This window comes from Myotis yumanensis, unplaced genomic scaffold (assembly GCF_028538775.1).
Source record: "Myotis yumanensis isolate MYYU_CA2020_CCGP unplaced genomic scaffold, mMyoYum1.0.hap1 SCAF_3, whole genome shotgun sequence".
NCBI classification, from domain to species: domain Eukaryota; kingdom Metazoa; phylum Chordata; class Mammalia; order Chiroptera; family Vespertilionidae; genus Myotis; species Myotis yumanensis.
Genome location: NW_027223754.1, coordinates 170,865,577 through 170,989,954, shown reverse-complemented (window position 1 = coordinate 170,989,954; position 124,378 = coordinate 170,865,577). Strand labels below are relative to the sequence as shown.

The window sequence follows — 124,378 nt, the reverse complement described above, 5'->3', positions numbered from 1 at the left end:
ATGTTTTAGAGATTCAAATTTATTGAGACTTCACAAAAGAAGTGAAATTTAACACCTGGGTCTTATTCCAGCAGAAAAAGGGAAGTATTAGAAGTCTAGAAGGAAGGGACAATATAGGGATTGAAGCTGGTTGGGGAAGATGTAGGAGACGAATGTAGAAAAGGGTAGGGTGAGAGCAGAATGTGAAGAATTTTGAATGCTTATAACTTTGTCCTTTCTCTCCTACTTAACAATGAGGTTTGAAAATACTACTTTTGTATTTATTTATTCTTGCCAAAAATGTTGATTTCTCATACACCCTCAGCCACTTCCTAGCCCTGAGCCAGTTCATAGACGCAGAACCTCTTGAAGGAAGGGGAGGCCAGATCCCCTTAAGAAAGGACTCTGCTACCTTGCTGAAATATTATGTAGTGGTTTCAGCTTCCTTTCAGAGCTTCCTGCCAATGGTCCTAAACTCTAAGACTGACAGTTCTTTGGCAAACATTTTGGAGATGGTGGTCTGACCATCCCTGAAGTATTCTTGGTGGACAGTATTCAGTGTTGCAGGATGCTGGCCACCCAGGTGGCTGCACGGCTGTAATGCTGCTGAGGCTGACACCCGGAGCTCCCGTAACGACCACATTCTCCTGGCCACACCAAGGTTTGTGGGTTAGCACAGTACATTTATCATCTCCTTCCTACCAGTTCTCTTGAGAGCACTGATGTTACTCAATTCAGTGATACAAAAAAAGGGAGGCTAGTAACTAAGGTAGTTAGAATATATTATCTCCTTATTCCATGGTAATGGAGTCAAAATTGAGTAATTTAACTGCCTCATTAGGACTGTATTTACTTTTCTTGTAGTTAGGTGTGACCAAGTTAGACTATATTCTCTCATATGGAATTTGAGTGAAAGTACTGTTACTTATGGTCTGGGACCCTTAGGACAATAGATATGCCTCCTGCATGCTCTCTTTTATCCCTTCCCAAAATTGAAGCAATAACAACCCAGCCTTGGTTTATTGCAGAGGACAAGATGGAAGGAACCTGGATCCCTTCGTGACCAAATGGAGTATTGAACTGTTGCATGAAAGAGGAATCAATGTTTTTATTGTTTAAGCCACATGATTGGTTTCTTGTTAGCAGCTCACTTTTGCTCAAATAAATGATAATGGAGGGTTGACTTCACTGAAGTTGCCCTTGGCTGGTGGCACCAGTCCCACATTTCCATTGTAATAATTGATCTTGGAGTAATGGGGACTGGTTGTATAAAAGGCTTTGCCAGTCCACTGAATTTGTTTCAAGTCATATTTGAAATGTCACTTGATGAGAAATATTAAAGCCTCATGCATATTTGTCTAGTAGTAGAGACAGCTTGAATCTATAGCATGCTGTTTTTTTGAGCTCTGTTCCCACAGATTAATGGTGTTCTAATGATAGACCATTATCATTAAAATTGTATAAGGTTTTAAGCTGTCAATCGTGTGTGTATGTATGAAATGGTAGCGGTTTTCTGAAATATATACATTCAAGAACGTGTAAAATAACCACAACATATATAGACGCTTGCTGCAAGAGGACATCTGGGGTATGCCCCCACTGCCCAGGTTACCCATGTGCTATCTGTGTTTCCTGGTTAGAATACATACAAGATGGGGTGGAGGGAAAAGTGTCAGAGCTGCCCTGGCCAATGGTCATGTGGCCTTCAGGACTGCATCTTAAGGGAAAGCTCCCTTGGCCCAAGGCCCATTTCTGGGGTCACCTGTTGGCACCCTCACTTATGAACTTTCTGGCTGAGACCCTGCCACTGTGAGAGCACTGAAGGTTCACTGAGAGCATGAGGCCGGGCAAGCTGCCTGAGAAGGGGAGAGGATCCAATGACTGTCCCTACATCCTCCAAGTGGGAAGAGTACATCCTTCGTGACCAAACTCCTGAGAAGGACACTGGCCCAATGTCTGCGACACCTTCAAGTCGTCCAGCTCCAGCCACCTGGGCTCCTCCCTGGCACCAGATCCCAGATGCCCTCTGCCCACAGCCTGTGCTTGTCTGGTGGGTAAGGTGGGGAAGGCTTCTGAAGCCAGGTGGGGGTCAGCCCCCAGTGGATGGGGCTGTGGGAGGCAGGGCCGAGGCTGGGCGTGGAATGGAAGAAGATGCAGTCCGTCAGCGAGCAGCTCACCAGGCTGAGGCATCTGTTTTGTGCTCAAGTTTTTTATTTCCCTTTCCTCTCTTAGACCGGACTGAATGTTAGCTGTGCCACGGGCTGTGCGACGTGGCACCCCACCACTGCAGTCCACGGATGTCACAGGTGGTGTTCCATTGCTGCAGGGCTACTCAGTCAAGAGGTGGTCTTGTGTGAACATCGGAGCAACCTGATCCATCCCAGGGCCCTGGAGAGATGGAGCGCTCTCAGCATCTCCTCCTCCCAGCATCTCCTCATCCCCGGGGCAGCTTGATGGCCATGGCCTTCCTGCCCCGCCTCTGTGCTGAGGTGGGAATGTTGGCAAAGGGATAATGTCCTTGACTGCTAAGCTAGGGTAGGTGTGTGGGACTAGCCCCACTTTGGTAGGAATTTCCCATTTTTAAAACTTTGTATCTTGCTACTTTTTTTTACAGTAGAATCTAGCGTACCATATTGGATGTGGCTTAAACTGTGTATCAGGTTTAATATACTAAATACTTTATAGGATTATGAAAAGCACCATTTTTTCAGTTACTTCACTATCTAAACAAGGTTAGAGTCACATTCTAGTGTTTTTTTGACTCACGAACATTTTCCCATGTAATAAACCCGTGGGAATTGTATTCTCATTTTACATTCAAGGGCAAGAGAAGTTATAACTTGCCTTAAGGTCAGATTGCTGGAAGTGGGAATGCTAGAGATTTACTCAAATCTTTATTTTTTTTTAAATCCTCATCAGAGGATACCTTTTCCATTGATTTTCACAGAGTGAAAGAGGGAGGAGTAAGGGAGCGAAGAAAATTGATGTGAAAGAGACACACCTGACTGGCTGCTTCCCTAAAGCGCCCTGACCAGGGGAGGGGAGCGAACCCGAAACCCAGGTATGTGCTTTTGATTGGGGAATAAACCCAAGAACCTCTGGTGCGACAGCCAACGCTCTAACCATTGTGCAAAACTGGCCAGGGCTCAAATCTTTAAATTCTGAATTCATTGTTCCTGGAAATGGTGGAAAAGCTTGGTGGTCACTATATCCTGTTACTGCTACCTTCTGTATTGGTTACCATGACTTCTGCTTTGGAGCTGTTGTAGAAAACACCTTTGAGGTTCATGAGGGGTAGTTGTTAAGGGGCAAGTAGCATGTGGGGTTACAGCCCCCATGGCCAGTGCAGCCCAAGACTCGGCTCTATGGGTGCTATCCCTGGACCCCTGTTGGAGTTGGAGAAGAGCCATTTAAGTGGCATGAACCTGGTAATTCAACTCTCCTAGGAACCAACATTAATTAAATATAGTTAATACCTTTTCCGCTTTGCTTACATGATGTTTGGAGATTCCAGGCTAAGATTGCTGCCAATAGCAGCCCTCTGAGATGTAGAAAAAAATCTTCCTTTTCATCCTGGTAACTGGGGAGAAATAACATGAGGGAGGATGATACCTTTCACACAACTCGCTGCAGTCTTCAGACTGTCTAATTAACGAGGCTAACGCTGACTTGAAGCATATGCATTTTGGGGGGAGATAATCTTCAAACTTGCTCACGACTTAGAGTAACCTCTTGCTCACTCAGAATCCCAAGCATTAATATTAAAAAGCACCAGCTTTCTTTAAAACTTCCAGATCCCGTGAGCCATGGTCTTTGGAGGGATCCTTTCTGGAATCCTGGCCGGACAGATATGTTGGTAAAAGAAAGTCACAAAAAAAGGGAAATGACACTGCTGAGAGGGAAGACTTTTCTGACCTGAAAAATTCAGTCCAGTTTCCACCAAGTCCTGGAGCTGGAAGGAAGCCTTGGTGATGGTGTGGCTCTCACTTTACAGAGTGGAAACTGGGTCAGAGCACGCAACCTGCTCGAATGAATGAGGGAGGTGCGTCTCCTCACCCGGATCTCCTGACTCCTGGCGTCCAGCGTGCTTTGCACCACTCCCAAGAGCACCCTGGTGGTGGGTTTCTGTTAGCCTAGTGATCTTTTTCAAGGCCAGTCTCTTGGTTCACTTCCATAAAAATGCTGAAACAAGTTATCAGCATTTATGCTGGTTCCATGTTCTTCATGGTACTAACTTGTCTGGAATCAAATGCTTCCAGGGAAGGGGCTGCAAGTCTCAAGTTGGCATAACAGCACCCATGCACACAGAGCAGGGGAGATGTGAACTTTCCTTTGCAAAAAGCAAAGTTGAGGCTAAAATTGATCCCTGTAATGGAACTTCTAACAGGTCTGTTTAAAAAGAATAACTTGGCTCTAATCCTGTGACCAGTTCCATTATCTTTCCCTCCATACTTATTTGTGAAAGCCACCCTTACACTGTATTCCCCTGAAAAGTTCAGGATTTTATGACCTTGGCAATATGTGAGCCCAGAGGTGCAAAATTCAGTTTGCTCCTGCTTATTTCTCCTTGGCCCTGTTTACCTGGAAGCCTTCCCAATGTGTGAGAGATTGCAGAACCCCAAGTGGACTGGGCAGGAGCATGCCTTCTGCTTTTAAACAGGTCCAAAGAATGGCTAGAGAACCTACCTAGGCTATTAGCAATTTCCTCATTCGGCTAATTAAAATAGTTCATCATAATTGTGTTACTAACATTGAATTGATGAGACTCTTAGTGTAATTTTTTTATCCCATTAAATTTTCTTCTTTGTGTATCCAAAAAGGTCACATGTATTTCTATAAACAATAATTTGTTGTGCCTCCCCTAGGCAGCTCCGAGGTTTAGGGGGATCAGCTTCAGGCTCTTGAATTTATGACTCATGCATTGGAGACTTGCTGATGGCAGGCTTATTTTATTCACGATGTTTTAGAAATGTTTGAATTAGTTGCTAGTATTTCAAAACTGGGATATTTCACAAATGTTCAAATTCCCAATTTCTCTTGAGGGGCTACTAACCTGGTTCTCCTTTTCGTGGCAGGAGTCAAGTGTCCATTAGAAATGAAGCTCAATACACGAGTGTGCCCACACTATGTTAATAATGCTTGTAGTGAGATTTCCTGGGCATTCCTGAAATAAGTCCACACCAATTGGGCAGGGATGTGTGCCATGTGTGGAAATCCAGCAGTCGTGGGTGCCCAATGTTATTACCCTTTTAAAAAGGCCCATGATTTGTATGTAAAGTGAAAGGGTTAGACAACACATGGTATCTCCTTTCACTTCTGGAACTTTTTATTTAACTCGGGAACTAGAAAGCAGAGAGTCAAGAATAGCAAATGCACACAGAGAACGGATCATTGCCTTTTAATGAGGGCTAAAAGGAGTGTTCCAAAGAGTTTTAGGTCGGTCTGTGTTTCCTGGACCACAGTAAAGCCTTTGACTGCGTTGACTGTGCAAAGCTACAGATTGCACTGAAAGTGGGCGTGCCTCAGCCCTTAACTGTCCTGATGCCTCCACTATCAGGACAGAATATGGAGGAATAGTTTCCTATAGGCAAAGGTGTCAGACAAGGGTGCACCTGATCTTCCTATGTGTTTAATCTGTAGGCAGAACATGTCACATGAAAAACTGAGCTAGACTCAGGAAGTGATAATTAGTGGAAGAAATATCAATAACTAAATATATGCAGATGACAGCATCTTATGGGAAGAAAGTAGCAATAATTCGAAACTTTTGATGAAAATGAAAGTGCCAAAATAGGACTGCATTTGAACAGCAAAAAGATAAAATCATGACTACAGAAGAAATACACAAGTTTAACAAAGACAATGAGGACATTGAAATTGTGAAAGATTTTGCTTATCTTGGCCCAGTCATGAATTCCCATGGAGACTGCCACGAGAAGGCAGTGGAGGAATTAGGAGATCACTAGGAACAAGGATTTGCTATCAGAGGCCAAGCCTAAGGTCACCCACATCCTCTCAGTCTCAATTACCATGTATGGATGTGAAAGGTGGACGAAGGAGGCAGGCGAGAAAAAAATGGATTCATGTGAAATACAGTGTTAAATGTCTACAGACACCCTAAACCACCAGAAAGACAAACAAGTGGGTCCTACAGCAAATAAAGCGTGAAATGTCCCTGGAGGCAAAAATGAGAAAACTGAAGCTGTCCTACTTCGGGCACATCCTGAGAAGGCAGGTTCTTTGGAAAAGACAATACTGAGAAAAAGAGAAGATCAAATACCAGATGGATTGACTCCATAAAGGAAGCCACGGGCAGGCGTTGGCAGAGCTGAACAGGGCTGCTAAGGACAGGCCATAGTGGGCATCACCCACTCATAGGGTCCCCGGCATGTAGCACACACCGGAGTTCCTGCGGTCATTCTGTCAGCGTCCCTCCATGGATCATAAACTAAATGTTCTCCAATTTGGCCTGAAGTGAGGGAAATGCAACCATTAGGATTCTGCTTCACCCATTGAGAGATTAGAGGCAGTGTTTTAACATCTGAGGTTTACCTTGGGACCAAATTTTAGCATTTAGTGACTGACCACACATTTTGCACTCTTGTTAAGTGAATCTATGCACACCTTTTAGCAACTATGCTTCATTTTCTTATCTTTATAGAACTGCAAGGCAGTCGCTTTCCTTTCTCCCTTTGTCAGTAAGCTTTAAGGGTTACATTATCATTGTGAGTAAATATTTCTGCATGTTCTTAAGCCTTTGCCAATCTAACCCTTATAAAAGGAAATGCAAAAAATGAAGTGTGAGAAGAAGCAAAAGCAACTAATCTTTTGAGAATCACTTGAAAACCACTGAGGACAGTGACTTCATTTATAACCACATTTTCTCAGGCTAAGCACGACCTGTTTATTATTTGTTATCCATCCTCTATGACAGTGGTTCTCAACCTTCTGGCCCTTTAAATACAGTTCCTCATGTTGTGACCCAACCATAAAATTATTTTCATTGCTACTTCATAACTGTAATCTTGCTACTGTTATGAATAGTAATGTAAATATCTGATATGCAGGATGGTCTTAGGCGACCCCTGTGAAAGGGTTGTTCGACCGCCAAAGGGTTCACGACCCACAGGTTGAGAACCGCTGCTATATGAGCACCATATAGCAACAGTCTTTTCTAAGGGATGCCCATTTTTTTTTTTAATAGGAGGACACCAGCTCCATGCAGGATGACCATTCTTGGCAACATTAGCTTCCAAAAAGGTTTAAAAAAAACCACGTGTTTCTATGTTATGTGAGATTGCAATGGAATAAGGATTCTCATACATCATTAGTGTAAATGTAAATCAGGGTACTTTTTTTGGAGGAAAATTGTTGATACCCATCAACATTTTACATGCATAGCCTTTGTCCCAGTGAGTGTGCTGCTCAGCATTGCTGTGCACACCTGCCAGTGCAGGATAAGGTGTCGATGAGGAAATTCGGGTCCAGCACCAAGGTTCCGTGGATGACAGTATATCTAAAAGTGGAATATTATGCAGTCACTGAAAGCATGAGGTAGGCCTATATGCACCAATTTGAAATGTCCACATGTAAAGTGGAAAAAGCAAGTCTCAGCGTGCATAGTTTGCTGCTGTTTTTAAGAGGCGTGTTTATGTAACTAGGCTTTACCATCTGAAGGCTCCACTAGGAATGAATAACAGTGGTTACTTTTGGGGAGGGGGTCTGAGGGACTGGGGGGGTGAAGAGTAGAAAGGAGACACTCGTGCTTGTTTGAATTTTTTTGCCATGGGCATGCATTTCCTTTTCATTGTTGATGTTTTGAAATGAACCAGACCAGGGAACTGATGATAGAGTTACTGAGTAAAGAGCTCTCAGCAGTGGTGTGTTTCTGAAGGGCTCTGTGTAGCCCAGATACAAAGCCTTGCTGTGTCCAGGGATGTGTGCAAAGGATGCCGCCGACCTCTGGTTACCTACTGGATTCGTGTGGCTCCTTCCCAAGGCCTAGCGGCTTTTCTCATTCCAGTAAACATGGACAGCCGTGCCTCTGTGCCACAAGCCCTCTTTCCCACCTACTAGCAGGGACAGTAGACGTGCAGGTATCAAATGGTGGTCTGTTCACGGCAGAAGAACGGGAAAAGAAATCATGCCTAAACGCAGGAGCAAAGTGGAAGCTGTCTGGATATGTTTGCAAAAATTTGTGTTCAGAAAAGTAGGTCATTTATTATTTATTGTTTATTAAATACCTTCCAAAAGGTCCAAAATACCACTGGGACCTTAGCTAGGACTGCAGCGTATGTGCAAGAATGGCACATACCAAAATATCAGCTCATTAGTTCAAGTCCAAGATAATTTTCCCTTGAAATAGAACCTCCTATTAAGTTGAAATAGTCAGTGGTACAGCATCCTCTAATTTAAAGATTTTAAAAGAAAAACATAATCAGAAGGCCCGGTTTTCAAAATTGCTGCTAAAAGCTAACAAATTAGCTGGAAGGGAGGGATGAAAAGGAATAACCTCTCTTCAAATAATAAATCTACAAAGTCCTCTGCCACAAAAAAGCAGATCCTTGTAGTTTTGGTCTCTTCCCATGAGATAATCACCACCTTGCTAAAAATGGGACCTCCCCCGCCCCACACACACACCATCCCCAAGTGGGGAAAAAAAACATCCACCCAAACAGTTTCTACTTGTTTTTACCATATATTCCAGGGGTCTATATGGGGTTTTTGTTTGTTTTTACATTTATACAGTTTACATTGCTTGACCCATAAATAACACTCGGAAGATTAATAGGGCCATAGTTTTAAAGACTATTTACATAGCCCCACCATGCATACAGAGCCTTTTTAATATTGGGGGGAAAAAATCAAAAAAATTGAACTCTCCATCACTAGGCAATATAAATTTGACCATCTAGACTTATAAACCCTGACTAAAATACAAGCAATCATTTCATCCATAAATGCTGTTTCTGGTTCCCTAACAAATCTAGCACTGCAGTGTAACAAACATCTTGCAATTCAGGGATATAAAAATATCAGCTTTAAAATCTGAACTGTACATTATGTACATTAATATTTGCACCGTTAAATTAGGAATACACTTAAGTCTATGAAATACTACATTATAAATAGCAAAGTTTTTTTGTTTTGTTTTTCAATCTGTAGCTGGAGCTAATACAATAATACAAAGTTTACCTGGCTAAAGAGGACTGCAAGGGGACGAGGTGGCCTCGTGGGATGGGGCGCACAGTGTTGGCTGGGTCAGTGTGACTACGTGCATGCCGCACAAGACAGACCGATCAGGCCTGGGCCAACCTGGCGTGGACAACGACAAACACTATTGCTTTACAAAGGCGGCTGAAGTTCTCCGTCGTCTAAAATCAGAAACCTCGTCCAATCACCTTATGACAGTTTCTAGAAGATTCTCTTGCAGACTGGAAACCGAAGCAGCTATGCAACACCCTAATGTACCTGACTGGCACCGTCCGAGGAGGGTAAATGGGAGAAATCACACCTTCTGAGTGTTAATCTGACACTGTAAACAGCAGTCGGGGGGCTCATGTACATGGGCAAAGCACTTTAAACTATTTTAGCAATTTTCCTACGAAAGAAAAAGGATATGAGTCAAGAGGGTTAATGGCTAAGTTGAGACAGGACCTCCACAGCTACTGGGTTAAGAAATAATACAGTTTTTGCCCTTGTGTCCCTTTTTCTTCTTGGGTTTAGTCATGCCCGGACCAAACTGAGGCGTGGGGAGTGCAGACGTGGGGCTGGAAAGGTCGTCTGTGTAGTAGGCGTACCTCTGCGGCCGGGGCTGAGGGATCGGTTGTCCAAGAAAATAGCCTTCTTCTTCCGAGTCGGAGGAGGAGGAGGAGGAGGAGCACCAGGAGTCGTCGTCCTCCCCGTAGAGCCCCAGGAAGCGGGGCACCTGCGGGCTCTGCAGCGCGTAGTCGGAGGTGGCGTGGGCATAGCGCCCGTAGAGGTCGGCGTTCTGGATGTACGCCTGGATCTCCCGGGCGCTCTTATTCTGGATGAACTTCTCGTAGTTGTCGGGCGTGTACAGCCGCAGCCTGTCCTTGGGCGGGTACTTCCTCTCCGTGACCAGGTTCAGGGCGTTGTCGGAGCGGGACTTCCTGCTCCTCCGGCGGCGGTGGTGGTGAGGCCGGGACCCTCTCTCCTCGAAGTGGTACACTCGCCTCCGCGTCCTCTCGCTCATCGGGGGCTGCCGGATCTCCAGGTTGTCATAGCTCCCGTTGTCGATGACGTCATCGGAGAACTTGACCTGCTGGGGCCTGGACTGGGACTTGGATCTTCGGAGCACTGGCAGGTGGACTGGTTTCTCCTCGGGCATGATTTTCTCTGGGCACAGCTCTGAACTGAGGCTCTTTAAGGACTCGGCGCTCCGGTGCAGCATGGAAGAGTTCAGAGTCCCCATGTTGCTCATCTTCTCACAATCTTCTGCCTCTATCTCCTCAAAGTTCTGCAGAGAATATAAGGATGGCCTTGGCTTACTTTCTCCATCCACCGAAGCCCCTACGAGAAAAACCAAGACAAGGTGTGAGTCTCAGTGACCCTAATAGTCTGACAGTTATTACAAACAAGCTACTGAAAGGAAGCATTTCAAAGAAAATTCTCCTCAATTTCAATATTTGATTACCACCCACCAAGTAAACGCAACATTGCATATAAAGAGAGGAGGTACGAATTTTATTACTGACCCAAGGGCACAGCCTTTCTTAGGAGTCCAGTTGTTTTGGAGCCAAACACTAGTTACAGAACATGGCATGAACAGCAACAATGTAAAAGCTCTTCATTAAAATCTCATGATTAGCCCTAGCTGGTTTGGCTCAGTGGATAGAGTGTCAGCCTGCGGACTGAAGGGTCCCAGGTTCGATTCTGGTCAAGGGCACAGGCCAGGATTGTGGGCTCGATCCCCACTGTGGGGCGTGCAGTAGCTGATCAATGATTCTCTCTCATCACTGATGTTTATCTCTTTCTCTCTCTCCCTCTCCGAAATCAATAAAAATTTATTTTAAAAAAATCTCATGATTACAGTGGGGCCTTGACTTACGAGTTTAATTCGTTCAGTGACAGAGCTCGTAACTCAAATTACTCATATGCCAAATCAAAAAGTGAACGAGTGAGACACGTGATGCTGGGCCAGGGGTGGGCAAACTTTTTGACTCGAGGGCCACAATGGGTTCTTAAACTGGACCGGAGGGCCGGAACAAAAGCATGGATGGAGTGTTTGTGTGAACTAATATAAATTCAAAGTAAACATCATTACATAAAAGGGTACGGTCTTTTTTTTTTAGTTTTATTCATTTCAAACGGGCTGGATCTGGCCCACGGGCCGTAGTTTGCCCACAGCTGTGCTGGGCTGATATTGTGGCGTTCACTGTGACGTTCGCTGCGCCAACTAGCGGTGGGGTATCTGAAGCTGGCTCGTAACCCGAATTTTAGCTCGCAACTCAAAGCAAAAAATCGGCTGAGAGACAGCTCGTATCTTGAAAAACTCGTTAGTCGGGGCACGCGTAAGTCAAGGCCCCACTGTACTTTATTCACATGACATGGAGGAATTCTGCCTCTCAATCCATTAAAGCCAGATTGCTTCACCTGAGCATCTCCATCAGTACCTTCCTTTGCATCCACATGGCCACTGTTATTGTCCTCCTCTTACCCCTACACTCATTTTCCTCATTGCATACCGAGACTGTGGTCAGCAAGCCACAGCCCAAGGGCCACATCCGGCCCACAGCCTATTTGTGGATAGAGTTTCATTGGAACACAGCCACACCTACTCATTTACGTATTATCTACGGTTGCTTTCCACAATGGCAGTGCTGAGTATGTGCAACAGAGGCTGTGTGGCCCAGAAGGTCTATCTAGCCCTTCACAGAAGAAGTTTGCCAGCCCCTCTCCTAGACTGCCATCCAGTCTTCTTCCCCTTCAACCCAGGAAATAACATGTCATCTCCAGATTAGTCTTACTTTGAAACTTTTCCCAAAACTGATACTGTTCCCCCTTTTTAAGAGGGCCCAGGCAAGTAAAGATAATGAATACCCAGCAGACAGGAAGTGACAGTAAGCACAGGTGTGGACTGGTGTCTAGTAGGTACTACATAACTTCCTACTTTCTAAAGGGAGTCTAATTTAGTCTGTATTGTTATGGAATGTCTAGCCCTAACACTTTATGTGTACCAAATGATGTCTATTTTTTGATAAACGTTAAACTCCTAATATAGGACCTAAAACACAGGAGATGCTAATCCTGGCCAGTGTGGTTCAGTTGATTGGAATGTCGTCCGTGCACCAAAAGGGCACATGCCCCAGTTGCAGGTTTGATCCCCGGTAGGGGGCATGCGGCTGGCAGCCAGTCAGTGTGAGAACACATGTTTTTCTCTCTCTCCTGCTCCCTAAAGATTAATTTAAAAATCTTAAAAAATTTTAAAAACAAAACAGGAGGTGCTTCATAACTTAGTCTCATCCACTGCTGCTCAACTCCCCTTTGACAAGTCCAACAGAAACCCGGGGGGTCGCTGGCTCACCCCTCCTTGCCGCTGCAGCACCTGGCACAGGGGCATTCCTGGCGGCGGGCAGCCGCTCAATCAAGCCTTTCCTGTCTACATTACGGAAATGTCACCTTTATGAAAGGACTGGATGTCATTTGTCTGACTATAATTAGCCAGGTAACATTTTTGCATCCAAAGACAATTATTGCAAATATGAGATACAGGCGGGAATCTGGGTTCCAGGCTTGATCTTGCCTTTAAAAACCTCTGTGCAGTTAAGCATTTAGCCTCTGGTAATTCAAGTTCTTCATTTAGAAAATGCAATAATATCCACTCTCTACAGCTCAAGGTCATTTTAAGGATACAATATGGATAACTGATAGGAATGTGCTTTGAAAACATTACAGTGAAATTATTTTATATTCTGGGTTAAAAACTATTCAGCTATTTTTGAGCTATCTGTTGCCACAGGGCAATGCAGGGAAATACAAAAAATGTTATGAGCTTATAAAGTGGCAGACTGATTTTAATAACTTGAATTTTATACAGTACAATCCAAAGAGTACAGTTATCTTTAAGACACAGATACAGACTCCATTATCGAAGTCAGTCAGTTTCTTCCTCTTTAAAATAAGTGTAATGAACCTGGCCAGTGTGGGTCAGTGGTTGAACGTTAACCTATGAATCAGGTTACCATTCAATTCCCGGTCAGAGCCCATGCCTGGGTTGCAGGCTCAATCCCCAGTGGGGACGTGCAGGAAGTAGCTAATCAATGATTCTCTCTCATCACTGATGTTTCTATTTCTCTCTCCCTCTCCCTTCCTCTCTGAAATCAATAAAATATATATATTAAAGAAAAAGAGTATATATCTATTAAGAATATGTATGAATATACATATGTGTGTGTGTGTGTACATATATGCACACACATTTGCATGTTTGTTTTGCTATACGGTGTTTGGCATTGGATAAGACTCCTTCCTTCCCTTGGTCTCCAGTTTTAATTAATGTAGCCCCTCCTAGCGCTGAACGGTAAATTTTCACAACAGACTTTTTAGTGGCTCTTTTTCCAAACACCACATAATCCCTAGATTACGTACCTGTGATGTTAGACAAAGCCAAAGAATCCATAGAATCCCGGACGCTCTGCTCCGGTTTCAAGTCTGACAAGCACTCCAGGGAATCTTCATACCATTGTGCTTGATCATGATTGTATCCCGAGGCCCCATGGTCCAGATCCAGCTCCTGGAGCCTTCTGCTGCTTGCCGGGCCTGGGTGGCTGCCGTACGCAGAATCTCCCAGGCCATCTTGGGACTGTGCCCAATACATATCAGATTGGTATTTTTTACTCGCGAGGCTCTGGTTATTTTGCTTTAACTCGGCCTTATTTTTAACCATGTTATCAGATATCCAATGCTCACTGGCTCGAATATCGATCTCGTTGGGCTGCTGCTGAAAGAGGCTTTTATCACCAAACTTGAGGAGGAGCTGCGTCATATAATCTTCATGCTCGGCCCATTCTTCGGGGTCTTCTGGGGTTTCGTGCTCGACTCTGCCTTTCCAAAAGTCTTCATTGACAAAACCTGCGCCCTGCCTGGACAGACTCAGGTCATCCAGCTTCCGGGAAAGGGTGTCGTCGGCATTGCCTGAGAGGCCAGGGAACTTGTAGTTGAGAGCAGGGGACAAGAGGAGAGACTGTCTGCACTGGTCCGCTGACCGGCTGCTTTTGCCCATCCGGACACTTCTTCTGGAGTCTCTCGACCGGGCGGACTGAAACGCAGAGTCGGAGGAATCGGAGGCGTGGACGTCTTCGCCGAGGCTGCACGTTTTTGAGCAATAGATCTGACCTTGTTTGGGGAGGAAGGGACACCCCAGCAGAGAGGCTTTGCACTGGGCACAGGAGAAGCAGGCTTCTGTCGCGTGCCAGTGCTGCCCGTCGTAGGTCATCTGGGCGTGGTCCACACCTGTTTTGAAAAAGGATAGAACAACAGGTGATAGTTCAACCTTGAGACAAAGGGAGAAGGAAGAGATGGAAAGAGGGGTGATGGGAATGTTCTGCTTCTTGATAGGGTTGTGGGTCACACAAAGTCCGTATCTGCGAATTGCCTACCTGCTAAAATTTATTTGTAACCCCCAAATCAATACTTGCAGTTTTCAAGGTCATTTGCGGACATGTGCAGAGGGGTCAAAAGTTTGAGTTGACCAACATATATGCTCCCAGGTGAGGTCAAACAAGGTGACTCTCTGCCTTTGTCTCTGCTCTTGTGCTTTCAACAAGTGGCATATTCGTGGTCTACTTATACCATGTTTTCTTTAGATTTTTGTACTTTTTGGGTGCTTTTGCTATTTAAAAGACCCTCAAGCATTGTGCTAAAATGCTGTCTAGTGATCCTAAGTACAAGAAGGCTGTGATCTGCCCTACAGAAAAAAACACATGTGTTAGATAAGCTTCAGTCAGTCACACGGTACAGTGCTGCTGGCTGCAAGTTCAATGTTAATGAGCCAACAATATATGTGACTAGGGACGGGCAGGAACCTATCCCTGTATTTCCCCTAGGAGCAATGCTCGGTATTCTGTAAGTCAGGCAACTTTGTAGAAGGCAAATCCCTCAAACGAGAACGGATTCTATATTCATTTGTCAAAACTCATAAAACTGAAACATTTAAGATCTGTACATTTCACTGTATGTAAATTATACCTCAATTTAAAAAAAACAAAACAGACTGTGGAGAATCCTAAAGGCTGATGGGAAGGAGCCTGAGCAGACAGGCCGGGCTGTGACTCACCGATGTGCTCGCCGCAGGTCTCGCAGTACTCCGCATACAGAGACTCGAAGCAGCCACAGCAGAATGGGCGGCCGTCCTTCATGATGTACCTCTGCCCTCCCAGGACCGTCTCACACTCAAGGCAGCAGAAGTGCTTCATGTGCCAGTGGCGACCCTCCGCTTCCGTGCACTCATCCGCAAAAATTATCTGTAAGAGGAATGTGAAAGCAGAGGAAGACAGAAAACACTGTGAGCTATTTCCAAGGCCACGCCGCTTCGATGGCTAACCTTGTTTCTTACAGCCCCAAGCTTTCCTCTACCTCGCTTTAGCTATAAAACAAGAGCAGTCATTGAAAATGTGAACAAAGAGAACCTAAGTGCTTGTTCAAACTTTATAAATGTCCAACCCCTATGCTGTCCACCTGAAACCAATATAATAGTGAATGTCAACCATAATTGAAAAATAAAACAGATTTCTTCATTGGAGATAATTAATTTGGTCATTATTTTGCTCCCCAATCGCATTTTATTGGCATAATCTGGCAAAGAAGACATTAACATTGAAATGATTCAGTGGTCTGTGTTTTAATAGAAAACTCATAAAAATGTCGTGGAGTCAACATTTACAGCAATCCAGACGCTGGGCTGTGTGAGCTACACTGTATAGCTGCTGCTTCGCTTGACCTGGTGGCCATCGGCAGACTAAAGACTCGATTCTTTTCATTTTTGGTTTCAAAAAAATTTTCAAATATCACATTATTGAAAAAAAAAGCAACTTAAAAAAAAAACCCAAACAAGTGTATAAAGAAAAAACTGAACATTCACTGTCGCTGAGTGAAGGAGACTCAGGAAAAACACACACATACACACACACAAATTATATATATATATATATATATATATATATATGCAATGAAGTACCCTGGATTGGATCTTAGAATAGAAAAGACACATTAGTAGCAAAACTAGAGATCTAAATAAAGTGTACAGTTTGGTTGATGGTAGAACAGCAATATTAGCTTCTCAGTTTCAATGCACATAATGCTGAGGAAGTTACTAACAGGGAAAGCTGGGAGAGGGTGTAAGGACCTCTAACACCTCCAACTCTTCTGTCAATCTAAAATGACTTTAAAATAAAAAGCTTAAGAAAAAAATTCCTTTCACACCACCATCCCTTCCCACATGCCCCACAGGTAACCACTGTTAACTGGATGTATACAAACAAGTGTACAGTCTTGGTTTGTCCCCCCTTCCCCTCCCAGGAATGAGATCATCTGCTCCACTCCTCTTGCCACTTGTTTTTCCCTCCCATCCGTCAAGAGCCTCCCACTTATCGATGCACAGACACCTGGGCCCGCTCTTTATTTTGCTTAGATGTGCACAGTGGAATATTGGCCGACTGGGAGCTTATTTTTCCCAGTGTTAAGGGGTGAACTTTTTTACCTCATCACATGCCGAGCACCGTGGTTTGAGCAGTTCAGCATGGTGCCTGCCACAGTGAATTTTTCCGTCCTGATAAAAATAGATGAGGTCCACCAGCAGCTCGTTACACGTGAAGCAGACAAAACAGGACGGGTGCCAGCACACTCCGGGGCCCGCCCGCGAGGCGAACACGGCAATCTCGCCTCCGTTGATCTTCAACCCGCACTGAAAACAGAAAGAACGATCCTCCTGCGATGACGGGATTCTCAGCCTCTCCACTTGCCACTAAATCCCAAATTTGTCAGGAAAGCTTTTTATTTTTCTCCCCCTCTGCGAGTGATTAAGTAGCTCCTTAATGCTGGATTACATGCGATTCTCAGCTGAAATGAGCAGGCCACCCTCAGACTTCCCCACTAGGCTGTTCCTAAGAAGGGTTTCGGCCGACGCACATTAAGGTTGGTTGGTTTTCCATTAAGGTTGGTTGGTTTTCCTGAGCCAGCCTCCTGCTGGATGCGTTTCTGATGCTGAGAGTGGCCGGTAAGGATCTGAAGGTCTTCATTATGTCTGCCTTTTGTGAACACTAGGTGTACCCTAGCACCTCCCAACCTGCCGGGACCCTAGGGGGAGCAGGAGGTCACCCGATGTTTGCCTAAGGGCAGCCGACTCCCTGTCATACACGGCAGTGTAGCCAGTTATAAACATGAATCCCCATTCGATAAAGAGCTAGGCTGCCTGTCTTTGGCTTAGTTTTTGGAGGCCTCTGGGGCCCACACGTGTGCTGGCCCTGTCACCCTCCCACCCCCAACTCACTCCATCTACATCACCACCACAGGCCGCTCGTTCTAGAAAGGGCTACCTGCTCACACACGGCGTGCATCACGGCTCTGGACAGAAGTTTGATGGTGCCTCTTCCCAGTGCTTCCTTCTTCCGCTGAGCACTGAACACTTGCAGTTCTTTCTTCTCCTCTTCGCTCAGAGACTGGCAGTACCGCACCTTCGCGGAAGGAACACAGAAGCACCACCGTGGAGCGCATTCCCCTCACCCGTTCTCCATTTCCAGAAACGAAGGGCTCACTTAATGGCCTGCCCCCGTGCATCCCCAGTTTAGAAATAACACCTGACCTTTCATTGACTCAAAACCTTACAGCCTCTAGCAAAAGGGAAAATCAATGTAAAAGAACACTCTTTTCTTAAAATATGAAATGTTTAATTTCAACTCTTGTCAGCAGAGACTCTAAAACAATGTAACATATTAACCTTTCTACAAAAGGTTTAAACTTAATTGCCACGTTTGCTCTCCCTTCTGCAGGCACTCAAGTCAACTCCCAGGCCTGAACTACCGTGAGGCATTGAGCCTGGATGAAGGGGCGGGGCGATCTCAGGCACCTGCAGGCCCCTGGGCGTCGGTGGGTGGCTGCAAACACTATAAAAACCAACTTGTGTTGACTGCACTGACACCCTTTTCTGCTGAAAGAATGGAAAGCTGTATTCTCCGGCCACATTTTAACTGAAGAAAGGCAAGTGATGGGAGGAGCTGGGGTTTATGAGGGACATCTCAATGCTTCGTGTTTATTTTCTTAGCCTTCTTCCTGTTATTTTACCTCATTATCATGTGGTGGCAACTGGTACAAAAGCTGTTTAATTCGATGTTTCTCTCCAGGGCTGTTAACATACGGAACCTTTTCCTCTGGTAAGCAAGCAAAATAGAGCTGGATCTGAGGAAGAGAGGGAAAGAAAGACATAGAGAAGGTGAGCGTCTTAGCTCACTCCATCTTAAAAAGTTACTTGTCCCTGCAGGGGCAAGGTTTGGCCTCTGGTGCTAATGAGAAGACCAGCTGAGCCAACTCGCACCCAGCTGCTAACTCCTCTTCAGGAATGTAATTTGCAGTGACAATTAGGGCCATCATAAATTACACGCCATAAAATATGCACATTTAATGCCACAATTCCCCAGGGTCAACAGAGAGTCCTGGGTGAATGCTACAAATGGCCACACAGGCTGCGTGACACTGTCCCAAACCCCACCAGCACACAAGCACACTGAATTTGATCTCTGAATTTTACATGTTACAAGGACAAAAAGCTGTTTTGTTACCCTCTGTAAACTCTCCTTATCGGGTTCTCTCTAAGCATCGGCTTTCTTTGCTTCCATGGGTGTTATTTTCTAAATACCGGAGTCAATTTCCCCAAAGACACTTGAGGGGAGCCATACTGAGCTAGACCTGGTTCATTTGGAATGGAGAACTCCATTTTTTTCTGTTTTATTTAAAGAGGCATCCCTTCATGAGTACCACAGTGCTGAGAAAGAAGGGATTCAAGAAAGAAAGACAGGAGATTGGGGAATTGGGGGCCTGCCCTGCTTCAATACCTTAGTATCTCACAAAACCTACTCACCCTAAGCTTCTAGAAGGGGTTCTTTTTTTGTTTTGTTTTTAAATATATTTTATTGATTTCAGAGAGGAAGGGAGAGAGAAACATCAATGGTGAGAGAGAATCATTGATCGGCTGCCTCCTGCACATCCCCTACTGGGGATCGAGCCCACAACCCAGGCATATGCCTTTGGTCGGAACCTGGGACCCTTCAGGGTCTACCCACTGAGCCAAACCGGCCAGGGCAGGGGTTCTTTATTAATAAGCAGTTTGTCAAAATATCACTTTCCTATCTAGTGCACTGGCACTCCACCCTCTCCCCACTATATCAGCGACAGCAGCGTTTGCAGCTATAAAAACACTGATAACACCTGGGTGCCAGGTATGACGCTAGGCCCTCGAAGAATGAGGAGCCCCTGTTCTCAGGAGAGTTTCCACCAAACAGGAAACAGCCATAATTCAAGCAACTGCACACCCATTCGGCACCTTTTATTTCAAACTATGCCTCAGCCCACATGATAATATTTATCACCTGCAATTCTTAACAAGTTCATCATTATAAGGACATTGGGAAAATAAAAATAGACATACAGAATGTTCTCGTCTTCCTTAAAATAACAATCCAGACAAAGCCCCAAATTAGCTCTTCGATATTAGTGTTCCATCTACACTGAGTGGTGACAGATTCTTTTATGTGCAAGGTTATCAAAGGTCAACTCAGATGGTTTCTCCCAGCTCTGCATTTCCTCTCTTCCAAAGCAAAAGCTCTGCTGAGAGCTGGCGTGGAAACTTGCCTCTTTTATTACCTTTTTGTTGCTACTCAAGTTTTTCAAAAGGTTAAATTCCTCTCATTCTCTGCAAAGGTACTCATCAGAAACCCACAGAACAAACGCATGTGCAGTGCTCTGGATTCCGATCATCAGAGCATCCTCCTAGGGCTTCTGGACCCAAGAGCCCAAGAGGAATAGAAAACTTTCATTGAGAAACCAAGTATGACCTTGAAAAGCAAAACTGTAAAACCATCCAAAGGAGAGAGAGGACTGAGGAGGGTATAGCGTGTCAGTGTGGCAGTGATGTTCTATAAATTGCTAGAAATTCTTTAAAAATCTTAACTCATTAAAAAACACAACACGGGGTGACCAGGTTCCCACCTGCTCTGGTCGAAGTCCGGGCGGCACCCAGGCATACTCCTCCAGCGCACAGCCAGAGTCATCATCTGACGTGGAACTTCGCTGGCACCCAAAGGCGAGTTTGCTCATTTTGGGCTCCATCTCCAAAGGCATAGCAACGTTCAGAGGCTGGTTTTCTCAGTCACAGGACATCAAACAATGGCTGCTGTGGACAATATAAGAAAAAGCAAATTGAAAACCTGCAGGCATGGCTCTTATTGATGCTTGTTTACATATAGCTGGGCCCTCAGAAAACACCCAATTTACTAGTTCACCACCCCGAGCCCCCAGCCCTCAGGCCCACTGACACTTAAAATCAGGGCTCCATAATGCAGAAATAGCCCCCTCCCAGCTCCGCATTTCAGAAGATGCCACCAAAATTAGTTTAATCCCAGTGGTCCTTCGAAGGTGCTTCTCCACACAATTATTCATTGGAAAGGTTTAGGAAAATTGCCTTGCCTGACACATCAGATTAAACTTCCCACAAATAACATCCCTGTGAAGTCCCATGAGTTGAAAAAAAAAGTGCGGGGACTGTGCCTCTTCCCACCTTGCCCACTACGTGCCATGAAAAATGGCTCCAGACCCCACTCCACTCCCCACATTTCCTCATCGATTTTCCCCACCTAGGCACTGCTGCCTGCGGCGTGGACCCACGGGCCAAATTGCTTAGGTTTCAGGTTTCTAATAAAGTTTTGAGAGACACTAAGTTTACTCATTGGGTGGAAATAGCACAGTTAAATCCTTATATAGCATGTTAAATCTGCAAGCCCTTACTATCTACGGGCTGAAGTCAGCCAGACATTCATTAATGAGTTCCTTCAACAAAAAATAATTGAATCCAAGCGCGAGGTTAAAATAAAACCCAGTGTGCTGACTATTAGTGTTGAGCTGCATTATTAGCAGGCATCCACTGAAACCTTATGCAGCACCTACTATGTGTGACATGCTATCAGCCTGCTATTGGGCAAAGTAGGATGGAGGTCCAGGTCTGAAGGAAGTCCCCTCAGATAAAGGGCTATAAAGGTGTCTCCGTGACAGTCCCTGCCTACATCCCAGGGAACTCTGTCATCACCATGTATGTTCCTTATAAGTTTTTTTTCCTGATTTAAAAAAATCATCCCTCATCCCAAGGCCCCAAGAAGAAACAAAGATATAAGATTTTCAGAATCAGATGAAGGTTTTTATAACTGCCCCTTTCCCTCTATAAAAAAAATTAGATAATTAGCCCAACCCAAGTTTAGAGAAAACAAGGCTCAAGGAAGTTAAGTGACGTGCCCAAGGTCACACAGCTAAAATAAAAGCCAGAGTCTAGACCAGTGGTTCTCAACCTTGGCTGCACATCAGAATCACCTGGGAATCTTTTTAAAATCCTGATTCTGGGCCCCATCCTCCGGAAATTCTGTTTCTTTGTTATGGGGTGGGGCCACAACATTAGTAACAAAGAAACAATTTCTGGAGAATGAGGCCCAGAAATCAGGATTTTAAAAAGATTCCCAGGTGATTCTAATGTGCAGCCAACGTTGAGAACCACTACTATGTACCTGCTATATCAGACTTCCAAAAATTATTCTGCCTTAAAAAATTCCCTTGTTTGCTTAAACAGGTAGGAAAAACCCCAACACTTCCAGACTGAAACTGAGTCATTTATCAGTGATTATCTCAACGCAACTCTAAATACTTATCGTTAGAAAAGGTTACCTACTAAAACCTATGATTATGAAAACGTACGGTTTTTCAAAGGATACAAATGGAAGGCCAAACACCCAGTGGCTGTGATCTTTCCCAGCAGCAGGAGCAAAGCCACACAGTAGATATTATTCCAACTAATAAATTTAACTTTCATTCACCCTGAACAAAAAGTAAAGATGACCTCATTTCCTACACCACCCCTGGGAGGTTATGACCTCTTAGACAGCCATCATTTCACACAGGTGCAGCTCATTCATGTCTTAGGAAAGGCTTTCTAAACACAGGGGCGTTGCACTTACTCCTCAATAAAAAAGAATGTGTTAATGACAGAACATTTCTTGGATTTGGTCTTTTGCTTTCGTTTAAAAACACACACACACACACACACACACACACCACTAACAAACAAAAGCTTCCATATGTCCCAAACTAGAGGTGAAGAATTTAATTAGTAACTCAAACACCTCCCCAGGAGAAGGGGTATCTGCAATGCAATTTCACCTGAATCATGAAATATACCTATTTGTCCCTTGACACACCTGGCCTAGGAGGAAGACACTAAGGGATCTACTCTGCACAAACTTACAAAGAACATAAATATTAAATAAGACCTAAAAATTAAGTGTCATGATCTTATAAGACAAGAGAAAACACCACAAATGAAGATAAACCATAGATTTTCTAAGGTAACACAAAGGTGCAGATTGCCAAGGATCTGAGTTCCTTTGAGGGCTGTGTTCCTTGATTAGCGTTTTGTGGAGAAGGTACATAAATGTCTATCCTAATCAAGGTAAATCAACTTCTGCACTGAAGGCCACAGTCCCCCGCCTCCCAATCATCTGGATGTGCTGCCACATCTCAGGCCTGCAATTCGCACACACCCTCCCAGCCTTTCCACAACGCACACCGAGCACTGGAGAGACCAACCGAAGGGACCTGAGTGACAGTCATTGTATCACAGGCACGGCTTTTGGTTTCATTTGTTGGCGCTCTGACAGCTAACACAGTTCTCTCGGCCTCACCTGTTAGTGTTATGGCCTTTAATCGCCACATCAAGCAACCCAATCAGGGTGTATCTTGTTAACAGAGGAGGAGCCGGCCTCAGAGTGATTTGCCACAGGTCAGCTGTCCAAGGTCAGTAAGGTCATTGGCAGCACCCTTAGAACCCGGCCTGTGATCTCAAAGCCCTCAGCCCCACTCTGCCTCCCGAAGGTGGAGCTGTCACCCCAGCTCCCTTTCCTTTGGTGAACCAGCTAGGCGACTGCACTGCAGGCACCCAAAAGGACAGCACTGGATGGGAGACCGTCCACGCTGCCCAGAGAGGGACTTCGCGGAGAAGATAGTTAAAAGGATTATAAAAATTCAATGGCCTCATGAATTGTTGCTTCAGAGTTGATTATTTGGAGAAAGCCTCTTTCTTTTTCCTTTGTGTCAGCAGATAATTACACAAAATAACAAATCACTACATTTATTAGAAAGTTCTCAGAGCTGACCAAAAAATAAACATTAGAAAAATAAAAGGCCCAGCTGGCGTGACTCAGTGGTTGACCGTCGACCTATGAGCCAGGAAGTCACAGTTCAATTCCTAGTCAGGGCACATGCCCGGGCTGCGGGAGCGTGCAGGAGGCAGCCGATCAATGATTCTCTCTCATCATTGATGTTCCTATCTCTCTCTCCCTCTTATTTATTCTGAAATCAATAAAAATATTTTTAAAAAATTAAAAAAATAAAAGTTACATAGCATGACCTCCACCTACCAGGTTGAGGTAAGAGATGCTTTACCACTGGCTACTGTTTTTCTTTACTAACAAAAAAACCTTGATTTTGGATTCTGACTTTTTTTCTTTTTTAAAATGACCTGTACTGGTCAGCAGACCCAGAATATATTCTTAAGCCTACCACTGTCTCATAGCACATCATACAACTGCAGTTGACTGCTGAGCATGTTCTTGCCCTTGTGAAAGGTTAAAATAATAAAAATATCTCACAAATATCCCTTACGTAGGCATGTATATGACTATATGGTATTTGCTCTTCCTAATGACACGTAAATGTGACTGTTTGGTCTGCCAAAATACCTCCTTTTAGGCTACACATGAAACCATGCGTGAATTAAATCTGATAGAAAAATTCCATTAATTTCATTTCCAGGTGTTGGCTCTTAAGGTTAATCATGTGAAAGAGGGACACAAATCAGGTTTACAAATGGTGTTATGATAGAACAATGGTTCTCAACCTTGGCTGCACATTAGAATCAACTGGGAATCTTTTTAAAATCCTGATTTCTGGGCCTCATCCTCCGGAAATTTTGTTTCTTTGTTACTAATGTTGTGGCCCCACCCCATAACAAAAAAACAGAATTTCTGGAGGATGAGGCCCAGAAATCAGGATTTTAAAAAGATTCCCAGGTGATTCTAATGTGCAGCCAAGGTTGAGAACCACTGTGATAGAGGGTGAAATTTTTTTCAAGTTGTTTGGTGTGAGTTTTTTTTGTTTTGTTTTGATTTTTCAGAACCACTTAGATGTTCCTTTATTTATTTTGTATTTTACTTTTGTAAATAATTTTTATTTTGATGTAATTTCAAACTTCAGAAGAGTTGCAAGAAGAGTAAGCAACTCCTTTACAGCATTTGCCCAGACTCATCAACTGCTTACATTTTGCTTCATTTGCTTTATCATCCTCTTCCTGCCCCTCTTTCTCACATACACCACACACCATTTGAAAGTCTGTATTTTTCATATTCTCTTACCAAATCATAGTTCAAACAAACATAGCTGTTTAGAAAATGTTCATTTAAAAAACAATGTGCAAGAATTCATGTTAGATGCTAGAGATAAATAGAACAAAAAGCCCAAATAGTTCAAACCATTGGTATTCTGTGATTATGAGGAGGCAGGTTTATTATCCTGGTCTTGAAATGCTGTAATAAGCTGAATGAACTTAATCACACGTGAATGACAACTATGCAGTAAGCCATTCTGTCCTAGGTCTGACCCTGTTAAGGAAATGAATCAGTAGGGGCCCCACCTCTCCACCATCTCTTTATAACTCTGGCTGTAAATAAGCCTCATAATGCAGAGAGAAGTAAACGTTTTCAGGGTTGGGTTTGTTCATGTCCCAGAGTCTGCCCATTAAGGAAATGTGAACGGAAGCAACACCTTTAAGAACGAACACCACCATCAAAGATGGCACTGAAGTCGAGCACAACGAGCAGGTAATTGAATTAAATTCGAGCAGGTTATGATACTTGCAGATTTTATTTTCAAGAGGAGGCTAAAAGCCAACTACAGGAGTCAAGGAGAGAAATGATGACAAACAGAAGAGCAAGACGTGGACACAAGGGTGGGGAGAAAGAAGCCCAACGTTGGGTAGAGAGAGATAAGAAAGACAAGGGTTATCATGGGAGTAACTTCATGCCAGTCAGACAACACAAAATGGAACCATATCCCTCCTTTGTCCTTTTTCTCCCTTCCCCCTTCAGAATCATTAAATAGCTACTTCTTTCCATTTAAAAAGACCCAAAGATAAACAGCTCTCAGATGTATGACTTCTCCATCATCATAATTGTCGAGAGCACATGTGATCCAAGTAAGGAGCAATCCTTAGGGAATGGAATCTGGAGTTCTCAGCATTCAGTGGACGCAGCCCTGAAGTCTTCATGCCTTTGACAAGCCACCAAACATCTTGGGGCTTGGTTCTTAAAAATGGCATCTATTTTCTAAGGATATGAAAGTTTTAAAGAAGAAAAAGTTATATGAATATGAAGAATTAAAGTTACTATTGATGTGCACCAACTGGCATTGTTACTTTCCCTGTGACTACATAGATTTCCTTGAAGCTAACCAGCGACATCTGGAATAAGAACATGTTAATAAGAAAAAAAAGGACTGAATGTTGACATGTGAACATGTGAGTTTCATCATTTTTTTTAGTTTGGGAAGGCTCTAGCTTCCTGTGGAGCAAACAATTTTGCCAAACTATTGACCACCTTTCCCAGCTGCCTTGAACTCAGATCCTAACCCATCCCTACATAAAATTTCTAACACGATACACACAGTGCATGTGCAAGCACATGCACGCATACACATGTGCACACACACGTGCGTGCGCACACACACAGCATGTATAATGATCTACAGAGCATGGCAGGGTCTTTCCAGTTGTGTTACGGAGAGCAACAATTGTAAGGACCCAGTATATGCCTGGCTGTGAGGTAGTGCTTGTTACCCAAATTAGAGTACAGCTTCATTCATCCAACATGGTGATGTAAGGAGAGGTTTCTCATGAAATTTACTGCTAGATGCATTCACTCCATTTACTCATTCATCCTTAACTTTAAAGACCGTTATTGAATGGTTCTGGGAAAAATCAGAAAGAAGGCAACTGACATTTATTCCAAAAAAAGCCAGAACTGAAAAAAAGCGCTGAGAATGCTTCCAAATTCCATTATACATTCTCTTGCTTTCTTTAATGATGGTTATATGTGTAAATTCTACATGATTTAGTCTTTGGCTGATCATCTTTCCACTTTGAGTAAAAAATGAACAGCAGAAAAACACTGGCTTCAGGATTCAAGACACAGGAATTCTAATCCAGCCATCCCAGCTGGGTGTGACCTGAGAACCTGGTCCTCAACTAGAATATAGGGCCGGTTCCAGGGCTACCTCACAACGTAGAGCTGATGGCCAGGAGTGCATGGCACCGTGGCTAAGATGGTAGACAAGTTTTTTCTCTCCCTGTTCTCATGACGTCTGGATTCCTGCTACTTGAGTTTCTTCTTAAGTAAGTAACCTTTTCCCTTTGCCCACAACCAACAACCTCCAAATCTTTTAAAATTTGTTGCTTTCAATATGCTGTAAATTAGGCAACTATGCCTTTGAAAAAAATTGTCTAAAGGTATATAGAATAATTATGTTGTGGACAAGGGCTTAGGCATTCCTCCCATAAGCACAGTAACCACTGGTTAAATAAGATAACATACAGGACATGAAGGTGTTATTCGAATTAAAAATTAGCTTTATTATTTTGCAATGCTAGTTTGGTATTTGGAGTCCATTTATTTTCTAATGAGCTGTATGCTGCATCCAGAGTAGCTAAGGATTGTTCTTTTGATTGACCTTGACATATATATTTAAACCTTTATTATTTTCCCCTGAAGCTTAATAAGTCAGCACAGTATATGAAGGTCCAGAGGCAGTAAACAGTGGGCAGTTTCACTGGAAGACAGATTCTTCCAAAGAAGCAACAATGGATGGCAGTGGTAGCACTGAGTGAACTTTCAAGTAGTACATATCAGGCAGAAGACTTTGCACTTAACCCTCTAGGCCAGTGGTTCTCAACCTTCTGGCCCTTTAAATACAGTTCCTCATGTTGTGACCCAACCATAAAATTATTTTCGTTGCTACTTCATAACTGTAATGTTGCTACTGTTATGAATCGTAATGTAAATATCTGATATGCAGGATGGTCTTAGGCAACCCCTGTGAAAGGGTTGTTTGACCGCCAAAGGGGTCGCGACCCACAGGTTGAGAACCGCTGCTCTAGGCAATGGGAGAGGACAAAAAGGTTCTGAGTAGGAGGGTGCCACTCCTGGTCTTAAGGAAAATTAATAGGATAGAGATGGTCAGGAAAGAGAAAGGGAACCTGGGAGGGACCTATTAGCCCATTAACACCAAGAGAGCCTAAGCATGTTGGCTTGGGGAAAGAGGGAAACTGGGTCAAACAGTTCTGAGTCTTACCTGATTGAAATATCTGTCATGCACCAACATGGAAACTACATAGGCAAGTCAGACGGAGAGTGAGGGTCTGAGGGAGTTGAGGAGAATGAATTGAATCAGACACATACTGAGGTGGTAACTGTACATCAGTTCTAGTATGGTCCCTATAATATCATTCATCATTTTCTTGGACCAAGCCACCAAATCAAATCAGAAGCACGTGAACAGAAAACAAAATAATTTTCAGTGGCTGCCAATGTAAATGAAGTCTACAGTCACACCCCTAATGACAAATACTTTCCCCAGTGTAATCCCACTCTAGTTCCTATGTGAAGACTACCCTGCTATGGTAAGATCCTTATGAATAAATATTTCTCATGTGAACATGACCACGGGAGTTAGAAATCCTTTGATCACCAAAAACCAGAACAGATACTGATTTGTGGAGTCAGTGGGCTAACCTTCCCCAGGTGTCCCCTGCTGCTAAGTGCCATCCAGTGGACCACAAACTACTTAACAACTTCTTTGTTAAACTGCTTGTTAACAAGAAGGTGCAGGTCACACATACCCAAGTCAAGTTACTCTACTTCTAGGCTAAACATGCAGACAAATTAAATTTAACTACAGGCTCATTTGGTAGCAGGGAAACTTGTAACACTTCCATTCTTCTCAGTACACAAAATATAACCCTTATGGATGCACATGTCTTCTTGTTTATGATGTCCTTAACTTATAAAAATAAAAAAGCCTGAGACCTATACAAGGCATAGGCTAGCAAAATGACTACAATGATCTCTTTAAAATTTTCACATACCCAAAGAGCATTCAATACCTATGGCCTGCTAAAGGCCAAAGTCACTACTAACAGATCATAACCCAATTTTACTTACGCTGAAATGAACTGTGAAGATAACTTGAATAAAGGGTAAATATATTTTGTATAAAAAATAAAAGTAAAAACATAACGAAGGTATCTGAAGATCCCGCGTATGAACCATCCCTTTACTAACACTGCTTCGTACTAGCAATCAGTGGCACGAGGCCATGTGTCCTTTGGCATTTTCTGTATTTTCCAGGTAAACGTCCATCCAACTGGTACATTTTCCCAACAACTGAGTGGCCTGTCATGCAGCATCCAATTGCCAAGAAGCTATCCATTTTTCCAAGAGGAAATGTGGGCCCTGCAGGGTGTCCAAGCACCCTAATTCCATGCACAAACACATTCCACGACAGTAAGACAGATTGCTGAACAAAAGGAGGAAACACGATGACAAAGCGTGGTCCCCTGCCAGAGCGACGCTTTTGGGGTCAGGTTATTTGGCTGTAAACCGGCCTATCAAGACCAAACCCCCAACGCATGCCGCGGTGTGAGGCGCACCACGCCAGGCACGGTTCCAATGGGCTCATTATGTTTTCCGTAACGGGGAGGGGGACGCAGGTCTTTTCTTAAAACCGTGTTCCAGTCAGTCTCCTATTGATTTTCTGAATTTCTATTTTCAACCGCGGCCCAAGGAAACGGCAGCCAGACTCGACTCCAATGTACACAGAGACTCGGGTTTCACCCTGTCACCTGTTGGCTTCTGAACAACACTCCTCTTTGTGAAACGCACAGCACTCATTTGAAACAAGTTTCCAGAGAAAACACTTCAAGAAAGTGTTTGAGAAGTCACAAGACTCGAGTTGTAAAAACAAATTCCACACATAGCCTGGTGTATACTGACAGAGATGAATGTGGAAACCCGAGCTTTTGAAAAAAAGGGGGTCAGGAGGGGAGCCGGGGGAGAAAGGATGCCACCCTTCTTCGGGGAAAATTCAGCGGCGGCTGTCGAGGATCCGCCGGGTGAACCCCACGCCCGCGTCGGAAGAGACACTTTGGAGCAGGCGTCGGCGCCCCCTGCGCCCCGCGATCCCGACCCTCCGTGCGGCGGTGGCGGCTCGAGCCGCCAGGGGGCGCCCCGGGCCGTGGGTCGCGTCGGTCCCCCGGCTCCCTCTCGGTTTCCGCGGCCTCCCGCACCCGGAGGCCGAGCTCAAGACCCAGCGGATGCGAGTGAACCCCTTCCCAGGCGCCGACGCGAGACCCACCGAGAAGAGTGGCCCGGTCTTCCGGGCTGGAGTCGCCTTCGAACCCCCTTACCCGTCTCCAGAGGAAAGCCTCGCGCCGCCTCCCGGCGTTGGTCCCCTCCGAGGAAGAGACGCGCCCCGCGGCTGGACGGCGGTTCCGAGTGGCCCGGGGCCCCCAACTTCGGAGGAGAAGCCTCCTCCCAGTGGGCGCGCACCCCTGCAGCCCGCGGCGATCAGCCCTCGCCGCCCGATGCCATCCTGCCCCGGACCCAGACAGCGGCCCCCACCTGCGGCCGCGGGGCCAAGCGCGGCCTGCAGCCCCTCGGGGCTCCCGCCCCGGCCCGCGGGCTCCCGAGCCCCTCGGCGAGCGCTCGCCGCCCACCCGCCCTGCGACCGGCCGAGGTTGGCGGCCGGCGCGCGGTGCCCCGCAGAGGAGAACAGGGCAGGGTGCCCTCCGGGTCACCCTCGCCCACCCATTTCCGGAGGAGACCCTAGCAGGGAGGGAGCCTCGAGCGCTGGGCCCCCATTAAACCAGGGCGGGCCGCGCCCCCCGTCAGGGCGCCGCGCCTGGCCCCGCCCGGGGGGCGAGGGGGTCGCCCCCGCCCCCGCCCCCGCCCCGCCGTGACGCACTCTCCCCGGCCTGTCCTCATCGAGCCCACTTTCGGTGCAACGCAGCGATGCTCACCCCCGCAGTCCGCAACCGATCGTGGGGGGTCGGCAAAAGGTCCTCCTGGTCCCCGGAGACCCTGTCCCCGCCGGCGTCGCTGACTCTGCTCCCCGGGTTAGAGTCGCCTCGTCCAGGCCACCGCATCCCCCAAGTCCCAGCGCTGCGCCTCCCCAGGATCCTCCACCGCGGAGAGAAAAACCCCGACTCCGCTCCGCTCCGGGGGCCCGCTTGGGACCGATCTTCAAAAGTAACCAGAGCCCGCATGAAAAAAAGTAACCATTTCGCTTCCTGCCGGTCCCACCCTCGGCGGAGCGCAGCGGGCCGGCCGCCCGGCTCGCGATGCCAGGCTGGCTCGGTTCCCCGCTCCGGTCCGCAGGAGGCGCCTGCCCAACCTGATCTCGCCGCCGCCCTCTTTCCAGGAACTGTCACTGCTGACCGTGCCCCTGGCAGGTCTCCACGAGGTCCTGCGAGCACGATATTCCTCGAAAAGCTACCCACCCACTTGGCCAGCCTCGCGGCTCCAGCACCTACCTCGGTCCATCCGCTCCATGGCCGCGAGCCCTAGTGAGCGGAGCCGCGGAGAGGCAAGTCCCCCAAGACGCTTATGTAAACTCCCCCTCCCGCAGGTGCACGCGCGGACCACAGCGCGCCGGGAGAATATGCAAAACCACCCCTTAAAGAAATCATCTCCACTCGGCCCATAACAATGATGTCAGCAAATGGCACGCTGAACCAAGTTCTCCCTAGGAAGGGCTCATTAACATATGAATTCTCCCCGTAGGACTTCTCTTGCATTTCGAGGCGATGCCTACTGCTTAGCGCAGGAGATTTATTTTTATCAGTAAATAACAACAAGAGAAAAGGAGCCAGGTCACGGGATGCACTTAATCAAGTACCTGACTGAGAGTTGTTATAAGTAGGTTAAGTGAATATCATTATTCGAACACCAGAACCTGCCTGCCCCACACTTAAGGCTAATCTTGGTTCTGAGCTATTTCTAGGTACACCAAGAGAAAGTGCAGCTTGGCATTAGGTGTTCACAGAAAGGGCCAAGAAAAGCAAAAACAGAACCTCAAAGCAAGCCCAGAAAGAAGTGATAAATATTTGCAGCAGAGGTCTGAATCTCTTCTCAACCACAGATTTTAATTTTTGCAATAGCCTCCTTATCACATGGCGATCAAAGGAAATGGGGAGAAGAGGAGGCAATATTTAATAGCTTTGCCATTTCATAAAAGGCTAACAAATAAAAGCAACTTAAAACGGTCAAATTCCTTCGGTATCCTACTTTTTATTTTTAACTTTTTTGGTTAGGTAAGAGAAAAGAACCTTGTACCATCAGGTTTCCTTGGGAGTAGTTTGCAACATACACGTTTCTACAGTACACCACTGAACAATAGCTCATTGTAACTGTGATTTAAAAATACACAAACAAGTGGCCATAAATAGAGCAGTCAAGTAAATAACTCTGGCCAATTTCTGTTATCTCTGCTGGAGAAGGTGCTTTTTGTTTTGTTACCTTTTTAAAGTGGCAGAGATAAGAAAGAGAGAGAGAGAGAGAGAGAGAGAGAGAGAGAGAGAGAGAAAGAAAAAGGAAGAAAGGAAGAAAGAAAGAAAGAGAAAGAAAGAAAAGAAAGAAGAAAGAAAGAAAGAAAGAAAGAGAGAGAAAGAGAGAGAGAGAGAGAGAGAGAGAGAGAGAGAAAGGAAGGAAGGAAGGAAGGAAGGAAGGAAGGAAGGAAGGAAGGAAGGAAGGAAGAAAGAGGGAGGGAGGGAGAAAGTTAGTTGTGGCTCTGCTGGTAGGTTAGCTTGGAAACACTGTTTGAGACAACGGGATTTGAAATTCAAATTGACTCTCTGTTGGGCAGTATACATTCTAGTTTTTGAAGACAGTTCCCAAACAGCTCTAAGATAGAGCTCCTCCAGCCTTCAGATAGTGTGGGGATTTGTGGGAGGGCGGGGAGAGGACTTCAAAGGGCCTCTGTGGAGCTGTGAAATTAACATGAATACCTAGGTTAGATCTCCTTTTTTCCTGCTTCATTCTGTTTGGGCTTCCTCCCGGAAGTCATCAATTGACAGTATCTATTGGACAAATGTGCAATCAGTTATTGATATAAACCAAACTCTAAACTATCTTGTCATTATGGTAAAGGGAGGGTCAGCACGCCAATGGTTTAAGTCAGGTGGATCCTTTTTGAAACAGCTTTTACAGGAGGGTGACACACAGTAGCCAAGGCTACAGAGCCTTCCCAACTACAAACCACAGCAACACGTCTCAGTATTAAATGCCAGCCATTGTAAGCGTGCTTCCTCTAACACAATTACTTATAAATACTGTTTGCTGCATTTTCAACAGGTACTGTCAGCTTCATTGCTTTTGTAACTTTTTGGATGATGAAGCAGTTTGGAGACAGTTAAAAGCTTCCAGCTAATGTTCAATCTGAATACAACAGCCCATGTAGTCTGGTCTGAAAGGCACTGTTTTTGTCAAGGGTGAATTTACAGGATGGAGAGCAAGGACCCCCACCAGCACCTTTTTGTTTCAGCCAAGTGGGAATATTCATTGCTTGCAAATCACACTTGAAGGGAGGCTGGGAAAGGAAGCCCAGAAATTCACAGGACTTGGTTCCCTCACCCCATCCTGGTCTCTACTCTACTCTCACCTCCTCAGAGAGGCCTTCTCCAACCCCCTCAACCCCAAGTATCATCCCTCCTTCTTGTTGCTATTTATCTTCATAGAACTAGGCTTTGCATCAGGTCTGTGTGTTCATGTTTGCTGTCTCTCTCCTCTGCTAAAAGGTGGGGATTTTGGAGATTCACTCCTGTATTCTCAGCACCTAAAATCATGCCAGGCACAGAGCAGGACAAGTTCAATTAACAGGCGTTAAGTGAATGAATGGTTTTGGACATTCTACTCAGGCCCTCACAACTATACCATACCCGTACAAATAACTCCATTTCTAATCTAAACCCAGACTGAACTGCAATGTCCTATGGGAGGAGACTGTGATAGAAAAACAGAGAAATGCCAAGGACATTTGTTTGTCAAATGCCAGCCAGCTTTACTGGATCTGGAAGAAAGAGGTAAGTACGAAATATAAAGTACAACATATACTGGTGCTATTCCTTGGTTCACCTGTGATTTGTATATGGTGACCTTGAGGTCTGCTCCATGCCTTTTTTTTTTCATGTGTAAAACAGACCTGCTTTCTAGTTTTAAGAGTCAGAGTTGTTCTTGGTCTCAAACATTTGGAAGGATTTTTAAGTAATTGCCAGCACTCTAGGAAGAGCCTATTTAAATGATTGGATGTCATTAAGTTTCTTAATACAGAAGAGAGGTCAAGGACTCTAACAGTCATCGAATGACATCTCACTCACTGAGTCTGAGGGCCAGTCAGCATATATAATGTTAAGTAGGGTGCCAGCTTGAGTCTTCAGCGAAGGCATAGTCTAGGACAGCAGTTTGGTTGTTCTGACCTTGAGCTGTTCTGCCTACATAGAGATAGGTGACTAAGAAGTGCAAATGCACCTGTATATGGGATGTAATTTCTAATTAAAATGGCTTTAAAATTTTTTTTTAAATCACAAAATCATACAATTTTAGAGCTGCCAACAACCTACATCTGGTCTAGATAAAGAAATGAGATCCAGAGAATTAATTGTAATAATTCTTTATGCTTGTTACCAAGTTTGGTACCACTGACAGTTTATGTAAAATGCTTTTCTTTCTTGTTAATTTTAAACATGTCTGTTGTGCCTCCGATTGGGCCTTACACCCTGTCGGTCACTGAACATTTGTAAATTCTAGTTACCAGTATCTGAGCCTGTAGCTCCCTCAGGAAGGGCCCCAAGGCAGGTATCAGCTCTTCCCGGAGCGAACAGGCATGATGGTGTTTTATCATAGGTTGCAGTTTCTCTAGGTCTCCAATTATTTTCTTTCCCCTTTGATTATATTTAAAGCAATGTGATTAGAGAGTACTGGTTCTTTAACATTTTCTACACCCAATCCCTCTTTAGACTTACTACTCCAACCCTCCCAGCCATCGTCCCCTCCCCCCTCTCCAACCTCTTCTGAGGTGAGTGAGCAAATGCTCCCTTCAAAGTACCCTGATGCATTGGGTTTGGAGTTAGGAGATTTAAATGTCTATTTTCTGTCAATGACTAGCTCTGTGACACTGGGATAAATCACTTCTCTAAGGTATTAGTGTTGTTTTTTGGTTTGTTTTTCATTTCTAAAAAGGAAATGGGCTAGGTCAATGGTTATAACTTCTGAGGAGGAAACACAATCCATATCTCAACTGAAATAGAAATCTTAATATAGAAACAGCTAAAAGTGAAACTCTGTTGAAGCTCTGCTTGGGTTTCTCGCAGACTTCCTCAACTCCCACCCTCTCATCCTCCATTCTCCCAAGGTGACCTTCAGGCTCTTCCATCTGGAACTAGATGCTGCCAGAGGCTCCACCAGCTCTAATATTTTCAGAGTCGTTTAAAACTGAATAGCTGGTATGACACTGATATCAGATAGGTGCTCACGGCTGTGCTGTGTTGAGTCTGCAGCCCACTGGTTGGGAGAATATGGGATCAGGTCCTTTTGTTCAAGGTTATAACTTTTAGTATCATTTGACAGCCATCTTTGCCCACCTCACTCCTCTGTCCCAACTATTTTGACTCCTTCCCCACCCAGGAAATGTTTGTTACTTTTCATGGACAAATAATTAAACTAGCGTTCAAGCATCTTGACCTTGAGTTCTTTAACTTTTTCCAACTCCTGTAGAGATCTGTGGCTTTACATAAACATTCTTAAGACTATACTGCTGAAAAACTGCCAAAACATTAACATATGAAGAATAATTCTTCCAATAAACATTGGGAGATCGATACATGAAAAGATATCCAAGATATGTTAAGATGCAAAATATATAGTATGATCACATTGTTATAACTAATAATATATAAGCTAGTATACACATAGAAAAACTATTTAGAGGTATATAAACAGTAGACTAGTAATATAGCGTCTAGGGGAAGGCAGATTATAGGAAACTATTACTTTTGAATTTATATTTGTAAAATAAATGTATTTTCATATTTTCACACCATTTATAACCTTTTTTATTTTTATAATGATCATATAAGACTTTTGTAAATAGTTTAAAAAACAATAAAGGAAATAGACTACAATATTAATATAAGAAAGAAAAATTTGGAAGCAGAAAGTGACGTTCTTGATTTAAGTATTTGTGGATATGGGAAAATACATAGTTCTACTCCCTGCTATCTTCCTCCCAGGTTCAAACTTGAAGAGATAAATCTCTGCTGCATTTATTTACAATACTTGAGAAGGGGGTGTCACTGGTCCCATATTTCCATGGAGCCAGACAGACATATTGGAGCAGGAGCTGCTCCAACTGATGCCGCGTGTACCCATTCATTGATACACTAACAGATTCTTCGGTTGAGTCCAAAAGTATTTGTTGGAGGACAGCACTATTAGACCTAGACGCTCCCCTTAACTAAAGATAACCTATTCTAAATTTCATATCCTATTTATATCTTGATTTATTCCAAAAAGAAAGCATAGGAAAATATACAAGATGAGTGGAAAAAATAAATGATTCTATTTTCTGAAATACATAACAATGATGCACTGTGATTATACAACAGTTTCGGTGTGGCTAAACTTCTAATACAGAAATAATGGGAAATGTTGACCAATTGATTCTGGTTAGAAGGTGAGGATCAAGGAAGTGTGAAGGTGAGGTGACATTTAAACTGGAACCTTTATAGATTAAAAGTGGGTGATCAGGGAAATTAAGGGAGTTGAGATAGGGAACAGAGCTGAGTCCAGGTTGAGCCCATCAAAGTTTGATGTCTAAGAGAGTGAGCAGCTCTTAGTAAGCTTAGTACTAAGCTCTTAGTACTGTGGTGTGAGGACTGAGAGGGGGGAGGGAAGAGGGGGGTGGGGGTGGGGGGCTGGAGACAGGACTAAAAGAAAGCAGTGCCAGGCTGTGAATGGCTGCACAAGCCTCTAAGCTATTCTAGGGGCTGTGGAAAGCCACAGAAGCTTCAGCAAAGAGTGACATGATTGTATCTATGCCCTAATTAGAGGGAGTGTAGAGAGAACAGTGCAAGGCAACCAGATGGGAAGAGCCTGGATGCTGCCTCAGTAGGCAAGGGTAGGAAAGACAAGACAGTGTGTCCGAGGGTGAATACACCGAACTGTGGAAGACTAGCGTGGATGGTGGGGTAGGGGGTTGGGGGGGAGCAACAGATGGGGTGCCGACATTCCTCAATGAGTCAGCATTCCCATAGTTTCCTTGAAAGACAACCAAGAGTTCAGCCCTGATGTGAGCTCTCACTTGAAACCTCAAATATTTTTCACTCTCCATGGGAGACAAACTCAAGGTAACCTGAAGGATTTTCGTTTTTAAGCTCAACGTTGATCTTCCTGTCGATATTTAAAATCAGTATTTAAAACATGGTTCCAGAGTGTGGAATCTCGGAGGGAAGGCGTGAGAGGGTGGATGGGTGGAAGGTGATCAACCAAAAAACTTATGTGCATATATGCATAACCCATGGACACAGACAATAAGGTGGTGAAGGTCTGGGCTGGGGAGCAGAGGCGGGCTGCAGGGGGCCAATGGGTGGGGGGGGGGGGACATATGTAATACTTTCAACAATAAAGATTTTAAAATAAATAAATAAAACATGTTTTTTTATGTCCTGTTGTGTTAAAGAGCACGTTATAAAACAAAAACAGGTGCGTGGTTTTCAGGTTGGAAGATAATCTATGTGAAAGGACTACCCAAGAGATCAAAATGGCATTGGAAAGTTATTGTGTTCAGTGGGAATCTACAATCTAACAGTTAGTGTTTATGCAAACCATTAAGTAATAAATATTGCTCTGTCTTAAAATGTAATATTATACAATATTCATTGCTTTATTTCATGGACTACGTGCTCAAAGCTATTTTGCTCACTTGTGTATTTGCTTATGCTCCTTAAACTCCCCACCATCTAAGCTGGTTGATTCTCCACGAGGGAAAATCTGGGCTGACAAAGGCACACCAGCACTTACCACGGCCACTGTGCACTGTGACTACTCAAGGTGTCCTCAGAGAGGTGTCAGCAAAGAATGATTCCAGGCGGCCAAAAGCCTCTTGCCCAAAAGAAAAAGGTCAGCACAGCTTCCCATAACATTTCTTTATCTTATCTAAGATCCCAAGTCCCTTTCTGCAACCGTGGGAATGGAAAGGAGGTGGTTTTGTAGTGGAGACTGGTTTACAAGCTTTAATTAGATTGGGTCAGGGCCAAGATTTGGAATTCAAATTGTTCTGTCGGTCTTGAGCCACATAGTTCTAGATGAGTAACAGTTGTTGGTATAAGTCTTCATGTTTCCTTTCTCCTCTTTGCTTGCAGCATTAGTCTCTTCAACCGTGCACTGAATTATAGAGGGGCTGAGGGCAGGGATCACGTCTGTTTTGTTTTGTGATCTATCCCAAGTGCGGAGACACCCAGGCCTGGTACATAGTGGATTCTCAGTAAGTGTTTGTTGAGTGGTGAAGATGGTTTGGTTCCCATTGATCTTCCACAGAACCTGTCTCAGACGTTGCACAAACGAAGCGCTCCTATTTATATCTTAATTATCAGTCCATTGATTGGCTTTTCTTCATTTTTATTTGGATTTTTTTACAAAGTGAGTCAACTAATTTGAGGTTCAATTTTCCAGTGTTAATGTTAAAAGAAATCTCATCAAGTTTATCATTTAGGTCATTTGTTCTTTTTGGCTGATAAGATCTGATATGAACTCAAACTAATTGGCTAACTTGAACTCTCTTTAGAAAGCTCACATTTCGAAATCACGTTCTCCTTTCACCTCCAAATCAATATCCTCCTCCCTCCTTATTCCTGGTCTGTTTATGGTACCACCCACTAAGCCAGAAACTGATCATCACAGATGTTTTCTTCACTTTGGGTGCCCCCATTCTTGTCTACCCTCATTCAGTTACTTATCAGATTTTGCACCCTTTAACCTTTCTTTGTTGGCTCCGCATCCCTCCTCACTGCCCCAATGATTGCAGCAACCACTCCTCCCCACCTTTGGATGCAGTCTAACTCGTCTCCTTGGGTCTTCTTATCCCCACATTCTTTCTCCTTCACTTGACCACCACAAACCTGACTATACCAGTCTCCTACTTTAAAATCCCTTCTTCCCAGTTTTCCTAGCACCTCTGTGGGGTAAAGTTAAGGCTGTCTGCGGTGAAGACCCTCAATTTCAGGCCCCTCACTGACCGCTCCAGCTCCAGCCCCATCACTTGTCACACTTCACTTTGGCTCTGGAACTGGTGGTTTCCAACCAGATTATACTGTTTCATGACCACTGAGCCTTATTCTGCTGCTTCATTACGTGGAGCTGTCTAGCCACTCACTTTAATATGCCTGCTAACTCTTACTTCCAGGCTGAATTAGGATGGGTCCAGGAAATGTCTCCTGAAGCCCTATTAGACCAAAGGCTTCTACTCTGCACATCCACTGCTCCAGGACCCTCCACTAGTCCCAAGACTCCCATCTTACTCAGGCCAGTTCCTCCACCCAGATGACAGCTTATTTTCTTTTCCAACCAGAAATTCTATTCACTGGAGAGAGTGGGACTCTCTTCCTATGTGCACACAGCTTTGGGATAACCCAGGGGCTCAACCTTTACACTCAGCAGCAACACCAAGAAGGATGGGCTAGAGCCCTCTATTTTGGTTAATATGAGTGTATAGAAGAGATACACTTTTAAGAAATAGGCCTTCTTGTGTTTCTTGCTCCTTCAAAGAGCTTTCGCAAATGCTTCCGTTCTCCTTCTGCCAAGCCCATCACAATTAGTTCAGTATCTGGATATTCTGGGTGAAAACAGTGATGTCGGACTATTGACATGGCCCACAACAAACATGATACCCTCTCTCTTGAGTGGTCAGTTCATAATTCTGTTAACCTTGAGTCTAGATTGAATGCTTCTTGAGAGCAGTAACTGTCCCCTTCTGTTAAGCACAGTACTAAACATAATAAAGATGTCCTGATGGAGGAGACTTTGGTTAAATGTGGTTAATCGTGGTAAGGTGCAAAAGCCAGGACTATAGGAGTGGACTCTTCTCCAGTCAGTACATTAGTGCCACACCCTGGAGTGGGGCATGGGCTGTAACAGTTCCCTGTGCAAAACTGTCTGATCCAACACCCATGCATACTGCTGCAATCCAACCCTGTAAGACACAACTGAATCCGTAAGAGCCTGTTGTCGACCACACTGAAGAATAATTTTCAAGACAAACATAAATGTAAAGTGACAGGAGATGTATAACATCAACCTTAGAGTGTGTGGGATAGTGAAATTGGAAGTTAGGTTAGAGACAAAACACAATCTCTAGGCAAAGGAGGTATAGAAAGAGATGAAAACAAGGGTTTCCAGAGGAAAACCTGGGTGTGCTCTCTCTGGAAATGGTCATGGTGAAGAAGCCCTTTGTCAGGGAGAAAGGGGCTCTCAGTGGATCTGGAGAGCATCCTCAGCATCCTGCAGGGAAAGAAAGCACTGCCTTAGGGCATTCCATTGAGTACCTCGAACAGGGCCTTCCTTTCAAGGCCTACGCAGTGACTTAAGGACAGTGGTGGAATCAGTATAGAACGAGGAGTCAAGTACGTATTAGAATTGTGTGTCTTTCTGGACATGTTACTTCACTGTCTCTGGTGCTATATTAAGAACACAGTAATGCCAAATGAACCTCTTTTATTATTATTATAGCAGATAACTTATGAAGTACTTGTATGCTAGGCATTATGCTAAATTCTGTACATAATTTTAAAATCCTTATAACAACATAAGGTAGATCTTATATGAGAACAGTAAGGTAAGTCACTCACCCATTTAGTCATGAGCTAATTAGTGTAAGAGCCCAGATTCAAAACCTGGTCTGACATCAGAGCCTATGATCATAAACAACTGTCATCTGCGTATAAAGCAGAGCCTCTTACAAGTAGCAAAACAAAATGCTTTGCTTTTCCCAACTTGTCCCTCAGCAACATCAGCTGAAAGTAGAGAGAATAACTCTAGAAGCTTTAAATACTGTACTATTTTAGGTAGAAATGAAGTCTCCTTTAGGGAAGCTTAATGACAGTATTTTGTTCTCTAAAGAGTTGTGCAGCCCTCATTGCTAACCCTGGGGACCCTCAGACAAAGGAAACCCTGAACGTCAATGTAGCTCACTGAGCCATTTTAGTTTCTATAGCTACAAACTCATCTCATTGTCCAAATACAACAAAACCAGCCTGTATTTCAGGATCACTTCTATATAGAACAGTTGCTCTGTTGCCTATTAAGTCATTACCCGTATCAGAGCGTACTAAGCTCCTACTCAGATATGGGTGTCACTCTGGGATGGGCTCAGCAGCCCAACCATCACCTCTTCAACTCAAAGGCAGACTATGCTGAACGAAGGACAGATCATGAGAATGGTTCAGTTCATAGTCTGTGGGCAACTTATTCTACTGAACACATCTCACATGACATTCTGAAGGCAAAAGGCACTGAAGTAATGCAGCCATTAATAAACTTGTCAGACAAAATGGATTACAGCTCAACTCCCAGAACCATAATACGTTATTATTATTTTTTTACTAAGGTCCTTCAGTTGACTTGCAGCAAATGAAAAAAGAAGATAATAGAATTAATCAGCATTTCTGAGCAATTCTTATGGCCAATATGTCCCCAACAAAAATTTCTTGCAGATAAGCTCAAATAATTAGGGTTCATATAATGTCACATTGGCTTGTGAAGGCAATCTGCTTCCTACTGAAGGGCAAACATTTTTACTTAACACAAACCCTAGTTCCAATGTAAGACCTGACTGCATTGTTGCTTACATAACAGACCAAGCCACATTTCCATTAGCAACCATTTCTGAAGATTTTAGCTTTTCTTTCAGTTAATTTTAACAAGACTCCAGGAATCTCTGAAATGCTTTCTCTACTTTTTGGAAAAGTATGTTTCAGATGGGGGAGTAATTTAGCAAAGACTGAAAGTATCATTAGAAAATAGTTTTATGACATGTCATGTTTTTGGGACCTGAAGAGTCAAAAGGTTTTTTGAAAGAATCCAATGATATGGGTAAGACAATGTCTTCAAATGGAGCCACTACTCAGAAGATAAAAGAAGAGGGCGAATTCCTACACAAGCAACACCTATGACCATCTCCTTGTCTTTCTTTAAAATGACTTTCTCAAACATGCAGGTGTCTAATCCCTAACAATACCTTTCATGAAGTGCGGCGTTCTTTTTCAGAATTAAAATCTACCCCCCCCCCCAAAAAAAATTGCTGGTCATTCTGTTTTTTATACCTAATTAAAAGAATTCTTAGGGAGAATAAATATGATGATCACATACATAAATATTAGGGATCCTTGAAAGCCTATGGGAGGAACATGTAGGCCTTATTATGCAGGTGTTATGTAATATCAGTTTAATTTATAATAAGACTAGAGGCCCGATACACGAAAATTCGTGCAAGAGTAGGCCTTCCTTTTCCCAGCTGCCGGCTCCAGCTTTCCTCTGCACCTGGGACCCAGGCTTCACCCAGGCCCCTGGCCGCAGGCACCTGGGACCCCAGGCCCAGCTTTGTCAGGAAGGATGTCTGAGATGACATCAGGAAGATGTCTGGTCTATCCCGTTAATTAGCATATTATTAGTATAGATTATAAGGGGGAAAAAGAATTCAAGATGACCACTAGAATACTACCTAGCCTGCAGATTTTCTGAGCACTCTGAGGAAAATATTCACTGCCACCACCATTGGTGACATTACGAGGAGAAATTAGGAGAAAATGGGCTGAGGTCTCTGCCATGTTACTCCTAGAAGCCTACCTACAGGTATGGTGGCTTGATCCTCACTGGGCAGATTCTTGTTGGCAATTTTTGCTTGGAGTAGAGGAGAACCAACAGATGGCCTGAGAATGAATGGACATTTACAGTTTTGCTTTGTTCCAGAAGATTTTATGTTTTAGATGTTCTTAAAGGTGATATATAGGGACTACTTAACCAAGATACTTAATGATTTTTAAAAAATTATTTGCTTTTCTGCTCCTTTCTCCTTCCAACTATCAAGGACCCATATTTTACACTGGAATGTATTTTTAGGGCAGATAGGGAAGAGGGGCCAGGTTTCAGATGTCTCTTTTCTCTATTTCTTTCCTTTGCCATAAGGCTTTCTTTATGGAGCTCTCAGTCTTAGGTTTCCATAACCTCCTAATGCAAAACAGGTTAAGAAGAGCAATGAATGTAACAAACCACATGTTGCTTTGCTTTTTAAATTTTTTTTAGGAGGAAAAATCCAGCCTACAAGAAGAGTATGCAAACTTAGCAGTTAACTGAAATTAAAGATGTTCTAAGGGTCTCTTAACCCCAGTCATGGCCATCTTGTAATATTTTTAAATATGAATGAAACATATGATTATGATAAACTCTCATTTTATTTAAAAGCCAAGAGAAGATGTTAAGACCATGGATAACAGTTTAAAAAATTCATTTTGACTTATGAGGAAATCTGCATATTTTCACCTAGGCTAAAGATAAGACACACAAAAAAATTAAGGATTTCATTGTGAAATCAACACTAGTGCATTCTGAACTCAGGATTAACAATCTATACATGTGGGCTTCCACAGACTTGCATAAATTACTCAAAAATTTTATGGCTCAATTCAGCTGTCAAAGAGAAGAGCCCTCAGACGACACTTCACACCTGTTACTTATCTAGGAAAGTCCTGGGCTTAGTGACTCCCACCTGGATGAGCATGTCCAGACTTCCCTCACACTCATTTTACACAAGGGGATAGATTCTTTGGAGTGCCAGGTAGTAAAGAAATTAAGACACACTAAAATCCCTGGAATTTTCCCCAAATAGACTATCACCATACAAATCTCACAAAACCATCACAAGAGATGTCCTATTTCAATGTGACACACACACATACACACACACACACACACACAGAAAACAATTATGAGCCACTGACTTCAATATCTGTTCTAAGAAAGTACTACACCACCAAAAGTAAATAAACAGTAACAGAAATTACGCAAGCTGATTTTTCTTCTGCGTCTTATGGTCGTAGGAAATGGGAATGGGGGCCATAGTGACTCCATTTTGCTTCTTTATCCCTCATCCAAAATCAATACACACCAGAATATTCCCAGCTGCTGGGGTAATTCTCTGCTCTAGGAATCTGTTTTATCCCCACACCTTCTTCATCCCCTAAGGCAAGGTCAAGTGTGAGATTTCTACAACCTCCACAAATCACCTCCCTTTGGTCCTCCCATTATCAATCTGCATATAATTCAAAGGGGTGGGGTGGGGTGGTTGGTTGACAAACGTGATTCCTGGCAAAAAAAAAAAGGCATTAGACAAACATCTATTTTAACATTTGAGCCTGTGGCAAAACCCAAAACCCACTTTCTTACAAAAGTCATAGGTGGACTTTAGAAATTCTACGTAATAATCACACCGAAGTACCCATTCTGCTGATGGTTTATTAAAACAGGAAACGAGATAAGAAAAGTGGGGTCCTAGGAAAAGCGTACATCCTAAGATAGGAGGGCACTTAACAAGCAGGGGATGGTAAGAGCTGATTTCTGCAAACAGCGCCAAGTCAGCTCGGAGGTGCGGCTCCCGGACAGGTGTCCTGGGAGTGGTGCCAGGAAAGGAAACTTCTTGTTCAGGGAAATTTGGTGGGCAGAGTACAGGAAAATTGCTTAGTTATAATTCAAGTATCTTTAGGAATATTCTGGCAGGGAACACAAGGGCACCTGCCTCCAAAAAAAGCACACTTAGTGGGCAGAGAATCTGAATGGAATGGGAGTCACTCAGGAACGGATCCCACAGTCGGGTTGCTTCTCTCTTTGGGTGGCATCCACGCGTGATCGGGGCGTTAGGGAGCTATTTTGATGCAAACTCGCCTGTGTTGAAACTACTGAATGATGTTTGTATTAGGATTCCATGGCTGTCAGCAACAGAAACCAAACTAATTCAAGGAGAAAAGGGGTGGGGTGATTATTTACTGTAAGGATCTAGAGGTGTCTCGGGCCACACAGAGCAGGAATGTAACTGAGCTTAGAAAATGGCTTTGGTTTCAGAAAAGGCAGCCTGCAGAAGTCTAGGCCGTCCAGCGGTTCTTAGCCTGTGGGTCTCGACTCCTCTGGGGGTCGAACGACCCTTTCACAGGGGTCGCCTAAATACATCCTGCATATCAGATATTTACATTATGATTCATAACAGTAGCAAAAGTACAGTTATGAAGTAGCAGCGAAAATAGTTTTATGGTTGGGGGTCACCACAACATGAGGAACTGTATTAAAGGGTCGCGGCATTAGGAAGGTTGAGAACCCCTATGCATAAGACTTAGACTATTTCTCCTCCTTTCTGGTTCACACTTGATGCTTCCCTCCTCGTGGCTCCTCTGACTGTGAGGTTTAAAAAATGGCCACCTTCCAGTTTGGTGGTTAGAACCCAACAAGACTGCGAGGGGCCCACCCCTTCACCATGTTTCCACGAAGACAGATGAACTTGGACTGGGGCATGTGTGTTTTGTGGGCTGCGGGCCAATAATTCCAAGTGAAGGTGGAATTGTTTTGTCTTGCACAAATACTCCAGAAATGTCTATTGAAGAAATGTTAACTGTTCTGTTTGTAGAATAGGGCAAGAGTATTTGCTATTAGATATGGATGGGAATTAGGTTTTCTACATTAATGGTGATCAAACGCAAGTAATGCTGAGCTGAGTGGCAATCGCCTGGAAAGCCTTAAGCTCTACAGATAGATGCCTGGATCACATCCCTGTTGATTTTGATTCAGTTAGGACCCAAACATTTGCACTTCACACTGTCCCCCTAGGTGACTGCAATTTGTAACTGGGTTTAGGAACCATTGGTCTACAGACAAAGTTCACTTTAGTAACTAGTTTTCGTAAGACAATGGGAAATTTGTGGAATGAAAAAGTTTTCACAGTGTAGTTAAGTCAATGCAAAACTCGACCTGCACACTCCAATCATCAATATTGCTCACGAAGCAGTCATGCTGATGAGGGGATTGTGGATCTCTTTTATGAAAAGTACTGAGGAACTACATTTCATTTAAGAGATTTAAAGCGCCCCCCCCACCCCCACCCCTTGGTAAAGATGTCTTTCTCAAGTGAAAGCTGACTTCCTTTTTACTCTGTCAGGTGAAACTATTCTTTTGGTGTGGCTTGTGGTGTTGGTTTTAATCCACAAAACCTTTGAAAACTATGGTTTCTTATGCATTGAAGAATGGACTGAAAAAAAAACAACATGAAATGAGAAATTTAGAAATTAAAGCCAATTCACATCTAAAATTTAAACCCATTATTGTGGGGGTATGCAATTCGTGGTTTTAATTATGCACAGTTTCTGCAATTTCACCGCATCCCCTATGCATAAGCTGCACACTCATGAAGCTTTTGAGTTAAGTGCTGCTCCCACTGATGTAAGTCAACTGCTGCCCCACTGTTGAAACTTGCTGCCGGGCAGCTGCGTCTCCTGAGTTTTGAATGTTCACTAGCATCCCAGCACATGGACACATAGCAGGCAGATCACAGGTCATTTGGGGGGACAGGGGTTATTTACTGAAAATACATAAGCAGATCAAGTTGTGTAGGCAAAGCAGGAAAACAATAAATCACACGGTCCTTACAGACATAAGCTGGGAAGGTGTTTGAACCCTTTTGAACTAAACAGACTCTAATTAACTGGAGAGTCATGTCTTGGCAGAGGACAGAAAGGTTTCCCCTATCCCACAACTTATTTGCCGCAAAGTGACAACCGACAATTGGTTCACAACTGTGTCTCTTGCTCTTCTCTGCTACAATATTTTTGCTTTCTTTCAGCACCAGTCCTATAGCTTTTCTCGTGCCCAGACTTCTGATCTGATGAATGCATGGGAAAATTTTTCTTGAGCTATTATGACATTCGTGTGAGGAGGAAGTAACCTCTAATCCCATCACAGCCATGAGTGAAGCAGAGCCTACAAGAGGTTGATGGACATTTCCAAAGCCAGCACATCTGTGTTGATCTAATGCAGAGAGATAGAAGATGACTGGTGGCTGGTCATGTGAACGATGATACATGAACTTATCACTGAGCTGAATCACATATTGACAGTATTAATTTTTCCTCATTAGCCAAGGTAAGTACATATCTGCGGATACACAGCAGGATATGATGACGACTCCTGCTCCCGTGTGATTTTTATCAGGATATGAAATGCAATTATGTTCACCTCATTTGAATTAATCCATCAGTTAGTCACTTTTAGGTTTTATAAAAGTTTACTGTATGAGCAAACAAAAGTGAACAAAATATATTTTAAATATGTTTTTATTGATTTTCAGAGAGAGGAAGGGAGAAGGGGAGAGAGAGATAGAAACATCAATGATGAGAAATGATGAGAGAGAAACGTTGATTGGTTGCCTCCTGCATGCCCCCTACTGGGGATCAAGCCTGCAACCGAGTCATGTGCCCTGACCAGGAATCGACCTGTGACCTCCCGGTTCATGGGTCGACACTCAACCACTGAGCCACAGGTATATTAATGATGACTGAGTACACCACTTTTGCATTTAAAAAAAAATAATGAAAAAGATAATCCTTCTTTTGAAAGTAGAAATGAGAAGTATGGAGAATGTGGCTCTGAGGAGGAGGAAACTGGAAAGGACAGGGGGTGGGGTATTGGCCCTAGACTAAGTATTTTTATAAAGGATCCTCATATTCTATTGCTTTAGGGCACTATGAACTTTATTATATGGTAATAATCTTAGCACAACATACTTTCCTGTTAGAATATTATGTACCATTACCTTAAACTTTCTTGGCTTAAAATTGAAGTATGCCTGAACATTATGTGTAATGTAATTCCCACAAATGAGCTACTGTTTGGGAAAAGAAAAAAACAAGGCAAATGGTAATAAATCTGAAAATCCCTACTGCAATGTTCAGGATAACCTTTATTGGTCTGGGCTCAACAGTTGTAGACATAGATATACAACATATACCAAATTAAAAGTGTTAAAATATATCAACGGAACTCATTGATAAAGAACTGTCGCATAAATAGCTTTATTCTTTAGAGCTTTGTTTATTATTGAGAGCTATTCTAAACAGCTTTATTCTTTTTAAAAAAATAATTATTTATTGTTGAAAGTATTACATATGTCCCCTTTTCCCCCTCAATGACTGCCTCCAGCCCACCGGGGCCCCCTGCCCTAGACCCTCACCGCCCCATTGTCTGTGTCCATGGGCCATGCATATATGAATACAAGGTCCTTGGTTGATTACCTCCCACCCCGCCCCCCCACACTTCCCCGCCTTCCCTCTGATATTCTGCACTCTGTTCCATGCGGCTGTGTCTCTGGATCCACTCCATTCATCAGTTTATTTCATTACTTAGATTCCACATATGAGTGAGATCATGTGATACTGACTGACTTATTTCACTTAGCATGATATCTACATGGAGGGACCTGGACCTGGAGACCTGGCTTTATTCTTTATGTGTGTGTTTAAAGGAAAAACAATAGGGAGAGAAATCTGCTTTAGGTCAAACACGTGGGAAGTATCTCCAAATTGCCTGGCTTCAAAACACAGATGGGCAGAAAGCAGCGCAAAGAAGGAGAGATGCAGTGGTGGAGTGGGGCGCCTTCAAGGTCCTCGGTGGCTGCTGGCTGCAATGCTCCACTCTGAGTCTTGGATGGAGAGGGAGGGCGGGCTCCTCACTGTGATTCTGCTTCTGCTTAGGACAGTGGTTCTCAACCTTCCTAATGCCACGACCCTTTAATACAGTTCCTCATGTTGCGGTGACCCCCAATTTCATTGTTACAAATTGAACATAATTAAAGCACAGTGATTAACCACAAAAACAATATGTAATTATATATGTGTTTTCCGATGGTCTTAGGTGACCCCTGTGAAAGGGTTGTTTGACCCCCAAAGGGGTCGCGACCCACAGGTTGAGAACTGCTGGCTTAGGAGGACCTGGCCCTGTCTGGGCCTCAGTTTTTCATCCACAAAATTGTAGGTGATCTGCAACGCCCCTGGCTGTGAAATCCTGTAACTCGCTGATTTCTTCAGTCTAGAAAACCTAGAAACAGGGGTCAGCTGTATGCAGAGGGGCCGCTTTAAACAAAAGGCTATTTTAGAACGTGTGGCTACACCCCAGCGTGGTGGAGAACAAACAATTGCATTTATTCCCTCGGAGAGCAGCAGCCGGTGGGGGCGGGGCCCTGCCTTACAGGGAGGCCCACAGAAGCGCTGGGCCTGGAAGTCTAAGCAGCCACTGGAGCCCTTTTTGTCGCTTGGGGGTTTAGACAGTATAGAACCGCAAATGAAAGTTCCCAGGCATGTGCCCTCAACTCTCCCCCTCATCTGCAGCTCCTTAGTCTGAAGTGGAAAATTCTATTTTTGGAAACCATCTAGAGATGCACTGAGGCTAACGTGAAGGAAAAGTTGGAAAGGAAACCCAGACATAAAACATGGAAACTCCCAAAGCACTGTTGAAAAAGGAGAGCGAAATTCTTCCTTTAAAGTCCAGAAAAAATGTCACCTGTCGCTTCCTACCATAGTCAGTTCACCCTTAATTGTCTCTTTGATGCCTTGGGCTGGAAGCCTTGGGAAGGTGGCGAACAAGACTGCCTTGCTTAGGGCAGCGTCTGAGAATTGCCCAACACCTGCCACTTAGTAACGACTGACCAAGGTTTGTTGAGTGACTAAATGGCTGAATGATGAATGCAGTTAATATTATGAGAATATCCACGATGCAGAACACTGGAGATATTAAAGTGTCAATGAAAAAATGACTAAATGACTACCATTTATTCTCTATGTCTACATTCTGTTCTACCAATGACCTTTCCTAAGAAATGACTCAGGCCATTTGGTCTGAAAGATAATCAAGGTCATTTTTCAGTCGGAAAGTGTAACATTTCTTGAAAAAGTCTTAGCGGTTCATTAGCATTTTATTCCTGGTGTAAGGAACCTCATTTCAGGAGTAAATAAATGATTCCCCCAGATGAATGCTCTTTTCCCCCCAAATCTTTACTGAGGTGGGGGAGTGGGCCGTTTTTATCTTTGTAAAAGGGAGCCCACAGCCCACATCTGTGTTAATACAGAAGAACTTAAAAAAACACACAACACCTTTATTTACATGCCTAGCAACAACACTAACCTACGACAGCAACCTGCTCGGACACTAACCTGCTCCATTAAGAGCTCCAATAAAAAGGTTGTGTGATAAAAACGCCAAGGCTTGCTTATCTGAAAAGATTCTTCCTAGTTCAAAGGGTCAGTTTCACACCAGGGTCCCTAGTCTTATCAGCAGGCTCCTCAGAGCCTTGCCTTGGGAAACAAAGGGTTCTCCCCACCGGCATGACAATGGTACAATCAGCAGACACTTCAAAAGAAGCAGGCACGCACGGAGGGTGCCCCGAGTTCGCCCCTCACTGCGATACTGGATACTGCGATGTTTACACACGCGCCTTCCAACCGCTCAGCCCACAACTAAGGCCAGGCAGGATAGTCAAGGGCACTGCATCCGCGGAGTAGACAAGGACTCTCAGTCTTTACCAATAAACACCGTGTTTTCAAGACGGCGTCTCATTATGCCACTCGGGTGAGGAAGCTGGTTGGGGAGCTTCGGGGCTGCATCCTCAGCACATAATGAGAGAGAGAGAGAGAGAGAGAGAGAGAGAGAGAGAGAGAGAGAGAAATATCTGCACATAACCCAGAATAATCTGCAGGTGTCCTCGTGGATTTTGCAGATGTGGATAAAAATAAGAATAAAAGACCATCCTGGCTTGCAGGATGCTAAGAGGAAGCCTACAGGTATGAGGGTAACAGAAAAGAATTTATTGACTTCCCTGTGAGGCCTGCCCTGTGGGGAGGGCTCTCATCTGTTGGCCTTTTTGTTTAACTTCCCTGAAAATCAAAAACAAATACTGACTTTCCCAAATCAGGTTCCACAGTAGAAGGGGTATAGAAATCCACCATCTGTGAAAGTGATTGAACAGCTCACCTGTGAGGTTCCCCAGCCCTTCCTTGGAGATAGGTATTAGAGACATGTAAAAATAATATTATTTCACAGAAACCCAGGCACCCAGGTCCTGGAAGCAGGAGGCCAAACGAAGAACAGCTTGATCTCGTTCGGATCAAAGGTTAAGTTGTAAGGTTTTCTTTCTTTCTCAAAGCCTGCGCTTTGTACATTCCAGGGTATCAAGGGTGTTTTAAAAACAAGCAAACAGCCTCCCATTATTACAGGGAATCCTTTGTACTTTTCAAAGCGCTTGGTGGCCTTGCTAAGGACCAACAAGACTGTGAGGCCTGGGAAGCCAGCATCTGTATCTGATTCTCCTGTATACCATCCCTCTGCCCACACTGGGGCTGTGCTATTCAAGCAACCTTGTTTTTTTTTCCAGGTTCCTGTATTCAACCCCAATGATGTGTTTGAATGCCCAACAGGATGGTCTTACTACTAAACCAAATAAACAGTTCAAAGTTCCCAAAGAGTTGGACAGATTGGTTTTGTCAAGAAATAATCTGAACAAGCATTTTAGTGTGCCTACTGTGTGTCCACCCTGTTTAAAATCACATCTCCTGCCCTCCCTCTGCCCACAGGCCTCATCTCTTGTTCCTGGGTTGTTTATCTTCATAGAGCCCATCCCCATGTGACAGACTACTACGTATTTTACATCATCATCTGTTTGGCCTCTGTCTCTGTCCTTACCCCCCACCCAACTGGAAAGTAAGCTTCATGAAGGCAAGGATTTCTGTTGGTTTTGTTCACTGACGAAGCTCTAGAACCTGGTGCATAATAGGTACTCACTTAATTTTTGTCTCATAAATGGATATAAGAAACTACGCTGGACAAGGGGGTGCACAGATGAGTAAGAGCTGCTCTTTGCCTGGAGGTCACTCACTATCCACTCCCTATTTATAGACCGTCAATGCTTTCTTCACTTTTTCCCCTCCCTCAAAGCTTTAGTGTGTCTCTTTAAACGAATTATTATACAATAAAACATGGATACCATCCCGTTGTATATTAGGAAGCTATTCAATAATGCACACATAGCAGCCCCAAGACTGTAACCATTCCAAAATACATTTGTTGCTTTTTGAAATCCTTTGAGGCGTCATCATTGCAATAAAATAGTCCAACAGTTGTACAGTATACAAATATATCCCCAAATCATGAAACATTAATGGCCTAATAAAAGCAATTAGTTTCAGGTTGCAGCAACTGAAACTCTGTCGTCTATTCTGGGATTTAAGAACCTTTTATTTTCTGCATTTCATATTTTCCTCTGCATGTGCCGGGGAAACTATGAAATCCTCATGGTTCTTCAGAAGAAAGATCATCATCTTTTTATCTGAGTCTCTTGTCAGTGTTCCCATAAGAAATAGTTATACAAATACAGCTTAATCGTTGTTACAAAAGAATGATTTCACTAACAAGTGCAGCTCAACAGAAACACCCTGGGAAACGCAAGGACTGATGAGTTAAAATGAAATCGGAACAATTTATTTTATGTGTCAAAGGACTTGTCAACTTGCAAGATACACATTCCCAAACTACACTAAGAACAAAGTGTCTGCCTATTCCATTTTCCAAATTTCTTTGTAAAATCTAATTTCATTGAAACGACACAAGCACATAGTTTAAAAAGCAAACAATTTTCAAAGACTTGTTTTGAAAAATAGCAGTCCGATCCTCCCCTTTTCTGCTTCCCAAAGGCAACCACGTTCATCTCTTTTTACTGTTTCTTTGACCTTCTATCTCTTCTCTATAGACCACAGAAATGTTACTCCTTTGATTTCATTTTCCTTTCTAACCTATTCTCGATTAGCTTCTACACTCACTCAGCCCCATGCACCCTTATCCTGGGAGGTAAACTTGCTGAAACATTGCATGCCTGATATGACCCATTACAATGCCTTCATCACATCAGGAAGACACTGGTTTTAGTGTTCAAGTTACCTAAATTCATAGCATCAGACATATTTGAGAACAGATATGTTGATAACACTATGACTGCCTGCCTGCTGACAAGGATGATTTTTCATACCCTGGAAAATTTCTCATTTTTTCAACTGAAGTGTCTTTCCCTAAGAAGTACAAACAATAAACATACAACATGTTGAAATCCATATGTTGTCGATTTATTTTTTAACAAAGCAATGGTTATTCAAGTTTTGACACTAACAACAGCTGCCAACGTTATTTGAAAGTGTTAAAAATAGTTCAGTGGTCCTTAATGTTTCTATATTGGTCCTTGCATCTGTCTTCCAATTTTAAAACTACAACACTATTGAATTCAAGTACATTAAAGTTGTAAGATACATTTTAATCCCATTTTTATTTAAAACTGAACTGTATTCAATATTAGTGTCCAATTGAATGATCTTGAAATGTATTTGGGGTAGCTATCTACTGATTGAGGCAGGAGTAATCTTATATTTCTCAAAGAATTAGCAATACTATCCCTCTAGCCTTCTGAAAAGCTGTAAAGTGTACTTAGTTACAATAATCTTGGAGCCTTGGCTCATATGGCAGCTTTGCCACTTACTAGCTGTACCACTTCCCTGTGCCTCTATATCCTAATCTCTGAAATGCGGGCAACGATAGTGCCTACCTCGTAATGTTGACGTGGCAATAAAAGTGACCATTCATATAAAGCACCGTGCCTGCTATGACATGCACTGTGGCTTCATAACTAATAATCCTCCACTTTATTTGGGAGACTCAGACCTGAAATGTTAAAAGAAGGGTTACATTATTTCTCACTAACCTTCATAACCCTTAGTTAGTAGTCATTATCTTTAATATTGAAAAATATCTTCAACATGACAAATTCTTAAATAGCATTAGTTAGGGAACCAAACTGTTGCTTCCACTGTGTAGTTAACAGGCATTTTTTGAATTTTTAGCATTAGCTTTAGACTTTTATCAAATAGAAGAGCTACTTCAGACTTTCGTGGCTAACGTACTTGACCAACTCCACCCCTCCTCTGGGTGAATATTGGTCAGTGGTGATGACAGCAACAAAACAGCATCCCTGCACCTGGTGACATGGCCTGTTCTCGTGATCCGTCCACAGCCGGATGAACATTCCCATGAGACTGCTCTGCACAATTCCAGACCAGAGGTAGGGCAGGTGAGGAGGCACCTCGAGAAAGAGTGACCAAAAAGGTGGGCTGACATGGGGCAGCTTGAAAATAAGGCAGAACTCTGACTGAACTCTGAGTGTTTGAATCCAATGCTTACTTTAGTTAGCAACTTAAATGACTTTAAAGGAAGACCTATGTGTTTCAGCAACAGAGGCATACGCTTGAGAGAAATTCAGAAATACGGATCTAAACCAGAATTCCTCAGTCCTCCTCTCCCTTTCAGTAGCAGTAGCCCAGGGTGGTACATTTCACCCACAACACTCCTTCCCGGAGTTCTGGAGTTCTCATACGTCACACCCTCCCAGCAAACCACTTTGTGTAGGGTAACCATTTATCTCATATGCTCTGGAAAATCCTACTCTGTGCCTCCTTTTGAGGTAAAAATACTGCGAGCATCCTCTTTCACCTTCTCAAGTGTCCAGCTTTGGATGATAAATGATAAGGGCACTCCATATCTAAGAGTCACCACGTTTGTGGTGGACCTGGAGTTATAGAAGGAAGAGAGGAATATGGGATCTCCACAGGGGGACAGATGAAGTACCCCAGTCACACTGGCAACCCAACCCTTTGCAATGCTTTACCAACATAACCTAAAATGTAGAGAAGAAAGAGGTAGGACCTAGGTGGACAATGTGCATGAGAAGAATATTGACAGTGGACTCTGCAGTAGGACAGACCTGGGTTCCAATGCTGACCCTTCTATTAACTAACTTCATGATGTGGGGAAAGTCATTTCATTCCCTCTTAGCCTGGTGTTCCTCTGCTACACAACAGAAACGTAAAATTCCCTTCACCACGTTGTGTTGAGAACTTAAAGAGATGATGTATGAGAAGTGCTCAGCACTCTGGGGAGAAACTGTGAAGAGGACAACGCCAAATAGTCCCTTCTATTATTATAATTGACTGAGGCTTCAATTTACGTGTTATCTACGTTAACCTAACAATGCACTTTCAAGTCAAAAGGTTTTTCAATTTAAATAAAGTCCTGTAATTTAGGCAGAGGATCAAACTGTTGATTAAATTGGTTGGTTAACAATACAGTGGGGTATTACAAACCTAAATGTAACCTTCAAAGAAATTTCAATATGTGCTCCCTTTGAATCAGATAAAATGTCAAGATGTGGCAGTGTGTGCTTAAATCTAATGAGGGAAGAATAAATGAGTTAAAAATATACCTTATAATCTAGCTGGACAATTTATATTGTATTAACATAAATGTGGATTCATTGAAAGTAAAAAAATGTGGCAAAAATCCTTAAAAGTCTCATTTTGAGGAACACTTTATTTCTTTACTAATTATAGAGTTCATGGATGAAGGGAAATACCTTTAAAATTGAAATGTAATTCAATTTCAAAATGGTTATGACAGAATGTAGTTAAAAGTGGTAACGGTACAAGTGAACTAACCAGCTAAACTTCAAAAGCAATGGTCTTCTTGCAATCTGTCCCATTTCTCCCAGCACTGAGAATGTCTCCTTATAAAAACCATCCATACATAGAAAAGCCAAGCGACCAGACCAATGGAACGACTGAACGACCGGTCGCTATGACATGCGCTGTGGTGGCCGACTGGCCCGATTGGGGTCCCGATCGCCCCTGCGGCCTCTCCCCTCACCTATCGGCCCCCATCAAGGTGGGCTGGCTGGACTCCACCCGTGCATGAATTCGTGCACCGGGCCTCTAGTATCTATATAAACCAACAATGAAGAGTAAGACACTTACCTTCAGAACAACCTAATTTGGTTTTAGTTGCCTAACTATTTCAAGTGAAATCAGGGGTTTTGAGAAATGCCATTGTATCCTTTGCTTCTACAACTAGAATAATGTGGAATTAAATGACTATAGAGTCCATTGCAACAGAACCAGATCAAAGCATGGCAAGTTTTACTGATTTTTTTTCTCAGCTAACTAATTCAGGCTGCATCTTGGCCCTGATATTTACAAGTTTGGTATTGCAAATCTGGTTTTTAAATTATATCACAGCACAGTCCACAGAATTAGCACCTCATATGCCAAGAGAAAGTATAGTTATCTGAAAATGTGTCATGTTTTAATAAATGTAATATGTGGTCAAAAAATATACCCTAAAAATTTGAAAATGAGAGCCATGTACACATGGCAGGATTTGAGCCTTGGTTGTATTCATGCTCCTTTCCTTGGCACCCCATGTTTCCTTGGCAACCCATGTAGCATTTTGCCACAGGAAACCCACCACTGCACCAAGTGAGTTTTATTACTTTGGTGGCTGGATAAAGTTTTGTGTTTTTCCATTACCAAGTAAAATATTTAAAAGAAGAAATTGGGAAGGTTATTTTAAAGTTAATATGTTACATAAACTGGATCTTGAGGGATCCAGGAATTCTCAGTGAGCTCTCATGGAGGAAGCATGTTTTATGGTACTCCATCCATTTTATCCTTAGCCACTTGAATATAAAGACTACCCGTGTCCCAAGCAGTCCATGTCCGTTGAGTGGTGTTTCTAAAAGGAGTTTGGTGTGTTTTTTTAAAGTCCCCTTTAAACCTAGAATAGGCATTTAAAGGTTAATTAGGTTGCCTATCTTCTTTATTTCCCTCTAGCCCAATTTATATAGAGGCACAACCCTTGAATTTTGAACAAGACAAGTAGGAAAGTGGGTCTTTTCATGGCTCCTTTACAAAGAGGTCACCTGGTAAATATTTCAACAAACTACTTTTCACACTAGTGCATTTGTTTCTAACCTTATTTGCAATAATAGGCTGGGAACTGGTAGAAGCAATGAATTTTCACATGCATGTCTTTCACATATTCAGTGTTACAGACGGCTCAAGGGATGCCCAACTATAAATATGAGCCTTCTGGGTGCACTGAAGGGTAAAAATCTGGAGTCACGTTATGTAGTACAGGTGGAAATACATCGATAAACACAGTCAAAACAGGTGATCTGGATAAACCTGCAAATCTTATCTATGTGAAAACTTACCCAGTAAGACCCTCCTATCCCTTACTTAAATGAAGTTAAACCTTGCCAATCACAAAGTTCAGGATAAAGATCTTTGATGTCAAACAGCATTCTGAAGCAATTTGTTATTAACTAGGCATCTTGTAAATAACATTTATCTTCAAAGTATCAAACACAGTACCCATTCCCAGGTAAACAGTAAGAGTTCAGGAACAACTGTGTTTAATTAATTTGACCCTAAACATTATTTCCTCTGAAATATATTTTAACATTTTAATTGAATTGACCATGGCTTCACTGAGCCAATCAAAGGTACTTCCTATCTTTAAGCTAATTTTATTTTCATTAAAATAGCCTACGCAACATAGGTAATTTGAAACAGCAAGTACCTCCACAATACAGCAGCTTTACAAAATGTTTTGTATATAGAATATCTGATTATGACAATCAAGGCTATTCTGAAGCACTGTGTGTTATAGGAAAACAAAGAACCGGAAAGTGTAAGCACCTGAATTTTAGCTATGTAACCTTGGTTGTTTTTTCATAATTTTTCTACTAATCCAATAGTATTTAAAGTTTTCCTGAAATAATAAAAGGAGGGTCAAAATTAAACCATGGAGTAAAAATTGTTGGTAATAACCACTGTTTACATTTGCACATTTATCTTAAATTTCTTCTACATCAGATATGATCGTTTCTAGAACAGAGGTTTGTTTGGAGATAGCGAAGCAGGCATTATGGTTAAGAACATGGGTCTGTCCCTGGTCAGAGTGTTGGCCCATGCACCAAAGGGTCACAGGTCCAAATCCTGGTCAAGGGCACATACCTGAGTTGCAAGTTCAAGCCCGGCCCTGGTTGGGGCACATGAGGGAGGCAACCAATCATGTGTCTCTTTCACCTCCATGTGTCTCTCTCTCTCATCCCCTGTATCCCCCTCCACTCTCTCTAAAAATCAATGGAAAATATATCCTTGGGTGAGGATTTAAAAAATAAATAAAAGGACACGTTTCTGGAATCACAGAAACTTGGCAGCTTTGGCAGCTTTGCCACTCACTAATGGTGCCACCTCCCTGTTGCCTCCACTTCTTGTTCTGTAAAACAGGGGCAATCGTAGAACCTACATCATAATGTTGTTGATGTGAGCAAAGAAAATAAATAATACATACAAAGCACCATGCCCGCCACATGTAAGTGCTCAACAGATGTTAAATGTCAGTATTATCAATGGACCAAAGTCCATCACAAAGGACAAGGAGGGGACAACTGCCTCCTCCCAAGAAGATAATGTAGAGCATTTGAGCGGTCTTCTGTTTAAAATAGAATGATCTTAAGTGTTGGAAACATGTATCAGAGGCTCTAGCATTTTAAAATACCAATATATGTGGTGCAAAGCTAAGATAGCTATATCTTTTTAAAAATATTTTTAAATTGATTTTTAGAGAGAGAGGAAGGTAGAGGGAGAGAAACATTGATTGGTTGCCTCCCGTATGCACCCCAACCGAAAAGGGCAAAACTATGGAGACAGTAAAAGATCAGTGGTTGCCAGAGGTGGGGTTGGGGGGAGGGATAAAGAGAGCACAAAAGATTTTCAGGGTAGTGAAACTATTTTGCATGACACAATAATGATGGAAATACACTGAGTGGCCAGATTATTATGACCACCCCATCAGTACTTCGTTGGGCCACCTTTTGCCTTCAATACTGGGGTGATTCTTCTTGGCATTGACTCCACAAGATGTTGAAAGGTGATGTGAGGAATCTGACACCATGCCTGATGAATAGCACTGTCCAGTTCTGTGAGATTTGATGGTTGTGGAACCAGCTGCCTGATGGCTCTTTTAACTTCATCCCACAAATGCTCAATTGGATTGAGATCTGGTGATTGTGGGGGCCACCTAAGCAAGGTAAAGTCTCCCTCATGTTCTTGAAACCACTTCTGCACAATACAAGCACCGTGGCATGGCACATGGTCTTGTTGGAAGAAGCCATCTCCATTGGGATATGCCATCAACATGATAGGATGAACTTGATCAGCAATGATACTTAGGTATGTTGTGCTGTTCAGACATTGTTCCACGTGAATTAAAGGGCCCAAATCATGCCAGGAAAACATGCCCCAAACCATAACACTGCCCCCACCAGTTTGAAGGGTTGTACTCATGCATGTGGGGTGCATGCTTTCATGCTGTTTCCACCAAATTCTCACTCTGCCATCTGCATGATGCAACTGGAAATGTGATTCATCAGACCACATGACTTTTTTCCAATGCTCGACTGTCCAATCCTTGTGTTCCTGTGCTTGGGTAACTGTCGTGGTAAACAACCTGCTTCCCTATTTATAATGGTCTGGCCCTCTAGCAACTTCAGCGTGAAATTATAGCTAATTTGCCTACAAACGTCAGGTGGTCATAATAATCTGGCCACTCAGTGTATGTCATTATACATTTGTCTAGAATGTACAATCACAAGAGTGACCCCTAATGTAAACTATGGACTTTGGGTAATTATGATATGTCAATGCAGGCTCATCAATTGTAAGCAATGTGCCACTTTGGTGGGGGATATTGATGATGGGGAAGATTATACATGTGTGGAGACAGGAAGTCTGTGGGAAATTTCTATACAGTACTTTCCTCTCAATTTTGCTATGAACCTAAACTGCTCTAAAAGAAAATCCATTTCACGTATGAAGGAAATCAATAAATAATAATCACGCTTGTAATATGTATATGTAAGCTATCCAATGAACATGTGAATGACCTGTGCTATTTACATTTTTAAAAGGACTGTACAGCTTCTCCACCATCAGTTAGAAAATACTCCTTGTTACAAACAAATCTTCATATAGATGACTCTTTGCCTCTAAAGTGCATCTACTAAGCAGAGTCTTTCTTGAAATAGCCTCTTTTCCCCTACTCTTGTGTGTATGTGTATTAATCTTCACCTGAGGATATTTTTCCATTGCTTTTCAGAGAGAGTGGAAAGGAGAGGGGAAGAAGGGAGAGAGAGAGAGAAAAACATCGATGTGAGAGACACGTCCACTGGTTTTCTCCCCCACACACCCTGACTGCATCCCAACTGGTGCAGGGAGTGAACCTGCAACCCAGGTACATGCCCTTCACTGGAAATCAAACCCGAAACCCTTTGGTACACAAGCCGACGCTCTAACCATCGAGCAAACCGGCAAGGGCTCTATTCTTTTTTTAATGAATAGACTAGAGGCCCGGTGCACAAAATTCGGGCGTGTGTGTGTGTGTGTGTGTGTGTCCCTCAGCCCAGCCTGCACCCTTTCCAATCTGGGACCCCTTGAGAGATGTCCGACTGCTCTTTTAGGGCAGTCGAACATCTCTCTCATAATCCAGGACTGCTGGCTCCCAACCGCTCGCCTGCCTGATTGCCCTCCCCTGCAGGCCTGATCGCCCACAACTGCCCTCCCCTGCTGGCCATCTTGTGTTCACATGGCAGTGGCCATCTTTGACCACATGGGGGCGGCCATCTTGTGTGTTGGAGTGATGGTCAATTTGCATATTACCTCTTTATTATATAGGATGTGTCAGATTTAGACTTTCTGCTCTGTGGTATTACACATGGAAACACAAATTACACTCAAATAAATTCTGGCAGATACATTTTTTCTAATTTAGGAAAAATACCTAGTCCTTCAAAACTAGATGTTTTACTTTGATTTTATTTGTAATCAAAATATTTTTCTGGAAGCATTGTCTGTAGCCTTAATTACTCAATTAAACATGTTCCTATTGAACTTTTATGTCACCACTGCATGATAATCCTGCACATGGCAAAGGTTTAATATATAATTTAAATATTCCATTAATTTTTTCCTATCCTCTTTTTTTAAAAAACCTTTATTGTTAAGAGTATTACAGATGTCCCTCTCCATCACCCCATTCCATTATTATATTCAGAAGTTAAAAAAAATATAAATGAATGACCTCTAAAATTTTTTCATACTTCGAATAGGCAAAATGGCAGCTGCCTGTCTACATACCTGGGAGATATAAATGAAGGCAGTATAAGATTAAGAAAAAAGTGTTTCTACTTCACTACTTGTTTATATGAAACTAGTGGCCTAGTGCATGAAATTCGTGCACGGAGAGGGGGTGTCTCTCAGCCTGGCCTGCACCCTCTCCAATCTGGGACCCCTCGGGGGATGTCTGACTGCCAGTTTAGGCCCGATCTCTGTTGGATCGGGCCTAAACTGGCAGGGATATCCAACTGCGGGCATGTCCGATCTCCCACAGAGATCGGGCCTAAACTGGCAGTCAGACATCCCCCTTGCAATTCGCGACTGCTGTCTTCTAACTGCTCACCTGCCTGCCTGATTGCCTCTAACCACTCTGCTTGCCGGCCTGACTTGATCAGCCCCAACTGCCCTTCCCTCCTGGCCTGATCGCCCCTAACTGCCTCTGCCTTGGCCCCGCCACCATGGCTTTGTCCAGAAGGATGTCTGGAAGGTCTCCCGGTCTAATTAGCATATTACCCTTTTATTAGTATAAATAAAATAGTTCTTTTTTAAAAAAATGCTACCAATTAGATAAAGATGTGATTCTTACAGAAATCAGGCCATTCCTGATCCATTGCTACTCTAGCTGACCTAAAATGGAAAATTATCCCATGCTAGCAGGACATACTGCACTCTCATGCACATGATCTGAAAGAGTGCACTCTCATGCACATGATCTGAAAGGCAGACCATGAAGGTATTCATTAAATTAATGGAGAAACTCTTTTGCAATCAGATGGCAAAGATGGGAAAAGTTTACTACAAATTAGAAGCAGAAGAGCTTTATAAATATTTCTATTTCAAATGTTTACCTACTATGAAGGGAAGATAAAACAAAGCAATTATAAATAATAATCCCAAATGTCTAGATGGTAGAGTCTCATACGACATTATATTTTCTTTTGTAGTTATGAGAATTATTCTGTAAAAATCAGTCCACTTTTTTCCCCTCACTCAACAGGAGAAAAATCCAGCTTGGAGTCTTTGGCCTCATGGGGGTAGGGTTGATTCTTCAAATTCTTTAGATACAAAGTTAGGAAAAGGGAAGAATTTGCCAAGTTGGATTAAAATATGGATTTTTATTTATTCTTCCATTGGTAGCTGATGTAATTCCTTATTTTAAATAAAACAGTGACAGAAAAGCAGATACACTCTGTTTTACATGTTAGAAATGCCACAAATCATTCCCCTTAAATTATATTCAAGTCACTATTTAGTCCAATAAATCCTCAATAATACTAAATTGCCTAGTCAAACATAAGCTCTATTTCTTGAATCAAATTTATTTTAATAGTACCCAGGGAATATGAAAGAGAGTTCAGCAACTCCTAAAGCTTCCAGACATTTCCCCTAAGAATCCCCAAGACACTACAGAAAAGTACAAAATGCAAAAATCCTATGTAAGAAAGGAAGGTTTTACACTGGCCGTGTGATGCAAAAAAATCCAGTATATTTTATCCAATTAAGATTACAAGAAAAGTACAACCCTGTTCACTGAATTGCTAAATATCCTAAGGCTTTGGTTTTATTGCATAACAATAGTATTAGGTTATACCTTTATACAAATAATAGATAAAATAACTGGAACTCTGATAAATGATCTTTTACACTCATGACCCCTCCCCCCTGCCCATCAAGCAGTATTACAAAGATAAATCAGAAAGGTTTAAACATTTATATATTGTTAATCTTTCCCATTTCATGCAAACCTCCAATCAACAACCTAAAGTATATGTGTTTTAATTCAGGAGGAAGAATAATGTTGAGTTCTAAACTGTAATGCTTTTCACATGAAACATGAGCCTTCAGAGCAGGCTTTTCAAATACAACTTAGTCAGAGCTTATTTTACTTTATTTGAATACAGTTGACATGGTGTTTTTGATTCAATGTAAAATGAGCAATTGTTAACGATGGAAAGCATGTCTTTCTCTACCAGGAGAACATAACTGAATAAAGAGAAGAAAAAACATTACTTTTCATTTCTTTATTTATAACATTACTCATTTAAAATTTTCCATTCTCCTAGCAATTCTACTTCTAGCAGTAAATCCTAAAGAAACAATCAGAGATGTGTGAAAAGATTTATGTACAGCGTTCAGAGAGTAACTTTTAATACTGAAAAGTAAGAAGCATCTTGAAGATTTAACAAGATGGAATTGGTTAAGAATTGGTTTTATATTCATGTAATCTATTACACAGCTACAAAATATTGCTACAGAACCAGCGCTGTCCAACACAAATAGAATGTGACATTTCTAATTTTACATTTTCCAGTAGGCACATTAAAAAAAATAAAAGAAAGAGTGAAATTAATTTTATTAACATTTTTATTTAACCCAATATACTTGAAATACTTCAACACTTAGTTAACATAAAAATTAATAATGAGATTATTTTACTATTTTTACATTGCCTTTTGAATTGGTGTGTTTTCTGTATTTATAGCACATCTCAGTTCCAACTGGCCACCATCCTAGTGCTCAACAGCCCAGGTTGCCAGGGGTTACAGTATTGAACAGAGCAGCTACAGACAATGTTTAGATGTAGAAAATCATTAATATTATATTAAAATTTTAGAAGATTATATGACATGTACAGTAGGGTTCTAATTGTGTGCTTTAAAAATTTATGAACAGGAGAAAGCAAGCATAAAGGGTACAAGTTTCCAGTGGTACTCTGAGAAGCAGGGTTATAGTCTTTCTGTATTTTATAAATGTTTCATAATAAACGTGTATTATTTTGAAGTTAATAAACTATGCTAATATTCTCCAGCATTTATTAGATTTATTAGACTTTCAACTAATAATTTGATCCTTGAGAAGTGGCTGTAGTGTTCTCGTTCTGTATTCCATACTAGTGAATACACATTTCATTGTCCATAAAGAATAATTCACCACTATGAACAAGACATATTTTCAGCATGAGCCCCTCACACTGGCCCCTTAAATGCAGTGTGTGTTTAATTACAGTATAACAACTGCAAGTAAATTATTTCACTGCCTGTTAAATAACTGTTTTTTAAGTCTAGACAACAATTATAAATAGCCATTATTTATAAAGTTTCCATACAAAGTACTTGGGGAACTATAATAAATAGGCAATGTGACTGTAACACCTCCTTGTACCTCCAAACCACACACACAAAAAAGAGAAAACACATAAAATTGGCGCCCTAGCCGGTTTGGCTCAGTGGATAGAGCATCAGCCTGTGGACTGAAGGGTCCTGGTTTGATTCTGGTCAAGGGCACATGCCTGGGTTGCAGGTTGGATGCTCAGTAGGGGGCGTGCAGGAGGCAGCCAATCAATGATTCTCTCTCATCGTTGATGTTTCTCTCTCTCCCTCTCCCTTCCTCTCTGAAATCAATAAAAAAATATATTTTTAAAAATGGCAAAGATGCTAACTACAGACAAAGGTCCACTTTGGAAAAGTGAGACTCAGCTGAAATAAATGTGCACGCACGGCATCCACTCCACGTGGCAGACATCTTACTCTGCTGAGTCTCTTTCACTGTGTTGCACCCACACAACGATCCACCCCCCAAAGGCTGTTAGGACAAAATTAACTCACTTCTCCTCTTCAACCTCCTCTCTCAATATTCCCGCATCACTAGCTCCGCCCTGTCTAGCTACTTATGGCATTCCTCCTTGTGTCCTCAACAAAGCTCCTGTACCGGACAACTGAGGTAGGTCCAGAAAACATGGGACATTATTTTACTGAGAAATATTTACTGAGACTTTACTACATGCATTAAGTAGGAGCTTACAGTTAGTAGGAGAACTAGCCAAAACCACAAAAATACAAAGATAATTACAGCTGATGGTAAGGTTAATAAAGGAAAAGAATAAGGTGCCAGGAAAGAAAATAATAGAAGACTTGGGGAGGAGGGAGGGTCAGGAAAGGCCTCTTCATTGACAATGGAAAAACCCATGATGAGAACTGATGGATGAGAGGCAGGAAGAGGGAACAAGGGCCTTCCTGCAGAGGCACATGCACTAACCCAGGATGGATGGGGGTCAGGCGAATGCATGAGTCCATTGTTGGCTACTATGGACAGGGAGGGAACCTAGCACAGAGGCTGAGAGCAGTGTGTAAGCCCTGGTGTTATTATTATTAACAACAATAGCAAGAGATAAAATGTGGTGAGCATTTTTGATAAGCCAGGCACATGCTAAGGGTTTTGCATGTAATAATAGACTAATTCCTTTCAGCAGCCCTTTGAGGTAGGTATTATTAACGAGCTGAGACGTGAGCAACTAGCCTAAGGTGACCTGACCTGTGAAGGGCAGAGCTGAACTGCTGATACCAGAATCAGAACTTTTACCCTCTTGGGTGCACTGCACCTCTCCTTCCAAGTTTTGCATCCTCTCCCCGCCTGCTCCCCCCACTCCCCATGTCCACTGCCCCCAGAGATGTGAGGAAAGAAACCGTTTTTTTGAAAAGAGGATACTGGAAAAACAACAACAAAGAAACTGAGATTTATGTTTCTAGAAGGTAAACCTATCTTAAAGACCAAATTCGTTCACGTATAAACCATGCAGGAAGGACAAAGAAATCCACATCGCATGCTGTAGTAGGAATTGATGGGTTTTGTCTTCCTGACATGTAGATGATCTCTCCTTCTAACCAATGACAATACAGGAGTGGACAAAAGTAGGTTAATAAGAATAAGTCATACAATAATTAACAAATAAATAATAATGCAAAAATAAATTCTGTCCTGTGTACTCACAACTATAAACCTACTTTTGCCCACCCCTGTATTTGCCCAGATTAATTCTATATCCGGCTCCCTCCTCAGTGAGGTTGGACGCGAACTGCCCTCTCATACACAGAATCCAGTGCTTCAGAACTAACCATGAGCTTCTGGGTTCTGGTTTCCTACATTCTTATGTGCCCCAGTCTTCAGAACTGGGAATTTTTCTTCCATCCCTGCTTCATTGCTCCGTTCTCACAGTTTCTCAATATGACACCCAGGCAGAAGGCCCTAGGCCCCGAGTTCCTGAACCCTGAACATTCCTGCAGAAGGCCCTGGGCCCCGAGTTGCTGAACCCCGCTCACCCCGCTGAGATGCTGCCAGCTCCTTTGGGACACCTGATGCGGAGGTCTCCTGACCTGCCCCTGAGATGACCACATGTCACTGTCTTCTTTTACCCCTTCTCTCTTCCCTTGCCCACCCTTTCATATCTCGGGCCTATTCCTTGTTTGGGATGCACCCGTGTAGGTTTTTCTCCCTATTCGCTTTGAGGACTCATTCAGTATCATACACGAATCATGGAAAATTTAATCCATCTTTAGTGGGTTTGGGGGTACTGGTAAGTACACACATTATTAACAACTAGAGGCCCAGTGCACAGAATTCATGCACTGGTGGGGGGTGTGGCCTGCAGGGCCCGCTGTGGGAGCACCACTCATCCCAGTCAGCTGAGTGGTGCTCCCACTGTGGGAGCACAATGACCACCAGGGGGAAGCTCCTGCATTGAGTGTCTGGCTCCTGTTAGTCAGTGCATCATAGTGACTGGTTGACTGGTTGTTCTGGTAGTTCTGCTGTTTAGTCATTGGGCTTCTATTATATAAGATGGTATTAAATTAACTGTTTAGTAAAACAATATGCAATCTACTTATAAGGTTGTTTGGTTCTTCTCAGTTCTTATATTTATGAAATTTCAACATAAAGACTATATTTCAGTGTGGTTAAATGAAAACACCTAGCTCTATACAAATATGCCTACTAAATTATTTCAGTTTTGCTTTAACTGGGCACTGAGGTGAGACTATTCCTGAACAAACCTACCAAGGAACAAAAAACAAAGCAGAATAAAACAAACCCAGTGATAGAAACCAAATCAAATGAACTTGAATACCAACTGTTTGGTTAGCTGAGTATTCATTTAACCTTCACATTGATTCATTCATGAAACAAATATTTAGTGAGTGTTCACTCTATACTGGACAGTGATCTAGGCCTTGGGGATACAGTGAGGAACATGACATTTTCTGAATATTTTATATGGGCCGATTATCAAACTATGCTCTTCTCCTTTGTGGAACCACCACTTAGTAAATCTATCTTTTATTCCTTCCTGCCTTGGTGACTCTGCCCTGAATATACTCTTAAAATGGCATGTCAAGACTCAATTGTTCAAAGAAGAATTCTTTCAATAGAACAGTCTCATAACAGTAATACTATAATGTAACTATAAGATAATTTAATTCAACCCATCATCTCCCGATGACAAAATGGAGGCACAAAGAGGTCAAAAATACTTCCCCAAGATGGTCCATACAGTTAGTGTCTGTGCTGAAACAGTATTAATTCTCTTGATTCTTGATCCAGTGCCCCTTGTTCTCCTGCACTGTCCAATATGGTAGCCAGTAGCCCCACGTGGCTATTTAAATTTAGATTCAGAATTAAAAATTCAGTTCCTCAACAGCACTACCCACATTTCAAGTGCCCAATAACCACATCAGCTAGCAGCAATCACATGAGACAGCAAGTAAAGTAGACTGTTTCCTCCACTGCAGGAAGTTCTGTTGGGCAGTGCTCTGGGGTCTAAAACACACTGCTTGCATTATTCTAGCTCAGCATTTCTCAAGCTTCAATATGCAGAGTATTCACTGGGGATCGTCCTGAAATGCTGATTCTGATACAGTTGGTCAGAAGTGGGGTCTGAGAATCTACAATCCTAATAAGCTCCAAGCAACAGAACTGAGGATCACACTTGGAGTATCAAGATTTTAGCCCAATACTGCAGTTAATACTGAAAGGTTTAGTGCCCTAATAGTTTAAAGTATATAACTCTTGTCTTCCCAATTAGATATGAAGTTGCTTAAGATAGAGCCACTTCTTATTAATTTTACTCATCACATCCTTCATCATGGACTGCACAGTGTGGGGGCACATGGGTAGTGAGTTTTCCTACCTATAAGTGCATTACATTTGGTGCTAACTGCTGCAATGTTACACATAAACTTTTTTTTTTCCTTTTTAAAGACATCAGATCTTTAACCCCACCATTTATTGCCTTTGATTTCCCAAAAGTGAGATACTGGTAGCTACACTATCAATTTCATGAAAACACATGGAAATGAATTATATTTAATGGCTTTAAAAGGAATTGTAATTTCCACTAGAGCATATATACTTCAAATAATTTAATAAATAAATGAGAAAAGGATGTTTATTTGATAGCCGAAGGGAGGCTAAACAGTCTCCTGAAAGTACAAACAAATAGAATATCCAAGCTCTATCGTAAAATTAGAAAATGATTTAAATATTCACAAAAATAACACAATCAGAAACCTTTTCTGTCTTTATATTACTGAGACCTTACATCCTACCCTGAAAATACTGCCAACATTTTTTAATGGGACAGCTGACAGTTGTCGTGGTATGAGCAGACACCTCTACAATTCTTATCATAGCTTTCTGTAAGCATTCTCATTTTTCTAGACATTTCAGTGATTACTATTCTTAACCAGTTCTTAAGAACCTTGCAGTTAAGTCGAAAAGGTCAGTAATTTTTCTGTTTAAAAGAACAGAAAATATTTATGCATTACGTTTTTAAAGAAATAAGAGCCCTTTGTGCCTTCCTAAATGTATCCCTAGGAAAAAAAAGTTTTATTAATGCACAAGACTGAAAGAAATGTCAAGTATGCTAGAGTTCTGGTTTTGATTTTGGACTTCAGAGAAAGTTAGAGAAGTGGTGGAACAGAGCCCCTTAATTTTAATCTAATGTCCTAGAGAAGAATACTTGATATCTCTTCCAGTTGGCATTCTAGCGGGTGTGAGAAGATACAACATAGTATCGTTCCACCTAGCCAAGTCAATCAGTGTATACAGCATGACCCCCCCCCCCTCCCCGGTTTTGTTTAAGATCTTCTTAGACACATTCAAATATAGGAAAGTTTCAAGCGTTTAATCGACAGTTTTATTTATGCTACATAACCTAAGCCAGTGGTCGGCAAACTCATTAGTCAACAGAGCCAAATATCAACAGTACAACGATTGAAATTTCTTTTGAGGGCCAAATTTTTTAAACTTAAACTATATAGGTAGGTACATTGTTATTAACTTAATTAGGGTACTCCTAAGGCTTAGGAAGAGCCACACTCAAGGGGCCAAAGAGCCGCATGTGGCTCGAGAGCCGCAGTTTGCCGACCACGGACCTAAGCCAATAAAAGCTGGTGCTAAGATTCCTCAAACTCCCACTTCACTTTGGGGAGGGTAACTGAACGACAGCATTTTCTCCCCCAGGAGGAGAGGAAGCGCTGGGACAGAACGATGGCAGCAGTGTGGTGACTGAGGGCTTGAGTCTGGAGCCACTGCCAGCCTACAAATTCCCCACTCAGCCTCTTCATCGCACTGGCCTTAGGAAAATTAGCTCTCCTCTAAGACTCAGTTTCTTCATCTGTAAAATGGGAGTGAGAGTAAGGTTGTTCAGAGCACTAAATGCGCTCACGATATGGCGCTCACCACAATAAACAAGGACTTAGCACACGGTAAGCTTTACATGAACGTTGAAAGGAATTTGTTATAGCTCAGTGGCCAGGAAATATTTTCTTCACCCCCACCACGACCATTTACTCTGCATTTAGAAATCTTCCCTTAAGATATAGAAGATATACTATATTTAAGAGAGAAGCAAAAGAGGTATTTAGGCATTTGTTTTTTAAAAGCGAGCAATTATGTGATTGGCTCACCTGGAATTGCTCTATAAACCCCATTCAGAGATAAAATGATTCAAAGACAATGAGGTACAATTTCAAGAAACACATTACTATCCAGGTACAGTCAACTACATGAGAGGTACTCTTCTGGAAGAAAGCGTTAACTCACCGAGGTGCTGAAGTGAGGTCCAGACAGCTCAGAACAAAGCAGGAGCTGGCAACTAAATGTATAATTCATATTCTATAGAGAAAATTTTTACTTATTCGGGTCAAAAAGAGGATTATTTTTGTCCTTAATTATCTAGTTTGGTTGTTGCTCATACCAGAATCATGCCAATTCCTCTCCTCTCTTATTGAGCACAAAACTGACTGAGGTAGAGCCAGAACCGTTTTCCTGGTTGGGGACAAGAGACAGTGGTCCCAGCAGCCATGGCGAAGGCCAGTCCAACGCCCACCGCCAGCCGAAGGGCTGGTGTATCCGCACCGTCAGGTGAGAAGGGGTCACATGGGCACATTCCCTGCATCAGGCTGACCTGTCTCTGAAGGGAGAGTGGTGGGTGTGTTCACGTTTAAGATGCTTTTCCCAGTGCTAGTCAACAACAGAGAGTCAATACTCCCCTCCACAGGGTGTGGGAGTCTGGAACAAGGAAGAGAAACAGGCCGGAGACTCCACATTCATACAGCACTTCCCCGTTTACAAAGTCAGCCTAGAACTCGCTTGGACACACTCCTCATGCGGTTGGTAGCGTTGTTTTACCTTAGCAAGAAAGTGAAGCTCCGAGAGGAAGCTGGGAAATATCAGCAACCTGGTAAGTGCCAGAGCTGGAAGCTACACCAATGGCGTTCGGTGGGCAGAGTGTGGTGCTGAGGGGAGCTCCAAGAACTTGGCTGTGGCAGTGCTAGATTTCACCAAGATACGACTCTGTGGCCTTTGGTTTTATTTTTCTATGCTGCCAAAGCAAGTAAGGTTATAAAACTGGGCTTTATAGGTGTTTTTTTCATAATATCAAATATTTAATTTATATTCAAAATTTTGATTTGTTTAAAAGATGTTTTAATGCAGCTTTTCTTCTCCTCCTAATGAGGATCCAATCAAGGTTTATGTTGCATTTGGTCACTAGGTCTCTTTAGTCTTTTTAGTGTAGAATACTGTTCTTTTTTCTTTTTCTTTAATGGCATTAGACTTTTTGAAGAGTCAGGACAGTTGCCTTGTAGAGGGTCCACATTCTGGATTTGCTTGTTTCTTTTCTTTTCTTTTTTTTTTTACAGAGAGGAAGGGAGAGGGATAGAGAGTTAGAAACATCGATGGGAGAGAAACATCCATCAGCTGCCTCCTGCACACTCCCCACTGGGTATGTGCCCGCAACCAAAGTACATGCCCTTGACCGGAATCAAACCTGGGACCCTTGAGTCCGCAGGCCGACGCTCCATCCACTGAGCCAAACCGGCTAGGGCTGCTTGTTTCTTTATACTGTCTCTTAGCATCTGCTGGTAGGCCCTCCATTTCCAATAAACATTCTTGGAAAGATTTCATTGGTGATGTGTACTTCATTCATGTTGCTTCACAGCAAGAAATATCAGGTTGCCCAACTACTACTGAATTTAGGAGTCATCACTCGGTTAAGCTGGTGAACACCAGATTTCTCCATGATAAGGCATTATTTTATTCTTTACTAATGGTTAGTACATGTGTTGATATCCTATTCCTCAACAATCTTTCGATTTTTGTAGCTAATTTTCATGCCATGTTTGTAGTCTACCATGTTTCACCAATTAAAATCCTCCTGTAACGTTCACTGTTTGGACTGGGAATCTGATGAGGCAAAATCTCCCCACTCCCATCCCCCAATTCACGGATCTAACTCCAGGTCCAGGGCTTTCCCCACCACGTGGCATGTGGAGATGGTGTGCCTTGCCCTCCGCAGGGCAGGAGAGTTCCATCAGACAAGGACAGGGTTCGATTTCTACCCAGAGCTCTAAGAACCACCATCCGGTAAAATTAACTATGTGAAAATTTTATTTTACTTTCTCAAAGTAATATCCATGCAAATATTTTTAAGAGAAAAACACTGCTAAAAGACTTGCAACAGAAACCGTTTGGCCACCAGAGCCAACTACTTTTAACTTCTGGAGTTATTTCTTCTGATACTTATCTCCATATTGCTAACTCTGTAGAACTATTGTACTTCATTTTAAAAGTTTAGTATCACCTCTGACTTCCTGTTACAGTAGATGAGGATTAGCTGCTCTTCCTACGTTTTGGTACGGAGGAGAAATGGGTATCAACTCCTAGGGCTATCCACTGAATTCTGAGAGCACCTAGCACATAGTGGGCCTCAGAAATGCTTGTTGAATGTCACTGGATGGATGACACAATAAAGCAAGGCTGCATTCTGCAGCTTCTCACAGCAAGCACGCACTGAGCAGAACGTAGGAGAAAGACCTAATCTCTCAAAGTCACATACACAATCGCTTATTTATAACCTGTTTTTCTGTGTTCTTAAAAAACATTAAAATTCAACACATTAAAATTCCATATTACTTTTTAGAAGGACTATCATGAAACTAATTTGAATGATTCAGTAAAAAAAAAAAATATCTGCAGCTCAGTTTTTTTTTCAAGTAAATTTTCAACCAGCTGCAGAGAAAAGAAGAATTTAGATGTAAGAAGGTAATCTTTTCTAAACAATGATGAACAAAGATGCCTGAAAATATATGGAGACCTTTCTTGGAGTCATGTAGGCTCGGAATTCAACTCTTTGCCTTGTAGAATTTCAAAGTTTGATGCCAAGCCAAAAAAAAGTATAAATTATGAATACTCTGAGAAGACTCCCACCTCATTAATATGTCTCAAAACACACTGCTTAAGGGTAAAGTTAATTAAATCACAGTACACATAAATTTGAAATGGACTGGTAATCAATCACAGACAAAATTATATTATATAGAGACAAACTGGGAGTAGTGGACATTAATAAAAGTTAAATGAAAACAGATTCATATAATGGAAGGAACTTTCACCTGCCTTGCTGCTGACTGTACTAGTATATACTCTCCAGCTCTCAGGAATGCATGAGGCAAACTGATGAAAGAATTAAATATTCTCCCTCACTGGGAACCCTCTAACGAGGCGAATCTTCCATTCAGTACTCAGGAATGTCTCGAGCTGACTTCAATGAGCAGCAACTTTTCTAACAAGGCAATAAAACTGCTAACATTTATTGGATGAATTACATAGTTTTGTGAATTTTCCAAGAACTCTATTTCTTTGTTTCGTGGTGGTGGTGGTTGATCTCTGGGCCTTTCTCTTTCCTTGCATTTCAACTATTTTGCAAGAAGGGAAAAGAAGGAGAGAAGTTCAAACCAGCCATGTTGATTACTTATTAATAGTTCTGACAAAATACACCAGAGTTTTTTTTGTGTGTGGTTTTTTTTTTTTTGTAATTAGCTGCAGGTTCCCAGTATTCATCCATTCTCACAAGTAGGAGCAATCTAGAGCAGATCTGAACTTACTTTCTACAGCTGAAATAATTTTTATCCAGGTAATGTTATTTCCCGCGTATATTTATCTTTTGTTACACAGAATCTTAGAATGGGAAGGATCTTAGACATGAGCTACTTCAACCCTCCATTTGAGGCAGCTTCCTAGCAAGTGCTAGTAAGAGGAAGTGGTTGGCCTACAGAGCAAGAGCTGGGAGACAGATTTAATCATCTGTAAACCAGGCTAACAACAGGTGTCTGGAAGGTCCTTGGCAGATGATGTCATGTAATAAATGCACAAGAGCCAGTAGCGCAACGCAACAGATAAAACCCTGGGACTTGGGGTTGGACATGTCCCAGCTTCGCCGCTCCACGGCCATGTGTCTCTGGACAGGTTACTTATCTTCTCTCAGGCTCGGTTTTCCCATCGGGCAAACGGAGAAAACAGTACACCTAATTCATGATGGTCCTTTTAAAGACAGAATGGGCTAACATTCGTGACGCTCAAATAATATGAGTTATTACTATTAAAGGTCAGGTACTGCATATGCACACTTCCAAGGTTCTCCGATTAATAATATTATGTACCTAATAAAGGCAGCTATGTCTATAACGGACAATTTTAATTTGTGAGAGGAAAATCAAGGCTAACCACTCACAGTACATGTAGTAGAAAAAAACACACACATCCTTTATCTTTAAATTCCCCTAATATATTGACAGGAAAAGATTTACCATGTGCTTCCTAAGCATAGACATAATACAGAAGACAAAGACAGGGTCTCCCATGAGGAGAGTTCGATCCAGAATAACTAACTCCACGATGCAGCATGAGCTAAGTGGCAAATAAGGGATGCGAAATAATAAATTCCAAGCAGCAAAGGCTGGCTCACTTCAAGGAGGTGTGGAGGTGAAATTTGACCTGGGCCTTAATGGTCAGTATTCAGAGAGGAGATGAGGAAGACAGGAAGACAGAGGTCGTTATTCTGGATGGAAAAAATGTGCTGTCCTATCCAACTCCACCTCCGATTTTGACAAAGATGCAAACCTGAGTCTCAGAGGTTCTATGATTTAGTATAAGAAGAAGAGGAAGAACTTGCGTGGTTCTAGCTTTTAGATAAAAGCAGCCTCTCCTCATAGGAAACTAGAATAAAAGCAGTAGGAATAGCATTAGTTGACAATCTGCACCCACCCCAGCGTTCCTCGTTTCCCAGTGTTCTTAGGCGTGTGTGGTGTCAAGCGGTACTGCTGAAGCATGGTCAGGGGTAAAGACATACATCCAACAAGCTACAGCAGAATCCACACCAAAGGGGATCTGTGTGAATACAAATTAAAAGTTTAAGAGACATGGGAAGCGAAGGTTAAACTATCTGTTGTTAAGCTTATCTGGACATAGTGTCATGAGTCAGATGCAGAGTGCTCAGGGTAGGGCCTATTGTGACTCAAAGCCATATGTCTCCTTCCTGCTCTGGGACCACGTAACACCCTCACCCCGCATCCCCACTGCACACTGGCATCTCCACTTGGATGACTCAAAGGCAGCCTTTACTTTCTCCTTCCACATTCCCTGTCTCATAGAACATGCTTGCTTCCTCCCAGCTGTTGTCTAAACCAGAAACCTAAAAGTCACCATGGACTTCTCTCTCTTCCCTGGATTTTGCAATAGATTGTCCACTTATCTCCCCAGTCTGGTTTCACATCCTCTAGCCTAAATGTTCTCCGGATTGCTGCCACGAAGAGTATCTTGTACCGGATACAATCTTAACTCCTCTCTAGCAAGGCATACAAGGGCATCATTATCTGGCCCCAGCCGGCCAGTCTGACCTGAGCTTCCAACACTCCTCTCTTGAAATTTGCATTATGCCAACATCTAATTACCTGAGAGGTCCCTGAACTTACCCTGCTTTGGGGCCTCCCTGCCTTGTACACACTCTTCTTTCCCCACCATGCCGACAACTTGGGAAACTTCTATCCATCCTTCTAGCCCAGGGCTGGGCAAACTTTTTGACTCAAGGGCCACAATGGGTTCTTAAACTGGACCGGAGGGCCAGAACAAAAGCATGGATGGAGTGTTTGTGTGAACTAATATAAATTCAAAGTAAACATCATTACATAAAAGGGTACGGTCTTTTTTTTTTAGTTTTATTCATTTCAGCTGTCTCCTGCACTCCTCCTACTGGGGATCAAGCCCGCAACCTGGGCATGTGCCCTGGCCAGGAATGGAACTGTGATCTCCTGGGTCATAGGTCAATGCTCAACCACTGGGCCACACTGGCTAAGCATCACCAGTCTATCTTTTCTTTGGAAATGCCAATGAAAGAGTCTCACATATGTTGTATAATAGGGCAAAAAGGCAAAGCAGCATTTTGTTTAAAAGAAATAACAAGTATGGTACTACCTGAATGTACAGAGTATCTGAACTCTTTCAGCTGGAACTCAAATTTATCTAGAATATTTTTAACCCCTTCTGCACTACCAAAACAACAAAAATAGAGACAAAACCACAACAATTGAGAAGCAGTAGGGCAACAGGGATTTAGCATGAACTTAGCTTTGAGGACTCTCAAAATTACTTTCAAAGCTCTCATGTAGTGGGAAATACGAAATTGTCAAAAGGGTTCCTCTTCTTTGCATCTCTAGAAAAAAGGGAAACACAGATTCATGTCTGAAGCCATAGGCCTGAACTCTAAAATCCTCAAGTTTTGAGTATTCGGTTAATTGCAATCATTTACTTGCCTTGGGAATTAATAGAAACCATCTGCTTAATGATAAAGCTGAGCTCTGCAATTATTTGAGGAAAAATGTGCCGCAGTCAGCATAAAAGAGTCTTATTGAGGAAGCCTGCTAGACATATGTATTTCTTTTATAATTAAAGCCAATCGCATTCATTACTTTTAAAATGCTGTTGTGATCAGCTGCCTCTATTTTTTTTATTTATCAGCACCACCCCTGTTAATGTACACCTATGCAACCTTCAATTTTAAACTTACAGTAGGTTAAATAACTATAATTGTACAGATGGTTGTGATCACACATCAGAATGTTGAGGGGATCATGAGAAAAAAAAAATAAAGATGGAGAAATAAATGTCTACCGGAACCACATATCCGCCTTCTGGGTCTCATACCTGTGTGTAGGAGGGTTATTTTCCGGGCCTAGCAAACAGGAAGACGGCTGGGATCGCTCCAAACAAAATTCCTTTGAACTGGCCATCTCTCAAAGCTCCTGGTAATTCTGACTGCAGGTCTGCTAGCAGATGTGAAGGGCCCCAGAAAAACAGGAGGCTTTTGTTACACAGCAGCCTACAAAATGGTTAGAGTGAAGGTCTCTGAGTGGCAGTCCATACCGACCCACCTGTAAGGAGTAAGGGTGCCATCTCCGTATGGTGGCCAGTAAGTAAAGGAGGAGGGGAGCCGAGGCAGGAGAAGCATGCACCTTAGGCCAGTAGTGCTGAGCGGGTTGCTTCCCTCTGTGTGTGGCCTAACAGAGGAGGAGATGTTTATTTGGACGTCCTCTTTTCCAAAAAGAAGCCAGTGGACTGTTCGCATCTGGACGGGTCCAGTGCAACAACCCAATTCATTTCACAGACAGAGACCATGCAGTTCTGAATCAGCAGAATGAAGGGTTTTGAATTTTTAAAACCAGTTGGTAAGAAGCAGCTGATCCACACCACCCCAACCCACCAAAAACCCCATTCTGATTTCTATAATATTTACCTGGTGATTCCCATGGTCCTTAACCTACAGAATGGCATGGGGGGTGGGGTGGGCGGGGGTTAAGAAGATGGGTTTTATAAAGCACAACAGATGCTGACTGAAATCTCTATGAGCCATTCACTACTCATATACATTCAAGAAAGTTACCTAATGTCATCATATCTTATTTCTACTTCTGTAAAATGGAGAAAATGATAATACCTGCCATTGAGGGCTGTAAAAATCAAATAAGACAACATATGATTAGTGCTTAATCCAGAGCCTGGAACAGAGAAAGTGCCCCACAGATGTGAGTTATATTTATTATTTTTATTCTTATTATCATTACTAGAGGCCCGATGCACAAAGATTTGTGCAAGAATAGGCCTTCCTTCCCCTAGCTGCCAGCACCGCCTTCACTCCAACCCAGAGCCGCCTCTCTGTCTTCTCTTTGGCCAGAGCCAACTTCCACCTCTTGCCTTGTCGCATCAATTTGCATATTCCCTCCTTATTGGCTGTGGGCGCCACCATCTTTATCGTGAAGTGACAGTTAATTTGCATATTACTCTTTTATTATATAGGATGGCCAACTGCACCATAAGAACTACCAGTAACATCTCAGGAACCATCAATTCCTGACAGATCCTCTGCCAGGGGCCTCAATGACAGGAAGTAGGCATCCCCCCTCTTCTTTTAAAAGGGAATCAAGGGAGGTAGCTAAGAATTGAGCTTAGGCAGTTGTGAGCAGTAGTTACAAGTGGGAATTCTATCAGAATTGTACATAAAGATCCTATTTTAAAGTAGAGTAAACACAACAAATTTTCTTGCAAACAGGGAAGTGGCGTCTTAGAATAGGAATATTAATATGTCATCCTCAGTTTCTTTTTTTCCAAAACTTTTTCCTAAACAAACATGTCCATTGTATTATGTTACTGAAAAGCATATGGATTCTAGAATCAGAGGGACCTGGATGTCCTCCCAGCGCCACCATTTCCCACAAATGTCAGCCTGGGCAAGTGACGTAACCTCTCTCAGCTTGTTCCTCGTCTGTACAGTACAGATACTATCAGACAATCGGAATGTGATGGAATGAAAGATACCATAGTACAGCCGTTAAGAGAGTGGGTTGTACAATTAGAACACTTGCGTTTAAGCCTGGCTCTGCCACTTACCTCAGGTGACCTGGGCAAATCACTGAACATCTGCCTCAGGTTCCTTCTTTGAAAAATGGGGATAAAATACCCATCAAGTTGTGGCAGGCATTAAGTAAGCTAATACTTTATAGGGCCTTATAACTGAATTAATTTTGCTTGGTATTATGACCAATAAGAAATAATTCATGCAAGCCTTGTATGTAGTAAGTGTTCATTATACAGTACCTATCATTCTTATTGTAAAGAAATTAGAAAATACCACTGAACAAAAAAGGAAAAAAGGAAAATAATTCATAACTTTTAAGTGGAAACTTTTAGAATTAAACAAAATACTATAAAAATAATTACAATGGTAGCTGGAGAAAGACACTATTTCCAAGAAAACTATAAAAATGTAGTTCCCTAATACTCCTTTTTAAAAAAAGCCTGGAATAGGATGTTGATGTGTTCCAAAGGTGGGGATATTTCTCTACCTTTTAGACTTGTTAATAGTTCACTAGTTATTCAAGGGAGGAACCAGAAATACTTAAATGGGATGGTCCAATTAAAAGTATCGCTTTGGGTATAGTTAAAAAAAATCTTTAAACTCTTTTAGAATGCATACTTTCTGTTAGAACACAGAGAAAAATAGAATGAACTTAGCCCAATTTTTTTTGTGTGTGTGATTAAATAGTATTATTGTGTTCAAAATATGTGGAAAACAATAATCTTTATATGGGAGTATAAAATCTGTTTAGCAATGTTTCTTTTCTTTTCTTTTCTTATCCCCACCTCTACAATTTAAAGTCTTTCACAACATATATTTACCTGAGTACTACATATACAAAACTAATTTTTTAAATAAGGAAACACAAAAATAATTATTTTAATGTTTTGTCAAGTTTCAGATGAAATTTTTCTCATTACGGTTTAACACAATTTTGAAATATAACACATAGATATTTCTAAGATTTAATACATTCTAGATATTTGAACAATAAAAACACAGGTTACTTATTACAGAACAGCTTGTAAAAGCATCCTTCTGGAGGCCTTCTAGAATGACTATTATTTCTATATACATTTTCTTTACATGCTGCTTGGTTACGCAGAATTAGCAATAACCTTACTTCTACTCCCAGTGCATATAAACCTTCCATTATACTAAGGGGCCAGGGAGTAAAAAGAATTACACCTTTCAGTATTTAATCACCAAATTTGATTTTCTTTACAAATAGCCTGCAGGTAGGTCTGAAATATTATGTATCTCTTAATTCCACTTTGAAGGTGAGCAAACATTTACCAGCCCACTCAGTTCCTGAATACAATCCATATCCTTTTCTGTGATGCAGACATAAAAAGCCCTATTGATTATGTTCAAGTGGCCACTTACAAGGGAGCCTTTAGCAATTGCTTGTTGAATTCACTGAATGAGGTTCTCTGGCCTTGGCAGAGGCAAAAAGCTCCAGACAGTCTTCACTACCACTGTACCGCAGCTTAACAGGTTCCAATGGCTTCCCAAACTGGGAGACCTGGTAATTCCTACCTGTCCAGGTTCATTCATCTCACAACAGGCTTGTCCTTGCTCTTTGGAATAACCACCAGCACCACAGCCACATCAGTAACAACTAATACCCACACAGGGCCTACGTATTGTATATAGAAAGCAATTAATTTAATCCGTACACCAACCCTTTAAAAGAGGGACTGTGATTACCTCCACTTTACAGAAGAGGTTAAATGACCCGCCTGAGGTCATCCAGCAAGTAAATGTTGGAGCCAGGATTCAAGCACATGCAGTCTGGCTCCTGGTCTGTGCTTTTGCACCTTGACCCTTATTCAGAGTTAGGATCTGGCACAGAGTCAAGCCTCAATAAATCTTTATTAAATGACTGAACAAATGAGTTCGACAATTAGTCAAGAAGTCTATACAGTCCATCCTGACTTCTTTTTCTAAAAATATATTTTATTGATTTTTTACAGAGAGGAAGGGAGAGGGATAGAGAGTTAGAAACATCAATCAGCTGCTTACTGCACACCTCCCACTGGGGAGGTGACCACAACCAAGGCACATGCCCTTGACTGGAATCGAACCTGGGACCCTTCAGCCCGCAGGCCGACTGGCGCTCCATTCACTGAGCCAAACTGGTTAGGGCATCCTGACTTCTTAATTTTCTACAATATAGAACTGCATTATGGGCTTCAAAGAGGGATTCGAATGGATAATGCAGAAATGTATTCAACGAATCTTTTGGAGCATCTACGATGTGCCAGGAGATACTGCCCTGCCTTCAAAGGGTTCACAACTCAGCGTTGGACATAGACTGAACACAGGTCATTCATTTCTACTGAAGTGGTGACTGCTGGGTGCTACTCAGTGACAGGAGCCTGGCCCTCGCTGCACCAAGCAGAGCCTGGAAGAGGGCTCAAGACAGTGGTTGGGTGCTTATTAAATAAACACGCTTATTCAACACGCATTCTGCTTTAACGTCTTGTGGACGGGCCTGGGAACAGTGCCTGGCCTGAGGAGCAGCTGTCAGTCTTTGTTAAGTGGATGAAGGAAGAAGTGAACTGTAACTGGTCACACTGTTTGTCTGGGAAAATCCAATTCAAATTTTAAATAACTTGCAAACTCAAGTAGTTTGGGTCTCTCTGTCTACTAGAAGAAGAGATGAGCAAGCCCTAGTTTGCACTCCCCCCACATGCTTCCCTTAAAAGTGGGGGGCAGCCTGGCCAGCATGGTTCAGTGGTTGAACATCAACCGATGAACCAGGAGGCACATGCCCGGGGTTGAGGGCTCAATCCCCAATGGGGGGCATGCAGGAGGAAGCTGATCAATGATTCTCTCTCATCTTTGCTGTTTCTATCTCGCTCTCCCTCTCCCTTCCTCTCTGAAATCAATACACATATACTAAATAAATAAATAAAAGTGTGTGTGTGGGCAAATCAATAATCAAAATAGCAAACAGAAAACAGAACTTCAGATTTCATATCACCTATTCACCCGCCACCCTCTCTCCCTTTCTGCAAATGCTCTATTTTTAAAGACGTCCATGTCGGTCTGATTAAAAGTTGCTTTGGCGGTTGGAAGGGCTGGCTCTATTCTTACGTTATCAGTCACGCACAATTCGTGGAACATCCGAGTTAGTACAATTCTGAGGTTTCTGTGGGAATCATCTTGTTTTTACAGAACTGGCAAATCCAAATTCTAGGTTTCATGACTGTTTTATGTCACCATGCAAACTTGTTCTTTATCTATAAAAAAGGCTCCTCAAAGACACATGAAGATCCTCATCCCAAAATCATCACAATTTTTTCAATCAAAAAGCGAACAGCTTTGACGTTTTATTTTTATTTGTTTATTTATTTTTAAATATATTTTATTGATTTTTTACAGAGAGGAAGGGAGGGGGATAGAGAGCCAGAAACATCGATGAGAGAGAAACATCGATCAGCTGCCTCCTGCACACTCCCCACTGGGGACGTGCCCGCAACCAAGGCACATGTCCTTGACCGGAATCGAACCTGGGACCCTTGAGTCTGCAGGCCAACGCTCTATCCACTGAGCCAAACCGGTTAGGGCAAGCTTTGACATTTTAAAATGAGAAACTGTCGCTTTCAGAATTTGATTAGACAATTCTAATAGCAGGCTGGCATCATTAAAATGGGCCTTTAGAGAGACACTGCACGTGCTCAGTAACTGGCCTATTGTAGTGATATACGTAGTGACAGCCTCCAAGTTGGGCTTCCCAGGAAGACAGTGTCTTTCTACAGACCAAATGAAGTCACACACAACTGCCCAGCAGACCTGTGTTCCAATGTGGTTTAATCTGACAAACTACATCTTCATAATAACATGATGCTATTTTGCATATATGAAATGTAAATCTTATGCCTTAGATCAGTGCATACATATTCTTAGGTAAGAGATGTAAAAGATAGTCTATGAAATATTTGTGCCACCTTCCCTCAAAAGGAACACACAAAAGAGCACTTCATAATTCTTCTCTTTGTCCATTATTGCCATTAAGGGTAAAAAGGGGAGGGAGGGAACAACCAATAATTTGTTAATGGTTTAGTAGAGAAATGCCAGGTTAATTAAAACAACAACCAAAAAAAAATTGCACAATGTTTCCTAAGATTTACTACCATTTTATTGAAGGGCAAACTTTCTTTAAAATTCCAGATGTGAAATTGCCTTAGGAGAATTCCGAGGCTGTTGTGGAAAATGCAGTGAAGGTCTCCAACAGGAGGCTGCTTGTTTGGGTCCCCAGCCGGTGTCGCCCTGGGCTTCACCCAGGAGATGCCAGCCAGGAGTGGGCGCTGGACCCCGAGCTCCCGGGACTGAGCACTGCTGGATCTCTAAGCTACAAAGAAACACTCTGTTGTTAAAGTCTTCTTACCGAGAGTAATAAAGTGCTATTGCTTGGCTTTTATGACCTTATTTTCTTTTTAAAGAACTTCATTTTCCCTTAGAGGAGCCAGAGCTGATATATGCAGTTGATCCAGCATGAACCGCAGCCAAGGGAGCTACACTGAGAAGGCAGAAGCCACTGTTGGAAACGCAAGCCTATTGAATTAGTTAATTTTCTTAGTCAAATCGCTAGCGGACAGGCAAGACATTAAAAACAAAAACTGCCATTGAACTGTGTGTACTGAATCGCATGATGGATTATGTAGATTTTTCATCTGTGATGTCTGTCCTAGCTTTTTAAAGATAATTCTTTTTTAAAATATTTTTTATTTTTCAATTACAGTTGACATGCAAGATTACATTAGTTTTAGGTGTACAACACAGCGATTAGACATTTGCATGTAAATTAAGAAGCGGGCACCCTGATAGGTCGAGTAGGCATCTGACACCACACGGTTATTACAGTGTTATTGACTGTGCTCCCTAGAGAAGTCCTCGCTTTTAGGCTGCACTGGAGAGGGCACACTTCTGTAGAAAATTAAGCAATTGGGAGCAGTAAGCATTTTGAGAAAAAAAAAAAAAAGCACTTCTACTTCCAAAAAGAAAATCAAAGGACAATGAGTTCAGGCCTCTGTGAAGTGCTAAACAAGCATCAAAACTTGTACAAAGAGATGTTTTTCTCCCATGTCACTGCCATCATCCCCCATGTCAAACTGTTAGAAAATAATGTCAACCTGTATAATCCATATGAGCTGTCAGACAGCTTATATGCAGAAGTTATTTTGATGGTAAGACTCTTAAATGCACCTTCCTAATTAAAATGTATCCAAGTAAAACCTATGTGAGACTTTCTGTATGAAAGGAAACAGCCAGGTGCCTCTTTCCTGAGGTATAAGTAACTGGCCTGTGTTTGGCTCCGGTATTGATTCTACCTGGTTTGACTGACCATAATTAAAAGTCTTTACCAAGTTTCCACAGTAGGGAAGCTATATTCCAGGTGTGAAGCCTGTGCTGAAGGATTTTCTGCAATATACAAATAGTAGGCAGATAAAACAATTTTATCCATGCTCCCAAAACCCTACTTCACAAAATGAATGTGCTAACCCACAGTTCTACACACACCAGACAAAAACCAAGCAGGGACCAGTTCTTCAAACGTTAAGTGGAGAGTTCAACTTTTAGATACCACAGATAAACTGGGAAATCTTTCAGCATATAGTTATTCAAACTCAGTGTTCAAACTTAGTTATACCATTTCTCTTGTCTGGGATTGTTGGATAGTGTGGAAATAATGTCAGAGGCGTAATGTAAATATCTGATATGCAGGATGGTCTTAGGCGACCCCTGTGAAAGGGTCGTTCGACCGCCAAAGGGGTCTCGACCCACAGGTTGAGAACCACTGCCATAGTGTAAGCCAGTATCTCCGGCTCTGGGCAGTCATCTCACATGTGGCCACCACTGTTCACAAGGAAGGTAAGGCAAGACGGGATGTGCAGCTGATTCTGGGGAAAAATAAATCCCTACATCTTGGCAGGTCAAAAGCACCATCTTCATGCAAATAACACATGCACTATTACTGCTAACCAGTAATAATGCTGCTAACTCATGTTATTAATATAAAAAATATTAATGCAATCCTAGCCCTCCCTCCCTCCCCCTTCCTCCCCCCCAAGAACAAAACTGTCTTACAGGATTTGTGGTGCCTGAAATGCTATAAATCTCAGAAGACAGGTTATATCCTTCCCACTTCCCCGAGGCATCTGTCACATTGCCAGACAAGATTAGAACGAGATAAGCCTCAGAAACGGTCTGAAGATATTAGGAAGATCATGTTAGGGAAGTGGCTCAGGGGTTATACTTTATCAAACCAACATCCTTCAAATACCGACCACTAATAACAAACTGTCATCTGGTAGAGCAAGATGGTGGATACTGAGCCAACAATGGGACTATATATTTAGTAACAACCTTTATTCTGCTTTGCTTTTGTGTGTGTTTGTGAGGAAAAGATCCAGTGGGGAGGAAAAATAACACAATAGGAAAGTCTCCAGCAGACAAAGGCATTTTTCATTAAGAAAATGCTTTTGAACCACTCCCATCACTTCTCTGACCTTCTTTCTTCTACTAAGCTTTCCTGTCACTCCACCCACATTTTTCTCCCGAATACTATTTTTTTTCCTACACCACTGAACTTAATGGATTTTGTAACGCTCAGTCATAGAATAGCTTCCTGATGGCATCTATCTTCTGTGGGTATGTATTTTCAAATAAGTTATTTACAGTAGAAGGTCAATTCCATTCTGTCAAAGAATTCATGAACTGGTTTGGCTTCCATGTAAAGGTCATATTTTTTTAGAAGCCCTAAATAAGATGCATGTTACAAAGCCTTTATCAGAGTGTAAAATGAAATTTATCTTATTTTCCATTTTAGATGTCCATTGTGAATGCTTATGTATAGGAACTACGAAAACTCATCTCTAAGAATGGCCAAGGTCTATGACTAATTCAAAACCACAGGCTGGGACTTTGTCACAATCACTGAACTACCATCTTATGGCTGCTCCAAGATCAACAGGTGAAAATGTAATGTCTCACCCATTTTCAAATCAATTAGGAGGCAAAGATATCTTATCTCATTTATTGTGTTAGAAAATTAAAGTATACTTGCTAACATGGTACTATTACAAAGGGAAAGATTAGGAGAAGGAGGAAACCCCACTAGAGTGTGTAAAAGGCAGTGAAATTCAATTTGAGGATGTAAAAGATATTAACATTTTTTAAAAGACAGACTCAAATTATACTACTTACATATTATAACTAAGGAAATTGAGAAAAGTTGCTAATGTACTTGAAATGGTTTTGAAATCAGCTGGATAAAGTATTAAGGACAGCAAATTCTGAAATAAAGCAAACCTGAAAGATATCTTAAAAATAAATAAGAAATTAAAAAATTAGAACTAGGAATGGAAGAAATGAGAAATGCATAAATGTAAGAAAAAACCAAAGATTCGATAACAGAACCAAAGCAAGACAAAAGACCTGCAGGCAAAGGTAACATTTAAATATCAAGCTCAGGATGTGGAGAAGAGATGTAAACATTCTCCTAGGAAGACTGGCTTCAATTCCCTACATCATAGAAGGAAATGAGAAACAATAAATTATATACATGATATAAAGGTGGAAGAAACTTTACCGCAAAGACAGTTGATGGGGATTACTGCCCAGGAACATTAGATCCCCAACAAAGACATAGCCTGCATTCCAATTTTAGCAGACTTTATTAAAATTTCTAAGTTGCTTTTTGGGACAATTTCATGGCTCTGGAAGATAAAGTTATTATCACAAAAAGAAACTTGCCTGTGGTAAGCCAAGTTCAAGCAGGATGAGTAAGAATACTGACTGCTCTTTTCTCAAATTACACAAATACTGGAGTTTTTAAAAGGCATATATATATATATACACACACACATATATATATATATATATATATATATATATATATATGTATATATATATATATATATAATTTGTTTCATTTCTTTGCAAGATTTAATTACAGACAAACAAAACTCCTGATCAGGTGTTTGAAAAATAAGTAGAATATAGATTGGGAGAACACATAATTTATCATGCAAAACAGGACACGCTTAGAGTGCAATTAATAATTATGTTGGCACATGGGCATAAACCAGCATGTAGTCACCGCAAATAGGGAGCAATTCTAAAGTGAAATAACATCAAGAAAATTGCACTCATCATGCCACCCTTCCCCCCACTATGAAAAATGTCCCTTTCCAAAATGCCATTGAAATCTTTCTTAAGGTCATATTTTCAAATCTACAACAAATACAAACATTTCCCAAACTGCACTGAAGTATTCAAAGAAATGTCCCTGAAAGCGTTAGCTGTAAGAGGATTTACTTTTTTCCCCCAATTGCAGAATCATTTGGATTCTAAAGTCCTAGTGGAATGTAATCAAAGCAAAAGGATCCATTTACTGTAATGGATCCAGCTATAGCTCACTGGGTAATAAAGAACAATAATTCAATTACTGCTAAAAGGATTAGCCTGCATTAAATTTGCATTTATTTAAATACATTGTATTTGGGGTAAGAACATTAGCACCAACAAACACAAAGCAAACAAAGAATCCTAAGAAGAGTTAACATAGATACCCACATGTTTAAAAATATTATTCATAAATATCTAAGTCAGTACCATCAAGAACAAATATGAATATTAATATCTTAATTGGGGTTCCCAGATTCATTGAAATCTGAGTTGCCATTGGTATCAGCAGACGTCTGGGATCAGCAGCTCTTGCTGTGCTGAGCAAGCATTCGGCCAGCATGGCAGGGCTGGGGGTGATGTCTGAGGATGACCATCAGCTCTGAGTTTTAAAACCAGGATCCTCCAAACTTTAGGCGGCCAGGCAAGCTGGAGAGAGGGGACAGCACGCTGGGTGGAAGGGAAGGTCTGCGGTCATCTTAAGAACCAAGAGACTTCAGGAAGTACTGTCAAGAAGGGGATGTGTTTGGGGTTAGGGGAGCTGAGCAGCGACCTGGGAGCAACTGACCCGTCTCAAAACTGCCCCTCCCATCCTCAAAGTGCTTCTTTCTCAGAGGTCATAAAGAGGATGATGAGCTGGCATTAAAGAAAGCAGTGTGGAATTTATGATGGGTCCTTAGAGGGCGCAGGGACAGGGAAGAGGTAAACAAAAAGGAAACCTTTGTTATGAGTTCACTCCCCTCAGCAACCAAAGCAGCAAGTCCCTCCCAGTGGTGGAGCTCGGCCAGGACTGCGGCCTTACCCATTTGTTGTGTGCATTTGTTTACAACTGCTTTTTCCCCCTCAATGCTTTTCACCCATGGCCAGCTTCCCTAGCTTCTTTTTGTTTGTTTGTTTAAACCAGAGGCTGGTGAGGAGAGGGTGCTGAAGGATTCTGCTAAAGGAACTGATGGATGAACTACAACTACCTTCTGGGAAGCTTTTTCCCAAGTTTCTTGCTTTTTAAAGTCTGATTCTGTGGCTAAGATATTCACCTGCAAGGAGCCAGAAGAGCACAGGGAATGGCGTAGGGGAGGGGAAAGAAGGTGACTTTGCCCTGGAAAGAGACAATTTAAGCAAGCATGTGGGATTCTCTAATCTGGCCTGTGTTGCTGACGGTTAAAGGCAAGGGAGGGTCTGCAGTGGTTCTCAACCTCCTGGCCCTTTAAATACAGTTCCTCCTATTGTGACCCAACCATAAAATTATTTTCGTTGCTACTTCATAACTGTAATGTTGCTACTGTTATGAATCGTAATGTAAATATCTGATATGCAGGATGGAATTAGGCGACCCCTGTGAAAGGGTCATTCGACCGCCAAAGGGGTCACGACCCACAGGTTGAGAACCGCTGACTAGAGGAAGGTGCTTGATAGAGAGCCAGGCTATCGGAGGGCTCCTCGGGGAAGCACAGACTGAACAAAGGAATGGCAGTCAGCTTTTCAGTTCAGATAGGTCACTCTGAAGGGGCAAGACTGCTGACCAGAACCCTGGATGGGGGATTAGTGAACTGAGATTACGCTGGGGGAAATTCAGTAACCGTTTCCATTAAAAGTTGACTATGCTGGAGATGGATCACTGAGGCCTGTTTCCTACAGAAAGAAGAGGATGACTGGTCCCAGAAATGTCCAGGAAGTAAATTCCATGGGACTTCTGGTTGAATGAATGTGAAAAAGAAGAGAGGAGTTGAGGATAATGTCCATGTGTCCAGTTTGGATACCTAGGTGGTTTTTGAAGCTACTAACCCAGAAGGAGAGATGCAGATGGTGGAGAAGGTTTGAGGACAGTTCATGGCAAACTGAGCGCTGGAGGGGGAGGTGAGTGTGTGACCGGTGTCTCGGCGTGGGTACCCTAAGAACAGATCTAAGCAAACTGGGACAGAGTGTACTGGCCTTGTTAAGAAGACCTGAATTCTAATGGTGCTACCATTTAGTAACTGGGACCCACAGTGATTCTCCCAACCATTTAGAAAGAACCTGCTTCTTCATTTATAAAATGAGACAATCGACCCATCGTTTGTTACCAGGATGAAACGAGAATGTTTGTAAAAGCAATCTTCAACTCTGAAGCAACTCCTAGCCCCACTCCATTGCTTTCTCTCTGCTCATCAAACGTTGTGTGCTGTTTTCAGCTGGGCACTAAAGATACAGAAACGAACAGTGACTCTCACAGGGGATGATACACTCATCAATATCTTGTGAACCAAACTTTGCTCTTCATTTGAGAAATATTTATTCAGCCAGTAAAACAATTTAAAGCCCATATTATATGCTTGATTTTAAGGATAGAAAAAAACATGAGCAGCTCACAGTTCTCCTCAAGGACCTCAAAGTTCAGGGTGCAGAAGAGAAAAGAGAAAGAGATGAATTAGATCATGTCTTAAACAGTGTAATGGAGGTAACGAAGTTGAATGAATTGGGTGAATTTGTATGCCATTCTCCTTGCCAAAGGGTTAGCTAATCTCTTTATGATTCCATTTCCTGTATATGAGGGGCAAAGAAATTATTACTACTACTAGAGGCCCGGTGCACGAAATTTGTGTGTGTGTGTCCCTCAGCCCAGCCTGCATCCTCTCCAATCTGGGACCCCTCAAAAGATGTCCGACTGCCCATTTAGGCCTGGTGGGATCGGGCCTAAACGGGCAGTCGGACATCCCTCTCACAATCCAGGACTCCTGGCTCCCAAACCGCTCGCCTACCTGCCTGCCTGATTGCCCCTAACTGCTTCTGCCTGCCAGCTTGATCACCCCCTAACCACTCCCCTGCCAGCCTGATCAACGCCTAACTGCTCCCCTGCAGGCCTGGTCCCCCCCAACTGCCCTCCCCTGCAGGCCTGGTTGCTCCTAACTGCCCTCCCCTGAAGGCCTGGGTACCTCCCCAACTGCCCTCTCCTGCAGGCCTGGGTCCCTCCCAACTGCCCTCCCCTGCAGGCCTGGTCCCCAACTGCCCTCCCCTGCCAGCCATCTTGTGGCGGCCATCTTGTGTGTTGGAGTGATGGTCAATTTGCATATTACTCTTTTATTAGATAGTATTTTAAATAATTATATGCAATGGAACTAACTGATCATGTGGAGGAATCAATATAATTTAATGTCCAGCAGATTTAGACTTACTAAAACCCTTCTCTAAAGCCTTTTTAATAAAATATATATAGATTGTCAATCCAAATGATCTACTGTATACAAAAAATATTCCCAATGGACACAATTGATAAACAAATATACTATATACTGAGTATACATCCTATGTCAGGCATTCTACTAAGGGCAGGATACATCTTTTTTTTAACACATTGTATGCGGGAAACGTATTTATACGTTTTACGTATTTATATGTTCGACCAGTGTAGTAGAGCGCGGGATAAAAACTACCCGCAAACAATGTGTTAAGAAAATTTTTTATTGTTGAAAGTATTATAGATGTCCTCCTTTCTCCCCCATTGACCTCCTCCACCCCACACCTGTTCCATCCCCCCCTACCAGGCCTTCACCACACTATTGTCTGTGTTCATGGGTCATGCATATCTATATATATAAAAGCCTAATATGCAAAGTGTCCCCTCGGGAGTTTGAATGGGAGACCGGGAGTTCGATCACTCACTATGACGTGTGACCACCAGAGACCCCACCTGTGCATGAATTTCGTGCACTGGGCCTCTAGTATGCATATAAATTCTTTGGTTAATCTCTTCCCACCACCCATCCCCAGATACACTCTTTATGTGTATAATCACTAATGTCTCCCAATGTCTGCACCGACCACTCCTAAACGGAATGCCCTTTATGAGTTCTCTTTATAAAAGTTACTAGGATACAGTCTGCTCTAGAAATTTTCAGTTTTGCCAGATTGTTTCTGAGTATTTCCCAAATGGAATTAAACTTTTGGTGTATTGTTGTTATTAATTTAAAAAATACTTCAATTGTTTTTAATCACACTTTTTCCATCTTATAAAAAACAGTGATTCCAAATGACATCAAGGTCCAAGGCAGAAGATAGGTAAGAAGTATAAGGTTGATTTATCATCTTTAGCTGAGTCATGCATTCATTGTTAAACACACACACACACACACACACACACACACGAAACAGCACAAAGAGAAACTGATTATAACTGACAAAACTTCACCTCCAACCTTAAAACCCATATTTATAATTTGTGATTTGCTCATCTTTGGTGTTTAATAAATGTTCATTGTGAATGGAATCTGATCCAAAAAGCAGCCACCTGGAGACGAAACTAAAAAAAATAAATTGAACATGTAAATCATCATTTGAGAATTTGTTAATATGTATAATATCTGTTTTCACTATACTTTGGAACATGAGGAACACTTTCTGCATTATTTTAAATGACAAAAATCCCACAGTGAATAACATATGACATGAGGAAAAGAGGAAATGACAATATTTTCAAGAAGCTCATCTTAGATCAGGAAGACAACTTAACTCTATTGTGTGCATTTAAAAAATCTATTGTACTGCAGAAAAAAAATATAGTTTTTGGTAGAAAAATAATAAGCAGAAAGTAAAAATCCATAATCTCATCTCCCAGTGGCCAACATAGACACACTAACACAGGCATATACTATTCTCCCCAGGGAGTGAGAACAGCCTACTTACTATTATATAATCTACCTTTTCTATTCAAATATATCCCAAATAGCGTTTCATATAATTTACCTCTGTATCTTTATTTTTAACAGCTGCATAATTTTCCACCATCATTTTTTCTAGCTTTTAAAGTCTAAGAAAAGCTTTCTGACATTTTAAATGTAAAGTTAAAACAGGCATTACAATAACTTCAGAAATAAATTAGTTCAGTGATGGGCCTTGAAAGCATATAAGGAATTGTTCTTAATTAAAACAAACTTCTATAATGTGACAAACTTCATAGTGCCCTTAGACTTGCAATTTTTATGAAGTAGAGTTCAACTCCAAGTTCCTCTGGAACAACAGTGAGTGCTTTTCCTAGCAGGTAATACATTTGTATGAAGAGAGGAAAGGGCATTTCAAGTTTGTTTAAGACTGCCATCTAGTGCCTGTTGGATTTGGGAGGCTTTCTGTGAGCAAGTCTGTTTAAGTATATGCAGGATTTAACCTCCTGGACTGGGTAACTCAGATTTTAGACAGCAGTAACTTTTTTCTGCTTGTATTTCATTCTCATGGCACCAGCTGTGCTGATTAAGGAAACTGACTGTCCTGTTCAGCAATCTTAGAGAAAAAGTGAGACACAGACTCGAAGAAAAGTAAAAAGCAGCCATTTGTCATCCTTTGCTGACCTGTGCAATTAAATATGACCCTCAGAACAAGACAAATTAACTCCTTCGTGGTGATGTCATCCCTGGAACAGATGGATCGATAGTGGAACTACAGCACTCCAACCAAGGTTAAGATGAGCCGGGTGGCACTGGACATTCTGCTCTGGGTGGTACGGCTGAAAGATTAGGTCATCAGCTGAACAGCAGATTCTCATATCAGAGTCTCGCAGAGGACACCTGCTACAGACTAGACAGTCACTGGGTGACCCAAGGCATTCCTCTGTGAGTCAATGTGAAATCAATGTCACATTAGGTGGCACTGAGCTAATGGACAAGTAAGCCGGGCAGGAGGGAGGCCTCAGCCTATGAGCTCATTAGCCAATTCAAACTGGAATAGTTCCAAGACACCTGGGTGGTTATGTCCACCTACCTGAATTACCCTGGAAGTTTTAACTGGATCCTGTTCCCTCCCATGAGTCATAAATTATGTAAGTTTTACTATGCACTGTTAAACAATTGTCATATTCCACGCTTGAGTGGCTGCCTTCCAAATAGGGTCTGATGTGATTTTGTGATAAAAATCACAGGAGTCCTAAAGTATGAAAGAAGCTATATTGGTCTGAGATAAAATTCCACCTGGCAGCTCAAGTGATCAAGACATGTACTTGATTTCAATAGCTCCCAGAATTATGATTAGGCAATTCCAAACGGCACACATATTTTTTTCTCTCTAGAAAACTCCTAGTTTATTCATATGAAAAATGAAAGATTTAAACAGTTCTTTCGTATTTATGTCTGTGGATTTCCAAATCCAAAAGTGCATTTTAACAGGTAAAAAATTTCCTATTTAGTAAGTCCTTGAAAATTATTATATGAACTTTAACGCATATAGTTAAAGAAGAAAATATTTAGCTTTATTTTGTACATTTGGGAGATTATTTTTCACATCAGCAATAACTCAGTTAATTTAATATGCAATAGTTTGTGTGAATTTAACCTTCACCTCAAAGGTTCTCTTAGCAAATACAAAACCTTGAATTTCCTAGGCTTTATCATGCAAATCCCCTCAAATGGCCTGTTAAATTCCACCTTCATCAGGTCACTGAGAAGTGCAGAGTAAAATGTAGCCCATATGAACTGTGAAAAGGAGGTGAACATAATGCATGGGTAATTTTGTGCCCGTGTTAATATTTTAAAAGAAAAAAATACAAATATTTTGGGCTTTTCCATATTACAGATTCATATGAGTTTCAGAGTCATAAAAAAAAAAAAGACCAGTAAAAGGGATTTTATGAAGAGGTATCCTAAGAATAAAATTACAGGCTATTTCTCGCTCCATGAGAATTCAAAAAAGAAGCTAATAGAAAAAAGAAAATGTCCCAGTAGATGTTATTAGATAGTTCATTAAAAGCAAAATCCCTGAGACCGGCCCAGGGTAGGATGAAACTACCCAGCACAAATCCAGCCTGTATCTAAAGGAGCAGTGGGAAGCAGAGTCCTAGGCCTTTTTTTTTGTTGTTAATCCTTAGCCAAGGATACTTTTTCCATTGATTTTTAGAGAGAGTAGAAGGAAGGGAGTGGAAGAGAGAGAGAGAGAAACCTCGATGTGAGAGAGAAACCTGGGCAGGGATCGAACCTGGAACCCAGGTAAGCGCCCTTGACCAGGAATAGAATCTGCCACTCTCTGGTGCGCAGGCTGATCTAACTACTGGTCAACACAGGCCAGGGAGGGCTCCAGGCCTTGTGTGTGAAAACAACCAGGGTTCCTGATGGCTTTGCAGACCCAGCTCCAGGGATAGGAGCTTGCACTTGTTTTTATGGCACAAAAGTATGAACTGGACTCAGGTGATCATCTGGTACTGATGATGACACGCAGCCTCCTGAACATCAGAGAGCTCATTTGCTAATTAAGGTCATCACTCTTTCTCCCCATTTCAGATGTACCTGTCTGGGTACATCTCCAACCAGCCCCATAAGATAGTGAAGTCCTGAAGGATGGAGATCATGGGTCCTCTATCTTTGGGTCTCCCTTTCCTTTTCCTTCCATCCACTGCCCCCTTTCTTATAATATATAGAAATATATCTACATTACAGTTCTTCAATAAATATTGCTGAATGAATAAATAAATGCATGAATGAATGAGATAAATTTTAAGTGTAAACAATTTGGGTAGGTTTCACATTACAATTGACCTTCAAAAATATATAAACATTTACAAATTTTAAAAATTATTATCTAAAGCTCAGATGATTTCCATTTAAAAATGGAAATATTGTTTATGGGCTTTTGCTCCTTTGCAAATGTTTAAAATATAGGGTGGGGCAAAAGTAGGTTTACAGTTGTGAGTACGTGAAACACAGAGTTTATTCTGGTATTATTATTTATTAAGTATTGTATTGTTTTCCATATGAACAACTGTAAGCCTACTTTCCCCCACCCTGTATATCACTACTTGCTTTTCTGATTTTAAAATAACATACTTATAGGAAACATTTTGGAAAAATTGAAAAAGAAACAAAGAGTAAAATCGTACCCATTCCTAATTTAACCACCACGAAGTAAACCACTCCTAACATTTTTGCAAACACAAAACAACAACAACATAGGGAGTTAGCAGGGCATCAAACCCAAAGCAGCTGGGTTCCCACAGAGGCAGAAGAGGGTCCTCAGTTTCTTATAAAAGGTGTCCCAAAATTCACGCAAGATTTGAATTTTGCGTGAGCATTAACAACAACAAAAAATAAAAGCCTAATTTTACTTGGTTTATTGAATGAGATTCTAATATCTGTTGCCCTTTGATTTCAATCCCTTCAATTTGATAAGCATTAACAAGTACCAATTATGGCCCAGGAGCAGGGACAATGAAGACCAATGAAGATCACGGCTTTTTGCATATGTGCCAGCAAAGCCGTGGAGGCCATTTACCCGATGTGCTATTCCATACATAACCCTATACTGTATACTTTATGAATCAATAAAAAATTTACAATATTTAGTTATAAACCTGTGTTTTCTATCAAAATTACTTCTGGCGTGAATTTTGGGACACCCTTTATATTTAAAGAAATATGTTTCATCAGTTAATCCGGAGTCCTTTGAGTACTGGCACCCTAAACAAACTTAATGGCTTCTGGCCGCTAATCAGATTGTGCTGGGTTACACTGAGAACTTTAATGGCTGAAGAAGTAACACTGGATGGGCGAGTTGGTTTGAAAAGTGAGAGTGATATCCAAGGACTGCTTCAAAATACTGGAGCAGCCTGGTCGGTGTGGCTCAGTGGTTGAGTGTCAACCTATGAAACAGGAGGGCTTGATTCCCAGTAGAGGGCGTGCCGGAAGCAGCTGATCAATGATTCTCTCTCATCATTGATATTTCTATCTCTCTCTCCCTCTCCCTTCCTCTCTGAAATCAATTTTTAAAAATAATTAAAATACTGGAGCAAAATGACCCAATAATTTTAATGGGGGTTGTCATCAAGCCAGGGCCACTAAAACATGGTGCACGCCAACTGGACCAGAAGACAAGAAGAAGCCGGTGTGAGACATTTTTCCGCTGGGCTGCTTCAGAATCACCCTCAAGAGCTCCCACCCCTTTTTCCCTTTGTGTGTATGGACTCTACTTGGCCAGCCTGCAACTCTGATTACACCAGCAGTTCTTCTTACTTACGGGAGTTAAACTGACTTTTACAAATAGGTGATCTAACATGGCTCCCAAAGATTGGGAGACTAAGATATTTTACCTTAGGAAACAAGAAAGGTAGTAATTCTTTGAAATTTTTATGTGCAGTGATGGATGCACGATCATGGAGATTCTCTAACACCGCCGAGGAAGCGATCCCATTCGGTACTATTCATTCTCTCTCAGCATCTGTATAGAGTTCTTCTATCTGTCGTTTTCAAGCTGTGTCCAGAGGACACACGTGGCTGAGGGTGGGGTGACAGCGGGAGCTCTGAGTTGTCAGGTACACACAGGATACCCAGTTAAATTTGCATTCCAGATAGACAACTCATTTTTTTTAGGGACTTGTAATATTTGGAACAACTTATACTAAAAATATTATTTATCTGGAATTCAAGTTTGGCATCTCGTATTTTTTTTATTTCAATACATCTGACAGCCCTATAACGAGCCCCTTTTCTGCCTCCCAACAAGAACAGTCCCACTTCCCATGCTGAGGTTGAGAAAAGAAGTTTGAAACCCACTCTGCTGGAAGAATTCGAGCAATGCTCTGAGCTCTACTGTCTGCGGGCTTCCCATTAATGAAGCAGAATCATCTGGTGGTTGTGAAAATTAATCAAAGCTCGTAAAGCCCTTTGAAATTGGCATGTTCAGCCACATATGCTGCAAAATATTTATCACACACCAGACTGCCTGAAAGCATACTGATTGCTCAATGAACAATTAGACGGCAGAAATTCCAAAATATGTTAAATCACAATTTTAATATCACCACACTGAAGAACCACATATTGAACCACAGGGGAACCTTCCAACTTAAGAACTGATATTATAGCTTTGAAAAACAAACATACATGATTTGCTTTTAAAAGTACAGTATTTTAAAATTATATTGTTATGGCTTTTATTCCCCCAGCTGAATCACAGTTTTTAAAACAGGAGTTCAAGAGATAACAATCAGGAAATGAAGATATCGTTCATCCCTATTGTCTGCTATTTCTGTTTGGTAAGGTTTTTTTTTTTTTTTTTTTAAGATTAAAAAAAGTTTTCATGAAAACAAAACTGACACAATAAAACACATATGGAAGCCACTTGGTGACATTCACGCTTCTTTTTTCCCAACCATTAGCTTTCACGGAAAGCTCTTACAGTACTAAAGCAAATGTCATAAAAGTATAACACTCATTCTATAACGTTGTCTAAACACTTGAGGCTAAAACTGAAACCTGGCAGTGAAACCGAAGAGTAAATAAATTTCGATTGTAGCACCATAACAATGAAAAGACACACATGTAAATGCCCAGCAGGCTGGCCAGGTAGAGGCAGCACTGAAGGAGAACGGAGAGTACGTATTCAGAAGCTTAAAGTCAACCACATGAAAAAGAATCACAGTTATACTTTCTGATTGAAACTGAAGTTTTATAAAGGTGGCAATAAGTCCATGACTTAAAATCTTAATTAATCTTAGAGCCAAATATAGTCTTGCTAATTCACTGAGCATCATGCTTGTCTCATGTTTCCTGCCTTTGCCCACACTTTTCTATCTACCTAGATTGGGTCCTTCTCCAATGTAATGGTCTGGCCAACTCCTATTCAGTAGTTAATACCCAGCTCAACCATCTCCTCCTCTTGGCAGCCTTCCTCCATAATCCGCACCATAATCTACCTTTATGACACTATTATTTCTAGTACATATCTCTGTTCCTGCCTCTACCACAATATTTTACTTAAATGCCTTCCCTCCCTGCAAAACAGTGAGCTCTTTCAAGACAGGAACCTCTTTTATTTCAGGTTTGTATTCCCAGAGCCTGCCATAGGGCCTGGCAAACCACAGGGGCTCCATGACGGTGTGTCCAAATGAAAACGATATCCCCAAACGGAAATAAAACCAGTTACGTGTAACATTAAATGGTTAACGTCCACTTATTTGTAAGTGCAATTTCTCCTTACTTTTCAGGAAGAGGAAAAAGATGGCAGAGACTGTGCAAAAGAGCTGCCATCACTTTGAAGTGAATAAATGGTCAGGAAAGGAGGCAAAAGATGAAAGGTTCTGTATATCCATGTAAGCAGCTACAACAACAGAAACCACCGGGAACCGTTCCTACAACATCTCCGCAGAAGTGTGCCAACTGGAACCTGGAGGGCTGGCCTCCAGACCAAGGGGCAGAGGCGGCTTCACTTCTCTTCCAGTCGGCTTTACTCTAACCGTCGCTGAGAAGGCCCACAAAGGTGTCATTAAGGGAAGGAATGTCCTCCTGCAGTACTTTCACACACTCATTACCATCTGATAGCGTTTGATCTTTGAGTCATGGCTAAAGTGACCCAGATTCAAACTGGTGATTATTAATGTCACATTTATACAGTCCTTCCTATTGGAACAGCAGCACTTCAGTCACTTCGGAACCTGCAGGGGGATGCGCCATGGCTCACTGCCGTGTTCATGGGAACGACTCACAAACTCCATCTTCTGAGATATAATACAGATGCTATAATACTTCGAGGTGGGCTGCTTGTGACTTCAGGCTGAGCCTAATTAGAATGTGAATAAGATCCAAGGTCCTGAGAATTTGCTAAGAAGTTAGTGGTTTAATTAATCACCGTGCTGCAGAAATGGAACACCCAGGCCAGTAGGTATGGTGACATCTGCCAACATGTAGTATTTAAGATTAATAGAGAAAGAGTTTCACCATTTGTTGCATAGTTACCCCAACTTTTATTTGGAGAGTGGGGAAGATAAGAATATTGTTATGGTTTAAAAAATATTAGGAATGTAGCTAAAATGGATATTGAGTTATTTTTCTTTTACAACAAACTCTCTCTGAAGCTCCCAAGATTAATCCCAATTTGGTCAATGTACACACACATTCTTATACAAAGTTATAGTCACTATTGATCACATGAGTAAGTGAACATGCCACTTTGAGTTCCACTTTTAAAAATTTCCACATTTCCTATGTGTAAACACGGAACTCACATTTGTAAGTTTTAGTCTGAACATAAGATGCCATTGTTGTAAATATATCAGGTTAATAATTTGCTCTTAATATTACTGTATTTTTTAGCTCCTCATATTAAACACTAATGTACCTATTAAGACAGACTTTTGGTAAGGGAAAGTATATATTCTCTTAACTCTTTAAAACAAAGCTATTGTTGAATTTTGAATTATCCACACTGAATGATGAATAAAGAGATCATTTTTAAAAGTTGCATCTGGGTAATAGGAATAATTTTGAGTAGATCATTAAATAATTCTAGTCAGACACTTAGATAGCGATAATTAATAAAAAATAATATCAGCTCCAATGTATTATATACCCCCCTGAATTATAGTCTCCAAATCCAGTACAGTATTTTAGAATTAAGATATTCCGAGCCAAAAATTCACCAAGTCCTTCACTTTATAACTGAGGAAACTGAGTCCAAAAGAGGGTAAGAAGTCCAGAAAATTCTGTGATTTATCCAAGATCACATGCAAGTTAGTTAGTAGGAGAGGTATCTGAAAGCATTTAATTTAGAACACACATACACAGTAATATTCACAAAACAATAAAACATCTTTATACAATTTTATATCAGTTACTAATGCTTGCTTATTTCTTAAAAATATGTTTTTATTGATTTTAGAGGAGAGAGAAAGGGAGAGAGAGAGAAAGAGAGGAACACTGATTGGCTGCCTCCTGCACCCCCTTACTGGGGATCCAGCCCACAATCCAGGAATGTGCCTGACTGGGAATCAAACCAGCAACCTTTTGGTACCTTAGACAATGCTCAACCAACTGAGCCAAACCTCTTTCGTTCTTTTTCTTTCTAAAAACTGAACGGCAAATGTTAACTTATTTAGAAACTGCCAAACTAAAGCTCCTTAGGAAGCTGTGACTTGAACTGACAGGCAATTTCTTCATCAGTAAATCAGAGATAACCTTGATTAGACCTCCACACAAAATGCAGTGGAGGCAAATGAGAGGCATCTGACAGTGCTTTGTGTCCTTCACACAGTCTTATTTTTAGTAAAGAACCCCGGAGTTAAAACATGATAATTTCTGGACAATAAGTTGGCTTAGCTCTTTAACAGGAAAACTGACGCACTGCCAATTTAACTCTGGAAACTGAGACACTAAAATAATAATTTCAAGCAACTAGGTTTCCTAACAAGCTGGCTGAAATCACTTAGAGGATTAGCTCTTTACCTCTGAAATTTAAGTCAGAATTTTTTAAAAAAATTTATTGATTGATTTGAAAGAGAGAGGAAGGGAAAGACAGAAGTATCAATTTGTTATTCCCCTTATTTATTCATTCATTGATTGATTTGTGTATGTGCCCTGACCGGGGATCAAGCCCACAACCTTGGTGTATTGGGGCGATGCTCTAACTGACTGAGCTACCCATGCAGGGACTTTAAGTCGGGATTTCTTGAGTGAAAGTATCAACTCTGTTTTAACACTCCGGTGTGGGGTGAATTTCCCGCCAAAATATAAGATGGCGCGGGCAATTATTTAGGTTTCCCGCGCAAAATCAGGGATTTTTATGATACCTATTACCCCAATGGGTATGAAACGGTTCGCATACGCAGGTAGGTATCTTTGTGAACGGCAAACAAACAAATATTTGGTAATACGCAGTTACAATCGGCCCGAGTTTACACGTTTCCCGCACTCCACCGCAAATCTATATGAACCGAGTTAAGACGGCTCCCGCGGAGTACGCGCAATTCACGCGAGCCGACTTAACTCGTTTCCCCCACTCCAAGTGTTAACATACAGAGCAACATCACAAGACTGTCTGATGATATTGCCTCTATTTTTTTTTAAAGTTTACCAAGTAGTGAGGGTGCATTAGAAAAGGACAGTCACATAGCTTTCTTATTGCAAATATTCAATCTTACTTCTATTAATACGGCATCAGTTTGCTATATGATTGCATTTCATTGATCACTTTGTGGTGGAAAGAAGGGAGAGAGGTATTTATTTGATCAGTCTCTTTCCTTATATTCTAGCACGTTTCTCTGGCTTTATGCAGCTCAGATACTTTAGCTGCAATATATATATATACACACACACACACATATATGTATATAAATGTGTATATATATATGTATATATATGTGTGTGTGTGTATATATGTGTATATATATATATACACATACACACACACACACACACACACACACACACACACATATATGTATATATATTCCCCTTCTCCCCAAAACAACAACAAAAATCTCTATTCTGAAAATTTTTGCTTAGATTAAAACATAATACTGGTTTCTGTCTTTATACTGTTACATGTCTTTATTTTACATCATAACATTAAAATGGTCCACAAATGCTTACTCTTTAAAATGAGAGTGGCCATTTGCTAACTTTATAGTTCTGTCATAAGAATGAGAATATAAGCTTAAAACTCTCTAACCTGCTTAGTACTACATATTATTAGATTGGGGAGGGAGTGCTCCAATTAGAAGCATAGCTAGCTAACTTCCTATATATCTACTAGAGGCCTCGTGTACGAAACGCGTGCACGGGTAGGGTCCCTAGACCTGGCCTCCCTTCCCTGGCTGCCGGCTGCTGGCTGGGGCCTTCCTTTGTTCCGCACCACCCCCTGTTGGTCAGTGCATGTCATAGTGAGCGATCAAACTCCCAGTTGAACTCCTGAGGGGACACTGCATATTAGCCTTTTATATATATAGAAGATAGTAATTGATTCTACAGATACATATTAAGCCACCTACCATGTGTCAGGCATATTTTAAGAATGGGGATAAAGCAATAGACAAGATGGAATAAAGGCTTTTTCATGGAATAGACAACCATATAAGTAAATACCTGTCAGATAATAAGTGCTATGGAGAAGCAGGTTAAAGGGTTTCAGGAGAACTGGATGGTGTCTGAGGAAAGCAAGGGTGCTATTTTATTTAGGGTGATCAGGAAGGCCTGTCTAACATCAGGTGACTTTTGAGCAGAGAACCAAAAGGATTGAGTGAGCCAAGAGCCCACCTGGAAAGACCTACAGGTGTCCTTTTGTATTAGCTTGAAGTCTAACACAAACAGGGAGATTCGCTGTAAATTTCAGGGAAGTGAAATGTACAAATAATAAAGCTTCATACAATGCTTGAACCAACTCTCAGTTTATCTTCAATGACCCTTAAACCCTGTACATACAACTTAATCTTTTTTCCTAACTAAAGTTCCTCACAGTATCTCTTCACATAATCAAAAGAGAGAGCTTTCCAGTTACATTGTGCAAACAACCTAGATAATTCAGGTAGACATTTCCACTCTGAGGCCCTGATTATTTGATTTGGCAATGGGCATACGGGATGAAAAAAGTGCCAAAGCTAGCTGACTTTGCTTCTGGCCATGCCTACACAGTGAAGAAGCTCAAAGGAAACTGGGCAGTTACCCAGGTTTTGAAATGGTGGATTTTTAAAGTTCTGAAAACAAAACACCCTCACCTCTAAGAATGGCATATGCAACAACAAATTCAAATAAAGTACATAAAGTATCATATTTCTCCTTTCTTTTGTACTATGTAGGACACAACCAGAAGCAGTGCTGACTGGTTTAAGTTCTTTTATTTTGCCTATTTATGCTCTATAGCAGCGGTGGGGAACGTCCGGCCAGTGGGCCGTGTAAGGCCCATGAAGTCACTTGGACTGGCCCTGCCAAGGCATTAGGGGTGTTAATGAAATGTTTGACCAAATATAGCAGGCTAATTTTTAAGTTGATAATTTTGCATGGCCCTCCAATGGTGTTATCAATATCCAAATGGCCCTGGCAGAAAAAAGGTTCCCTACCTTTGCTCTACACTATAGTAATGGTAAATAATGGATAATGATAGGAAATAACTCAAAATTTCAAAGACTGAAGAAGAAAAGACACACTATGAACAACAAACCCTTTTAATCAATTTCCACAAAACTATGCAACAGAATTCTCCAATGCTTAATAATAAAACTTTCAGATACATCATAGCTATTATTTGAAAAACTGAGTGTGCTTATCATATTTTATTGAGACTCTGAATTATCTTATCTAGAACAAAAATATATATACATTGTGGAAGTGAACGTCTAGCAGGTATGTATATGAACAGTTTTAAAGCATTTTATATGGTATGAAAGATATATCGAATTATGACTAAAGAAGGATCAAAATAAGTGCTGGCTATAAAAAATAATTTATAATGAGCTAGTTTAAGATTGCCTCACTAATCCAAAAAAATGGAAATTGGTATTTATGTTGTTGAAAAGGACAAAGGGCTTAATCTCACACACACACACACACACACACACACACTATAAAGAAACATTCATTAATACAGTGTTGGGCAAAAGTAGGCTTATAGTTGTGAGTACGCAAAAGTTTATTCTTATATTATTATTTATTAATTACTGTATTATGTTCCATTCGAACAACTATAAACCTACTTTTGCTCCACCCTGTAAAGAGCTATTTAATTTTTTTGTCTTTTTAATTTAGAATACTTAAAAATAAGACTTAAATTTGTAATAAAGTTGTAAATTTGTCAGATAAGCTTTGAAACCTTTGTGGTGATATGGTTGGGACTATTTCTTTTCATAAAATATTTTTTATTTTTTTAGAGAGAAAAAGATCATGGAAGAGAGAAAAATCAACATCAATTGGCTGCCTCCTGCTGGGGATGCAGCCCAGGACTCAGGCATGTGCCCTGACTGGGAATCCAACTGGTGACATCTTGGGGCATGGGTTGATGCTCAACCACTGAGCCACACTGGCCGGGAGGGACTATTTTTTAAATGGACACACTCTAAGATGACAACAGAAAACTGGACATTCATTCATTCAACAAATGCAGGAGCCCAATAGGTAAGGAAACAAGGGTAAATTATGTTTTTAATGGAATATACTAATTTTCAATAGTATGCTAATTATATTTTCAAGTAATATGCTTGATATCTTTTTTTGCAGGGGGGAGTCACCCTCTAACTACCAGCTATCTTTTCAGGTGAAGTACCTTCAAATTTAAAGCAATTGTTAATCTGAAAAAAACAAAGAAACAAAAAATCAAAACACTACAGAGTATCCCAAAAATCTGGAAACATAAGAAAAATAATGTATTTATAATGTTGTTTTCCAGATGAACAATTATACCCATTGTTTTACATTTAGAGGCACTTTACCTGAAAGGTATCTGGAGGTTGACAAAAAAAAAACCCACCCTGTATTGAGCATATTATTTAAAAACAGGACTAACTTAACATTTTCAAAAACTTCCCTGACTTTCGGGACTCTCTGTAGATGTTAAGTGTCTGCTACATGCCAGGCATTGTGTAAGGCGGTGGGTACCAAAGGTGAACAAGCATGGCTCTTCCTGCACATGAATTACCATCGACTCACAGGAGCAGAACAAAGAGCTTCCTGGAGCTGGGTTACTAGTAAAATGCTATCTATAAGATTTTGACAGCAGCATTTGGAATGAACATAGCTGTTAGGAATGAGTGAATGAATAAATGAATGAATGAATGAACAAAAGAGAAAGAAAGGTCAGAAGGGGAAAGAAGGAAGGAAGGAAGGAAGGAAGGAAGGAAGGAAGGAAGGGAGGGAGGGAGGGAGGGAGGGAGGGAGGGAGGGAGGGAGGGAGGGGAGGAGGGAGGGAGGGAGGAAGGAGGAGTGTTCAGCCTATAGGATTAGAAATATAACATTTTAGGACTGGAACACACTCTTAGGGATGATCTACTTCAGTAGCTCCTTAGTGCATCAAATGACCTGAGGAGCTCTTTCAAGTTAAATGTACAAGACTCCACCCCAAACCTACTGCCCTAAACAGCTTTGTGTATTTGCATTCTGAAACAGCTCTATAGGTGTTTACAATTCAAACCTTTGGTTAAAATGCACAGATCTAGCCTAATTCCCTCACTTTTTACATGAGGAAACTGAGGCCCAGAGAAGCTGAGAGGCTGACCGGAAATCACACAGCTATTGCACTACAGTCCAAGTTTTCTGATTTTCAGAAAAAGACTATAGAAAAATGGTCTTTTTTTTTTTTTTTTTGGTATTTTTATACCACATCACTACTGTCTATTCCTGAATGTCTGCTCAAAGAAGGAGCAGGATAAATGGACAGTACTTGGCCAAAAGTTACTGTACCAAAGTTAAAAAGCCAGTGTCTACAGGCACCGCAAGCATATACATACAAAAAAAAAAAAAAGGGTCCGTCATACACCATGGCAACCTGGTTGCTTCCTGCCAAACCAGCCAAATCAAACTAGTTTAAAACACTCCCGCACAAATATCGTTATTCCTATCAATGTCTCATTTCAGCACTGCAACGAATAATAATTTTGGTTTCTGTGGGTAAGGAAGGGGAAAGAAGAGTGTGATTTTTTTTTCTATTTTAAATTCAGAAGGTTAAAAAAATCCATTTCCAATACCTCGATATGCGGAACGCCTGGTCTGCCTTTAACATGTTTGGCAGCATTTGAGGACATGTTTTTGGCCATTAGCCTGCCAAGCTGTTTAAACTTATAGAAGGCCCACAAAGGGAACATATATGATTAAGTTAGTTAAACACAAACATCTTCTCTGTATATTTTATTTCCTCCTTCCATATTCACAAGAACATAAAAGGCTGAAGCATTACAGAACTGGGTGCGGGGGCGGGGTGGGGGGGCAAGTTATTTATCACTTCGGCTCCTTTCTCGAGGCTTGTGTAAATAAGAACGAAGGCCACTCAATGAAATTATTCATATGATCCTTGCAATGAACAAAGCTAAGCATCAGAAAGCAGTTCAAAATTCCTCTGGAGCATATGTATTTCCTTACAAGAAACATCTGTGATTCTCTAATGCACTTCAGACCTAACTTTATCTCTTGCTAAAAATTATGTAATATGCATATACTTCAAGCACTGAACATACTTATTAATTACATAGTCACAGAAGAATTTAAAATGCCGTCTCTTTTGACGCACACAACAAGTATTTCAACACGAAAGCACTAAGCAGTCTTCTTACATAAAATCCAACCATGCCCTACATTGTTTGAAAGACATGTTTTAAAGCAAAGCGAATGCCACTCTATCTCGCCCTTTCTCAGATCCTAACTAAGGAACTTAGATTATTCAAGTATGTAAGTAACAGTCGGAAATATCAGTTACAGTTAACAAGGTATGAGTTTCTTCAGGAGATTACCATATTATTTGCTTATCAGTGAGATAAGCAAAAAATAAAAGTATACATGCCTTTGGTGAAATTATAACATGGTTTTAAGTCAGTTTACTATTATTAGTAAGAAAGAATGGTGTGTGTGTGTGTGTGTGTATGTGAGTGCATATGTGTGTATCCAGAAGACAGCATTTTAATGAGGGCAGAAGAGCTGGCCAATATAGAAAAGGGTTTTAATAGACATTCTATTTCAACCATAGTTACTGTGGGTTTTGTCACTATAGCAATGGGCCTGTGTGGGGCGGGTGTCTGGCAGGCTGGGGTGCTCAGCTGGTAAAGCAACATAAACCTCATTTTACCTTGAGTTGAGCAAATTTCCTCTAAGAAGGTCTACTTAATTGAAAGACAGTTTCCAAGGAGAAAGGACAGGTCTCAGCAGCGGCTGGTGGCACTGCTTCACAGTACAATGCTATACTAAGGCCAGCCTCACACCTTCTCCTAGATTTGATCAAAGGCCTCCACTATGGTTCATTAGTGGTCGTTCTTTGGATCTAGGCAGTAACCTAACCTCCAGGATCTCAATGATCCCTGCAGCCCGGGTTAATTTCAGCTGTCTCTACAGGGGCTACATGAAACATGGCATTTACAAATTTGGATTATACAGCACTATTTATTACACGATGGAGGCGTTCCAAAAATGCCAGAAGAGATCTTGGCATTTATGCAAGTCAACTACTGTTCAACCCAAAGAAGCACTATATTCTATTGGATGTTTTTGCCAGGATTGAAAGAGCCTATGTGAAAACATCTTAATTAGGACCATCTTAGCACCTTGCTATTGGATAGCCTCTAGCTCGAGGTGTTATGTTTCAAATGGGCCAACAAACCAGCCTGGAAACAGAAGCCCCTCCAGTCCCATAACCAATCCCTTCACTCCAAGTCCTGAGAGTGTATATTTTCTTATTTGCAGATTTAATAAGTCAATTTATCTGGTAGCTATTAAAAGACTTAAACCACTACCGTTTTAAAAGGTTTCAGTGTTCAGAGATTTGAAGCCCACAGAGGGGGCAAATCTAGAGGGTTTGGTTCCCCCCATCTCCCATTTTAAGAATATTCTTGTTGTCCTTGTTCTCGCCTTTTGATGCGTTTTTAACACATGTTCATGGGCTCAAAAAAAAAAAAAAAAAAAAAAAAAAAAAAGAAAAACAGGAATTTGAAGGAAAGATAGTGTACCAAACAATTTCCAGTGATCCAAAAAGATAATGATAATGACAGATTCCTAAAAAAAGAAGGTGGAAAAGCTTGGAAAATATTAGCTACTTATCATATGCTATCAGATAGCCTTTTCTCCTTTGGGGAAATCCAAACTGCTGTACAATGCCTCTTTCAAGTTTCCTTGAACAGTTCAGTTCTGCCTGCTCAAAGCAAAGGGCCTTCCTAGAAACCCAGGGCCAATGTTGTCTCACATTAAGTGGTGTCTACTTTATATCAGACTCTTTTTTTTTTTTTTTTGTTAAAGGTAACACAAATGGGTGTGTGTACGCGAAGGTAGTTCTAAAAAACTTCACAGGAAACCAAATAGCCTTTATTTAAATTAAAAGCAATCACACAGCCTGATTCTTGGAACATACTTCGAAATGCTTTTTGGCATGCAGCTGCTACATGCCGCCAATATTGTGTGTAATTGGAAACATTTCAAACAGAATTGTTACCGAAGTCAAAGACCATAATTGCGAGCTGTGGGATCTGAGCCTCAGATAAAAGAAGGGCAGCTGAGTGAGAGCACACTGCGCGAAGGAGTCTCTTTACAGGTCTGCATCTGACTGCAATATTTTCACCGCGTTATTGACAAACCTTTCTTTCCAGAGACCCAAAGACAAAAGAAGGAGACAGAGAGGAGCATACACAAAGCAAAGGCTGGTGGGGGCTGTAAATCAGGACCCGGGACAAACTCTTAGAAAGGAGACCATGACTTCAGCACCAGAACAACTGAAATAACACAACTCATTTTTTTTTTCTCTCTCCTGAAGGGTAATCCACTAGAAATGAAAGGCATCTCTCCCAAGAGTTTACCCCCAATCTAGCAGTGGGAAAAATGGAACTTCAGTTTAATTGGTCAGTTGTTTTTTAGGGTCACTTAGGACCAAACTCAGGGATGAGGGGGATGGGGAGAGAGTTAAGTAAAGGTAAATGACAGCTGCTTGCTAGTTTACAGCTCTAGGTTTTAAAATGTTGACATTTGCTTCTGCCTTGCTGACGTTTTTATTTTTGTTTTAAAATCTCTCTTTCTAGGGAAATGAACCCGAAAGGTTCTAATCAGTCCAGGCTGGGCAATCATTCTTGTTCCTAGAGAGAGGTCCCTTCCAAAGTGACCGAAAGGCACTTAGAGTTTAGTTTAAACATGTGCACAACACAGAGACGCGGGAAGAATTATTACATTCTCGTGGAGAGGTCTGATCCCCCCCCTAGTAACTGGAAAGAGTCGGGGCCAGTAGACCACTGGCTCGGGAACGGTTCTTGGAAAAATCGTGTCATTCTGGCACGCAGGAAAGGGGTCTGATTATTCTGTCCTGTCTCCGCGCCAGAAGTGTCATGACATCAGCGGGCCCCAACTTGTAAGGCATGTCTCTTCCCACCATCTCTCCTTCGTCAGAGAGGGGAAGGGGGGAAGAGGCGTAGGTGGGTCGCCATGCAGCCAGGCCAGGCCTTCCCCACTGCTCCACGCTCCACCATGACGCTGCTTCACCAACACACATGCGGCTAATGTCCTTTCCTCCAGGATGGCACCGCCATCAATAAGGTGTGAGTACTCGTTACTGGGGAGCTGAGGCGCTGCACTTGATGTGTGTCCGGCGGTGGAGAAGTCCAGAAGCGGGGAGGGCTGCAATTCCCCTGATGCCACCTCCGTCCCTGGCACTCTGTCTTGGAGCGCGGGCTCCGCGTGTTGCCTGAGGTTTCCAGGAACTGCACCAAGGCACCACTTGGCACCCGGATTATTCTATTTTCCTCTCCCAACTCGTTTGCTCACACCAACCTTCTAAAGATATTAGTGGGAAATAGGGCACTGTTTTATCCTGTGACCACAAGAAAAAGAAGTAATGGTTCCTTAAACCACCAACTAACCAACTAATCAACCAACCAAGAAACATAGCTCATTCACTTTCCTAACTCCTCTCTGTTGTGGAATAACTGCACCTGGATTTAAGCACATTGAATATTCTCACACAGCTCAGAGTTCCAGAATTGGTATTATTTTATACAAAATGAAGGGGATACCAGAGGGAGCTATTTTTCTAAGAGGAAGGCCCCTATCCTGATCAAGTGACATCTTGAACATTTCTATCCTCAATGAAAATCACTTAGATTTTTAAAATTTCTTTTGCAAAAGGAAAAAATTCTTCTTTGTAAATGGCTTTAAGGAGGAAATTAAGTACAGTAACTAGAATACCAATGATAATCGTTCCTGAAAATAATTTCCCTTAATGTTGGCCAACCCAAACTATAGGTATAGGGCACAAAAAGAGCTACTTAATTACAGGGAAAAAAATTTTTTTAGTTCTTGTCCCATTTCATGAGTATTATGAAGAGTCACTCATAATACTCAACTCTGTGTTTTGTTATTATTGTCATTATAAAAGATTTCAGAGAAGTTATCTTACAATGTCACTTTTTAAAACTTAGATTTAAGCTTACTTTTTAAAATCCTTAATTTAAAAAAACTTCAAATTTTCACCTTTTATCTTTTCAGAGTTATCAAAAGGAGAGGACATTTTGAATAACCAGACTTTTACCCACATCTGACACTTAATAGTTTAGCTATTAACCCTATAAGAATTTTTTTCTCCCCAGCTGATATTAGATTTTATTTGGGTGACCCAAGCTAACTCATTACAGTCTCCTTTATTATAAAAAAAAATGGTGGTTCCATGGATCTTGATTATAAAAACATGATAAACTTTTAAAGTTTCATTGGTTTTGCTGGTAGAACTGATTAAATCTGCCACTTTAGTAAAATATATCACTTTTCTTTTAAAAACCTATGAACCAATAGGTTCACAGAGTGATAAATTACCAATTGGTACCAAATTAAGGAAGGAAAACCACTGGCTCACATCAATATGGCTACCTCTATGTACCATCCAATTTCCCTCCCCCCCTCCCCACCTCCCTTCCTTCCTCCCTCCCGCTCTGTCTCCCTGGGCTTATTCACAAGAATGAGTCACTACTGTTAGCCATGATGTATTAAAGCAGAGATTTTTCAAGTTCATCATCAAGTATGCTAACTCTTAACTGTGGGAAATGTGCATTTATTTCTAGCACCTTTTAGTTTTAATATGTAGAGCACATGCATTGTTAACCTTTAAATCCTTTGTATAAACATTTCTGGAAGAGCTTGTAAAATATCTCCTTCTGTGTTTCCTGACTCACCAGTTGATGGCATTTAAAAACCCTCTGGTACCAGCAGGTGCTGTATTTTGCTTTCTTCAGCTCCAGCTGGGCTACAATGACAGATTTCTGTCCCAGGCCCAGCCCAGCCACCTAAGCTAGGACCACATTGGAGGCAAACTGAACTGGGCCCCACCAGACAGCAAGATAAATGGCTGCTGTTTAAGTTTAAAATCCCCTGGTGGGAGTAAATATTGTTCCAGAGAAAAAGGCTTGACAAATATTGCATCATCCTTCCAGAGCTGTCTTGATTAAAGCAGAATCTTTGGATTAAGTTGGTGCTTAATTCAAAATGTATCTATCTTGCTGTCATGGGAATTTTTTTTCTTTCCTAGAGTCTGAAAACAGACATATTGTTGGGGATGGTCAAACAAGGCTGCTGCCTCCCAAGGGGCTAGAGTCCACTCTGGATAATAGAAGGCGGCTGAACACTGACACTTCCCTGAGGATAATGGAGGCAGCAAAAGCTTAGTGGGAAAAGGCCAGTTGTCACCTAAGTGACAGGCAACAGCTGAGCTCACACATCTGGAGCCGGATCAGGGCAAACAGGCAGCAAACCCACACCCGGCTACACCTTGGGCCTAGCTGAAGGGACAGACGGAAGTTCCTTTCACTCCCAAAGTGCATTACAACATATCTGATGCTGAAGCCCATCAATTATATAACATCAGCTGCAGACACAGCCTTCCGAGGTACTGATTAAAATGAGTAGGTAGACCAAACTGTCCGGCGTGCACAGAGACAATCTCATTAAGTATAATTTGTCCTTCATAAAGTTCATCCTAAAAGCCCCACATATATATACACACACAGGCTTTTTACGGCACCGACGCATCTGAACTCCTCCGGAGAGGCAAGGTGTTCTCTGATGCAGGTTCCCATGGCGTGTTCTTCCCCTCGTCCATGGCTGCGGTTCGGCCTCCCATCCGCTTTCTCACATCAGCAAGCGAACGTGTTTGGCTTGTGGTTCTGAATCCTCCCTGGGCCAACTGGAACTCAGCGCGGTGCCAGCCGGCCTCCCGCCATCCCCACCTCGCTCTTCAGCCTCCTGAAGACAATCTGTGGACAATTTTCCCCAAGTCCCAAAATAACACGGCGCTGCCGTTCGTTTTTCTTAGAGGGCAATGAAAATTTAACAGCTTTCTGCTGCATCCTGAGTCCCGGTGCTGCTAATCATTAACATGCCCAGTTGCTTTAACTTTTTCTGCCTGAAGGAAGGAAGGGAGACGCTCCCATTCTTTCCCACATACGTGCTGCATCCAGAAAACCTCCTCGCGGGGCGGGGAGGTGGGGCGGGCAGCTGAGGCACCCCTGCCAAAAAGCAGCCAGCCCTCCCCCCGGAGCCTCGGGAGAGAATGGGCACCGTCCCTCCCGACGCCGGTAGGTGACAGGCGATCCTAAGCGGCGGACACAAGCCAACGCACCCTCGCCTCCCTGCGCCAGCATCGCCCCAACTCTGGGGCCACTGCACGGGCTTCCCGGCGGGAGAGAATCCAGGGGCGAGTGGGTTGTGATGCAGCCAACAGGAGCCATGCGGGCAGCCTCGCTGCAGCCCTCTCGGTGCTGCAGCCCCATGTCTGCGTGCACAGGCGACGCAGCCCACAAACCGACTGTGACCTTCCCCCCGATCTCCTGCCACTCCGACCCAGTCCAGGTGTCACAGACCCCGCAGTGACACCGAGGGTGCCCGGCCTTCCCCCTGCAGGGCTCACTCCCCACGCCGCGCCCGCAGCCCCTCTGCAGAGCCCGCCGGAGCCGGGCTGCTACTCACCCCGCGCGGAGGAGACGGAGAACGAACTCGGCTGGACGGTCCTCGGCGCCGCGCTGGGTCTGCGGGGCTGCGGTCCGTGGCGTCAGGGGTGGGCGAAGGCAGGCGGCGTGCGGACCATCCAGAGCCCCGACAGTCGCCGTGCCGGCCGCGGCGCCCCTCGGGGAAGTCGGCGCAGGCGGCGCGAGCAGGCACGTCCGGGGCGCGCTGTCGGGCGGCGGCGGCCGCTGGAGGGACGCGGCGCTGGCTGCCGGCTGCTGCGAGTGCTCTCGGCTCAGCCCCGCGCCGCGCGCCGCCGCGCACCCCGCCCTCGGCCGCCCGGCCCGGCGCGAGCGAAAACGCGGAGCGCGGACGCCGCCCGGGATCCAGGCCGCTCGGCGCGCCCACGCGCAGCCCGTTCGGCCGAGTGGCGAGGTGGTCTCCCAGCTCTCGGAGGCGAGGCAGGCGGCGAGCTGGGCAGGACTGGCTCTGCGCGCAGCGGCTGGACTGGGCAGGGGGCGGGTTATCTGCTAGAAGTTTACCCAGGCGCAGCCCGGTTTCCAAGTGCAGTTTCCTCGTCTCCTCTGCCCCGCCCCCGATTTATGCCCCCCCCCCCCCCCCCCCCATGGATTGAAAGACGTGAAGGGAGAAACAGGACAGGACAAACCCAATTTTCTCTGATCAAACGGTTTGGGGGTTGCCTATTTGGGTTTCTTTTCCATTGGTTGTGTGTAGTGTGTGTGTGGGGGGGGGGGTGGGGGGGTGTAGATAGTTAATTAAGCTCCTAGATTCCTTCCTGTGCGCCTGGCCTCGCTGGAGACCCACTTGGACTCCATCCTACCCTTGGAATCCCACAGGCTGGGCTGTCACTTGCTTCGGAGCAAGAAGCTGAAGATTCAGCCTCTTCTATTCCGTTTCCTTCCCCTCCTCGATGGCCCTGTTCATCTCCAAGAAAGCCCCCAAGTGTGCGGAGTGAGCGCACTCGGAAACCTCAGCCACCCCAACGACAGAGCCAGGCCCAAGTTAGCATGGTGCCCTTCGAGTGGTGGCCAAACTATTAATTTGATCACGACGATCATTTTTCATTGGTCAAGCTACTGTCCATGTTTTCAGTCTGCCCAATTCCCGGAGCTGGGCTCTCCAGCACATTCGCCCGGAATCAACTAGAACTCAGCCTGTTTGGAAGTTTTGCCTTGACATTGATGCCACCTTAGAACCCCTTACTCTTTGCAGTGGTGTCTCACATTGTGCAGGTTCTTCTCTCCCTCTTTACCCGGTCCTCCATCTCCTTCCCCCCTCCCCGTCCCAGGTTGCAGACCACAGGGCAGCTTCTAACCCCAACTTGGCAAAACTTGGGGCTTCTGACCTCTCCATCTTCCACACCCTCTAGGGTACTGTTTTATCTTCCAGAAAGATGAGGGTGGGTGTGTGTACTGTATGTGGGCCGTAGGGTAATGGGGAGAGTGTTGATTCATGCAATTTTTATTCCTCTAACAAAAGTCAAAACTGCCAATTTCAGATTTTTTTTCAAATCTTGATTTTCATTGGGAGTGAAACAAGGGAATTCTCAGCAAAAATTGAGCAAATGCAAAAGAAGATGTAAGGAAATAACATTGAAAGGCAAAAGGAGAAGAGGGTACAAAACTAGGGAAATGGTTGGCCTCAGTGCTGGGCTCTGACTCAGATCTCCCCTGCACTGTAGAAACTTTCTCCCCTCTGGATACTTGGTCTGCATTCCTTCTCCACTGAGCACAGATTACTCAGGAAACAACGCTGTTGCTTTTGAAATAACCCCACTTGCTCAGTGTGTGTTTGTAACTGAGGGGAATCTGGGCAAAGCAACCTAGGCTGTCTTGCTCCTCAGCATTTTATTGGAGTTTGCATTTTAAGTTGTGGCTACCTTGCCAGAGTTACAAATGCTTCCATTAAGCTATACATTTTTAGCTTTTATCTAAACTCCAGAACTGCCCCTGACTGACAAAATTATTTATAGCACCCATGGAGGTAGTGAACAGCAGTATTTTCAAGGGCAAAATATCCACTCTCCTTGTTAGCATCTTTGAGTGCCTATCTGTTTTTCTCAATCAGGACCTTCAAATGCAAGCAGTTTCCCAACAAGCTGCATGGCAGTGGACTAGAATCAATGGAGAACGGAGTGGAGGATGGCCTCATTCAATCCCTACAGCCACATCCTCAGGAGAAAGCCCTCTTGCGTGGGCCAGTAGGCATTAGTAGCAGGATGAGTGAGGCATGGAGAAGCTCATGAGGAGAATATATTCTTGCATTTGGGTCTCTCTGTGGAAAGTGCTACTTTTTTTGTGATAAGACATATCAGAGGCAATAGCTCTGTGGCAACTTCACAAGGGTTGTGTTTATTGAGCATCTACTATACATGGGGCCAACATGTTGGGCATTCTAGGTCTAGGGCATATACAGTTGTTTGTGGAGTGTGGAGAGCGGCTATAGTGTTTGGACAGGTTCAAGTCTTGGACTAATGAGAAGGCACAGTCCTCTTGTGGCCACGTGCAAGTCCCAGCTTGGAGGGCAGAGCCCTCCCAGCACAATTATAGCCAACAGCTATAGTTGTAAGCTTGAACCTCTGGTCGGAACATGTGGCCCCACGTGCCTGAGTGATGTGGGCTTGATAGAATTCAGGTGCACGTAGTTGAGTAGAATCGAAACCCACGAGAATGTTGTAAACATCTTGACCACGCCCTTACTTTGCCTCGTGGATTCTGGCTATAGAATAAAGACACGGCTTGTGGGTGCTGGCGCTGTCTCTCCATCAGAGAAGCAGCGTCCCATTGAGACCCAGCTTTCTTCTCTTGTCTGTCTTTTCTCAATCCTTCACCGCCCTCCCTCAGGGTCACTGAACCAGGCTGAGCTGGCGCGGCAAGTAAGGCGCCCTCGGTTGCCATGGCCATACCAGCTCGCCGCAGTTCCCACAAGAGGCTTATTGCTTCTTTGAACAAGTGTGCTGGGGAGCAGCATCTCACCTTCCCAATGCAAATGTGGCCCTTAGTCTTCAACCAGGACCTTCATAAAATTACTTTGGATGGTACATGTGATGATTTGCAACCAGAGCAATCTGAATCAAGTCTCAGCCCCACTGCTTTTCCTGTCAGCCTAGAATAATCTAGCTAACCTTGAGGAGATGCTTAATTTCTTCGTTTGAAAGTGAAAATAATAACATCCACCTCAGAGAACTGTTGGGAGGATTGAATGCTAGGTGTGCAGAAAGGACTTGGTAGGTGGAAAGTTTATATAATGCCAATTTATAAGACATCTTCGCACAACCACCCCTCTAGATACTAGCCTCCACGCAAAATCCTACAAGTTAGAATCATTTAAAAATTTAATCTGAAAAGACATTCTTCATTGCAGACTTCTGGGTTTTTCATATCAATGGTATTTTCTTTGTCTTTACAAACCAACATGGTACCATATCTTTTATAAATGAATCAGTTCACTTAGGTCCGTGGTCGGCAAACTGCGGCTCACGAGCCACATGCGGCTCTTTGGCCTCTTGAGTGTGTCTCTTCCTAAGCCTTAGGAGTACCCTAATTAAGTTAATAACAATATACCTACCTATATAGTTTAAGTTTAAAAAATTTGACTCTCAAAATAAATTTCAATCGTTGTACTGTTGATATTTGGCTCTGTTGACTAATGAGTTTGCCGACCACTGACTTAGGTAATATCTACTTTTCTTTTAAAGCTTTTATAACAAACTAGAGGCCCAGTGCACGAAATTCATGCACAGGTAGGGTCCCTAGGCCTGGCTGGTGATCAGGGCCAATCTGTGGGGTGACCGGCGGGGCAATGGGGGGGTCCCTGCTGGCACCCATCTTGGCTGGCCTGGGGCCTGCGAGCTGGGGGCAGCTCCTGCATTGAGCATCTGCCCACTGGTGGTCAGTGCATGTCATAGTGACCAGTTGTTCCACCGTTCGGTCGATTTGTATATTAGGCTTTTAATATATAGGATGTATTTTTTTAAAAAAGAATTGGGTCCTTATATCTTGAAATCTTCTCCTCTAATATCTCAGAATTTAACCTTATTTGGAGATAGGGCCTTTAGAGAGGTAATCAAGTTACAAACCTTAATCTGGCCTGACTGGAATCATTATAAAAAGAAGAGATTTGGCCCCACAGTGGATAGAGCGTTGGCCTGCAGAGTGATTCTGGTCAAGGGCACGTACCTCGGTTGCAGGCCTAATCCCTGAACCTGGTTGAGGTGCATGCAATGTGTCTCTCTTACATCGATGTTTCTCCCTCACTGTCCCCCTCCCTTCCACTCTCTCTAAAAATCAATGGAAAAATATCCTCCAGCGAGGATTAGCAAACAACAACAAACAAGCAAAGAAAAAAAAGAAGAAGACATTTGGAAATAGACAGGCAACACCATGTGAAGAAGAAGATAGAGATCAGGGTGATGTGTCCATGAGCCAAAGAACCATCAGAAGCTAGGCAAGAGATGTGGAACAGATTCTTCCTTATAGCCCTCAACAAGAGCCATCCCTGCTGACACCTTGACCTCAGACTTCTAGCCTCCAGAACCGTGAGACAATCCATTTCAGTCCGTGGTTCTTTGTTTTTGCAACCCCAGCAAATGAGTCAACAACCCAACCAAATCATGCTATGAATGCCTCTTGGCTACTGAAGAGTACTTTCACATGAAGATGAAGAGTCTACAGCTGTTTAGGCCACAAGATTGGGACTTAAAAAAGCAAGAACTTGACGGTGTGGCAGCCCTGTTTGATTCCCAGGTCTGTTTGATTCCTAGGCTTTGCTTTGTCCCAGTTTCCTCATTTTGCTCACATCTGGGACTCCTTTCCCAACGTGCAGACTCAGCTCCACTCAGTGTTTCCAGGGTGAATCAGTCTTGACCTTGTTATGACCTGCTTAGTCTTAGCTGTAAGGCATGCTCCCTTACTGGAAATCACACACGGGCTTTCCAGGGCTCTTCTGGATCTGGTGCACCCTCCTTGGATTAGCCTAAAAGGTGCCTCATTTGCATTCTGCCTATCTCTCTCATTTATTATTTCCACACCCTTGTTTGCTCCAACCGTATAAATTATTTGCAGTTATTCAAAAACATCAAGCTAGTCTATCCCTGTGTGCTTTGAACACACCTAGAATGTTACCCACTGATAACTGCCCTGTTAACTAGCTCCCACTTATCCTTTATAATTCAAATGAAGCATCGCCTCCTTGATAGCCTAATGATGTGCTTATTTGTTGTTTTGTCTGACCAGCATCTGTTTCTTCTTCTTTGTAAGCCCCAGATTTCCTTTGGGGAGCCACCTTCCCCCACTGTCAGCGGTTTCCCTGGAGATGCATCCCTGGTTTTGCTGTTAAGGATCATGTGACCCAATCCTGGGAAATTAGAGCTCTGGATCCCACTGATCAAAAGATTGGTTTGGGGATGGGCATGTGATCCAGGTTTGGGCCCGGGATTTTGTAGGAACTTTTAGAAATCCCTCAACAGTAAATTTAAGTAATATTTATTGAGCACTTACGTACCTCTTTGCTGGAAATTCAACAGTAAACCAAAGTCTCTACCCTTTTGGATTTTCTTTGAGCCCCTGGACCAAAGCCTACCTAAAAACAAGCTACCACTGAACTTTTCAGATGAAAATAATATTTTGTTGTTGTTGTCTTTTAAGCCCATTTGGGGTTTCAATGAATCCCAGATTAAAGAATACTGACTGGTACACCCCTTCCTCATTTAGATGCTATGTTTCTCTGTTTGATTTTCTACTCCTTTATCACTTCATATGTTTATTTGATTGATTATACCTGAACTTATTCCAGAAAAGATTTAAATCTGCATGCAATTGTGCAACAAGAACATATAGCAAGTTAACCTGAAATTGTAATTTGAAAGTAAGTATGAAATGGAAAACAGAGATGAGACAAATTCATAACACTCATCCCATAAAGAGTGGGCCTCAATTTAGCTTTCCTGTTTCTAGCAGCCAATATAGCAAGGGTTACATAATTCTCACACAATTGAAAATGTGTCTAAGCTAAAAACAATCCTATTTGGAGAAGTACAACTGTAGGCTAAATTGAAGAGCAGAAAGAAGCATGAAGAAGGCTCTAGAAAAATAATGAGCAACATCCTCAACAGCATCTTTACACAACAGTGTGTTTCTTGGGGCTGTTTCTCAGAGCATCTCTCAGTTCGCTTTGCAGAAAATTCATTTTTCAGAAGGAGCAATTTAATTCATTTCACTCTGTGACAGGCCCTTCACAGTGTGCGTGACAATTACAATAGAATAGTCCAGAGTGCTCTGGGAGTGCATAGCAGGGGCAAGCACATAGTTGGAGGGGACAGAGGTAGAGTCAGGCAGGGAAGGCTTCCTGTAAGACGAAGCACATCAAAGATGAGCTAAGCTAGGGAAAGATGTATGCATGTGCATGCATGCATGCACATGTATGAGGAGGTGAGTGTGCAGTATGAGGAGCAAGGCAGAGTGGTAGTGGGAACTTGGATGAGCTTGGGGAGATGGGCAGAGGATGCATCATGAATGAGCTTAAATGCAGGGTCAAGTTCGGTGTGAGAAGATGGTGAGTTCAGTTTAGGATGAAACAAGAAAATCACCTTCAAAATGGACTAAGAAGTAGCCAAAGAGATAGATAAAAAGGAGCTAGGGAGAAAGTGGTGTGGAAGAATTCAAAAGAAGCTAGTACCAGAAGATGGTAGCACCTAACTCCCTTCTGTGAAATTTTGGGCTGTCTAGAGCAAAATGTGTTTTGTGGAGCCCTAAGAGTTCCAACCAAACGCCTAAAGTAAGAGGCCTGATGGAGGCCCTCAGAGGGCCTGACGGGTGGGCCTTGGGGACCGCAGGAGGGCTCCCTAAAGTGGACTGGCTGGTCTGAAAGGCCTTCAGGCCGTCCTCCGTCAGTAACGTGCATCAGGCTTGTGGGAGTTTGGCCAGCAGTGATTTTGAAATCACAATTTCTGGGTAATACGCAGCCATTCCATGTTGCTCATGAAAAAAAGGAATTACTACCTATTTTAACAGTCAACTGAGCCAAACTGATTGCTTCTTGTGAAAACAGCCTGCCCAGGACACATGAGAGAATGGAAGGCCATTACAAAGGTGAGTGGAGAAAGGAGACTGGGCCGGGGTCCACCCCTTTGCCACAGCAATCTTTGTACTGACTGATTTGCTGGCTCTTCACTAGTCTGCTCCTTGGGGGCAGAGTGCTGCCTAATTCAGGGGAGCGACTCCAGTGCCTTGCACAGGGCCTGCAGCAGAGTAGATGCTGATAGAAAGAGAATGATACATTGGGGTTTCAAAGGAGGGCTGCCAGGGAGAAGGGAGGGAGGTGGGGGAGGGCTGGCCAGCACATCCAGAAGGTGATCCGGCCAAGGCTAGTGTGGTCCACGTCTGAAGAGCTCAGGGCAGACATCTGGGCCGTAGAGACAGCTGCAGAAGGGAGGCAGCGGGCTGGGTGAAGCAGCGGTTAGGGTGTAGGGGCAGGGTCTAAGCCTCAGGAAGAGGGAGTGTCAGGTTGTCAGCATTTAACTAAAGTTGCTGAGGTTCAGTGTGGACCAGAGTCCCAGTGGCCAAATGAGAAAGCAGGGTGAAATCCAATGGCGTCGGTATGCGGTAGGGCAGTGGTTCTCAACCTTCTGGCCCTTTAAATACAGTTCCTCATGTTGTGACCCAACCATAAAATTATTTTTGTTGCTACTTCATAACTGTAATCTTGCTACTGTTATGAATCGTAATGTAAATATCTGATATGCAGGATGGTCTTAGGCAACCCCTATGAAAGGGTCGTTGACTGCCAAAGGGGTCGCGACCCACAGGTTGAGAACCACTGCGGTAGGGGCACAGCTGCTCTGTGTGGGAGCCCCATGGAGATCCCCAACGTTGGGGAACAAGATTAATTCCAGACCTCCATCGCCAAATGGAGGGGCTGGGCTGGAGGATAGATTGGTGTTTGGTTTATGTTGGTTCTCTGATTCTGGCTTCCTCATTTATACTCCAATCCAGATACTATCTATTTCACATCACATATGTGTGTGAGTCAGAGAAAGAGAGAAAGAAGGGGGGGAAGTGTCCTTTTTGCTCACAGCTATTAACCCTATCGGCTTCATCTCAGATCTTCTTTGTGCAATGAGGAGACAGCCAAGACTAACTTACTCTGACAGCTGAAGCGAGTGGCATGATGGCTTTTAATGCCCTTTCTGGAAATATCCTGGGTTAAATGGGTCTTTATTTTCTCTCTTTTTTCCCCCCATCTAAAGGAACTTTGGGACGCGCCGTTGAATCACTGAAGGAAGACTGAAATCAACCTCTGTCTCTCAAACTCTAGATCTTAGATTTCACTACACGTTGTTTCCTTTTTAGGAAAAGTGGCAATACCTGCTTCAGGATGCTGCTCACTCTTTGGCCCTTGGCTGGAAGATCTCCCACGGATAGCGCATGGTGTTCCATAAATACCTCCAAGTGTGACCTGCCCGGTCTGAATGAGCTCCTCCCCTCACCATGCTCTGGCTGGCCCAGAGGTTCCCAGATGTCGGAGCTTAAATAATTCCATAATTGCCAGTCATACTCCCACCCCATGACCCAACTGCCACCCTGAGCCCAGGATTTGTGGGGCATTAAAATAAAACGAAGCTCAAGCAAGCATACGAAAAAAAATTACACGCTCCACAGTGTGGTTATGGGCTGGGAGTACAAGAAAGGAACAACTTTCACAGAGAGATTGCCAGGTTCATAGGCCATTTTCTTCTGGAGTTTAAGACGGGAGGGGGGACATAGTGACATGGTGGCTATGTGCCATTTCAGGGGCAGGAAAAAGAAAAAAGGAAACTTGATTTTGCTCCCTAACTCTGAAAATCCAGACAGGCAGTCACACGGGAGGAAAAGGTGGGAGCAGCATTTCTGATCCCCTGGGACCTGGCTCCAGGCCATACCCTCCACCAGGATGCAGTTTTCTGGTGAGTGAGAGCCACAGATGGGCCTAGATATTAGCTTTTTATGTGAACGCACTGACCACGTGACCAGGGCACACTCTCCTCTGCATCACTGTCCCAAAGCATTAGCAAAGCAATGTGTCACTCAGGATGTAGTCTGGGAAAATGGATCAAGGCAATTAGTTTACTAACTCCATCAGGTTAAAAGCTAAGTGGGAGACTGACACAATCATCAGATGGTTATAGTTTAATTTTCAGGATTAGTTACCTGACAGGGAATTCCTCTTTTCATTTCGCTTTCTACACTGTGAAATAATGAAGGGTAAGGAGCCTTATAGCCAAACAGAAAAAATTAGGGTGCGATGCACATCAACGCACTTCATCCTTTTTATAGAGTTTCAGAGTTACAACCCACTCTTGTGAAAAAGTGCTATTTCAGCCACCAAAGCAGAATAATTCAATATGAGAAAAGGGGGGAAAAAATCAACCCTCCTCGCAGATAAGGAGCTGAACATGAACTCAGAGAACCAGGGGTACGTTTTCTCCAAACGGACCACGAGATCTCAAGATGGTGAGATCCAGCGCGTGCTTCTGGGAGGCACAACCTGGCCAGTTGCAAGAAAACTCGTCTAATCTGAAGTTGGAGTTGCCGGTAAACAGCTCTAGCTCTCATGCTCCCTTGTTAAATGGGTGAGAGGAGGCAGGCAGTCCTGTGCCTTCAGGACCCGAGAGAAATGCGAATAGTGTAAAGACCTCTCCATGGACTTGGTGACCAGCGCTTAGCAAGTTCTTACTGTTACTGTTAGTGACATTACTTTGATTACGGTCTTGAGGGTTAGTTAATGCTGGAGGATTGAGTTTTCTTTTCTTCTCACTTTTTAAATTTGATGCTGAAATGGATTTAAAATGTCTAACAGAAAACCATAGGTCATTCACCGATTTATGAACATCATAAAGATGTGTTATTGTCAGTGCTCCAGTGGTCCATTCCCTCCCGGTTCTGTGATGAGTGAGGTTTGCTAACATATCAAAGTTTTACCATCTCTCCCCCTCATCTGGCACTCTGTACACCTGCCCTGATAATATTTGACTTACTTTGTGTGTTTAAACGCTCTGACTAGATGGCTGGCCCTTTGACCGTAGGGGTCATTTCTGAGGCTTTTTTATGTCCCTCACATATACCTCTGTACTTGGTACTGTGCCTGCACGTCATCTGAATGCAATAAATATTGATTGGACTTCTCTTACATCGATTAAGTGTGTGATCCCTGGTCCTCGATGTGCTCTGACACAAGATCACAGTTTTTAGATCAAGAAGAGCTGCGGGAGACCGTTAGTGCAAACATCTCATTTTACAGAGGAGGCAATGAGAAGAAAGAGGAAAAAATGTGCTCACATCACATGGCCCAGTGGGGATTAGAACTCAGCTGTCAGACTACCTTTTTCTTTTGTTCCTTCCCAGTTGGAGAAACTGGTGTCATTAAGTAAAGTTCAGGAGACTAGGGACCGGGTGGTACAATGAACTGGTGGCCTACATCACGCCTGGGCTGCAAAGTCACTGCTCGCTCACTCTTGTGTGTAATAACTATTATGCAAGCATCATGCTGGGCGTTCTGCATGTCACTCAGTGCTGAAGGCTAACAGGAGTGCTTCTCTGCCTTCACACAGGGCAAAGCGAACGCTCCACTGAGCAGTAGCTCCCAGGCATGTGCCTAGATAGAAAGAAGAGGAGGAGGCAGTAAAGAGTGTCCTGCTCTCTTTCTTACCCAAGGCCCACGATGCACTGTTTTCTGTAAAGGTTCTTTTAAGCAGCTATTTCTGGACCACTAGCCTCAGGGCAAACATTTTTTATTTAGACCACAATCCAAAGGGGGACATGCAGGAAGGTTTTTTTCTTCTTTTCTATCTTTTCAAAATATTTTTATTGATTTTTAGAGAGAGAGGAAGGGAGGGAGGGAGAGAGAAACATCAATGTGAGAAACATTGATTGGCTGTCCTCTACCAGGGATCGAGCACCTCAACCTGGGTATGTGCCCTTAACAGGAATCGAACTGGCAACCTTTCAGTGCATAGGATGACACCCAAACAACTGAGCCACGCCAGCCAGGGCAGGAGGGCTTTTTCCTTTCTGCGTCTCAAATGATGGCCTCCCTTCCTCCCTCTGTTCCTTGTTTCCTTCTGAGAATACTAACCGATCACCTATTTTATGCCGAGCACAATGCATAAAGGGGGAGAGAATTATGGAGAAGAGCTGGACTGCTCTAGAGCTCACCGTTTCATTAGGAAGACAAATGTCATAAATATTCACCCACCAATGAGATAAATGCTGAAGGAGGCACCTCCAAAGTGTTAGTGGGAAACTAAAGGAAGGAACAGCCAATGATATCTGTGAGGACAGTGAGAGTTTTCCAGGAAGTGACATTGAGTCTTTACAGAAGAAATATGGAGGGCGGGGTGGTTTTGGTGGAAGAGAGATGTCCCCGGTGGAGGGGACAGTGGGCAGACACATGGAAACATGAGAGGAAAAGGCATGCTCAGGAACCCAGAAGCAGTTAGGTGTGGTGGAGAGTAGGCAGCTGAGGGCCAAGGCTGGACAACGGAATAAAGGACCCTGGATGCTGTGCTAAGTGGTGTATATTTTAGCTTATGATGATGGGGCGGAAGGAACCAGCAGAGCAGAAACTGACAACAATAATGTTCTTTTCCTCAAAGTAACATCAGTTGCTGTATATAAATGCACCGCTAAAGAATAAGATACATATATTTGGGCTCATGTCATCTATAATAATAAAAGCATGATATGCAAATCGACTGAATGGCGGAACAGCAGAACGACCGTCCGGAAGACCACACTATGACACGCACTGGCACCAGGCCAGCCAAGGCGGGTGTGATGCGATTGGTGTGTGTGTGTGTGGGTGGGGGGGGGGGGCACCATTGCCCCACGATTGCCCAGCAGAGGGAGGCCCAGGCCACTGGCCAGCAGGGCAATCAATCGGGGGTCTCCATGATTGCCCCAAAGAGGTAGGCCCAGGCCACACTCTGCAGGGCGATCAATGGGGGGGGGGGGGGGGGTCTGCAAAACCGGGGAACTGGGGGTGTGTGGCGGCAGAGCAGGCAGTGCCAGGCCAAGGTGGGTGCAGGCAGGGGCTGGTGGGGGGGCGAGGCAGCCAGGGCTTCGAAGGCCTACCCTTGCATGAATTTCATGCATCGGGCCTCTAGTTTTTCTGTAAAAGTAAATATTAGCTCTTGGAGATAACTTTTGCAATTATTAGGTTATTCCAAGTGGTATGCAATAGTCCTTTTAAAAAGTGTTGATTTAGCCGAAACCGGTTTGGCTCAGTGGATAGAGCGTCGGCCTGCGGACTGAAAGGTCCCAGGTTCGATTCCGGTCAAGGGCATGTACCTGGGTTGCGGGCGCATCCCCAGTGGGAGATGTGCAGGGGGCAGCTGATCGATGTTTCTCTCCCATCGATGTTTCTAACTATCTATCTCTCTCCCTTCCTCTCTGTAAAAAATCAATAAAATATATTAAAAAAAAAAATAAAAAAAAAATAAAAAGTGTTGATTTAAAATGTACTTTCAATTTTAATGGAAAGGGCAATGGACTGGGAGTTGTGGAGACCTGGGTTTGGGTCTGGGGGACCGTAGGAACCCTTCCTGGCCTGCCTCCCTCATTCATCAGGACAGGGCATGGGAACAGGAGCTTCCCAGGGGTCTTTCAGCACTAGAATTGGAGTGTGTGACTTTGTGTGTGTATGTGGTGTGTGTTGGTATTTGTGTATTTATACCCAGTCTGATTTTATGAAGAATCTGAGGCAACTGATAATAAAAGGCACTGATTCAATAAGAGTCAAAACCCTAAACCTAGGTTAGAAGACAAAAGTCAAGAAGTACGGAGTGGAGAGGATGACATCAGGTTGCTAACTTTTCATTCTGCCAAGTAAGGGTATTATACAAATAAAGCAAAGCAAAGCAACTTCGGGATTCTCACCAAAACCAGGGTGGGGAATAATAGCAGAATAAAGAACAGCCTTCCAAGTTGTCATGTGCCATCTTACTTAAATTTCATACATTTTTAGATAGGTAATGCATGCATAAGTTTAAAAATTCAAAAGGTAAAAAATGCATACCTAAACAGTCTCCCTCTCAGCCTTTCT

The 124,378-nt window shown here is 42.5% G+C and overlaps 1 protein-coding gene across 3 annotated transcripts; it reads right to left on the bottom strand.

Annotated features, from left to right (window-relative positions):
• Nucleotides 1-8,652: 8,652 nt before the first annotated feature.
• Nucleotides 8,653-111,409, bottom strand: PRICKLE1 (prickle planar cell polarity protein 1). 3 transcript variants are annotated; one of them, XM_070410398.1, is made up of 8 exons: nucleotides 111,305-111,409; nucleotides 20,200-20,383; nucleotides 18,280-18,393; nucleotides 17,535-17,672; nucleotides 16,700-16,903; nucleotides 15,278-15,464; nucleotides 13,591-14,454; nucleotides 8,653-10,512 (listed from the first exon to the last, which is right to left on the bottom strand). In XM_070410398.1, exons 2-8 carry the CDS (start codon nucleotides 20,329-20,331, stop codon nucleotides 9,653-9,655), a joined length of 2,499 nt encoding a protein of 832 aa, XP_070266499.1. In that variant the 5' UTR covers nucleotides 20,332-20,383; nucleotides 111,305-111,409; the 3' UTR covers nucleotides 8,653-9,652. The 3 variants fall into 3 exon arrangements, with proteins under 3 accessions (XP_070266499.1, XP_070266500.1, XP_070266501.1); XM_070410399.1 differs by lacking the exon at nucleotides 111,305-111,409 and adding an exon at nucleotides 30,887-30,962; XM_070410400.1 differs by lacking the exon at nucleotides 111,305-111,409 and adding an exon at nucleotides 30,374-30,457.
• Nucleotides 111,410-124,378: the final 12,969 nt, after the last annotated feature.

Coding starts and splice junctions, on each gene's coding strand:
- PRICKLE1 (XM_070410398.1), bottom strand. CDS start 20,331: ATGCCTTTGGAGATGGAGCCCAAAATGAGCAAACTCGCCTTTGGGTGC. Junction 17,673..18,279: donor TGCCACCACATGATAATGAG/GTAAAATAACAG, acceptor CCTTCCGCGAAG/GTGCGGTACTGCCAGTCTCT. Junction 14,455..15,277: donor GACCTGCGGCGAGCACATCG/GTGAGTCACAGC, acceptor TTTTCAAAACAG/GTGTGGACCACGCCCAGATG.